This window comes from Equus caballus, chromosome 10, assembly GCF_041296265.1.
Source record: "Equus caballus isolate H_3958 breed thoroughbred chromosome 10, TB-T2T, whole genome shotgun sequence".
In the NCBI taxonomy this organism is placed as follows: Eukaryota; Metazoa; Chordata; class Mammalia; order Perissodactyla; family Equidae; genus Equus; species Equus caballus.
In genome coordinates, this window is record NC_091693.1 from 87,717,474 (window position 1) to 87,861,652 (window position 144,179).

The window sequence follows — 144,179 nt, forward strand, 5'->3', positions numbered from 1 at the left end:
ATTTTCACCCACTATAAATTTTTTCATAATAAAAGGTGGAGAGAGAAATTATGGATCCTGGGAGTGACAGAAGAAGTTTGCTCAGCTTTGCTTCTAGGGGCCTCAGTGGCTGGGCCTTAAAGATGCAGGAACTAGGACTACTTATTTTTAAGAAGACCATTTCTATAACACTTATTTGCAAGGAGAAGACCCCCTGCAGGTATCAACAGGGCCCCTGCAGCTTTTGTAGATTTTGCTTCGCCTTTTCTAATGTCCCTGAGTGGAGTCCTGAATCAAAAGCATATGTTACAGTGAGGATGCCTGAGCCCTGCCCCAGAGCTACGACCGAATCAGAAGGTTTGGGTCGGCCCCAGGAGTCTGACTTTTCAGCAGGTGATGATCATGCTCATGAGGAGCCTATGGTTTACGTAAGGCTTCTATTGCCCCAGAATAAACTGTCCTTCGGGCCCAGGGCTTTGCTTCCTGGTCATATTCGGGGCCATGGAACTCTCTCAAGGCGAGAAGCCAAGGCTAGAAGATGGACTGGTCACTCCGTGCACCTTCCCCTTGGGGGTCGGGGGGGTCCCGTCATTGCGGGGGGTGGCACTGCTATGGGTTCCCCTAACTCGGCCACACTGTCTCCCTCCCTTCCTGTTGCCTGTGAAGGCCCCGCCCACTACCCACTGTCTCAGGTCACAGTCTCCCCTGCCCTTCAATAAACTCCAGGTTTCCCAGATGTCAGACAGTTGAGCAGCTTCTGCTCAGCCCTGCAAAAGCCACCGAGGCAAGAACATACCAGGAGCCTGGCTAACTTCTAGGAACAAAGCAGGGAGAAAACCCAGAGGACAGAACACAAAGTAACGCTCCATAAATCATCCTGCCGCATGCCGAAAGCCACAGGTCTGTGCCGTAAGTTAGTTCTCAAAAACAACGCGCCCAATCGGAAGGCCAGCTGGCCGGCGGGTGGCTGGTGTGGAGGGTGGGGGTCAGGCCCTGCGTGAAGATCTAGTCATGCACCCACCCCCTCCCCACAGCCAAAACTGTCGGTTTTCAGTTTGCACCAGAAGAAAAAGCTACATTGGGGCTCTTAGGACCAGTCCTATTGGAGGCACAAGGGACCTAGAAAGCCTGGTCACACACTCACATCCCAAACATTGTTACTCATCATGCTTCTCCAGACCTGATCTTCAGTTCCAATTCTGGTAACTGGGCTTCTGGCTATTCCAGACCCCCGGGCTGCTGAGGGCCCCAGGTCTCATAAGGGTCCTGCATTTCTTATTTCTGATGCACAGTGCTCTGCTTCCTAACCCATGTAGCCCTCAGCCCCTGTGACATTCGGGTGCTGCCTCGACTGTACCTTGATTGTACATCGGGACTGGAGCCCTGCTCTGAAACAATTGCCCCTCCTGAATGACGGGGTTTCCCAAAGCAAACCGCCTGGTTTCTGAACTCCCCTGTGTCTGAACCCTTTACTGCTCAGTGAGCCAGCTGCTCGCTTAGACTCCTGCGTGTTGGCCCTTGCTTACTTCTAGTAACCACTCGGGTCCAGCGGTTCTGGAACTTCAGCCTGCCTCAGAATCCCCTGGAGGGCCTGTTAGAACACAGATTGCTGGGCTCTGATCCGAGTTTCTGGGTCTGCAGGCTGGGGGGTTGCCAGGGTATGCACATTTCCGACTTGTTCCCACGTGACGCTGGGCCCCACACTTTGAGAACCACTGCAGGCGTGCTATTGGATTATTACAAAAAACTTTCCTCTTCCAGAAGTTCAGACTGCACCCGTCCTCCAGAAAGCAGGCCTGGTTCACGGTCCAGGGTCTCTGATTTTTCCAGATTCTGCTTTAGTTTCTGAGATTATATCTAGCCCGATGAAAGCCTTTTTTATTTGTGGGCATTTGACTGAATTGATTCGTGCATTTCACTTCCAAATCACTTTATATGATTGTAGATATAGATGCAGAATCATGTTTTTGCAGGATATTTCCTTTTCTGAACAAGAAACAAGGCCTCCTAAAACGCGTCATAAAGCTGACCATGATTACAGAATCAGTGAACGTCATCAGCATCGGCTGAGCCTCATATGTAGCCAGGCGCTTCATGTGAGTATCATTCAGGTCCTGGTGGGAAAGAGACCCCCCCCAGACTCTCTGGGTGACCTGGGTGGAGTCCCACAGAGGGCATACCCACAAAGTGCGGGCAGAGCTGCAGGAAACCACGGAGGATGGTGCAGGACCCTGGGGCTGGGAAGAGTGGGCCTCCAGTGCTGGAAGTCACGGAGGGTAGCTGTTTGGAGAAGCTGCCCAACAGGAGCTGTAGATGCCTGTGTGAGAAGTGGTCAGCCCACAACACCCTGGCGGGGAGGGAACGGGGGAGCAAATACCTGGATCTCCCACTCCTCTCTCCCCTGGCCTTCCACGGGTGCCTCCACGGGCACAACCCATAGGAAGTCAGGTGGCAACACAGCCTATTGACTTGGTGCATAGGGGGCAACCTCCCAGGACACTCGGGTAGAAACGGGTAACGCACAGATCTGGAGGGGCCCGCACAAGTTGTCTAGGGCAACCCATACCTTCACAGCAGCCTTCTTAGGAAAATGCTAATCTCCTCATCTTACAGGCTCCGAGGGGTTACATCGCCTCTACTGCATCAACATGGCTAACAGACTTCAGAGCTGAGGTTCAAAACTGTGGTGGGTTTGCCTCCATCATATGAAGGAGACAGAAGAGAAGAAGAGATACGCTCCCCCCTACCCCGGAGAGCCAGGAAGTCTCCCGCGTCTCCTGCCTCTGTTCTTCCTGGGAGTCTTCAGCAGCTTGGAGGGCAGCTTCACATCCTATGCTTCTGATCTGTGGGGCAGAAAGGTCGGGGCGTGGGGAAGGGAGGCTTGTTGGGAGAAAATCCACTTTCTACGTGTGGCACGTGCTCTAACCCCAAGCGTTCACCAGCACAGACCTGAAGGAAGGACATACACATTTCTCTGGGTCTATAAGGAACAGCAAACAGACCAGGCATGGATTAAAACTTGCTGCCTTCTTTTAGTAGATGTCGCTCCTCTCATTGCCCGTCAATCATTGTGTGACTTTGTCTCAACATCATCATCAGTCAATTGTTTACCTACCAAATGCTCTTATAGGCAGGCCTCACATTTTTCAGTGTAAATAATAATACCTGTGAAACTTACATCATCAATTTTATCTCAAAATAATTTAGTTAAAGCTTGGTAATTATTTTAACTTAGATGAAAGGGGCTATACATCTTTTATTTTCCTCTTCTGAGATAGACACAGAAATGGAGAGATGTAGAGTTGAAGGACGGAGATCTTGCAAGATGACTTTCCTTTACAACATTGAACACAACTGCTAAACATGATGTGAGCATCTTAAAAAGAGCCAAAGTAATTGTTGTAGAGGTTCAAAAATATATTGTTCAGTGATGTGCCTTCAGTCTGCCTGTGACCTTTGTGCTGTGGCCTAAGGTCAGCAAGTAGAGAAGGGCTGAGAAAAAAGGTCTAATGAAGCTCTCTTGTTGGAAGGAAGAGGAAGGGTTTAAAACAGATTTAAATATCTTCAGAGGCAGGGCAGAGAAAGAATGTGTGTAAAAAGGGGTGGGGCAGGAGGGAAAGAGGGCAGGACCACAAAGGGCAGGAGCTCAAGGGTGGAGGGAAGGCCCCACCATCTGTGGGGCAGCTTCTGTTGACTACAGTTGATTCATTGCTCTGTAGGAGTGTGGCCCCAAACTTCCTGATCTTTCTAGTTTCTCTTAAAAAGACAGGATCTGAAATTTAATTTTTCAGTGTTGACCATTAAAAGATAGTGGACTAAATAAAACACATTTAAAATAAAAATAACATAAAATTAAAGACACTAATATGAGCAATCTAATATTACCTGTCCTTATGAGTCCAGGTCAGAGAATCTAAGAATGGAAACCCATTATTCTAAAAATAGACTCATTGAATGGACTGTCTCTAGTCTTAAAATGTAAAACTTTTCTTCCAGGATGAAGTTGATTGGGGCACAGGACTAAATATCAAGAGCACCAGTCTTCCAAGCTCACTTTACTCAGAGGCGTTTGCTCTGATCCAGTCTTTGTGCTTTCCCTGCTTTTATTTATCGAAAAGCACAGACACCACTTACACAGGTGCTTTTAATGTATTTTTAAAATTCTGACTGAAAAGCAAAAGCCCCTTGCCTTCCATTTGCTTAAGTTTGTCAGGCAAAACTAGGTCTCTTTTTCATCACCACTTGGCACAAACCATTTTATTAACAATTCATCACAACAATGCTCGGAGCGGAGATAAAGAGACGTCCACAGGATCGTCATGCGTTCAGGGGCTCTGCGGCGTCTTTAGATTCCCTATATCTGCTGCCACATGCTCTCGCCCTTCTTCCCAGGGTTTGTGTTTTATATTATGCTGCCTCTGCAACCTTTAGCTTCAAGCTGCAAGCTCCCGGGTAGCGGATAGGGAAAGCAGATGGATACAGCTCGCCATGGCCCCATTTTCACCCCCATCCCCGCTTTCACAGGGCCTTGCACTGTGCTGTCAAGTGAAGTCCCGGGGCCACGGTGAATCAGGAACCTCAATGCTGGTCTCGGCTCAGCCACTAACCAGGCTGGAAAAGGAGTCATTCTGGGGCGGAAGCTCTCATATATTTATTCTTTTATTTATTTTTATTTTTACTTTTTCTAAAGACTGGCCCTGAGCTAACGTTTGTTGCCAATCTTCTTTTTTTTCTTTTTTCTTCTTCTTCCCAAAGTCCCCCAGTACATAGTTGTATATTCTAGTTGAATGCCTCTGGTTGTGCTATATGGGATGTCACCTCAGCATGGCCTGATGGGCAGTGCCATGTCGGCGACCAGGATCTGAACTGGCAAAACCCTGGGCTGCTGAAGTGGAGTGTGTGAACTCAACCACTCGGCCATGGGGCAGGCCCCTCTCACTTATTAAATGTGGGCCTCTGACCCAAGTTTAGATTCTCCTTTAAGTGTGATGTCGTCAAAGCCAGTCGTTCTTTACTCAAAGGCTAGACCATGGGAAGCTCAGGACTTCTTGTCAGTATAACTCTCTCTTTTCTACCATGTCTGAATGGGAACACTGTCTTCCTTTGTCCTCTGCGGAAAGGACCCAGCCTCAGCTTCTTTCTTAACCTCTGTGCGCAAAGCCTCTCTTTTGTGCAAGTGTTCTGTCCTTTTGAGGCATTGACGTTTCTAGAGATACCATGAATTAAGCACTCACATGTATTCTTGAATGCAACTTGACAAGCTAGGAATTACTGTTTTCATTTTGAAAACGTGGACATAGAGGCTGAGATAGATTAAGAGCGCAGAGTGGGTAAGGGATGGAGCTGAGGTTTGAACCCTTCTAAGAATATTATCTGCCACTATCAGGTAAGATAAAAGGGACTTTAAAATCTCACTCACTTCTCTCTCCTCCTCTGTCTCTGTCTCTTGGATTCTGAACACACACAAAGTTCCACATCAGTGGATCTTTGGGCACACAGAGGACTGCAGCAAAATTAGCTCCTCGCTGAGGCCCGTGAATCTTATGGCCACGTGGACCTTGAAGAATGAGAAAGAGAAGGACCCAGAGGGGCGGAGGGAGAGTTGGAATTCCAGGTGGTGTGGAGTCTGCTTTAGAGAGAGGAGGAAAGAGAAACATCCAAAAGTAGAAAGCAAGAAATGAAGGAAATGCTTATTGCCAATGGAAGGTCAACTTTCCCCTGGGTATTAATCAGATGCAAGTAATTATCAGTGTAAATAGTTTGAAGTATATGTTTCTTTTTCACTCTTTAGTTCTTGTTTGGGTGTCAGTTTTATGGCACTTGTTCTTTCATATTCTTCGGGGGTAAAAAAAAAAAAGAGGGAGAATTACCACACGGAACGGAACTGAGGTTACAGTGGTGGGAGTGTGGACATCAGCCTGACATATATGGAGGAGATAACTTGAGCAAGGGTGCTTTTCTGGAATGGGCTCCCCTGCTGCTGCCTCCTTCATATGAGGCCACTCGGGAGCACCAGTAGGATCAGCTGAAGAAGCAATCTAATGAATCAATAAGAAAGCTGAGAGCAGAAGGTCAAAGTCCTTTGCAACTGAGACCTTGTCAAAGAGTTAGTCTTTTTCACAATAGCTGCCATCTGTAGAGTGTAATTAAGAGTGAGTCAGACGCAAACCTTGGCTCCCTGTTTCCCCACTGCCCTTGACAACTCACCTCTGCCTCAGTCGTCTCTTGTGTAAAATGGGGATAAGGGCACCACCTGTATCCCAGTGTGTAGTTATGGGTTTAACTGGAGTAATGTGTTTACAGCGCTTAGGACAGCCTCTGGCAAATGGTTAGTGCTAAGTTGTATACAAATATATGTTTATATACATTGTATTGATGCACATACAAGGGTGCATGTATAAATTGATTCTGTGGTCAAATATCAATTTGGAACCATCTATGGAATGTTACACAAGGACACTGGATTTCTTTAAAATGCATGTGAAAAATGCTCCAGAGCAAGGCACCCAGGGACACTTCTGCTAACACATCTGTGGTTCGATAGCATTTGGTTGTTTCTTTTTGCCTTTCACTGATAGGTTGTTGTGACGTGACACAGTGGAAGCACCTCAAGATGGAGCTCCCCATGGCCTGGGGCCTTCATGCACTCTGGCTGGAGGGACTGCCTTGGGCCTGCACCTCCAAAGAGGAAGCTAGGGAGTACAGAGCGCTGAGTCCATTGGCCTCGCCCATTCACTCCTTCTGCAAGAGCCCTACTTGCCTTGACCGCCCTGCTGTGTAGTCCTGAGTCAGACCAGATGGAAATCCTTAACTGGGACTAATCGTATATGGCGTGTTGTTCTGACCTAGACAACACATTGTTCATGATTTGGATATGCGTTACCAAGGACTCCCAGGGAGAGACTGTGAATCAGTTACCACACAGCAAAGGGCTCACAAACATGGTCATTTCTGTGTTTATGATTCGGTGACAAAGGGAGGAGGAAGGAGTCAAGTTCCTTAGCCAGGCAAGCACCCTGAGGTCTCAATGTCCCGGCTGCCACTGCAGGTGGGAGATGTCTTCCTGTGCCCTCAGATGTCCATCAACCTTTACTGGTTTTGCTGAGACAGGTCCCACCTCTGCTACACCCCAGAACTTGCCATTTGTCCTCTTTCTAGCTCAGTCGACCAATGCATAGCTAATGGATGTTAATATTTACTTACTGCTGAGCGGTATTGTGAGAGTTCCAACATGTAGAATGACACACTTGAAAAGCGTGCAGAAAATATTGTTGTGTTTGAGAACTTGAACAAGATTCGAGCAGAAGGGGTAGGAGCAGTCTGGACAAATAGAACAGATTAGATGCACCTGTTACCTGAGCCAGTCATTCAGTTAAAAGGGACTTGTTTTTAAAGGCTGGAAACCAAATAAAATTGGTTTATGGGTGGGTTGACCCATAGAGGCATAGAGGGAAGTGGTTGAATGCCCTGGCTTTGGGCTCAGACAGATCTGAGTTCCACTTCTGGTTCTGCTTACTCCCTAACTTTGTGTCCTGGTCAAATCAGCTAACCCTCTGAGCTTCAATTTCCTCATCCAGAAAGGGAGATGGTTATACCTACCTAGGAGGGTGGTAAAGGCTAAATTCAATAACCTGCGTAAAGAACTTAGCATAACGCCAGGCACAGAGGCTTAATCAAGACACGGCAGATGAACAGCTCTCAGAATGGATGACTGTGCCGTGCTCATTTCACCCTTTGAAGATGGCAGATGGAAACGAAGCTAAATAACATAGATTTCAGGGCAAAGTTTCTCACTGACCTTTTGATTTCTTCAGATAAAAGACAATGTTGCTTTGTTTGTTCTTCTCAGTACTTCAGAGCTTATGTTGTTGGTGCTTTTTAAGTCTTTTTTAGACTAGAATCCAGAGGTTCATGACCCCATACCCCGCAGAATGGCCTCATTTAATGAGCAAGTTGTTTTCCAGAAGTTTGCTTGCCTGTAGGCTGTTTGAAATTAAAAATATATTTTTCAATAGAAACAATGTTGTAAAGGGTGAGGACATCCCCAGGCCAGGCCAAGGCTCATTGAAGACAACATAGTTGAGTTGATATAGAGGTGATGAGTTGCCGCACTCCCACCTTCTGTGGATGCCAGTCTCCCAGCTCAGAAGCATTCTCTGTTTGTCACATGCTCAGAGATTGACGGCTCTCCTTCAGTCTCCAGATGACCCAGACTCTGCCTGGCATAGGAATCCGGATTCTGCCTCACGTCCCACCACTCTCTCCTCCAAGACCACCTTGCTTCCTTCCTCCAACCATCCTCAGGCCTGGATTTTTCATCCTCAGCATGGAAAACTTGGAGAAGTGTTAAAATGGAAGAATTCAATTCTCAGGAAGAGAAAACACTCTTTTTTCTTCTTCTTGCATCAGGGTCTGCTCTCCACAGTGAGAGTTGCATAGACATCACAATGCTATCTTCATTGATCTTTCCTAGAGTCAGCAAATAAAAGGATCTGAGGGTGACTAGGGGAGTCAGCCTTCACAAGGCCCAGCTCATCTCTCATAAGAAAGTGGATGTGTAATGGGGATAACATCCATTCTCTCTTCTACATTTATTTCTTCATGCATCTCTTCTGATTCTGACACTAAATCGTAAAAGTCTTGAAAAACAGGGATTTTTGTATCTCCCAGTGCGCCTAGAATGGCACTTGGCCAATGGGGTGGGAGAGTTGTTCAATAGGTATAATTTTAATGATGGTGCTTCAGATCCTTGTATGTACTTTCAAGTTATCTTGTTCTAAATAAATTGAAGGGTCCAGGAAAGAAGAAAAATAATAGTATAACACAGACACATATTTTTCCTATCTAATAAAAATCTAAAAGATATCTAATTGCTCAAACCAGAGAAAAATCAAAGCAGTTGGTTTGCTGAACTGATGTGATAATGTGGTTTTGCTCTTCATTAAAAAAAAAAACAAACGGAATTGTTAGAATAGTGTTTATCTAGTATCGTGGTGATTTCAAAACATCCAAGGCCACCTTTAACGTAGAACGGCTAGTAGATTTGCCCTCTAACTTCAGTAGAACCAGGCGGATACTTCGCACCAGGGCAATGCAGTTCCTCTCTCTTTCCACCTCTACCTCTCACCTCCTCCTTCCACTGCATTATTGGTCAAAGAAAAGTCAGATAAAGATCTGGGATTTTGAGGTCATTTTCCAATTATGCTTAAAATTCAATACAGACAAATCCTGGGGTAATACAACCTTCCAGTGCTGTAAAAACAAAACAGAAGAACCAATAACTATTACCAAACACTTCATCATGACCTAAATTTCTTACTGGATAGAAAACCCCTCAGTTGCAGCAGCAAAAGTTCTCAGCAACTGAGGCCTCACAGTCCGTTGCAAAATGAAAGAAACACAGTGTTTGTTTTCATGAAAAAAAAACCGAACCAGCAACAACAGCAACAACCCATATTAGTCACCTCTCTGTCTCTCTGACTAGATGGACAAAATATTCCATGGTCTATAAATTAAGTTATGATGGCCATGATGAGTGGGTGAGTGACCTGTGATGTGAGTCACTGATGAAGTGGTTATCCAATTGTCTACACCAGCCCAGGGGACTCAGCTGGAAATGTGGTTGGTATTTTTCCGGTAGAGCTGCCACCTTTAATGTTGGGAGGATCCAGGAAGAGGGAACTGAGAAAAAGTGGTTAGACAGGTTATGGCCACGTCTGGGGAAGACGGGGAAGGGGCCGTGCTGGTGGGTGGGGTGGGGAAGGGAGGGGCTGGGTTGCATTCTCTTGTTCCTGCATTTACAAAGCCTCTTCTCTTCTGTTGATAAAACACAAATAAAAAGTGGAAGTGTAGGCAAAGTGTGTGAGAAGAAGCTATGAAGGATGGATGTATGAGGTTTATCAACTCCGAAGGGAAGGAGAGGACGCACAGAATAAAACTTTACAGGAAGGAAGGACTGCTGTCATGGAACTGCAAAGTAGAATTAGGAAAAAGGACAACCAGCTGTTTATGTGTTTGAGGAATCTGCCAAATGAAAGTTTGAGGAATTTTCCTACTACGGTTAACATATCAAGAATATTTCCTAATATAGTTTCATATGAGAAGGAATTCCTAAGAGGCAAAAGGTCTTAGATACTGATGGGTTTGAGGAAAGTTGATCTGTGATGAATGGTTTGTGAGATATTGTTTACTAAATATGAATACAGACAGTTCCCAACTGGCAAAATGGTGGTGCTCTAAAAAGCTCTTCTTAAACGGACTATTTAGCATAGAACTTAGAAACTGCTTCTTTATTTTCTCACATTCATCCTTTCATTCAATAAGGTTATTTAAGGCCTGATATGTGTAAGACACAATTCTGAGCTTTTCAGGTTCCAAGATCTATCCAGGGCAGGACATCAGTTAACTCAAAGTCTATAAGGAAGATACGTATAAAAATAATTCTAATATTTGGTAAAAATCACAAAGCGTCAAAAAAGATACACAAAGAGATAAAAGACTGAAGAAGTTCAGAGAGTGAGGGCTACAAGGTACGGAATCAGCATTGCCTGAGGTGGTGAGCACTGGGGTTTGCGTATGGACTTGGGCGAAACAGCCCATCTGGATTAGAATCCTAGGCCCATGGCTTCCTCATGATGTAACTACTCTGGGCATCAGTTTCCTCATCTACGAAATGGAAGTCTTAGAAATACCGGCACTTCATGGAGTTATTATAAGGACTAGACGGGATGCATGTGAAACTCTTGGCCCAGGTCATGGATTATAGGAGACACTCAAGAATGTTAGTTATCAGTAGTCCCAAAGAGCTCTTGCTAGTTCACACTTATGGCTGGAGAATTTTTATTATGCGGTGGAATCTGAAGAATTTAAGTTATGGCACAATGGGACCTACTACTAGTTTAAGGTGAAAATGGCAGTTTTGAGTATTAGAATATCTGCAAGCTGGAGCTGTAGAAGGAAAATTAGGGGCTCTTCCTCCACACCCCTGCTGCTACTCTGCCTGTGGCAGCAGAGACACTTCCAGCTTGAACTCATCATTCGTGCTTGCTTTCCTGGCCTGGACAGGGACTCGGAAGCCTGCAGCTTTGGGAGAAGGAAGGTGATCTGGTGGAGAAGAGGGAGCTGGAGCCTCCTCTTGGTGTTCCCCCGAAGGTGAGTTATTGGTCCTATTACATTCCAAGGATCCATCTGCTTCCCTTTCCACCATCAGCTGTTCTTATAACTAGAGTCATTTCTATTGTGGTCCTCTGGGGAACGGAGGAAAGTCCCCCTTTTCTATGTCTGAATTTAGGCCTTATGAGGTCCTCAGAGTTATTATAACTCTTACCAATGAAGGGAAACTGACTAGGGCAGAAAGATCTTAGGTCTCTTTTCCGACCACCTTCATCTCTCTACGCTGCACCCTCGTTTTTCCACTTTAGGTGGAGAGAAAGGTAGAGGAAGCTGAGGTGGATGTTTTAGTACTTGAAATCCTGAGGTGTCTGTTTTTCAGAGATTCAGTTTAAGCCATGATGTTCCTGGGCATTCGATTGTAGAAACTGGAGAGGGCATCTGGACTGAGGCACAGTACCAGGCCTGAGACATGGAGAGGCAGTGTGAGAGGATGGGCCCTGGCTGGAGATGCTGCAAATAAAAGTAGTCCCCATTCAGGGAGGAAAGATGGGGAGTTCAGGCTGGGTGGAAGCGAGACCCCAATCCACCAGGCCCTCCTACTGCTCTGTTATATGTAAAGTGTTTAGTACTGGATACATGCAGAGTGCGTTTGTTCTTCCTGTCCTTGAAGATTTGGGGTGAGGATGGAGTGGTTGGGAGCGCCCGAGGCCAGAGCTAGAGAGAAGGAGAGATAAATCTGCACAGAGATATTGAGAGGGAAGGAGAAATCAGGAACCGAGGGTACCAGGCTGGGCTGCCCCTTTCAGTTGTTGCTCCTGTCTGGGGTGGCTGGGAGCTGGGACCTTCTGTGGGGCACTCAACTGTGGGTGTCTGGAGGTGGTGGATGGTGAGCAGGGGAGAGAAGAGGAGGGAGCAGAGGCCCTTAGTCATAGTAGGCCTACAGCAAATCTTATTCTTGTGATGCTCCTTTTAGAAGGTGCTCAAAGGTATCTGGGCTTGAACGAAGGGACAGAAGTGGCAGGGATCACCCTCAGACCATCTCCCAGGGAGAAGCCACTTCCCCACCACTGATCCTTTGCTCAGTAGTTTATTATTTGTGGATATAGACTGGCTTCTTTCAAAAGGTATATATTTGGCTACTCGACTCAAGAATCAACTCCCCATGTTTCTCAGTGGAAAAATTTTATAAATCCATTCAAGAATTTATTGAACATCAACCACATGTAAGGCTAGGTACTACACGAATCCTGGGCTCAGAGATGAAATCAGATAGAGTCCTTGCCTTCAGGGAGCTCTCACAGTCGGGAGGGGCAACACAAACACAGACTCTTATAATGCATCACCGTAACTTCTGTATCAGTGAGATTTGCAAGGGTTACAGGAAAAAAGCATGGCTGAGCTTGCTTCAAAGAAGAGGCAACATTTGAGCTGATATCCACATTTCAAGTGAAGGACGTTTCAACATCAATTTTCCCAATGGAATACATTTTTCATCTTAAAACATTTCCCCTCCTTGGCTTCCTACAGACTAGAACTTGGGTCTTTCCTCTTGTCTCACTGTGGCTGCTCCTTTTTAATCATTGCTGGCCCCTCTCCTCTTCTTGACCTCTAGAGTTGAAGTGCCCCACCCATGCACTGAGGAATCCCAACCTTTACTCCTCCATTTTTGACATCTCCCCTCAACCGCCACATCCCATCCTACCTACCTAGAAGACATCTCCACTTGGATGTCTCTGACACCTCAAATCTAATGCACCCAAAAGAGAACTCTATCCTACCTCTCACCCATGATCTCTCCTCTACCAGTCTCTTCCATCTCAGCAAATGGTTCCATCGCTCACTTGTTCAGGGTAAAGCACCCTGAAGTAATCCTTGATTCCTTGTTTCCACTAATACCACACTTCCAATCCATCAGCAAGCTCTGTTGTCTGGGCCTTCTAAATATATCCTGACTCTAATGATGTCCATTGATACCACCCTTGTCCAAACCACTGTCATCTCTCACTTACAGCAGTGCACTCACCTCCTAACAGACCGCCCAGCTTCTCTTCTTACCCTTCTGCGGTTAACTTCCCACACAGCAGACAGAATGATATCTTACATTTTAAATTGGAACTTACTATTGCCTCAAAAGACACTTTAGAATGTAACCCACTTAGAACAAATCCTTACCATGGCCTATAAGGTCCTATGTGAGCCAAACCCAGCCGCCAACTTGGACTGAATTCCTGTCACGCTAGTTTGCTCCAGCCACGCTCCTTGCTGTTCTTCCAACTCTTGAATGACATTTGTGGTCCACATTCTTTGCACTTGCCAATCTTTTCATGAATTTCTCTCTCACTTCATTAGGGCTCTTCCAGAGGCCTTTTCCAACCTACTGTTATCTAAAAGGACCCCTTCCCAACCTGGTTTTTCTGTAACGTCTTTCTTTCCTGTATTTTTATTCACAGCATTTATCTCTATCTGAAATTTTTTTACTACTATATAATTATTTGTTTGCTTAATTAGTACATAAATAGTGTTCCCTAGAACATCCTATTGTTCTTCCCTAGAATTTATGCTTCAGGAGGATAAAGCGACTTTGTCATATTAAAAGTTATATCTCTAGTGCCTAGCATATGCCATACCTTGTGTATGTTAGGTGCTTAATGAATATTTGTTGAATGCATGAATGGATCCCAGGGGAAGTGCCAGAGCATGTATAAGCGCACAGAGGTAAGGAATCAGTGCGTGGAGACCTGCAGTGTGCAGAGTTTTGTCTTATCAGAAATTAAAGTTTGGGGTAAGATGGGGAACAGGCAAGGATGAGGTTGAACAGGAGTTAAGGGTTGCGTGGAGAAGGGTCTTATTTCAAGGAGTCCCTTGTTTCACTTTATATTCAAAAGAGATTTTATAATTCAGTCTACATAGAAACTGATTTATTTTTATCCCAGATAAATATACCCACCTACTGTTGATATCTAGTCACTATGAGATGAAAAAATATCACCTATATTTTTTCTGATGTCTCTATTAATAACTAGTTAAAAGTGAAACTGTCAGTTTTTTTGAAGAATGAAAATAAGTTATTTTAATAAATTAAAGGGTATTCATGGGTTGAAATAATTAATATTGTTAAAATGTCCGTACTACCCAAAGCAATATATGGATTCAATGCAATCTTTATCAAAATTCCAAAGATATTTTTCATAGAAATAAAACAAACACTAAAATTTGTATTGAGCCACAAAAGACCTTGAATAGCCAAAGCAATCTTTTTTTTTTTAAAGATTGGCACCTGAGCTAACAGCTGTTGCCAATCTTTTTTTTTTCCTGCTTTTTTCTCCCCAAATTCCCCCAGCACATAGCTGTGTATTTTTAGTTGTGGGTCCTCCCAGTTGCGGCATGCAGGACGCTGCCTCAACATGGCCTGATGAGCAGTGCCATGTCTATGCCCAGGATCCGAACTGGTGAAACCCTGGGCTGTCGAAGTGGAGTGCACAAACTTAACCACTCAGCCACGGGGCCAGCCCCGTGCCAAAGCAATCTTAAGAAAGAAGAATAAAGCTGGAGGCATAGTGCAGCCTGATATCAAACTATCTTACAAAGCTATAACAATTAAAGCATAATGGTTTGGGCATAAAAACAGACACAATAGATCAATGGAACACAATAGAGAGCCCAGAAACAAACCAACGTATGTGGTCAGTTAATTTATGGCAAAGGAGCCAAGAATATACAATGGGGAAAGGATAGTCTCTTCAGTAAATGGTGCTGGGAAAACTGGACAGCCACATGCAAAAGAATGAAACTAGACCCCTATCTTACACTATACACAAAAATTAACTCAAAATGGATTAAAGACTTGAATATAAGACCTCAAACTACAAAACTCCTGGAAGAAAGCATAGGCAGTAATCTCCTTGACATTGATCTTGGTGATGAGTTTTTAAATCTGACACCAAAAGCAAAAGCAACAAAAGCAAAAATAAACAAGTGGGACCACATCAAACTAAAAGGCTTCTGCACAACAACAAAATGAAAATGAGACCTAGTGAATGAGAGAAAATATTTACAATCATATATCTGATAAGAGGCTAATATCCAAAATATACAAAGAACTCAATAGCAAAAAAACAATCTGATTAAAAAATGAATGGAAGGTCTGAATAGACCTTTTTCCAAAGAAGACATACAAATGGCCAACAGTTACATGAAGGTGCTCAACATTACTAATCATCAGAGAAATTCAGATCAAAACCACAATGAACAACCAGAAGGACCTACAACAAGAATACACAATTGTGTACTGGGGGGCTTCGGGGAGAAGAAGAAGAAAAAAGGAAGATTGGCAACAGATGATAGCTCAGGTGCCAATCTTTAAAAAAGAAAAAAATTTTTAAAAACTCATGATGAGATATCACATCACACCTGTTAGAATTGCTATTATCAAAACGTTAAGAAATACCAAGTGGTAGCAAGGACACAGAGGGAAGGGAACCCTTGTGGACTGTTGGTGAGAATGTAAACTGGTGCAGCCAGTAGGGAAAACAGCATGGAGCTTCCTCAAAAAATTAAAAATAGAATTACCATATGCTCCAGGAGTTCTGCTTCTGGGTATTTATCTGAAGAAAACAAAGACACTAATTCAAAAAGATGTATTCACCCCCATGTTCATTGCAGCCTTATTTAAAGTAAACAAGATATGGAAACAACCTAAGAGTCCATTGATGGATGAATGGGTAAGGAAATTGTGGTATATATACAGTGGAATATTGTTCAGCCATAAAAAAGAGCAAAACTTGCCATTTGTGACAAACATGGATGGACCTCAAGGGCATTGTGATAAGTGAAATAAGTCAAACAGAGAAAGAGATCTCTGTATGATCTCTTTTATACGTGGAGTCTTAAAACAAAACAAAAACCAAGCTCATAGATACAGAGAACAGATTGGTGATTGCAAGAGGTGGGCTGTGGGGAGAGGGAGAAATGAGTGAACTGATTTTTTTTTTTTAGTTTAAATAAATAGAATAAAAATTAAAAAAAATAAAAAGTGTTATTTTCTTTCTTTTCAGTTTTTTATTTAGTTAATTAAAACCAGTCGATGTGCATATACAAAAATGTAAATGTCCGGGATTACTCAGTATTCACCATTGTTGTCCTTACTGTAGGTGACATATATGTTGCCGCTTCTCCACAGGTATTAATTTTAGGCATCTGAATTGCAATACATATGTTTCCCCTTCCCCAGTGTGAAATGAACCTGATATTCCTCCACATAGGAACAAACAGTGTTCGCATTTGAAGTAAAGCAAGTTCTGCTTTTATCAAAGAACTAAACAAAGACAACGTTTTTTCTGGTTGGACTGCCTGGCTCCTGAATTCTGGATCAAAGCATATAGCATTAACAGTTAGGATTTTCTTCCATGGAATGAGAGTTTTCACACATCTGAAGAATCCTCTGGATGGTTCATTCAGCATCGCCTTACCCATAAAATACAACATAGCTTTGTAAGGTTCCTTATCAGTGCTTACAATGCACTAATCTTTGCAAAATTTTTTCCCTAAAATTACTTGCATACCTATCAGAGCTTATCGAGTCTTCCTTTTACATTTTTAGGACTCCCAGCAGCAGTAGTACTAGAAAAAGAAATGGCCAAATTATCCTTCAAATATTGGTTAGACACAGGCTCCCATAACCAAAATTGATCATTAAAACAATTACATTCAGCTAGTTGTTTTGTTGATACCATATTGTTTGAAAGTTATTTTCTTCTGAAGGCCTGGGTACTTGATGAAATTCATTCATTAATAAATATTTATTGAGTGATTACCATGGGTTTTTCCTGGCTCTGGGGATCCAGCAGCAAACAAAACACCATGGTCCCTGGCCCAAAGGAGTGGATGATCTAATGCAGAAAACAGAAAACAACCAGTATATCCTAATCTCAGAATAGTCGTAATAATCTCAGATGATGCTATGAAAAGACATAAAGGCTGCGAAGACATGAGAACAGGGAAGGGTGATACGACAAGAGGGGTCCAGCAGGTGAGCCCACCTTTAGAGTTGAATGGCCATGATTCTTCAAGACCGCATCATGACCACATTGACGTCATCTCGCCCAGGCTTGCTCTGCCTCGGTGGTTGTTCAATGAACCTCGTAACTCTTCTACTCTTGCAGCTCTCTTTCCTCTTTCGTTATTTACTGTTCCTACCTTTTTCCAGCCATCTCTGAGACCACATAAATAATGGGCAAAGGAAGAAAGCTCAGAAACATTTCAGTGAAGCTAATCTGTTTGTTCAATCGGTTTGTTTCTTGGTTTAACCCCCTGAGGCAAATGTCATTTGATGGAAAGAGTAAAGAACACGATTTCAGAAAACTTGGCTTTGAATGTCTTCTTTTCTCCTTATTAGCTTTTGCTTAACCCGAGTCATTGTTTTCTTGTCTCCAAATATGGGAAAGCGATCTCTGTGAGATGACGCTGTTGGGAGACATTGCTGAGAAGTAACTCGTGGACCATCCAGCAAAGAGGAGGGCCCCTGCTGAGCAGTCGCCTGATGTCAGAAAGCTGAGGTCTGCTATTGCTGTTCCAATAACTGCCAAAATCACGAGGCCCAGCCTGTTCTCTAAGAGAGCCTGGCAAAATTCCCCTTAATATAAGCATCTAAGTTCTAGAGACAACACAAAGATCATGGTTGGATGGAGCAATAACTCAGAAAAAAGTAGTCATTTAGATGTGTGGAGTGTTTTCATGTTCCATTGGCAAGAAAGTAAGTGGAGAACAAATCCATACTTAGGGAAAACCCAAAACATTCTGACTCACTGGAATCTGGGAGTCCTGCCTGACTTCTCTCCCCGCCTTCCGTCTGTCCTCCTGCGGATCAACAAGTCCCATTGATCCCGCTCCTTCAGGTCTCTTTTCTATTCTCACAGCACGTTCTAGCTCACCCCGGGCATCATCTCTCCCGGGCTACCGTGGAGGCCCTTCTCTGATACGGCCTCTTCTGCTCTTTCATCACCTCCCCATCTCCTTCCCTTGCCAACAGCAAAAGGGGAAAGATTCTAACACTGTCCCAAGACTGAACTTTCTAAAATGCAAATCTGAACGTGTCACTCTTCTGCCTGAATCCATACAAAGCCTTTGCATGGCTTCCGTGTAAAACCCACACTGAAGCATGACACGATTTTCACGCTGCTCCTTCCTGTGTGCCGGCCGCAGCCAAGGTGAAGTGCCGGCTGAGCTCTCTACTTCTGAGCCTCCGTGCATGCACTTCTCTTTGCCCTGGTTCCCCCAGTGCCCTTCCCGGTCCCATTTCATTTAGCTAACTCTAGTGACCATGTCCTTTCAGACCCTCTCCCCCCATCGTCCCCCACCTTATATCCACATGGGTTAGGTGCAGGACTCAGAACAGAATAAAAATGTGCTGTGCCTGTTCAACAATGATGGGGAACTTCAGGACAGTGACCACAGAGCAGTAAACTAAGCCCCAGGCCCTTCTCAGTGCAAGGCCTGTGCAGCTGCTGGCTGTCCCCTGACGAAGCGGGGCCCCAGTTAGGGTCTCTGCTCAGAGTTTCCACGCAACTCTCACTGTTATTTATAACACAATTTAAAGCAACGCATTTTAACTCTCTATTCACATATCTGTCTCCTCTTCTAGACTGTGCTCCATTAGGAGAGGAGCCATATCTGGTTCGCTCTTGAATCATTCATTCATTCATTCATTCGCTAAACACTTATTCAGGGCCTGATACAGCAGGCATTGTGTTAGGTGCTAGGAGGATAAACATAAGCAAGACTTATCTCTGCCCTCAAGATGTCGACGGCATCCTGGAAGAGGGAGATACGGAGCAGAGGCTTCTGTCTGGTGAGTGCAGCTGGGGGTGCACACAGGAGATTCCAGGGGCCTGGCGGAGGGTCACCTAGCCAGGCCCGGGGATAGGTGTGGCCAGATCTCAGGATAGGCTTCCCGCATGAGTGATGGATGCTCTCCATCTAAAGGCTGAATAGGGGTTAGACTGATGTCATTCCAGGAGTTGGAACAAGCAAAGAATAGAGGTGTCGGGCCACGTGCTGCTGCTGGGGTGGGGGGTGGGGGGGGGTGGGGGGCGGGGTTGGTAGGGATAAGGAGGGGCTCCTTGAAACAGTCTGGAGCAATTAGAGCCCAAAGTGGGAGAGCTTTTAGAGACAGACCTGGAGAGACAGGCAGATGCACCCTGCTGCTCTCTAGATCATTGTGGTCCAATAGAAATATAACACAAACCACAGGCGGAATTTGAAATTTTCTAGGAACTGCATTAAAAAAAGTAAAAAGAGTGCTAGGCCCGGTGGCCTCGTGGTTAAGTTTGGTGCGCTCTGCTTTGGGAGCCCGGGTTCAGTTCCCAGGCACCAACCCACACCACTTGTCTGTCAGTGGCCATGCTGTGGCAGCGGTTCACAGACAAAAAGAGGAAGCTTGGCAATAGATGTTAGCTCAGGGCAAATCTTCCTCAGGAAAAAGAAAAAATACCAGATAAAAGTAACTTTAGCAATGTATTTTATTTGATCCAAAATATTATCATTTCAACATGTTCAATGTAAAAATTATTGAGATAGTTTAGATTCTCTTTTTTGTACTAAATCTTTGAAATACAGTGTGTTTTAAACTTAGAACGTGTCTTAAATCAGACTAGCCACATCTCAAGTGCTTGAGAGCCATCTGTGGCTAGCGAGGACCACAGTGGGGAACGCAGCTCTGGACGCCTTTCCCAAGAACACACGTCTATGAACTCTTCCGCGGAAACAGCTGGCAGAGCTGCCTAGATACATCCCTCCTGGAGATCCAGACAAGGGATTAAAACAAGAAAGTCTCTGAGAAGTCTCCCAGGCATAAAATGGTTGTATCTACTGTTTCTCAAACATGCGCGGCCACAGAAACCATCACTCCTCCCAGCATAACCAACCACATGTGGTCTGTGCTCTTGGGCAGCTCTGCTCCACATAGCGGCAGGCTGCTGACGAGTCCGCAGCAGACAGGGGGCAGATGACCCACTCTAACAGCAGCCCGTGCGACAGGGTCGGGGGAAGAAGAGTGGGGACACACGTCTATGAAGAAACTGTTTTGGGGAATGATGCAAGGCACTAGCACAAATGCCGGGAGGACCACAGAGGTTCTCCTCGTTCCCATCAGTAATTAAGTCTTTATTTAGTAAAGAATGTGAATTTGCAAAGATTTCATCTGACCTCTTCCCAAGCTGCAGATTTGACGAGAATAATTTTCTCACTCATGTTCATTGTTTGGATCAATAATTAAATCCTCAATTAAATAAAAAATTTTTAATATCTTATTGAAAATTTTTGTGTGGGATGTGCTCAAGAAAAACCTCATTTTTCCTGTTTCCAGTTTTTAAAAATTTAAGCAAACTGCCTCTTTGAAGATTTTCTATTTCTTTTTACCTTGTTATTTCTTTCCGCACTCCACTGTTGCGTTTTCTGTTTCTATCATGATCACAGTTTTTACTTATTCTAATGCAATAAAAAGAAAATGTAATTATAATCAAAGTGTACACAATTTTAATGTATTCTTTGTCAAAAATCATAGATCATAGTAATGTAAAGGAAATAAAATTTTATGTACATTTTAAAAATGTATTTTTATTTTGAAATAGTTAATATAATCTATTAAATTTAAACAAAATACAAATTATAAAGTATAATAAGAGTTAAAATCAAAATTATTTAAACCAACTAAAATTTTTGTTGAGGTTTTAAAATATTTAATGAACTCATATTAAATGTTTATAAAAACACAAGTATTTACAATTTTAATTTTAATATCCTCCTCATTGCTAATATTAAAGTTGATATCACACGTTATGTCTAGACCTATATACGTATACAAATTTAAGAGTAATGTGAATTCTTTAATATTGTGAAACATTCGCCAGTCTCCACATGCAGCAGTGGCAAATATTGCTGTAATTCATGAGTCTTCCAGAACCACCAAGCGTACTCCTAGCATTTGTGGGGTTTGAAGCAAGATGTGAAGACCCATGTAGCACGTGTCTAAATATATAAAGGTTGTAAATCACACTAACAAAGCATAAAATAAAATGTGTTCTATTCCCTGATCTTGATGAATATACCTTCTGGGTTTTCTTCGGGGGAGGAAGATTGGCCCTGAGCTAACATCTTCCCATCTTCCTCCTTTTGCTTGAGAAAGATTGTCACTGGGCAAACATCTGTGCACATCTTCCTCTACTTTATGTGGGATGCCGCTGCAGTGTGGCTTGACAAGTGTGCTAGGTCCACTCCTGCGATCCAAACCGGTGAACCCCAGGCCCAAAGTGGAGCACGTGAACTTAACCTCTATGCCATCGGGCCAGCCCCTGAATATACCTTCATAAGGACATGGAAGGTCAAGTTCAAATTAAGCTTCTCGAAGAACCATGTCAGAAAGTCACAGCACTCCAGCCTCCAGCCCCACACTTCACCCCTTCTCTTGCCACCTTCCAGCTCCAGCCCAGCCCACGTGGGTCTTGCACACTTGCATGTATATACTGTAGTCTACATGTCCAAGATCTGACTATAGATGGCAACCCTTGGGCAGCTCTCCAGCTTAAGGGTGTGCAGCAGGGCGAGAAGGAGGCCACCACGGTCGCTGGTAATGGGCTCAGGGCTATTTGAACAGGGAATTCTGGGGTGGGAGGAGATGCAAGCTTCAGGTGGGCACACCTGGGCCCTCTGTCCTAGGCCTGCGAGGAAGGGCACAGTCAAGGGAGGACCAGGGTAGAGCCCTTTAAAGTACAGGCCGAGGGCCAGCATCTGAAGGTGCTACAGGAACCGTAAATTGGAATGCAAAGAGAAGAAAGAAAAGGGCAGTACTGGGAAGTGTGTGAGGGGAAGAACTTCGGCAAGTGTGTCGGCTTGCTGGACCCGCCGCAGCAAAATGCCGCAGACTGGGGGCTTCAACAACAGAAATTTATTTCCTCACAGTTCTGGAGGCCAGAAGTCCAAGATTAAGGTCTTAGCAGAGCCGGTTCCCTCTGAGGCCTCTCTCCTTGCTCGTGGACAACCATCTTCTCCCCATGTCTTCACAGTCTTCCCTCTGTGTGTATCTGTGTCCTCATCTTTTCTTCTTCTAGGGACACCGATTGTACTGGATTAGGGCCCACCAGTGACCTCATTTTAACTTAATTACCTCTTTAAAGACTTTGTCTCCAAATACAGTCACATTCTGAAGCACTAGTCTTCAACATAGGAATTTTGGGAAGACACAACTCAGCCCAGAATAGCAAGCTTCTTCATATGTCTTTCCTTAACCCTTGCCCACTGAAATTCCTCGGCAATGTGAAGGAAGTTGTGTTTTTCTCATACATGAGTAATGACACAAGCCCCAAGTTTAGTAGCTCTCGGGGAGTTGCCTTTTGTTTGGGGATCTAGGGAAGAGGTGTGCAGAAGAGATTCGGGGAAGCGTTTCCCTGGGGCTTGAACACTGTCAGTCATGAGAGTGGACGTCTGGGGTTCTGGGTTGACTATTCAGTGCTGAGCACCACGTCCTGCTGAACAGAGTCACCGCGTGTCCTTCAACAATTTTTTGTGTTTCTGATTTGCTGGTCCCTCCATAGCACAGCACCCGGGGGAGTGACCCTTCTTGTCTGAGTCTCCAGGAAGTATTCCAGGAGCAATGAGGGCTTCCGTCATAACTGTGCAAGCAGGGCTAGAGGACGAGAGAGTAGGAGATGAGTTGATAAATACGGACACAAGGCAAAATCTGAAGCAGTTATGGTAGGGAGGAAGAAAGAGGAAGGAGTCAGGAGTAATTCCTTGGTGACTAGGTAAATAGTAATATTGCTAACGAGAGAGAATCCTGCAAATCTACTTTAGGGAAAGAGGAGGTGCATTTTGGGTACGCAAATTCCACAGGTAAATTCCACCAATGGCAACTCCTCAAGCTCGTGTTCCCGTCGTATGTACAGCCTGGTTAATTATGCCAGCCAGGAGAATTCGATTTATAAACTATGCTGGTGGTTTGTATGCTAGTTAATAATCAACATACATCAGTTGAAATGTGAATTAGCCGAGTTTATTAATGAGAATATAGTCATGACAAAAGCGAGAAAGAAAAGGGAGCAAGACAAGGGCATAGTATTTAAAGGATTTGTGTGAAAACAAAACCAAACATAAATGAACAAACAAAGGAAGCAAGCCTTTCTAGAAGAATGCTACCATTCAGCTGTGACCTTGGCTTGGGACTTCAAGAGCCACCTCTGATGATGCCTGTGACACAACATTCACTGATTCATTTCTAGAGCATTTCCTTATCATTTAGCATCAAATGGTAGGCACTGATGCTAACTATGTTTGAGCCAAGTTTTACATTCCAGGAATGTTCAACAACTTTTTTTTCTCTTTAAAAAGACCTACACTTATAATACCTATTGTATAGAATAGCCAAAAGATGGGAATAACCCACGTGTCCACCAACACATGAATGGATAAACAAGATGCAGGATATACATGCAATAGAATATTTTTCAGCCATAAAAAGGCATGAAGCTCTGACACACGCTACAACGTGGATAAACCTTGAAAGCATTTGGCTAAGTGAAATAAGCTAGACACAAAAGCACAAATACTGTACGACTCCACTTACACAAAGTGACGAGGACAGGCAAATTCATAGAGACAGACAGTAGATCAGGGGTTACCAGGGGCTGAGAGAAGGGAGGAATGGGAAGTTACTGTGTAATGGATACAGAGTTTCTGTTCTAATGGAAAATTTTTGGAAATAGATAGTGGTGATGGTTTCACTACATTGTGAATGTAATTAATGTCCCTGACTTGTATACTTAACAATGGTTAAAATGGCAAATTTGTATATTTTATCACAACAAGGAAAAAAACCCTTTTGTGTAGGTTTTGAGCACACAATAGAGTTGAGTACTCCACAGTTTTCCCTCAAAAAATCATAGTCTAATGTGTTCTAAAGCAATCACACCAAAAGAAGTGGATGTGAACTTACACCCCAATTACTGACTATGGGACCCAGACAGTGTTCCAGAATAAAACAATTTTCTGTTTAATAGATGCTGGTTAGTGTTGGAAATAAGGTTTTTGGGTCATCAGTTCATTCTCAACACAAGAAACCCAATCTAAACGCATCTTCAGAGATGAGTTCCTCTGGGCCATTCCTACTTGCTACATTCGTAGGCAGTGCCCTACTTTTAAATTTAAAAAAACCAAGTCAAAAAACCCTACAAGATTTCTTAGTAGGAAAAATATATTTTATAAACCAAATGAAGCAAAATCCCCAGCAGTCTCTTTCTCTCAAGTTTGCAAGTCCTTTTTTCCTTAAGGCATTAGATCTATTTTTTGTTTTATTTTTTGTTTTTTAAAATAAACATTTTATTTTAGAAGATTTTTAGAGTTATAGAAAAGTTAAAAAGATAAGTCCAGGGGCAGGCCCCGTGACTGAGTGGTTAAGTTTGCACGCTCTGCTTCAGCAGCCCAGGGTTTCGCTGGTTCAGATCCTGGGCGGACATGGCACCGCTCATCAGGCGGTGCTGAGGCGGCGTCCCACACGCCACAACTAGAAGGACCCACAACTAAAATATACAACTATGTACGGGGGCGATTTGGGGAGAAAAAAAAAGAAGATAGGTCCCATGCACTCTACACCTAGCTTCCCATATTGTTAACATCAGTATGGTACATTTGTTACCATTAACGAACCAATATTAACACATTATTATTAACTGAAGTCCATACTGTATTCAGATATCCATAGCTTTACCTAGGGTCCTTTTTCTGTTCCAGGATCCCATACAGGATACCACATTACATTTAGTTATCTTCTCTCCTTAGGCTATTTAAGACTATGACAGTTTCTCAGACATTCCTTGTTTTTCATGACTTTGAGAGTCTGGAGGACAATTTGGTCAGATATTTTGTAGACTGTCCCTCCATTGGGGTTTTTTGGATGTTTTCCTCATGATTAGACTGGGGTTATGGATTTGGGGGAGGAAGATCACAGAGGTAAATCATCATTCTCATCATATCATATCAAGGATATGTACCATCAATATAGCTTCAGACTGATGGTGTTGCCCTTATCGCATGGCTGAGGTCCCTTTGTCAGGTTTCCCACTGTAGAATCATGCTCCTCCCCACTCCTCCCATCCCACTCTCTTTGGCAGGAAGTCACTGTTTGCAGGTCATACTTAATAGGACAGGGAGTTGTGCTCCAGCTCCCTGAGTGAAGAGGAGAACTTCACAGCGCAGTGAACCTTACTGGCTGCAAAGAAAAATTTTTTTTGGAGGATAAAAAGGTGCTTTTATTGAGAATACTTAGATCAAAAGCACAGCTTCCAAAACTTTCTATGCTAGTAAGATGAGTTTATTCCATTTAACCCCTGCATAGAGAAGACCAAAATAATTACAATTTTCTTCACACTTGGTCATCAGAAAATGAGAGAACTTAGCATATGTGAGTATTACTTTAAGGAAACAAATGAGGTTCATATTTAGCCAACTTGGTGTCAAATAGTTTTATTAGGGGATAAAATAAAAGATACGGCAAAATCAGTGTGGTAACAGAGTAAGGAAGGAGTGGACCATGGACCGAGAGCAGAACGAGGCAGGTGTCTGAAGAAAGATGGAGAAGCGAAAGTCACTCCAGAGTTGTGACATGGACACCAACTTTACCCTAACATATTTTAATAAAGTTTTGAAACTTTCACTTCTTCCTTTGTAAGACTAAGCATCTTCTTAAGGAAAATACAGCAAAAAATTCCTGGTCCCAAGTCCAAGAAGCACCATTAAAGTCCCTGCTGACTTTGAGAGGGTTTGTGAACAAGTGGGCTCGTCTGCCTTGGAGTCACGCTGGGATACGAAAAGAGATATATAATCACTAACATTATTTCCTTTTTTAAAACATATACAAATAAAAAATTTTTTTTGGAGATTAGGGGGATCCCAGGATGGAATTCAGGTATGACAAAATAATCTAACTGTATTACAAATGTATGAAATAATCTTATCGAAGAAGGCAGGGGAAGTTGCTGATCTAAGTAACATGGGAAATAAGTGGAGACTATAAGACTAAAGACAAAAGGACTGTCGGTGCTCACTATGCTCTACTTGTTAAGTTGTGTCCCACAGGAGTATGGGCTCATTTGGAAACCCCTGCATGTGTACACTGGAATGAACAATAAGTAAATGGACGGTGGGTGTTGGGAGCCAAGTATCTCACTTTTGGAGTGGAAGGTTAGAGATGAGCAAAGGGGAAGGCTAGAATGATCCATGTGGTACTGGAATGGAATGACCCATATGGTACTGGATTGGAATGATCCACGTGGTACTGGATTGGAATGATCCACACGGTACTGGATTGGAGACATCAGTATGAACTCATGGTTAGCTTAATAAAGATACAAATGAATACATATAAAAACATTTATAGATATGTGTACATATACTTAGCACACACACATATATTTCCTTGTTTTGTGTAAAACAAAACAAGGCCTAAAAGCACCAATGCTCCAGTAGCAAGAGATGGTTTCCAATATCACTCTCCAGTCAAAGGACCTAAGACTCCTTAGAGAAATGGCTGATTTTAGGATCGGGGCAGGAAATGCACCAGATGAGCCTGCAGCATCTTGTAGCGCCAGAAAGTAAGGAAGTGCTCAAAAACACCCCAACAGTAACAAGAGCTAAAAACCCCACAGTTGTGGGGATATATCAAAGGGACACAGGAACCACGTGAAAAAGCTCGCAGTGACCAAAGCTGGAACAATTTGAGCAAGAAAATAAATCAAGCAGAATTGGATTATAACTCAAAGTATAAAACCAATATCCAGGCGTCCATAGTGATCTAAAGAAATGATTAAACAAATACGTCAATAAAAGAGTAGGAGAGAAGAGACAAATCCGATGTGCAGAATTCCAAATAATTTTTATAGATCTAATTTTTATGCCTATAATTTTCATTTCAACACCATACAAAATTATATAAGTTATTAAAAATACTGTATTTGAAGAGGAAAAACTAAGGGCTGATAAGGCCACAGGTCATCCTTCAACTGAAGTGAGTAAACTGATGGGCCTGTGAAGCCATCAGCAGGCAGATTTTCACTTACTTCACCCCTAGGTTGCCTTGGTGATGACCTGCATCTGACAACTGCTACTCATTCCACTTAGATCTTAAGAGGACACCCTTCTTGAGTCTCCCCACACCTATTTGAATTACCAGGAGTGTGTGTCCTTATATAAGAGGACAGTCACACCCACATGTACACACCTTCCAGAAGAAAAAGAAATGTAAAAATCTTTTGTTTTCATTTGTAGATTAAACAAGATTTCAGTGTTTCCTAGTTTCTGAAAACCACACAATGATGGGATGCTGACATCTTCCTGGTCACCCACTGCTGATGGCTCAGAGCGTAAGGACCACAGTGACTCAGCCCCCAAAACCACAGACACGCCCCTTGTCCTCCTGGAGTGCATACAAAGGAGGGTGGGCTGCGTGACTAGCCTGGGGACACTTCCAGTAAGTTACGGAGTTGCTCAGAGCAGGCACCAACAATGGCTAGTTTTAAAAAGCGAAATAAGCAGCATCACAGCCACTGCTGAAAAATGTGTTCAGTCTTTTCTCTGGGAAAGCTTTGGCAGTCGGAGATGGTTGAAATGCTGGCAGTGCATGCTCCAGCCGTAGTTCTTCTTTCCTACATGGTCTGTGTCGCAGTGTGTGTCCTGCGCCAGCCCACCCAGGTAGCTGTGAATGACAGCCCCCTCCAGAGAGCCTTTTAGAATGAGAGGGCATCTCACACCACCCTCTTGTCTGCAAAGCAATGGCAGGCCACAGGGAGCCTTCATGCATTTTCAAGTAACAATCTTGCCTTTAAGATCCTTTTTTCTTCTATTCTGGATATAACAACTGTTGGATAGATATGACACTGAAAGAAGGGCAATTCTTAAAGGACAATTCTTAAGAAACCCAAATTAGGCTTAAATTAGAAAACAGATGTGCCTTTAAAAATAACTTATCTCATCATACAAGCTAGATAGAGCAGAAATCAATTGTCACATAAGATCTACAAAATTTAGGTATATACCAAAAGGCCACAACTGGATGGAAACACTCCTTTTCCATATCTTACTCTCTCCAAAGTCAATCCTAAAATAAAAGACCCAAAATGTTCACATTTAACATGACGTTAAATGTCCCCGGCCAACGTTTAAGATTGAAATTGTTAAACTATCGAAAAAATGATGCAATGTTTTAATTACTCTATACAGGGTACATTGTTTTGTAATTTCCTTTTTGTAATGGAAACATTTTCTTTTCCAGGACCATGTAAACACTGAAGAAAGGACAAGGTCAGGTTGACAGATCGTGGAACTTAGATAGCTATTGGAGGTCGACGCTTGCTGTGATCTTCAACGTTTGCACCTGCTGTGGAGTAAGCTGACGTCCTTGGGCACCTTAAGGGCTCAGCTTATGCACAAGTTGGGAAGAAGAAGGAGCCTGGGAGAGTAACTCCTTACCAACCCCCTCAGGCCCTTCTGCATCGCTCTCAAGGGACGCTGTCCACCCATGGCATCTTGTTTACATCAATAGTAAGACACAGGCATCATCTTCCACTTTTTAGCTACAAATGAAGAAGAGACCTCTGACACCCACAACTGTGACTGGCACTTCGATTCTGACACGGTGTGCCAGGCTCTCAGAGTCCCCTCCACATTCCATACAGCTGTTGATGGTGCAAATTTGGGGATATTCTCCCTGGTTGGTCTTTCTCCATCTTAGATGTGCCCTTTGGCACATCTCCCTATAGAAATATATGAGGCAGTTGCCACCTCTATTAAGAGTCCTGCCATTGATGCACATTCGGGGTGAAGTTAATGCATTAAAAAATTATCCTTGGGGCCGGCCTGGTGGTGCAGTGGTCAAGTTCACGCTCTCCGCTTCAGCAGCCTGGGGTTCGCCGCTTCAGATCCTGGGTGCAGACCTACACACCACTTATCAAGCCATGCTGCGATGGTGTCCCACATATAAAATAGAGGAAGATGGGCACAGACGTTAGCTCAGGGCTAATCTTCCTCAGGACAAAAAAAATTATCCTTCATCAAAATTATTTCCCTTCTCTATTAGATAGCTTATATCTAGGGCGACCAGATTTCCAGAGCGGGGATGGAGAATAGAGGGGTAGAGGGAGGAGAGATGGTGCTTGACAGGCAGTATTGTCACTAGGGAAGGATACGGGTCAAAAAACAAGGATTATACCCCCTAAAAAGAGCATTCTTGTCACCTTACAAGGATTATAGAAAAGTTACAAGTTATAATCAAAATAAAATATTTAGTTAACAAGGAACTGTGCATCCTTCACATAATTGCCGAGTATAATTGCTAGTCACTGCAGTAGAAACTGGACATAACAGAGACAGCTGATGTTCTCCAGTTGTAGCCTCCTGGAGCTACAGTCTAGCATCTGAGACAAAATGAAAGTCCTATTTCTGCCTGTGTTTGCAAAAGGGGGACATGTTATGGTCCCCAAAGTAATGGAAACAATGAGAAAAAAATTTTTGAAAAAATAGTGAGAATACTATAACTAAGTGATCATCTTTTTTTTTTTTTCTAAAGTACGCTTTTTCTTGGTGAGAAGATTGGCCCCGAGCTAACATCTGTTGCCAATCTTCCTCTTTTTTTCTCCCCAAAGCCCCAGTGCATAGTTGTATATCCGAGTGGTAGGTCTCCCTAGTGATTGCATGTGGGACACCGCCCCAGCACGTCTTGACGAGCAGTGCTCTGTCCGCGTCTGGGATCTGAACCAACCGAACCAGGAAACCCCAGGCCGCGGGAGTGGAGTGTGTGAACTCAACCTCCAGCTGATTATCTTACTATTTATTTCACTTACACCTATCTACCCTCTTAGAGCTACAATTCTAAACTAAAAATCAGGAGGCTTGCCCAGTACTGCCAATTTTGACAATGATCTGGTAAGACGTCGTCATTTATTTCTCCTGTATTTTTGCTTTCCTATCAGGTTGGAAATATGTATCTTCTTTCTAATCTGTAATGTAAGACCTGGAAATCTCTTTCAACTTTTCTGGAGAAAGTCTGCACCGCAGCATAAAATGCTCTTACATTTTAGAGTGAACTCTGTGTGTGGCAACAGAGAATTAATAAAGGGTAGTGATCCACGCCTCCCAAAATAATCAGGGAGTTAGTCTTGTCTAGTTATTTCACCACAGCTGAGTAGAATCGGAATTAAGAGCTGACCAAGAGAGGAAATAGAGGAGTCTGTGTAGGTGAAGATATGATCAAGTTAGCAAGTTAACAGACCATACCAATTCCCCGTGGACGCTGCCACTTCGAAAGGCTTAAAGGCTCTGAAATTTCATGAAGGGTTATCTCAGGTTTGGAAGGTATGAAATTGTTGAACATTATCAGAGATAAATGGGGGGAAGTAGACTAAGGCTGATTCAAATAACTCTTTTGAATTACATGCCTCAAGATGTTTTAAAAATAACATTAAATCTATCAAATTAAAAGTATTTCAAGTAATGCTTGATACTAAACTAAGAGCGTGGAATTGTGGACATTCAGAAGATTTTTAAAGAACTTACTGGTTTTACTCTAGAGCTGTAACAATTCTGTGAGGCATTGTGAGACAAAGACTGGAAGAGCAAAGAAGTCAGAGAATTGATCCTGGCATTTGGGGGCAACTTTTCCCCTTGAGATGGTTGCCAATAACAGATAAGCCCTCACAGAAGATGAATCCTATCTTTGAATCATCTTAATCCATAATTGGATTTATAGTGATTTCAGAAAACTAGTGCCTCCAGCCTAGTAAATCATCCTTAGAGAAAGATAATGTCATTAAGAGCTTAAAATTGCTTCCAAAATCTTCACATGTAATGCCCAGTACCCAATCAAAAACAACCAAGAATAAAAGGAAACAAGACCATAAGATCAAAACCCAAAATAAACAACAGTCCGTAGAAACAGACCTACATGGATCTAGATAATGTGCCCATCAGACGTTTATTTTTAAATGCTATACTTAATATGTTTAAGGACTTAAAAGACAGGACTGAAAATGTTGGCAAAGAACTATGGAAGAGAACCAAATGGAAACTTCAGAACTGAAAAATACAGTCTGTGAAATTAGAAATCAGTGGATGACTATAAAGGAAATTTCCAGAGTTGACTGGGGAAAATCTTACACTGGTCCCAACATTTTGCTGTAATTATTACTCCATATGTTCAAAGCAATCTAGGAAAAATGTGCATAGAGAAATATTTGGATTTGGTTTCTCTATAGCCGAATGAATAAATAATACTTGCATTCAACTATATAATTCAGCAAAACAGTTTAGAAATTTCAAGGTAAATACAGAACTTGTCTATTGTGACGTGTTTCTCACTGAAGGACCCTTCCAAGTCAATAAACAATTCACATTATTTTTATCCCACTCAACTCTGACTTAATATAACTTTCTTTCTCTGAGCCCAAAGCTTAGGAATCCTCAAAACTTGGATTTCTTTCTTTCTTCTTGGGCCAAGAGCTTCAGTGAAAATATTCTATTAGGAGTTAGGAATCTGGGCTTTAGGCTGATTTTTGCGTCTATCTCTGATGGACATGGCCTCATGTGGCTCTTTGTCTCTTCAACTGTAACATGAAGGTGTGGCTAGCTGAGCTCAAGATTCAGCCTTCTTTAGCTATAAAAGTCAATGACAGTAATAATAATGGTTATTAGACTCTCTGAGGAGAGGAGGGTGTGTGTATGTTTAAAAAAAGAAGGAAAGAGAAGGAAAAGAATTCCAGAAATAAAGGGAAAATATAACTCTTACCATGGAAGGAAGTTACCGTCCACTCAGATTAACTGTGGGAAAATAAAAAGCCAAATGTTGACCAATTGTTAACGTTTTCTTGAAGGAGAGACACACCTTTTCACACTATGAGCTCCTCAGAAGTTGACCCTGTAAATGTCTATGTGTAAACCCTTTTACATAATAATTATTCCATTTTACATCTGTATGATGCTTTGAGTTCATAAATTCTCCATACATTTCATCTATTTCGATCTTTATAACAAACCTATTCGGGACAAGGTGGGGCCTAGAAAAAGTGTGCAGGTGACAAAAAAGCTCTGCCCTTTGCTCAGTCTGAGGACAGGATCGTGTTCTCGTTTAGAGGATGGATTTATGCTGAACTTATGCTCTCTCACTTCTCTCTCTAGTGATCAAAATAATTGAGAATTTGCTATTGTCAGGAATGTACAATGGGGACAGCATCTGCTTTGTTAGAGTCATTCTAAGCCAACTGGATAATCCTATTTTAAATTAAAAATTAGATCGTAGCTCAAAATAATTCTTAGCATAGTGATGATGTTCAAAACAGTAGAAGGTTATTTTCTATTCCCTGCATTACATGCAGTTGTATCTGCAATGCCTCACCCAGGGTCTCACATATACAGGTGCTCAAAAAAATAGGTATTGAAACAGATTCTTGAATTAAACTGGTACTCTGTGGGTATTGTATCAAACCCGACAGGCTTACCAGGTAAGCTGAGGACAAACCTTCAAGGAAATTGTAATTTAATGTCTAGATATCCCTAAATGAAGAGCTTTAGACTCATTTCTATTAGGTTTTGCTTATGTGTTTTGTCTTGATGAGGTCACTTCATAATGGTCTTCTGCTTCTCAACATATTGCCTTAGCTTTGCTAAGTGTAGTTTAAGCAAAATTTCTCTGGATTTTCTTCAGCTTTTTGGCTTGTCATACTGAAATACAGAGATCGATAACAAAAGAAAAGCAATCAAACTTATCACAGGCGTCCCTGATCTTGTGTGGCACTTACTAAATATACGTGATGGGAAAGAATTACACTTGTTCCCCAGGAGAGTTAGTGAGTGGCAATAATATTTAAGAGGAGGATGGGGAGAATGTTCTTTTATTAGTAAAATGAATTTCTATTAGGGAGAAAGAACAGGTGAGAATAGAGTTTACGAGAAAGAAAACAAGGCTATTTTTGGTGGACACATACATCATATCTGAACTTCCTCTATGTTGAATGTGTTTGTGCCGCCTGAAAGCCAAGATAAATACAGCCCATGGTTAACACAGGTTGGCGTAAGGGAAGCCATCTTATAGAGGGGAACCATGTTAGGACTATAAATGACCCCAATCCACAAGACACCCTCACTCCTTGCCAGCAATACTCTAGTTTGCACGTAGCCTAAATAAGCACGCACCTGCTTGTGAGAAGTACCCATCTTCTGCTATTTCCATAGCCTTGGCTTATACGTAGACCTCCCTAATGCCATAAGGTGATAACTCTGTTCTCTAAGTTTGCCCAGGGATGTAATGACCTCCGGAAGAAAGGCTTCTGCTGGTATCCATCACCCATGACAGGAGAAAGGGGTGGTCTGGAGTTTCCATGACTACAACACCCAATGGTCGACATCCCGAGACCCCCCTCCCCACTTCAGCCCATTTGCCCTATTTACCTGCTTCAAAATTTTTGTAGTTTAAGATGGTTCTTTAGGACACTAGTCTGCCATCTTCCCCTTTGCTAGAAAACTGTAGTAAAAAGACCCTTTCTCTCCTACCACCTTGCCTCTGGACCGTTGGCTTGTCTTTGCGGCCAGTAGAAGGCGCTTTTTGGTGGTTACAAAAGTCCATATTTGTTATTCTTTTTTTTTCACTTACTTTCATTGCTTATTATTTCATGGGGAAATAATGCTTCTATGTAACTTATAGTATTTTTTAACGAATAAGAATAACAATGTTACGTTTGCACTATTTTGTGTGGCTTATGTCTGAACAACATCAACTCTTCGGTATATGGATGTGGTGATTGCTCAGCACAGTGGGATCTGCTCTGCACGACTATGTGTTGTCTCGCTCGAGAACTGTATAAACTGCTTAGTATAATGAATCTCTTTTAATAGATAGCCTTCATTTTAAAAAATATCATAAATTACCTGGGGGCCAGTGGTAGATGAAGTGTAGTCCCCTGCATGGGCACAGGGCACTGCGTGTCTTGTCTTCTCCAAGGAGATCCTAGCAGAAGTGGTTTATACCAGGAAAAAGAGAAAAAATGACAATAAGATCACATGAAAATGAAACCCATGCTGCAAGAGCTGGGCTAAATGTCCTGAACGCAGGAAGCACTCAGTCAACACTGTTGACTTGAATTGAAAATTTATCCAGTGTTTTTGTTCTGTTTTGCCTAAATCAAAGAATCTGTCTATACACAAGTCCACTTTCAGGTTGATCAGTTCACTTTTGTTTGCTTGTTTGTTTTCAGCTCTAAATGTTTCATTCCTTTTATAAGCTGATACTTTCCCCGTTATCTTTCCTCTCTTCTTTGTTTTAGCTCTCCTAAGACATTTTTATTGTTAATACACAATCAATGCATCTTACCATTTACACCAGAGGTTGACTTGCTTAAAACACAATAGTGTGATTGCTTCTCCTGATCCCTAGCCAGGGACCAATTCCTGGCAGCCTGGCTGGCACCACTGCTGCTGTCCTGACCTGTGGCCTCAGCTCCTCTGGGTCAGAGAAGCTGGGTGAGTGGGATGCTGGCTCTGGCTCCCACTAGCTTAGGAGAGCTGGTCTAAGCATCTTTTCCAGCTTCACATTCAGTAATGTCAGGTGGGTAACTTCCAATTGGCCATGTAAGGATATTGACACCACGTCAATCAGTAAACGTTTACAAAGCAGGGCTTCCCTCCCTTCTCCCCCCATCCAGAGAGCGAGTAGTTAAACATTTACCAGCACACCACCAGCTGGATGTGATGTAGAGACAGAAGTTGAAGACAGGTGGAGAATGAGCTCACAAACTGATTAAGTTTCCATCATAAAACAAGAGAGTGAACCAAAGTGGCTCCATGCTCTGCAGTCATCAATGCCTCGAGGTCTCACGGACAGACTGGGACCTGCGGTCAATCGAGTAGCACAGAGGAGCACTGGACGCAGGTTGGAGGAGCTGGGCTCTGGTCCTCACACTTCCACTGTGTTCCTACATGACCTGGGCAACTCATTCACCTCTCAGTCTCGGTTTTCTCATCTGTGGTATGAAAGGTGGAGCGTGGCTTAGATTCTCTTACTCAAAGTGTGGGTCATGGGTGTTCCCAGGGAATCACCTGGAATCTTTTTAGAGAAGCAGAACCTCAGGCTGCCCGGAGAGCTACTGAAACAGAAACTGCATCCGAAGAAGACCCTGATTGTGTCGTGTGCACGTTAGAGAGGCCCTGGACTAGGCTGGCGGTTCTCAACCTGGCCGAGCATTTGGAGAGATTTAAAAAAGAAAGATCTCTGGCCTTCATTCCTGGTCCATTGGATCAGGATTTTTTGGGGATGAATCTCAGAAATTTTATTTTTAAAAAGTCCCTCAGAAGATTTTGAAGATCAAGCAGTGATGGGATCCACTAGTCCAGGTGGGGCCTTCCAGGGTTTCTAGTCTATGGAAGCTGCTAGGCTTCCTGCCATCCTTATTCTTGCCCTAGCACGACTGACAGGTACTAAAATTGGTGAAAAAGCAACTCGTGAAGGGTTTAGGGACTATGAATTTGTAAAGCGCTTCCATTTCATGAAATATGAGACGGTACTGTTAAAAGATTAAGCTCTGGAGAGGATACAACAATCTTCTAAATATGAAAAAAAAAAAAAAAAAAGCCAGCAGAGGCAGATTGCTTCACGGAGTTGGAAGAGAAACTAAAGGAAAATAAATGACACTGTAATGGATCCGTCCCCTGAAATCCTAGCTGACATTAAATTCATGGCCATGAAGAGACAGTGAGGCTTAACGGACGAAATGTGGCTGAAAGCTCAGGAAATCTGCTTTTAGCTACAAATTCTGAAATGGATACATAATTATTTAAGTGTTATCCTTCAAGTGAATAAACTGGCAAGATATAAAATAATCACTTTCTCATGAAATAATCCTATGAACACGAGTATTTTGATTTTAAAATTAGTATTACAAAGTACAGCTGAAAGACGGACAACTTCTTCCTGGCCAAAAACCCACGTAAGAATATCAGTTAGGAAGAGGCACAGCTACAAATGATGGAGAGTGTGACTTATAACCGAGAGGGGTTATTTTTCCCACGTTAGAAAGAGGACCCAGAGATGTTGAGTCCAGCATCTCATGGTTCTCTGGCTTTCCCTCATGTTGGAACGTAGCTGCTGCCGCTTCAGACATCACACCCAGTCTTTCCTGGCAGGAACGAGGGTGAAGAAGGTTGGGCCTGGCTGCGCCTGCCTCTTTGCATCAGAGTAAGCAAAGCTTTCTCCTCTGGCACCCAGCAGAATTCTGCTGACTTGTTGGCCAGAACCCGTTCACATGGCCACTGCTAACTACAAGGGATTTGTGGAATCGGCGAGTTTCAAATTTCAGATGCCACTGCAAGGGCTTTTTGCTTTCTACTCTCTTACTTTCACTCCTGTTCCACAGCTCAAAGGCTTTCTCTTTCTACTGCTCTTATAGCTCCTACAATGGTCTGCCTAGTAATTAACTCCGTAAAGAAGTCTTCTCGGATTATTTCTACATTATCTCTTCTAAGCATCTTCTAAGCATCTGTATACACATTTCATACCACTGCAGCACATATTTATTTATCTTTTGTTGTAACATAGGCCCACTTTTTTCATAGCTTGTCTCCTATCCTCCGCAAGAATGAATTATTCTTGCAGTTCCCTCTGTCTAGAACAGTGCAGTGCCTGATAATCTCTACTAAGCTGAACTGAGAAAAATGCAGGCAGTTCTCCTCCACACAGAGGGGCGTATGTAAAGTTCTGCATGCAGCACAAATCCTAAACATCTTGGGTGCCTTTGTGTACGCTTTGGAAGCTTATTGTTAATACGAATCATAAGGACCACAAATACGAATCATAATTGTGGGCCCTGTAAATTTCAGTTATCCCCAGTGAAAGACTGGATTTGAGTGGTCTGTACAGCATGCAAGAGATTTTCCCAAAGAACCTTATGGTTAAAATGAGGCTACAACAGTCCATCTCTCAGAAGAGTTGCCAGGAAAGGAACATGCTGGATGCATGAATTACCACGGACAAACATGAGCCCTGAGAGTCAGTGGCCTGGAACCCCACTGGTGGATCTTAAAGTGCAGGCACCCCACAAACCCCATAGCAGGCAGTGACATGTGGATTAGTTTACGAGGGAAAAAAATCAACAGACTAGTTATTATGTATATTTTCTCCTCTTCCTACTCCTCAGCCTTCTGTTTCAAGTTATTTTTGGACTCATCGCACACTTTCTGTATTTTTCAGACATGCATTAACAAATTAGAGAGACGATTTTTACTGGCACTTGCTATTTCCTCCTGATGGATAGATCCCTGAATGTATGTGTGAAACACATTAGTTTGAAAACAATCACAAGTGGCAAAATGGTGATTCAAGAATTACGGGGTCAAAAATGAAGGAAACAAGAAAGGAGCAGGAAGAGAATTGAAAAATCTACAGGAAAAAAGCCATGATGACATACATGGGAAGTAAGAAGTGCAAATCGGAGCAGTCAAATTGAAAGTCAAAAATGTATCTTGCCTCTTTTTTCACGGCATAATTTATCAATGTAGCACTTTTCTGAGTACACATTCTGTTCTTGTCATCATAGCTATGTCTACAAACAAAATAAATCTGAAGGGGAAAACTCTACCAAAAATAACACTGGGTTGTTATTTTTAAATGACCTGATGCTAAAGGGCCCACATGACTGAATTTTTCACTTTCAACTAGTTGATGTATAGGCAGGTCAGCTGTCCACACGGATAGAAACTATGATGCACATCTTATTAAGCAATATTATGATTTATATAGTTCCCCATTCTTGTTCCTTATTCAGAAGGAAGCAGTGAAGGATCCTCTTGAGAAAAAAATGTTCACCCATACCTTCTAGGTTGCTGTCCTCATCTTCCAAGTCATTGTGTTATTTTGGTCTTCATAAGTTCTCAGAGGAGATTCATAAATAGCCAAACCAGAGCACATCGTCATGTTTCCACTTTGAATGTTTCAGATGTTACTACTTTTATTACTTTTTAGAAGAAGGAATTCTTAAGCACAAATTTTGTTTTAGAAATGTGCTCCATAGTGAGCAAGTTTGGAAAAGCACCACAGTTAATTTTATCTGCTAAGATCTGTTTCAACATCCAATGGGTTCTGCGGGTTATAGGGCTTTTCGGTAGCCCAGAGGAGAAAGAGAGAACCCATTAGTTAAATTCCACCTTCACGCCATAGGACTTTTTGGTAGAGTGTGGGAAGTCAAGACTGAGGCTAACATTTGAAACACCAACTTTCATGTTTTAAGATTTAAAAGAAATAAACAAGATATATTCATAACCCAGCAATTCTCCTCGTGGGTAGATACCCAAGAGAACTGAAAATATATGTCTGCACAAAGACTCATATGCATATTAATAGCAGCATTACTCATAATAGTGAAAAAGTGGAAACAACCCAAATTTCCATCAACTGATGAATGGATAAAAATGTGATATATCTATAAATGTAATATTATGCTGCATAATATCATAGACACAAAAGGCCACATATTGTATGATTTTTATTTTAAATGAAATGTCCAGAACAGGCAAATCCTTAGAGATAAAAAGTAGATTAGTGGTGGCCAGTGGCTGAGAGGAGACTGAGTAGGGAGTGAAGGCTAATGAATAACGGGCTTTCTTTGAAGATGATAAAATTTTTCTGAAATTAGATAGTGGTGATGGCTGTAAAACTTTGTGACTGTACTAAAAGCTACTGAATTTTATATTTCAAAAGGGTGAATTTTATGGTGTGTGAATTATATCTCAATAAAAAAAATAAAAGATATACTCTCGGTATCAAATGGTTTTTAACATAAAGGTTGCATTACCACATAGATGACTCTGAGATGTATCTCCCGAATACTGAATAAGTTTTCAAAAGAAACGAAACCATTAAAAGATTCAATAATCGACTAAAACTTTGAGCTGTTTTTCCTTCCATGTAGGTAGCCTCATTTTTCAGCCAATTAAAGCAAGTAAACCTGAACTGAAACCACACAGATTCACAGGGTCCGTGGAGAGCAAGTCTATGAAGCTGCGCTGGCGGTCTCAGGCCTTCCCGTCTGGTTTCTGGGACTTTCCTGCCCTTTTGTTTCAGGCGCCCTGCAGCTCACAGGTGCCTTGTGAAGTTTTGCACCACGCTTCCTCCTCACTGCTTCTGAGAAGCTCACCCAGAGCTTGCAAGGTGGGGTCCCTATCCCAACTGCCGTCAGTTCAATCTGAGGAATGAGGCTCTCAAGAGAAACTTCAGGCCTCAGGTCCAGGCGAGTGGGGAGACATCCTTAGACAGCAGGCCGACTCCTTGATCACGTCAGGGACGGCACAGAGGGGACACCTCACACAGGACCCACTCTTAGTCCTTAGCATAGCTTCTGGCCTATCTGTCAGCAAAAGTCGGCCGTGCCCCTAGGAGGAGTCTCCAGAAGGTTAAATTGTATGTAAAAATCCAGAAGGAACTTTGGATGGCTCAGTGAGTATTTCCCATGTTAAGTCAAATGCTATTTAATACGTTTTAGTTTCAACTCAGCTGAGTTTCACATCGTTATGAATGACAAATTTAAGATAAGGATCCCATGCTGTCCGCACAATCATCCCTTTAGCTAGAGAGTGAGGCCCCACTATAGGGTCAACCTTCTGTCCCTCCCTCCCTCTGCTTTTAAGATGTTTTCTGCCTAGAAGGCTCCTCAGACGCTTGTGCATCTGGTCTCCTAGGAGGAGACCCAGCCTCGCATTTGCCGGCAGGGGCAGAAGTACGCTTGAGGCCCCCGCCCTCCAACCCACGCCTGCCCCTGTTGTTTCCTCATCATCTTTTCGGTCTTGCAACTTGAGGGACCTCGTGCACACTCCTGGGTATGTGGACATCCCAGCTCAAATGTAGGAGGCCTGCAAAGAGCTGCCCTTGGCCACTGTCAGGCTAGGGATGCAGGGAATAGCTGTGATGCTGAGACTTGAAGAGGCCCAGGCAGGTTCTAGAAGCAGGCTGGCACTTTGAGGAAGGAAATGTCAGGGTTCAGGGTATCCAAGGCATGGACTGGAGGAAGTGCACTGGTTCCAGGTGGCCATTCCCCCTTGGCTTCGCGGACTGCTCTTAACTAAAGCTTGGGCCTCAGGCTGGGGCCCCCTTTGCCTGGTTCTAAGGGCGGAACTGCCTGGAGCTCCCCTGCCACAGTCTTCCAGGCACACGCAGCCACCAAGGACATCTTACCTCTGCCAGGAATCCCAGCTTAGTCTTAAACCACCTTTTTACCCACACCCCTTTCTCCATAATACAGCACTCACACCTTATACGCATCTATAAGGCATGCAAATAAGTGTAATTCTCTTGTTAGATGAAGGCAAGAAGTCCCTGCAATCTAGAGTAAACCAGGCTAAGGTCCAGGTCTTGCAGAGACCATGTAGAACACACACTCCTTCTTCCACACGGAATTATGAAACTCTGCTTCTCTCTCACCAGGACACTCAGCAGGTCTCAAGAGTTTAAGGGATTTTTCTCACTTTATTGAGCTTCTAAAGTGGTTTTTAATTCTATGGGAATGATTTAGAAATTGCTGTGAAATGTAATTGATCTTCATAAATGTGCATATAATATATTTTGCACTAACAAGCGTTGCATTGTGATTTGTTTGCACACGTGTGCCCTTCACTCCTGGAATGCTGAGGAACGATGTATTATTTTCACTTTTTAAAAATTAACTCCTTTCTCAAAGGGAGAACAATAGAAAGTTGCTGGAAAGATAATTTCTAGGAAGAAAGGTGAACTCAACCATTTTTATGATTGTGTTTTTTCCTCTCGACATTGTTTAGCAAAAGCCGGAGAACTTGTCTGTTACTCTCGCAGGACTTCTAATTAGTCCTGGCCTCATCTGTATACACGTAAAGAGTATTTAGGATAATCTTGCACTGCATATAATTAAGCAGGGCTGTGTCCTGGTCTATAATCACCAGGGACTCCCTTCTGAGAAAATGCGCTTCTTATTTAACTGCCCAATTTACTCCATAGTGTGATGCTGTCAAGGGCTACACCCTTCCCAGGTAAATTAGTTTTCTCAGACAGACCATAAAGCCTTGTCAGGGGAGGTGCCTCTTCCAAGAAGTCCTCCCTTTTCATTTATTCCGTATGCATTCCTCCATCCTTCTCACCCTGTAAGTACTCATCAAGACTGACGCCCTAATTCTCAAGTCCCAGGGCAGAACCCCCACAGGTCTCTTGCTCAAAAAGCACGGCACAAAGCTTTCCTTTCTTTCTCTGTCTCTCTCTTGGCCTGTCGTGGTGTTTCTTATTTGCTGTTTAACGTCACGCTCCCTGGAGCATAAGGATGCTAACAGGGTGAGCACAGACTCTCCTAGGTGCCTGGGCCTGCACAGCACTTGGTGCCTGGGGTCTGTGCACCCACTTTGACCCTCCCTGCACCCGCACCTGAGTCCAGGCCGCCTGCCCAGTGGCTGTGGGCATTGGATGGCAGCAGGGAGCAGGCAGTCAACAACCTGCAAGAGTTGGGGAGGCCATGGGGGGCATGACTAACCTCCTTCCCACGCGCCGTGCTCCATTGTCCCTTTGGACTTCACTTACAAAACACTCATTCAAAGATAAAACTATTAAGAATTTCTGCCACAACTAGAAGGACCCACAGCTAAGATATACAACTATGTGCTGGGGGGATTTGGGGAGATAAAGCAGAAAGAAAAAAGAAAAAAAAAGAATTTCAAGAGGTGACAGGAGCATTAAGCCCCAAGCATGGGGCCCTTCTGAGCCCGGGGCTGCACTGGTGGTCCGCACTTGCTACCTCTGTGGTATCTTCTCTTCTCCAGTGTGGTGGTGGGCCCAGGATAGACAGTTACAAGCACTTACTGAAAGCAGTCCTTTAACAGCAAGTTTCCCTGGTCAGTGGGATGGAGGAGCATTCTCCACGAGACTGTCTCCTGTAGGCGCTCCTACCACTGACCTGCCAGTGCCCACCATCGAGGAAACCAGGGGTCTGGCCACGACATTTATCTGTAATTTATGCCATTGTTCTGACTTCAGAAAGCACCACAACTTCTGTGCCAGGTTAACATCCTCTGTCCTTAGCGGTCATCAACGGCATACAAGGTCGGCAGAATGCCCAGCCACCTGCATTGCCTAACGCATGGCAGACTGCATCTGTATCCACCGGGCACAGCCAGGGGATGCGAGAAGAGAAAGGGATGGTTTCCAGCCTTATTTCAAATTTATCTTGGCCCCTACTCCTCCAGCAGATTTAAACGCTGTCCCTTTTGAGACACAAGTGTATTTGCGTTGTTCCTCCATGTCTTGATTTTATTACTTTTATTTCTCTATTTCCTGTTCACATGTGCCTATATCAGAGTTTTCTACCCTCATGTATGAATATCAAGTCCTCATTCCATAGTTCAATGACCCATGCACTAATATGTGGTTTTGGAAACAACGTCGCTTTTCTCACCAAAAAATTACACAGATTACAGAAAATCTAGAAAATTTAGAACAGAAGAAAATAAACAATCACCAGAATGGTATCATCAGAGAGAGTTAATTTAGCATTTTAGCACACGTATTTTTGGCCTTCTTTATACTTACACGTCTATGGTGTCTATATTATAGAGATACTGTAAATATTTGCTTTTCATCCACTTGATAGTGTACCATGAATACTTGTCATGCTGTTAATTATTAATCTAAAACATGATTTTCAAACTTTCAGATGCATAAGAATCACCTGGGAGCATGTGGGAAACGAAGGTTCTAAGGGTCCTCACTCACAGATCCGAACGCATGAATCTGAGATGAGGACCAGAGAGCTGCCTGTTGAAAAGCATCCCAGTGATTCTGATGCAGGCGCCTCCCGGCACTCACTCTGACAAACACCGTCCACAGCGCGATTGTTAATTGCCGCACTGTGTTTTATTACATAGACGTGCCATAACTTATTAAACCAATCTGATATTGTTCATTCAACTCTAGTTTCCAAATTTTCATCTGCATGATTAATTCCTCAATGAATAACCTACTACATAACTCTTTCTGAACCTCTCTGATTATTCGCTTACAAAGATGCTACAAAGCGGAATTACTGGGTCAAAGAGAATGCAAACTTGAGAAAAGCAGATGGTATTTTGGGTAGAAAAACAACCTTCTAAGCTGTAAAGTATTAGACTAAGATGAAAGATTTAACAGCTGCCGCTTTCTGAGAGACTTTCATACACCAGGATGGTGGTTCTCAAAATTTATCCCGCGTGGACTCACCTGGAGGGCTTATAAAAACAGATTGCTGTCGCTTCCTCCCTGCCCGCTCTGATTCAGCAGGTGAGGTGGGGCTGGAAAGGTGCGTTTCTAACAAGTTCTCAGATGCTGCTGATGCTGCTGGTTTGGGGACCACACTTCGAGAACTAGACGCTATCCCAGCTGTTTCAAGCAAGTTATTTAAATGCCCTGGCAGCCCTTTACAGGCGAGGGCTGAGACTCAGAGAGGGTCTGAGGCCATGAAGCTAATGATGCCAGAGCCGGGCGCTCTGATTCCAGGTTTGATCATTTAATGGCTGATGCTTTCCTACAAACAGCCTCGTTTCTTACTTCATTTCACTGCCCACAGATAAAATATTTTTTGATGTCTTCATAATAAGCGCCAAAGGTTCCGGTGTAAACCGCATCCCTCCCAATCTCGTAGGGGTGGCTGGGCGAGGAGAGAGGTTTGGAAGTGTTGGCTGAGAATTTTTTCAGGGGCAGCTGGTCCAATGAGTGACACTCCACCATTCACATCAATCGGATGGGTTCCTTCCCCGCCCTCCATGGCTTCACCGACATGTGGACTTCCAGACAATCACTTCTCAACAGTTACTGCAACCGGGTAATACTTCTTCCTCAGAAGAGAGCTCTCTCTTCTCCAAAAACCACCTCCAGGCTGCTCCACACAATGGCCCAAACAACCTGTTTGTTCAGGCAACTCAGAAAATAAATCATATCAGTGCGGAAAAACAAGGAACTCCTGTCAAACCTGCTGGTTAATAATACCCGGCAGAGCAAACAGCAGGGGCCTGGCAAACAAGGAGCCAGGATGGCTTCTCCCACACTCAGGTTAAGAGAGGTGAGCGTTTCCGAACCCACGCCCAGCCTCGCCAGCCACGTGAGTCACACATATTTCACAACTGAAGAAATTCGAAGACCTAATTATGCAAAATTTCGCCTGTTTATCATCTCGGGCTTTTGTCACCCTGCTGCCTTGTAGTGTGTTGACAATTGTGTGTCGATTTTTTTTCTCCATATGTCATTCAGTCTCCATGTCTTGATCCTGCGATTTGAGGTCTTTGCTAGGCACTCTACAAAGAGAAATGGAACGCCGGCTGTCTAAAACATGTTTTGTGTGGCTTCTAGATAGTTCCATTGGATGTGGGTGCCCGAGAACAATCCATCCTTCCTGCCCAATTACATAACTCAGAAGGCGTTACTCCTATCTGTCTTAAGGCAAATTCGGTCTGGGCTGCTTCATCATGTAAGACAAGGCAGTACATCCAACAGGTATGTTGTCCAGAGGGTAGAAGCGACCTTGCACAACCTCTGGCTTTATCGCTTTCGACAGCTGCTTAACTGGGAACAGAAAAGTCTTAGGCAAAGAAGACTTGGGAAATCTGTTTGTGGAAGAGTGAGTCCTCCTAATCTGAGTCGCTCCAGGTTCTAGAGCTAGTATCACTAGTTGATTGTTTTGGAGGCAGAAGGAGTATAGCAATTAGAATTGTCTGACAAAGGAAGGAATGTGCAATGACAGGGAGGTCCCCAAAAGAACAGACATTCAAACCGGATTGTTGTCTGTTAGGAATGCTGCCAAAGGCACGTCTACACTAGGTGAGAAACTCACTTAGCTGATTCTTAGGGATCCTGTAACGTATGCACACGCGCACACACACAGTCTAGTGAGTAGGCTTAAAGGGAGAATGAAATGGGGCGGGTGAAGGCCAAGAGAGAGCAGAGTCCCACCTGCCTGTCTTCTCCAAGGGGGCATCTGCAGGGAGGCGGGGGAGGGGCTTAGGGTGTGGTGGGAATGTGTGTTTTGTAAAAGCACAGCCTCCTCTTTTTTACAAACAGCACTTTCCACGTTGGTCCTGCATGTGAGTCTTTCACTGCAGAGCTGTCTCCACACCCAGCAGTTCAAGAATTAGCATTTGCGGAACTGCTAGAAGCATGAGCGTGCAGGCAAACCTAATTAACTGAAATCCACTGAACCGGAATCACTTTGAAAATCCTATTTTTAGAAAACATGGGGAAATGACCTAAAACAAACCCATATTGATGACTCAGTACAAAAAAAGGGACATTTTCAGCATATAGCACAGTTTCTACATAAATTCAGAGTAACATATTTTTAGACAACGATCATTGATAGTTATAATGATCGCATAAGAAATTCTTTCATCAAAAGAAGATCCCATGCCTATCCTACTAAGAGAAGAAAGTGTGCTAATATAGTTCAGAAATATTTTCAGTAATGAAGATGAAAACATAAGAAGTTTCCCCTTCATCGCTGATACAGCCAGGAAATTTAATTAGCCAGTGCCCTCAGTTCCTTATTGCGTATGGAAAACTCCACTGATAAACTAGTGACCATACCACAAATATCAAGTATTGCTGTCAAAATTAATGTTATATAAATCAGAAAACATAGCCCTAAAATTCCCAGATACTAGGGTTCATTTTTAAGCTCCACTGTTCACTATGTATCAGGAGGAGTGAGGGAAATTTCTTTGGGAATGTCACAGTTACGTTTCCAGGAGTTAGACACATCTGCATTTGAGACGCAGTAAGGAGTAATGTATTAATACAGGGGTCCCTGTGTCTGCGCTCAGAATCTCCATGGTCCCTCTGCATTGCCTCTGGCCAGCTGCATGCCTCCGGACAAATCATTGCTTTCCAAGTTCTCTGCAAAACAGGTAGGACAGCTGCCAGGCTGCAGAGGTATGAAGATTCAGAAAGATAAATGGCGACCTGCTTTTCACAGAGCCTGGCACTGGGCGCTACCAAAGAAGTCTTGACTATGATTATTAAATTTCCATCCCATGCTTCATGTTATGAAATTCTGTGTTTTATAAAATTTTGGTAAAATATCCATAACATAAAATCTACCATTTTAACCATTTTACGTGTACAATTCTGTGTAGTTCTTATTTAGAGAGAAACTATGACCATTTATAGCAAATGTCTGCATATTAACACTATGCAATTTGCTTTAGGGACAAATATTGAAAAAACAATGAAGATTAATAAAAGCATTTGGTAGGAAGCTCAAAACAATATAGACTTCTCTACACCTTCATAATTTTAAAATGAAGTGTGTGAAGCATAAAATAGCTTCTTCAAAAGGCTCGACAATATTTTAAACACACAGAATGTATTGAAAACATTCACTCTCAGTAAGTATAAAAGTTATCTTTACAGAAAGTAGAAAACTGAAACCATGGAGAAAGCTATAAACTGAAAGGCTTTTGTCCCCCTCACCCTTGACAAATCACCCCCCCCCAATAGTTTGAGAATCCTTCTAGAAATGCTTTATGTCACTGTGAGCATAAAAATCTGTGTGTATCAGTTTACAAATGGAATCACACTATACCCACTATTTTCTATCCAGCTATTTTTAACTTAAAAATGTACCTTAAAGACCTCCCCAGGCTTTTAAAGAATTCGTGGTATTCTATTATGTAGATATGTCACAATTTATTGAGGGAATTCCCAGCTAATGACTTTAGATTTCCACGTTTTTTTCCTCTTACAAAGAAAACTGGAATAAGTGTCTTTATACATAGAGGCATATTTTTGTAAATAATGAAAGATAAATTCCTAGCAATGAAGACTAGCAGACCATTTTAACGATACTTGAAAAATAAAATTAAAACATGCATTTAATGAGTTTATTCGGGGCAGATCGCTGTGTTGTGGATCTCCGGGTCCTTACTTGATGTCACATCTTCTTAGAAATTAAATTGGGGCATATAACTTTGTAGCTAAGAGTTCAGGACGTTGGAATCCCATCATTTTCTAGTTAGACAAGGCACTTAAGCTCTCTGGGCCTGGGCCTGCCCAATGGGGCCATTGTGAGAGTCAAATGAGAGGCTGAAAGCAAGCATTTGCACAGAGGCATTCAGCATCCATAACCTCTCAATAAACGATAACAGTCAATTGTTAGTAATTATCTAGTGATAACGATTATTCTTTTTTTCAGGTTTTTCTTTTTTTTTTTTTTAAGATTGGCACCTATGCTAACATCTGTTGCCAATCTTTCTTGTTTTTTTTTTCTCTTCTCCCCAAAGCCCCCCAGTACATAGTTGCATAATCTAGTTGTAGGTCCTTCTGGTTGTGCTGTGTGGGACATGGCCTGCTGAGTGGTGCCACGTCTGTGCCCAGGATCCGAACTAGCGAAACCCTGGGCCGCTGAAGCTCAGCACACGAACTTAACCACTCGGCTACAGGGTCGGCCCCATAGCGACTATTCTTAAGGAACGCTAGACCATGGCTTCCCAAATTTCCAATTTTTCAATATTGACATAAGCAATTTTAATTGTCCATTTATCCTTTACATGGTGTATATTCCGCTCTTGTGCTTCAAGACTGTTATTAATTTATCTCTTGAAATTTTTTACTCCCATGTTTGAAACCGCTCGCCATGTTTTCACGGAGCTGTTTCTCGGATGGCGCTCCGGTTCTCATCACCCTGCTTCGGGGCCGTGCCCGGGTCCGGGCCAGGGCTGCGCGCACGCTCCACAAGAGACCTGGGCTGGGGCTGGAGTAGAGAAAATGTCCCCTGAGCACTGAGCAAGGAGCAAAGCAGTGACCGCAGGGCTGTCTCAGGACGTGCGCCACGCTCACCGGTGGCCGAGCCCCGGGGAAGAGCAATCCGGGGGCCAGATGCCCTCAAACCCCCAGCTGGAAACCAGGGCGGTGCGCCAGGCCCCTCTGCAGCCTGTGGCCGCGCGCTGCCCATCGGGCGCCCAGTCTCCGGAGGGAAGTGAGACGCAGCAGCGGGTGGAATACTTTATTTATTTATAGTTTTCCTGATAAGGGTGACAGCGACAGCTGGAGCCTCTGGCAGCAGGGGCGGGGCTTCCAGTGTCCAGTGTCAGCCTGGACTTGGCTTGTCTCTCATGGTGGCCGCGGCCGTCAAGGCGTCTCCGGGCAGCGAGCGGTGGTGCTGGCCGTGCGCCTCCCAGCCCGTGCCCTGGTTCTCCTGCAGCGGCTCTGGACCCTGCCCTGTCCCTTTGCGACTTCAGTAGGCCAGATGAGTTCTGCAGTTTATGACTGACACCTAAAATCCCAACCTCCCCAAGCCCCAACTCCTCCCATTTCTTCGTTTCACTATGTGGCAGCTTGGTCCTGCCAGTTGCTCAGGCCCCGAACCCTGGCATCACCCTTGACTTCACTCTTTCTCTGTCCGTCTCTCAACAGCGACATAATTGGTCTTTCTGCATGTGCTCTGAGCCCCCACGGCTTATTGTTAACACAGCTACTAGAGTCATCTTTCCAAAGGTAAGTCAGATTATGTCACTCCTCTCAGAGTCCTCGGGTGGCCCCACCTCACTGAATCAAGTGGAATCCTGTGGTGGTCCACAAGGGCCGGCTCCTTGTTGTCCTTCTGACCTTATCAAGTAGCCGCTCCTTTCTTCACTCCCTGCCCTCCACACACACACTTCCCTCTCCCCATCCCCACCCCGGGCCTACAACATCCCACACAACCCAACTGCAGGGTACAGCAGCTCCCGCCACAGTGTCCTTGCTGGTCTCACACACACCAGGCACCCCACCACCTCGGGGCCTGTCCGTGACTGTTCTGCCTGGAGCCCACTCCCTTTAAGACACACTCTCCCCTGCATTTCCATATTCCTTAACCCCTTATTTCTTCAACGTCCTTCCCGAATTTCCCCAGCCCTCTCCATTTCATCTCATTCAGCTCCTGATCTCTCTGACCCTCAACTCTTTTCCACAGTATTTCTTACCCTCCAGAATATGCTTGCTCATTTGACTAGTGTCTGTCTCTCTCCTCATTGGAATATAAGCCCCATGAGGACAGGAACTGATTCCTGCTCTGTCTCAGGGTCTAGAACGTTGCCCAGCTCATAGTAAGGGCTCCAACATGTGTTGAATAGTGAAATGAATGAACAAATATGGACGCATGTGGCATTGTCTATGTCCTGAGAGTTTATAAGGAGGTTATTCCCAGTCACTCAAGGAACTATGCAAAGGCAGCAACCTCAATGGACATCCGTCAGAAGCTTTGAAGGAAATGACTGATTTTATCTACATTCGTCACTTGAATGAAGATGAAAAACGTCCCATGAAATTTACTAAGTTCTCTCGGAAGGCTTCAGTGAGCTCAGTAAGAGAGGTCTATGGTATGATTTAGAGGGTGTATTACGGCATCACCTGCTCAGACCAATGATTTTCTCTGGTCTATCCTAGTGTCTAAAATTCTCAATATTCATTTTTCAATTTATTCTACAAATATGCAAGGTCCTATTCTAAGAAGTCGGGATATAGCAGTCCACAAGTCAAAGTCCTACCCTTGTGGAGCTCACATCTTATTTGGGGACAGCCAATAAAGAAAGAAACACATATGTGGCAAGAGTCAGGTGGTCATAAGTGCCAAGAGGAAAACTGAAGCAGTTGAGGGAGAGACAGTGGTGTGGTTGGGCGTGCCTGGCTTTTCAGAGAGGGCAGTTGGGGGAGTCAATGTTGAGGAGGTGACATTTAAGTAGAGGCCTAAATGACCTGTGGGAGGAAGCCATGTAGGTGTTATTCAAGTCACTCTTGAAGACATCTCAATGAGAGGAGAGTGACAGTGACCCCTGGCTGTCCAGAGATGTAGCCTGGGCATCTGTCATAATCTTGGAGTTTGTGTTTCAGCCTAAATTCCATGCACAGTGTTTTACCCTACACTATAATGTATACACTTTACTTTAAAAATAACTTGTTATAGTCCTGTCCTAGCTGTGCACCCTTGAGGTTCTTCCCAGCTATATCTCACATGGTGAGGATGCATTCTGCAGCATCTGTCCTCCGTCAAGGTGCCAGTCATCTCTGGGAAGGAGTAGGGGCTTGTACCAGAGTCAATAATTAGGGGCTACATATTTTTTTACTGTTGTTGTTATACAGAAAATGAAATGCAAGACAGAGGTGAGGGAGCATGGAGCTAGAATTTTACTTCTCCGGCCTCTGATTGTTCAGGCTCTGGGTTTTGGTTTTAGTGTTCTGGTTTAATGGAAAGAAACTGTTTTTATTTGTGTCTACTCACAGCCAAATTCAAGTCATTCTTCCGGATGTTTGGATTATTCTCCTGCTAACATTTGGCCGATTGGGTGAATTTAATACCTTCTGTCTAGCTGCTTTGTGCCAAAAATTGTGTAGAAGGTACAATTATCAAATGTCTTGATATTTTTTTCGTCCACCTACTGTGTGTCTTTAAACAAGCCCTGTGGCTAATCCATGTTTCACATTATACAACCTGTGAAATAAGGATAATGTCTGATGAGTTTCTTCTCTTAGAAATACTCTGAGACCCAGCCCTGATGGCCTAGCAAAGTTCGACGCTCTCTGCTTCAGCGTCCTGGGTTCGGTTCCTGGTCACGGAACCACATCACTAGTCTGTCAGTAGCCATGCTGTGGTGGCGGCTCAGAGAGAAGACCCAGAAGAACTTACAACTATATACAACTATGCACTGGGGCTTTTGGTGGGAAGATTGGCAACAGATGTTAGCTTAGGATGAATCTTCCCTTGCAATAAGAATTCAAAAGTCAACTATTTTTTTAAAAAAGGAATACTCTGAAAGCATAGTTTATGCTCTCAGAGGAAAAATGACACATTGCATCTAGAGCCTTAGTAATTCCATTTTCTGAGCATGATTTTTATGTCTCTATATGCATTAGCAGATGGCCTAAGATGACGGAAAATGGAAAATACAGAAATGTTGTGTGCAACTTCTGGGAAGGGATATTTGAGAGAGGAGGTGCATCCTTCTTTTGGCCTTTCTTTTTCTTCTTCAGTGACCATAGTCAACATGGGGGCGCCGCCTGGTACCACGAGGAGCACACCAAGAAAGAGCAGCAACACTGAAGGACTGCGGGAGCCGGACGCTGGGAATCTGCCGTCTTTCCCTGGACTGCCCACCTCGGCTCAGCTTTCACGTGAGAGAAATAGATTGTGTTCTCATGTAAGCCACAGCCATTTTGGATTTTCCTGTTGTGCAGTCAAACCTAACCCTAAATAATGCACACCTGTGATTTGAAAGCATTTTAGCGCTTACAAAAACACCCTATATTACTTATCTCATTTCTTCAACAATCCTATACAATGCAAGGAACAGGAACTATCATTCCCACTTTTCAGTCGAAGAAACTGACCTTTTAGGAAGTTAAATGACTTGCACACGGTCAAACAACTAGTAAGTAGAGAGTCTGGATCAAAGAGAAGTTCGATATCTTCGTACAACTAGTCCCACCTGTTGAGACAGGGAGACACAAGCCCGGTGCACGGTCCTGGAGTGAGACAGATCTGACTGCAGATTTTTCTGTCTGGCTCCTCTTGTCTTAGGCGAGTTATCTACCTTTCGTGATCCTCATGTAATTATTTGCAAGGTGGGTAAACAATACCTCTAGGGATCAAACGCTCCGAATGAGATAAGGTTTGTGGAGCTCCTGGTCCAGGGTCTGAGATACAGCAGATGCTCAGTAAATAGAGCTCTTATGGTGGCAGATGCTTATCATTCTAAAGGTTATTCAGATGTGGGAGCAAAGGAATGGAGGGGAGAGACTCAAAGGCTGCTTCATCTTGAAGTTCTGTATGTCTGTAAAGAATTTGAAATATTTTTCTTTCTTTCTGGTTCAAAAGATCAGATTAGTGGGCCTGGGAGTGGCTAAGTTTCTTGTGTCCTCTGAACATCTTCAAGTTATTTCTCCCTATCTCCATTTGGGGAGAGACGTCACAGAAAAATGTTTTTTGCTTTCAAGCTTCTCACAAGACTCAAGAAGATGGGAAAGCACCCATTCCAAAGCAATTTCTAAATTTCCCTTATAGAAGTGAAGCGGGAACTCCTAGAGTAGCAAGTTGAATTTTGTTTCTCAAATACAGTTTGCATGCCCCCTTCAGGTATGTGATATCAGGTGAGTGTTGTCTAATGGGATTCAAAGGAGATTTATGAGCTTCTAGAGGGGGCTAAGATTCATTAATTTCTTGAGTGGGCATTCTAGTTGGGATTGAAGTGTTGACAGTTGATGCTTCAACAAGTTGAGTGAACCCACCAGGCATTATCTGATCCAGATTCTGGTTTAAGTTGGATCCAATCCAGACCGCAAACATGTGGAGGGTCAGAATAACAATCTGAACTTGTTGCAAGATGCATGCCATTTGCGAATCTATCAGCAATGATAAGCTTTCTTCTGTTTGTTTTCTCATTTTCAGACTCAACTAGATGAGAAAAATGTCCTTCAAGCCCCTCAGACCTTGAAGAAAGTCATCCAGATGCACCCTCTGACGTGCACCTGCAGTAAGCTGACACTTATCTCATTCCTATTCAGAGCAATTGGCTAGATCAAGTAATCACACCACTTATTTACATCAATATTAGGCCATGCCCATTTGATGGAAAGGATTCTGGTAATGCGACTTATTTTCTAAGGCACAGCTCACACTGTGACACAGCAGAAGAGCCCAGAGTGGCAGCTGCTGGACTGACGGCACTCTTCCTGCTCCAGTCTGGCATTTCCAAAGTAGAATCTGATTATAACTAGCAGTACGGAATTATGGGCAAAGAGACGAAGTGCAGAGAGCAGGAAATATTAAGAGACACAAATAACAAGGCGGTGAGGCAGTCTGCCTTGCATTCCCTTCTCGGGCTGTAAGAAGGCAGCTGATCCTGCTGGAAAATGCCTCCTTGCTTTCAGGATATAAAGATACTTTCAGACCTGATCAAGTCAGGGTCCTTCACGGCACCGGTGCCAACCTGTGTGCCTCCTCTGAAGCTCCCGACATCTCAGGTAGACTCAGATTCGACTACGAGAAATTTTCTGAGAAAATAAAATGAGAAATTCTAAGCTTATGTAAATGTACCTATGCACCATCTGGAGATGTCTGGATACAAGTCACTTATCTCCTCCCACAATTCAACTTCAACCACATCTGAGCAGTTACTCCAAGTTCAGCATCTGCTAATTAGTTTCTTACTCTAAAGTATTTATTTTCTGCAAATATTCTTTCCTCCATTTTTTCTCTTATAATTTATCACTAACTTTGTTATTGGTCACTATCTTTTTTTCTCAGACACTCTGAATAAATTTCAAGAGTTTTCCTTTTGAAATCTTAATGCCTAGGAAAAGATAAGCAATGGTAATAATACATGCATATATGCATGTAATAACATATGCATAGATATGTATACTGTTGTATGACTTACAAAGCACTTTTCATGCACATTATCTCATTTAATCCTAAGTACAACATAATAGCCAAGCTGCCTTCTCTTCCTCCTGGTTACTATGAGGCAGGCACTGTGCTAAGAGCTCCCCATGCAATGTTCCTAGACACAGGTGAATCAGGGAAGAAAGGCAAAGAGGAAATATGCTTTGGTATAGATAGAGGACCATGGAGGGCAGTTAGCAAACATCAAACTAGGCATGAGCAGTCCAGGAAGATGGCCACTCTGCCATTTATTTCTACTTCTCTGGCATTGGGCCGGTGGGAACCTCTTTGGACCTTGGTTTGCTCAAAATTAGATTAACACACACCTGTCCTGTCTGCCTTACAGAGTCACTCGGAGAATCAGATTAGATAATATGTGAGAGAATATTTTGTGGTTTGCCAAATGAAGAATGAATATTTTTATTGATTTTTTTTTTCCTGCGCTTGACTTTTGCCAACATTGGCAACATCAACCTAAACAGAAGCCTCAGTCTATTGAAGAATAGAAAAGAGAAACATTTTTAGAACTGTGTCGGCATGTTCTTATAGTCTCTTGGCCATGTTACTTTTCATATAACAAACATGTCAGCGTTTGTGTGGCAGCCAGAGACCTGAGTTACAATCTAACGTAAGAGTTGAACCCAAAGGAAACAAAGGCCTTACAGGGTCTTCTGCAAATCAGGGTTCTTTTTATGTTTTACTTTTCTCAAAGTGAAATCCATAAACAACTAGCACACAAATCACATGGCATGATTATAGGCATTTCTGATTTCTGCACCCGCTTTTACCTGCTGACTCAGAAGCTCCAGGGCGGGGCCTGGAAATCTGTCGTCTGTAACAAGCACACTCGCAGAGCCTTAGGCCCACTAGTTCCAGAACCTGGAACGGACTGGCTGAAGTTTGCAAGTTGTCGGAGAACATTTGTTCTTCGTTTCTTTGCAGCAGTGACAAGCTTTATGAACATTCTGTTAGGAGCCCATCCCAGTGCTTATGTCACGGCATTCATGTGCAGACTAGGACTTCACTTTCCCGAGGGCGCTGTGAAGTCGCGTTTTCTCAGCTTTCTTCAATTGCTCGGTGGGTTCAAAAGAGAACTTTGGAAAGAGTTCGAGCCCAGTGTTATTTCTGGCCTCCGCTCAAAAAACGAACTATCTCGAAAGCAGTTAAATTGATAACCAACCAGGCCTCAACTCTTCTCAAGCAATAATGTCAAAATTCTTAAGACATTAGCAGTTTGTACTGTGCATTGAAATAGAAGGGTAGAGATTTTGCCTTTGGTCGTCAGTGACTGTGGAATAATACTATTTCCGGGGCAATAGGCATATCATCAATCAGCTTCACGGAAGAGAGAACTAAAAGAGATTAATCAGTGTTTACTCAACGTGCATTTATTGAGCAACAGCTGTGTGCCTGGCACTGGTCTAGATCTAGGCTAGAGGAGTAAACAAAGTAAACCAAGGTTTTTAGCCACTTAGATTACAGCAGGGGAAGCGGAACATAAAGAAAAAGCACATGTTTAATATTTCTAACATGAACGGCACATGAGGCAATGATAAGAACAATAGAAAATGGTTTACTCTGAATCTACTGTGATGAATTTTAGAATTCTGGAAACAGCTAAACTTGGAAACCATTCACTGAACCACACACATTTATGGTCGCTTCACAGTATAGTCAACATTTGTCGTTCTGGTTCCTCTCTCCTTTCCCTAAGGCACAATCCTCTCTCCTTGTGGTTTCTGACCTTCTTTCACAACTGTGCCCTATGTAACAATGCTTAGAAAAGCAGCCAATCAGGAGAGTCATTTTCTGTCCCCATTTAGCACTCCTGACTCAGGCAACTAAACCAGTTTGAACCAGATAGAGCATTACAGCTGTCCTCTGGATTTCACCCAGAGTCTATGGATATTTAGTTAGCTTCAAGATGACAAACTAATACCTGTGTGGGCCAGCCAAAACAACATTCTGTTTTTTCCTCGGCTGTGTTATTCATATTTAGAGTTGTAATACGATTCCATCTGAAAATCCTGTTGCAGAAATTTCTTGGAAAAGAACATGCAATTTATCTGTGCCTATGAAGTCCTTATTAGTTGGGGAGGGTGCGGGAGTGTGGGGGGGGGCGTAAAACAAAAAAAACCCCACCAACACCTACACCTGACATCCTTGCAGACCACAACGGGGAGCCACGATGTTTCAGAAATGTATCAGCAGCAGAGAGCATGTTGCTATTCCCCACACAATTCATTTGGTAGGTGTGTTTTTCATTTGATTTAATTTTTCATATTTGTCTTTCTGCTTACATAGAAACTTTATCTAGGGGGAAAAATGCTAAGGTTCAACCTCACATGGACTAACTAATTACCTACAAATTGCAGACTTCAGCAACTTTTAATAACACCATCGGCTTGGTGCTAAACTGTGAAACGGATTCCATTTTTGTAATATTGTTATTCCACGGCACAGTGCTGTTAGAAGCAGTCCCAGAAGCAAAGACATCGTGCAGCAGCTGTGCAGAGCTGGCTTCTCATCACAGCTGAACGCCAACAAGGGCGAATCAATGAGGAAGACACCCCCACTTCTGCGGACCTACAGCCGCCAGTTCCAAAGGCACATAAATATCAAGCATCCTGCAAGAGAAGTGACATGGCAGCAGGGAGAATGACAGTCAAGCCCTCCGTGGCCGGGAGCACATAGAGGTAGATTTTGAACATAGATTTTGAACTCCAGGTTACATATTTGAAACTGCCAGAGTGCGGGATTGAGCCCCCGGGCAGTGCTGCCAGCTGCGTGTGCACGTGGTGTAGACGGCTGGCGCGGGAAGCCTCTGGGCGTGCAATGGCCACCCAACTGCAGGCGCCAGCTGTTGGAAGGGCACAGCCCAGGGACAGTGCCACAGTAGACAGGTGTGAGGCTGGGGAGGGAAGGCTGCTGTTGGGGGTTTTTGTCGTCATCGCATGTGTCACGTGTCTCACGTGTGTTTTTAAATATAAAAGTGAATTTTTGAAAGTTGATTGCAGTTGGATTTTTAGTTGAGGCCTCTTCTTAGGAGATGGTGTGCTGGCAATAAATGTCATCTGTCGCTTGTGACCTTCAGAAAGGTAACCTGCAGTCAGAATCATAACTTGGCCGAGGTCCCTGTGGGCTGTGCTTCTGTGGTGCCCTTCTCTGTCCTGAGCTTGCTGTGCCAGACACTGCACCTGCCAGTGCCACTGTGAGGGGGAGAGCCCTTCACCTCAAAGAGGGGACAGCCCGGGGGAAGGGCCAGCTCAGAGGGCAGGGGGAGCTCCAGGTGGCTGGGCTGTTGGCAGGGCCCCGACTCTGTGACTCTTAGACATAGTGCAAAGCAGGCTCTGCTTTCAACATAAACACTGTTTTCTTGTTGCTAAATGATCTGAGTCCAAAAAACTCCACTGCATTCGTCAGCCGTTTAGTTCTAATGAGTTACTTTAATAAGGCAGGGCCCGTGGCTATTGCAAATACGTGATTATGTTTAACCCACGTGCAGAAGGCCCAAGACGTGCAGAAGCAGACGAGTAGTGCCTCTCTGTGATAGACCCTCCATAGTGAATAGACTAATCTTCCGTGAAACGAGGGAACTCTACCCACAGTCTCAGGTGCTAAGAGTGGGTCACACTGGAAGAAATCGTTCACAGCCGTCTCTTCCTGGGTCTCATTTAAAGAAAATTGTCTTCCATTATTTTAAGAGAAAAACAAGGAAATAGAAAATTATTTCCCACTGAGCCATGGCTTTTTTTCAATCATCCTCTTCATCTCCCTTTTAGGAGCGAGCAAGTTTCTTTGCCTTGCTGTTCATTGCTCTGGCTTGAGCCTTAGATGTTTTTATCCCATCATTCACATGGTTCAAATCAGGAACGAGGTGCATTCGAGCTGGGCCTCCTTCTGCCAGGAAGATAATCCCCTGATGACCGGTCAGCATTTTTGTCCCAGTGAGTTTAACTTTTGAGAAGCAGAGGCTGCTTTAAGTTTGCACAAAATAACCCTGGGGACAAATAAAACCCAAGTTTGGGCATTGTCATCCTCATCCCCCACGTTGCCTGCAGTTCCCAGCTTTCCTTTCCTGATGTGGACATTGCAAATCCAGCACCTCTTCAAAATGGTATTTAGTTCCGAAAACATTTGGAGTTAGGGCAAAATTTGCATAATTCTATTAAAAGGCTTATACCTCAGCTTTGAAAAATATTTGAGAAAATGTGATTTGAGAGAAAGAAAGTCTTATCTTTTGGCCCAGAAGGTGCCTCATGGAACTAAGCTTGTTAATGTTAAGAGTGCGTGTTAAGCACCAAAAACTAAAAAAATACAGACTCGAAGGGTTTCTTTGATCCCTCCTAAAGTCCCCAGTGGTCTGAAGCCTAAGATGGAAATGAATGTTCTGTTTCTTTCACTGTATTGTAAACTTAGAAGCTGGAGTCACATTACAGTGATGGGAAACACAGGTGCATTTCTGTAGATTTCAAAATAAAGTTTATTGGCTCCTTTCAGTCAAGGACGGTTCATGCTGGTGTCATTACAGACTTGAGAAGATCTTCTGTAGATCAGATCTGAGAGTCTGTCATCGTGTCTATTTTGATCGTTTGCTGCTGCCCATCATTCATAGGTTGACAGCCAGTTTGGCACCGGTTTTTCATATTCAGCTTCTGAGATAGCACTTAAGGAAATAAACGCCTTCGACAGCGTAACTGTTGAAAAACCAGTTGCAATTAAAACGCCTCCTAGTGTGACCCAGGTCTCCATTAAAGCAGCTGCTGCACCAGGAGCTGAGGGCTGCACATCCAGAAGAAGATGTGCCTTCAGGGAAGATGCGCAGACCGCTCCTGTGCTAGGCTGGAGAGAGCACACGGCCACCATTCTAGAACCGTCCAGAACTTGAGCCTACCCTCCTCTGTTGGGACCCATGTCTCATCTACAACCTGCAGGAGTCTGGGAACCAGCCCTGACATGTCTGTTAATTTTCATTCTCTATTCACCTGAATTGTTGCCAGGACCAGAACAAGACTTTTAAAGCCCTTAAGTTCCTAAACACATAAATAAAAATGCAACTTTGTTTTCTGAAATAATGTAAAATTTATAAGAATGCTGATAGCAGAACAACTTTTTATACTAGTTGATTTCTTGATTACAAAATTGTGGGTGAATTCATTAAGTGGAAATCTCCTGATGTTTATTTATTTGTGCCTATAGGGTAATCCTGCAGTGGCTGTTGTGACAGCATCTAGTTTGTGGCCACTTTCGTCCCTCGCAATCTTTTCTGCCCACCAGCATAGCAAGAGGTCTCATGGTTGCTTTTCAATACTGAAGATTTTGCTGGGTCCTGACTGTACTTCATCTCTAAAGTGAAGCCTTTCCGGATGCTTATGTGCTGCTCCTTGACTCACTGACCTTAGGCTGCGTCCCTTTTCTGACAAGTGCCCTTTCTTACCACGTTTTTCACCCATCTTGCTATCTGACTCCAGATTACATTAAATCAACTTTTAATTTATTTAGGTAAATAGCATTTAGGAAAGCTTTTATGTCATTTTAAAAAAGCAACTTCTATTCAACTGGTAATGGCCCTGGGAAGTTATACACATCTGGCTGTCAAGACTTAAATGCACATATAGTTCTTTGGTGCATGTGTATGTTATAAGTAAAATTCAGATGCTGAAGATTATTTGGACAGACACGGAACTCTGTTAATTAGAGCTGCCTCTTCAGGATCGGAACCTGAGAATTGTGCTCTTATTATGTAATACACAGGCAAAGTAGGTTACTGTACCTGACGTGGGGCAAATGTTTATAATGTCCAGCCAGAACTGTCACCTGAGGACACAGAGAACAAAGAAACAGAAAGCCCTAATCAGATTAGAGCTTAACGAACCCGCTTCCGGCTAGCTGTGGACTCGCCCATGCCAGGCCGTGCCAACGAACAAACAGTAGGACAAAAATGAGAGAACCAAACCTCTTCTGAATTATTTACATTCTTCTGGTCGCTGTAATTACAGGATATTTTTCATTTTCTGTTACAACTTGCTCCCATGCTGATATGTTTTTAAGTTGCGATTTGTTCTCTGTTGCGAGATAGTTATGGTAATCATTAAAATGGGCAAAATTTCTTTCTGAAACATATAAAAAATAATAGCTGTGTATGTTTCCACAGAACTGGCGTTTGTGGATGAATGGCAGTTCCAGTTAGGTTTTATATAATTTACCACAAACATTGCTAGACTGCAAACATACCACACACAGAACATCATAATATAAATTATGTAGTCCGAATAAAATATCAGGAAAATCACATAGTTAATATATTTATATATTTGTCCTTTATTCCTAAATATGAATTTTTAAGGGAACATTTTTTCCTGATAACTAAAACAATACGTGTTTACTTTAGAAGAGATGGAAAAAACAAAAATAAAAAGGAGTCAATAAGAATCACTCATAATCCTACAACCCAGAGACATCCATTCTGTTACCTAGGGGTGGGTAGTTAACTCTGTTAATTAGGTACATGCACCCTACTTCTAGTTTTTTTTCTATACGTTTTATTTTACAAAATTGTATTATACTGTAACTGTTTTATAGTCTTAAACATATATGTATGTAACTGGCATATATATATATATATATATATATATATAGTAACTGGCAGAAAAAAGCAATATATATATTATAGCAATATAATATAATTGTATAATATAACATATATAATATATATATTGCTTTTTTCTGCCAGTTCCTATTCTTCTGCATCACACTGTTCATAGCTGCATAGTATTTGTCACGCGTCTACTAACATTTCAGAAATGACTCTTAGACTGACCAGAGTTGCAATGGGTATCCGCAGCTTCCAGCCATAGAGGCTGCCGCCTCTTATTTAGCCAGAGCTGTTATTTTCTTTGAATACCTTTAGGTGGTCAAGCCCCTTCTAGCTCTTCTGCTCCTTGTGTGAGGCCCCACCATGGGCCGTTGCTTTATGTCTGTCTATTGCATGCATTTCCGTTTCCCACCTTTGGTATAGAATGTACAAGAGCTAAGGGAAACACTAAAGGAATTAAAAATGATTGAAAATGACTTTCCTGAAATGGCATTCATGTTTTAATTGAGAGCTCCGTTTTTTCCCTATTCAGCACAGCTATTTCATCCCATGTAACTGGCCTGATATGTCCTCCCTGGTGGCAAATGGGCGTATGTGCTATTTGGAAGGGAAAGAGAACAAGAAATTGGGGAAGTGGGTTTTGATGGCTTGGGTTCAGTGCCCTTGGCAGCCCTTTACCCAGAAGTCACTGTTTCTGTGTAGTCCTGGGCAGAGTAGGCCATGCTGTGATAACAAAGTAATCCTGAAATCTCTGTGGATCAGCAACGACGAGTTGATTTACTGCTCACCTAGAGACTGATGGGGCCTGGCAGGGACTTGTCTTCATCCATGACTCTGCAACGCAGGCTCCCTCCATCTTGTGATGATGCCGTCTCAATATGTGGCTTCCAAGGTTGCTGCCACAGAGGAGAAGAGGCATGTAAAGTCACACCAGCCCTTAGCAGCCTCAGCCCAGAATTACACGTCTCTGCTGCTCCAATCCCTTGGATAGTGGGGGCGGGAGCCTGAGAAATGTCGGGAGCGCAAGGGTATTTGAGGAGTGCATCTGTCACTTTATCCCACGTCAACCACAGAAACAAAATTAATGCATCTTCTCAGTGAACTAGAACAGGGAATCGAAAGGATTATGGGGATCAGAGAATCTGGAGCAACCAATGAGTTCATTAAGACCTGGGAATCAGAACAGTCTGGAGAGTAGTGATGCTCAGAGAGCAAACAAACTGACCCCTACGGCCACTGGACAGTGTTACCCAGATCGAGTGAGACCAGAGAGTGACCTCACACCCCTGACTTAGATTCTTTGGCAGCGTGGTTCCCAAACCTGGTTACTCAGGTTTAGAAAATTTGGAAAGAACTTTAGAAAATGTTGAGTTCTGGCCCCACCTGAGACCTACTGAATCAGAATCTCCTGAAGAAGATCCGACATATATTATATTTTAAATGTTTCCCTTATCATTCTGATGTAGCCAGGGTTTAAAAATCATTGCTCAGATGAGAAGGAGGTGGAAGATGTCTGTAGGAGGAGGGGCCGATGAGAGAGTGAGCCTTAGAAATGTACTGGAAAGAGCCACATGGGAAGGGAGCTCAGTCTTGGGTCCTCTGGTTGGGGGATGATTAGCATCACAAAGGGAAGTAAATTCAGCCCTAAATCAGGGCACCCCATCAGGTCAGATACTTAGGATCTAGATGGAGAACACCCTCCGCAGGCTTACCAGGCTGCCATGGTCTGAGTTGGTTACTCAGCTTCCTCGTGGTCAGGAAATCACTAGGTAGCAACATTGTTAAATATACAGAAATTGCTGAAAAAGCCAACTTTGATTCATCTCCAGTTCCACACAGAGCACAAGAGGCAAATCTGACCTTTGCCTAATGGCTGCAGTTTTTACCTACAGCACCTGTTTTTGCATAGGGCTTTCTCTAGATATGTCCAGATATTCCAAGACCAAAACCTGGGTAAGCACCAAAGATGCAGAAGGTAAATATTGAATGAAAAAGTGGAGCGTGGAGGGCAGAGCTTGGGGCGATGTCAAGGTCAATTAATGGATGTCCAAATATAAGATCACTTAGCTGAGTAGCAAATGCACTAGACGAGAGTCGTGAAGAGGGAATGAAAACCAGGACTGGGCAAAGACAGGTGAGTTAGCTGGAGTCATGAACTCAGGGAGGAAACGTGAACAGTCTTTCTTAATTCTAGCAGAAATCCAGCTGGTTTGGAGTGTTTTTATGTTGCCAGAGCATGCCTTCCCATTCCATAGTTTTAAAGCTGCTGGAAGCACAACCAACTATAGAATGTGCCCTCTTACCCTCATGGTTTTTGCTAAAAGACCATTTCCATGCTTTACGTAACTGCTCTGTTAGTTACAGCCACAGCCATGATTCATTAAGATCACAGCATTGGATTTTGAAAGTAATTCATCTGTTTTCCTTTTATTCCGTCTCACTCTCTGTTTACCTTGGAGTCCTGCAGGTGGCTGGCTGGTCAAGCTGGGTGAGTAGAGTTGAGTGATGTCTGCTTCTGAGCCACGTTCCAGGACACTGCATCCGAACAAGACCCTGGCTGCATCGTGCACATGTTAGAGAGGCCCTGGACTAGGCTGTTGGTTCTCAACCTGGCTATTTTAATAAGTCCCCTAGCTAGAGGACCTGTCTGCTTGCAGCTCACATTGGTATGAAAGTGGAGCCGCCAATTGGATTGGGAATTGCCATCTCCACCACCGACATGGGGCCCTAGAGTCACCAGCATCACTCACTGGTCAGCTGAAACACAACGTTAGGAAGACTGTCACAGACCTGGCTCACTGCAAGGGTGAAGGGAGGCTGATGTGACGAGTGAGACGCTCCCTGTGGGTGAGGGGAGCAGCCCCCTGCCCCCCATGTCCTGGGAGGTGGATCGAATCGTCGAGGAGGAATCTTGAGAGGGGTGCAATTCAGGGGGCTGAGAGTTCCAACTTTTCCTCTCCTGTTTTAGGAAGTGCTTCTGAAATGGTCCTTGATTTTTAAAATAAAGATGTTTGCTTTATGTAAACTTCTGGTGTTTCTGCTTTGGGCCAACTGAGTGGACAGGACAGCAACGGAAGAGAGGTTTACCCCATGCCGTTGCCTCGGTGAGTCCCTTGCGGGGATGCACACCTGTTGAGCGGATTCAGACTCCAAGCCCAAGAGGTGCCACCAGTACGAGAGAAGAGTGGCTGAAGGGGGAGCTCAAGGCAGCTTAGAGCAGCACTTCTTAAGCTTCAGTGTGCCTGCAGATCACCTGGGGATCTTGTTAAATGCAGATTCTGGTCAGCAGATCTGAGTACCCGAATAGGGCTCGAAACTCTGCGTTTCTAACAAGCTCCCTGGTCACGCCGATGCTGCTGGTTTGAGTAGTGAGGAGCCAGAGGGCCTTATACACCTGGCTTCCATGTATATTTTCCTTGACCTTCCCTGCTTATTCTCAAGGTCTCATATCCAATTGCTGAGGGAAGAACCTCCATTCCTCCAGTCATATGTTCTGAGGGACCATCCATAAAAGTAATCCTCCTCGCCTTTCTCTGCCTGCCACACTCAAATCACCTAAACCAACTGCCTCCAGATTTCCACAGGGAATGTAATTACGTTATTCACGATTCCCCTCAAACCACTGGCACATAGACAGCAGAGGATCGGGATGGCTGTCCCTTGAAGTTCCTCTTCTCTCGGCTGCATAGTTTGAGTCCAGGCCGATGGCACTTCTGTCCGGCCCCTGGTTCATCTGCTTCCCGGCCCCAGGAGAGCTGTACATTTTGTCAACTCTAGTGGGGTGTCCTCCAGTGAATAATAGAGGATGTACTCTATTGAAAGGTGATGCTGAGGTCGAAGCTGAAGGAAGACTCCAGAGCGAGTGATTCTCTGGTCGCATTGCCCAGAAAGATCAGGATGCTGGAGCAAGCAGCATGGCAACCCCTCTGTTCTGCATCTCTGAGTTTACCCGGGGAAGTGCTTAAGGGATGCATCCAGGTTCAAATAAGCCCTGGTTAGAGGAGTCATTGTGAATCTTTGCCTCCTTGAAACATCAGCGAAGGCCAGAATTATTTGCATTCTCCCAACTATTTTCATAAGAAATGTAATGGAATTAGGAAACCTAAATTTAGATTAGGTGCAATGGAACTGTCTTCCTGAAAGAGAAAGGGTAATTATAGAAAGTCCTTTCAAAGAACAGTGCTGGAAACACTTGCTAATGTTCCCGCGAGACCGTCACGGGGCGGGGTTACAGGGAGTGGAAGCTGGTCTGGATAACCTATTACTTCTTTTCCCAAAGTGATTCCATGACCCCTGGAGCAACCATCGAGAGCCAAGACAATGAGTGGAATCAGGCCATGCGTGGGACCAAGATAAACTGGGCTAATGATCGGACTGTTCTAAGTGGCTTGGTGCCTGGCTGCTGGCCCTGTGACCACTGGTCCCATAGACCCTGCCCCATCTTCCCAATGGGCCAGATTCCCCCTCATGCTACCACCCCACAGAACCACATCTAGTAGGGCAGAAGCCTTGTGTATGTTGCTGGATACAGCATTCTTGTGTTTCCCTGGATCTTCCTGAGTTTATTTTCTCTTCAAAAAAAATTTTTTTTGAACATGGCTCAAAAATCAAAACCATGCAAAAAGGTACACTGAGAAGTGTTGTTCTCCTCTGTCCCCATCCACCACCTTCCCCCCTTGCCCACTCTAAGTGATTGTTGACTTTCTGTTTCTATTAGTTTGTTATGCACATATGAATAAATACTCTCATATCTTGAATTCTTATACAAAAGATGGAGTTTCCTGTTCTACACCTTGCCTTGTTCTCGCTTAACACAATATTATAGAGATTTCTCCATAGCAGAATGTAGAAATCCTCCTCGTTCTTTTTGACAGCTGCATAATATTCCGTATATGAATGTGTTTAGGTTTGATTCAACCAGTCTCCTAGTTGCCGTACTCTTGAGTAGTTTCTAGTCTCTTCTATTGCAAACAACGCCACAAAAAGCATTCTTTTGCATATACTACTTTGTATACAGATGTAACTAAAGACTAGATTCTGAGACCTGGTTTTCCTGGCTTAAAGGGTAAATGTATCTGTCATGTTGATAGATGTTTCCAGTCTTCCTTCCTTAAAAGTTGTAATATTTTATTCCTCCTCCTGTAATGAATGGGAGTATCTGTTTCTCTACAGCCTTCCCAAGGGAGTGTGCACCAAACCTCTGGATTTGGCCAATCCAGTAGAAGGTAAAGGTTACCTTAGCACAGTTTTAATATTTGATCTCTTATCATGTGTGTGACAACATGTTGTCATACCTTTAAGGGACATTTGAATTTATTTTTGTTCATATCCTTTGCCCATTTCTATTATTGGTAGTTTTTAAATCTTGGTTTCTAGGAGCTGTTATGTATTGAGGAGATCAGCCTATGTTTCTGAATCGTGATGTTTTGACTACCTTTTCTTTTGTTTTTGGATTTAGCTTGTTTACGAGGTGGTTTTTTTTCCATGCTTAAATTTTTTATTTTTATGTATTTGATTTTATCATTGTTTTCTCTTTAAGTTTCAGAATTTTAATCATAGGTAGAAAGGTCTTTCCCACTATAGCGTTATGAAGAAATTTACCTATACTTTCTTGTAGTACTTACTTGGCTTCGTTTTTTACATTTAAATTTTTGGTTTACTTGGCTTTTATCCCAAAGTATAGAATGAACTGTAGGTGCAGTATTCCCTTTTCCCCGGTGGACTATATGCTATTTATTCAAAATGATTTGAGACGTCATCTTTACCAATTCAAATTCCTATGTGCGTTTGTGCCTGTTTTGGGAATTTCCACTCTGTTCGCCTGGTCTGTCTATTCAAAGGTCGATATTATGGTGCTTTAATCAATGAGGTCTCATATTATGTTTTAATATCTGGAAGCTCCAAGTTTTCCTGGCTATTCTTTCCTGGATATTGTTCAATTTATTAAATTAGTGAGAATGAAATTGTAATGTTGTTGAGTCTTTGCATCAAGCGACATGATATATATTGTCATTTGTTTAAGTTTACTTTTTCCCCCTCAGGAAGGTTTTAAACTTTTCCTCATGAAAGTTTTGCCCATTTCATGTTAAGCTGATTCCTATGTATTTTATCTTTTTTGAAATCACTATTACAAATGCAACAAAGGGCAAAATACGGTTTTTTTCTGTATATTGTTTGCAAATGTGCAGGCTGTTGATATCAGTATATTAATTTAACTCCTACTACTTACTAATATTGTCTTAAATTGTAGTAGTTTTTCAACCAATTCTTTTATGTGTTTTATAAGAGAAAAATCACATTCCATCATGTCATTTGGAAATAAGGATAGTTTTGCCTCTTTAATTCTTCGACCATGGCCTTTTCTTCTCTTGTCTTATGGCACAAGTTACGACCTCCCATGAAACAATAAATATTAGTGGTATAATGGGCATCTTTGTGTTATTCTGGACTTTATATGTAAATATATTTTTTCATGTTAATAAAGAATTTATTGTTTTATTTTACTGCATTTTAAAAATCATAAATGGCTATTATATGGTATCAAATATCTTTTTAATGTTTGTACAGATGGTTTATGAGTTTTCTCCTTAAATCTTATTAAATTTGATGAATTATATTAATTGATTTCCTGATGTTGAATATTCTTGGATTCATGGAGTAAAACCCACTTGGTTATGTTGTATGATTTTTTTAATTCGATTCTGGTTGTAATCATATGAGGGATTGATCTGTAGTTTTCTTTTTTCATGTAAATCTTTAATCAGATTTTCGTATCAATATTATATTTGTTTCATACAAGTAATTTTGCTTTGTACAATCTCAATAGCATTTAAATTATCTACTCTTTGAAGGTTTAACAAAAATCTCCTTTAAAACCTGACCTGACCTTCTATGTTTTGCTTTCTCACCACTAAATGAATCAAAGATGCTGTTATTTGGCATGAAATTTTGTTTCTTGGCAAAGCTGGTCTCACAGAAACAAGTACCCTCAGAGTCAAAGTGTTGAAAGCCAAATCTAGAAAGTGGCAAGAGACAAATAGCACATTACATGAGAGAACAATAATTCGATGAATAGCTGTTATCTGTGAGAAACCATGCGGCCAGCAGAGAGTGGGATGATATCCTTTTCTTTTTATTGAAAAATATTCGACATACAACATTGTGTAAATTTAAAGTGTACAACACATTAATTGATAACTTTATATATTATAATGTGATTGTCATTGTACCGATAATTAGCATCTCTATCATGTTACATATTTATCTTTTCTTGCTAAGAGACTAGAACTTAATTATTCCAACCACCAAAGAGTGTGGAACATCTTTAAAGTGATGAAAGAAAAAAGAAAGTTGTCAACCCAGACTTCTATATCCTTCGATAATGAAGGAGAAATAAAGACATTCTCAGTGAAAGAAAACTAAGAGGATTTGGCACAAGGAGAGCTATCCTGTGAGAAATGCAAAAGGTGGTTCTTGAGGCTGAAGGGAAATGATAAGAGATGGAAACTTAGATCCACAGATGAGTATGAAAAGCATCAGAAGTGGTAACTGTCTGGGTAAATAGAAAAAACTAGTTTTTTGCTTTTTTCATCCTAATTTCTTTATAATTAATATGACTGGTTAAAGCAAAATATAGTATTATCTTGTGGGGTTTGTAACACAACCAGCTGTAATATATGCAACAAATATAGGATAAAGGATTGGGAGATGTCAATACAGGCTTTATGCAGTTGTAAGTTTTCTATGAAACCAGAATACATAAGTATAAGTGGATAGTGACGAGTTAGAGTTGTATCTATTGCAATCCTCAAAGCAACCACCAATATAAATAATGCAAAAGGTCTAGCTAAACAGCCAATAGGAAAAATAAAATTTAGTCCTTGAAAATATCTAAGAGAAATCAGGAAGGGGGAACAGAGGAACAAATACAGAAGGGATAACTAGAAAATAAATAACAAAATGGCAGATCCAATCACAAACATGACAATAAATATACTAATGGTCTTAACACTCCCATTAAGATATAGAGACAGTCAGAAAGGATAAAAAAGAATGACCCATATATATGTTCTCTACAAAAGTTGCACTTTAAATATAAAGTTAGAAATAGACTGAACATGAATGGATGAAAAAAGATGTAAGTTAAAAATAGGGATAGTGAGGGCCAGCCCCATGTTGTAGTGGTTAATCACATGAGAGGTTGATCTGATCTGGTGGCCCAGGTTTACAGATTTGGATCCCCAGCATGGCCCAATTCCACTGGTCAGCCATGCTGTGGTGGAGTCTCACATACAAAAGAGATAAAGATTGGCACAGATGTTAGTTTGGACCTAATTTTCCTCACCAAAAAAACCTCAAAATAACCAGGGACATAAGAAAGCTGGAGTGGCTACATTAAAATCAGATTAAAAATGATTTAAATATGATTAAAATATCACCAGAGATAAAGAGGGACATTTCATAATGATAAATTGGTCACTTCATCAGAAAAACATAATAGTAATAAAGGTTTATGTGCTAATATCAGAACTTCAAAATACTAGAAACAAAAATTGCAATTCCCCCATCATAGCTGAAGATTTTAATATCCTCATCTCGATAATTAAAAGAACTACTAGACAAAGTAAAATCAGAAACACAGAGAAGATCTTCACAGAACTGTCTACCGTCTTGACCTAAGTGACATTGATAGGACCCTACACCCAACATTTGAAATAATGCAAAAGGTGCGTTCTTCCAAAAGCAGTATGGCATGGTATACATTTAACAAGTTCCAATCAGATTTCTAAAATAAGGAAATCATACCGAGTATATTCTTTGACCATGACAGAATTAAGTGAGAAACCAATAGGAATAAGATAGACAGGAAACCCCAAACATTTTGAAATTAAACAACATCCTTGTAAATAATTCATGAATTTTAAAAAAATCGCAGGGGAAGTTAGAAAATATTTTGAACTAAACGATAATGAAAATATAATAATCAAAATTCGGGTGATGCAGCTAAAACAGTGCTTAGAGAGAACTTTATAGTTTTTAATACTTACTTATAAAAGAAAAATATCTAAAAATTAAAGATCTAATTTTCAATTTTATGAAGTTAGAAAAAGAAGCAAAAAGTTAAGCCCAAATAAGTAGAAGGAATGAAATAATAAAGATAAGAGCAAAAATAAATGAAATACAAATTGAACAAACAATAGAGGCTTGCTATAAGGCTACAGTATTCAAGACAGTGTGGGGGCCGGCCCCGTGGCCTAGTGGTTAAGTTCATGCGTTCTGCTTCAGCAGCCCAGGGTGTCACTGGTTTGGATCCTGAGCGCGGACATGGCACCGCTCATCAGGCCACGTTGAGGCAGCACCCCACATGCCACAACTAGAAGGACCTACAACTAAAAATATACAACTATGTATGGGGGAGATTGGGGAGAAAAAGCAGGAGAAAAAAATAGTGTGGTAACGGTGCAAAGATAGAAATAGACCTGCACTTATATGATCAACTGGTTTTCAACAAAGGTGCCAAGGTAATTCAAGGTGAGAGGGATAGTCTTTTAAACAAAATATGTCAAAACAATTGTATATCTCTATGGATTAAAAAAAAATTAGCCTTGACTTTGCTTCATACTATAAGCAAAAATGAACTCAAAATGGATCAGAGACCTCAATATGAGTAATAAAACTGATAGATTAGAGCATAGGAAAAAAATCTTTGTAATATCAAGTTAATCAAAGATTTCTTAAATAAGACAGAAAGCACTGATTACAAAAGACAACATTGATAAAATGGGCTTTAGTAAAATTAAAAACTTACACTCTTAGGAGGACAATGAAAGAAATAAAAAAGCAAGCTGTAGATCGAGAGAAAATATTTGCAAAGCATGTATTCTGGCCACAAGCCCCAGAATCTATAAAGAATTCTTACGATCCCACAGTAAGCAGACAAATACAATAAAAAATTTGGCAAAAGATTTGAACAAATTCTTCACACAAGGAGATATACAGATGGCAAATAAGCATACGAAAACATGCTCAACATCCCTAGTCATCATAGGAATCCAAATTAAAACCTCAATGAGATCCCACTACACACTCACTAGAATGGATAAAATTAAGAAGACTGGCAACACCAAGTGCTGGTGAGGAATATGGAGCAACTGGAACTCTCACACAGTTTTAGTAGTCATGCAAAATGTTACACTACCTTTGGAAAACAGGATGACAGTGTCCTTTCAGTTTAAACATACATTTATCATCTGGCTCAGAAATCCTGCTCCTGGGTATTGAAGAGGGAGACTAAACATATGTCTATTTAGAGACTTTTAAATGAATGTTATAGCAGCATTGTTCATAAGAGATAAAAGTCGAAACAACTATTCAGTTGTTTTGCGCATCACTGGTGAATACACACTGTGAAATACTACTCAGCACCGTCATGAAACACAATATTAATATATGTAGCATGAATGAACCTAAAAACATTATGCTAAGAAAAATAAGTCAAACCCAAAGATTACACACAGTACAATTCTTTTTATATTAAATTCTGGACAAGGCAAAACTCTAGTGTCAGTCAGAACAGTGACATCCCGGACCAGGGATGGAAGGAAGGCGTTGACTGCAAAGAGGCTGAGGGAGCTTTTTAGGGTGATGGAAATACTGTATCTTTTGATTCTGGTGGTGGTTAGCTGACTATACAGAATTGCCAAAACTAATCAAACTGTACAATTAAAATGGGTGAATTTTATTTTATGTAAATTATGTCTCAAGAAAGCTGGAGGGGAACTTCAAATTGAATCATAATAAAAACATAACATATCAAAATTTGTTGGGTGAAGCTAAAGCACTGCTTAGAGGGAAATTTAAAGCTTTAAAGGCTTATATAATAAAAGAAGGAAGCTTTTAAATTGATATTCCAAATTTTTGTCTTAAAATACTAGGAAAAAAATAAATTAAAACCAATGTAAGTAGAAGAAAAGAAATATTAAAGAAAAGAGCATACGTAAATAAAATAAAAAACAAACAACACAGAAAAATTTAAAAGCCAAAAGTTGGTTCTTTGAAAAGATTTTTAAAATTTGATAAAGCGCGAGCAAGACTGATCAAGAAAAATACAACTGACTGAAGTTGTGACTGAAAGGTGGTATTACTAGAGATCCAACAGCCTTTAAAATGATCACATGAGAAGATTGTAACCAACTTTACATCAATATATCTAACATCTTAGATAAAATGGACAAATTTCTTGAAAAAATGTTTTTACCAAAACTGACACAAGAAGAAATAGAAAATCTGAACAGTCCAAAATTGGTTTGAAAATGGAATTTGTCGTAGAAATCTGCACATGAAGAAAACATCAGACCTAGATGGTCACTTATTGGAAGTCTCTTTCCAAAAATAGAGAATGAAGGAACCGTTTTCAACTTATTTTATGATGCCAGCATAAGCTTGATACCAAAATCTTCCCAAGACATTACAAGAACAGAAAATAATAGACCAATTCCTCCTGACCATAAGCGCAAAAATTTTTAGCGAAATATTTCCAAATTGAATGCAGCAATATATAAAAGGGATAATACATTATAACCGAGTAGTGCTTATCCCAGGAATGCAGGATTGGTTCAATATTCAAAATTCAATTACTATAACTTAGCACATTAACAGAATAAAGGATAAAAAACATGACTATATCAATCATTATAAAGAAGCATTTGACAAAATTCAATACCCTTTCATGATTAAAAACTCACAGCAAACTAGAAGAAATTTCCTCAATCTAATAACAGGATCAACGAGAAACTTATGGTTAACAGCCTGCTCAACGGTAAAACAGGCCTATTCAAATAGAAATTGAATTCATAATTTTAAAATTTCTCATAATGAAATCCCCAGACTGAGATGACTTTCCTGGTAGTACAGTTAAACATTTAAGAAAGAAACAACAAGCACAAGAATTGGAAAGAAAGACGCAAATCTGTGTTTATTTACAGATGAGGTAGAAAATCCTAAGGAAGCTACAAAAAAAGACTGCTAGAACTAATAGGTGAACATACGTTCACTTAGTTAGAATACGAGTTCAATGCACGAAAATCAGTCACAATGGAAAAATTAATCATAGATCTTCTTGGGTAATGATTAGTGTGGAGAGTGTAAATGAGCTATATGCTAATCGAAATAATTGGAAAATAAAATTTAAAAAGCAATTCCATTTATAATAGTATCAGAGAACATACAATACTAAGAACTGAAGTTTTCAAAATAAGTGCAAAACCTTTGTACTAAAAACTACAAAACATTGCTTGGAGAAATGAAAGCAGACCGAAATAAATGGAGAGAGAGAGAGATCTATCACAATTATGAACTAGAATAGAGGATATTAAGATTTCAGTTCTCCTCAGATTGATCTATAGAACAATATCATCCCAATCAAAGTCCCAGTGGCCTTTTATTCCCAGAAATTGACAAGATGGGGCTGGCCCCATGGCATAGTGGTTAAGTCTGGTACATTCTGCTTTGATGGCCCCGGTTCACAGGTTCACATCCCTGGCACAGAACTTGTCAAGCCATGCTGTGGCAGTGACCCACATACAAAATAGAGGAAGATTGGCACAGATGTTAGCTCAGGGCCAATCTTCCTCAACCCAAACAAGAGGAAGATTGCCAACAGATGTTAGCTCAGGGCCAATCTTCCTCACGAAAATAAAAGAAAGAAAGAAATTGACAAGTTGATTCCGAAATTTCTACGCAAATGCAAAGTACTTAGAATAATAAAAGAAAAATTGAAAAGAAGAATTTGGTGGATATAATCTTATTTCACGCCTTGCTATAAAACTATAGTAATCAGAACTGTGAGGTACTTGTGTAAGGCTAGACAGATAGAATAGAGTCCGATGGTTCCATACATAACATAGGGTTAACTGGCTTTCAACAAAAATACCAATGTAATTTATGGAGGTGAATTTTCTTTTCAACGCATGATGCTGGATAAAAATACAGAGAGAAGAAATTGAACCTCAACCTGTATCTCACATCATTTCACAAAACTAATTTAAGATTGATCATAGACCTTACTGTCAAGGCTAAAACTGTAAAGACTAGTAGGATTCATAGAAGACTACCTTGGATAGGCAACATTTATCAAAATTCAAAACTCTTGCTCATAAAAGAAAATGCTTAAAAACATGGAAGCGCAAGTCACTAACTTAGCTTAATATACATGACAAAAAACTTGCCTCCATGGTGTATAAAAAACTCCTTCAAGGAGCTTTTTTCCTATTCTTTCTTTCTGTATTTTTTTTTTAAAGGAAAGAGGACAAAAAGTTGAACAGACACTTTACAAAAGAAAATATACACACATCCTACGAGCACATGAAAAGTTGCTCAGGATCCCTAGTCATCAAGAAATACAAATTAAAACCACAGTGAGATATCATTTCACTCCTACCACAGGAGCGAAAATTAGAAAGTTGATAAGCCCAAATACTGGTGAGGATGTAGGGGCAACTGCATCTCTCGTCCACTGCTGGGGGGAGTAAACGATGATACGATCACTTTGGAAAATGGTTTATTAGCTTCCTGTCAAATTAAACAAGCAGCTACACCAGCCCTAGCAATTCTGCTCCCGTGTACCTGCCAAGAGAAAGAAACGTATCTGTCGGAAAAACGGATGGTAAGGGAATATTTACAGCAGCTTTATTTGTAATAGTCGCAAACTGAAAAAAGAAAAGTCCAAATGTCCATCAGCAACAGAAGGGATAAGCAAATCGCGATATATTCATACAAATTGAAGAAGTGCTCATACACAATAATGTACATGAATCTCACAGACTAACACTGTGTGAAAAAGACACCGATTCCATTATACGAAGTTCAAGAACAGACAGAATTAATTTCTGTTTGTTGTCTATGGGGGGAACTGAGTGAAAGAGAGGACAAGAAAACGTTTTTGAAGCCGTTGAAATATTCTATGTCATGATTGTGCAGTTGGTTCTATGAGTACGTATATAAATTTGTCAAAACTTACCAAAGTGTACGCCTAAGATTTGTATGTAAATTTTATCCCTATAAAATATAATAAATCAAGGAATTGCAGGAAGAAAAGGAAAAAGGAGATGAAAAGAACAGTGGAGACTAATGTGAGTTCAATTTTTCCCTCCATTTTGGAACTTAATCCTTCTGCAATTTCCTCCTTCTTTCTTACTCCTCCTCTCCTGTGCCAGGAAGTTGCTTAATTGAGGATGCTCTATTTTAAATTACTAAACTAATGCTCTGTGGTTTTGTGGATTTGAACTTTAGTAGGATCAGAGAATATTAAACCTCAAGAGGCTCTAGTTATTTATTAGATTCTTAATTATTAGACTTTTAATCATTAGAATCTTGTATGTTCTAGAAAATATTGTAAACACTCTATGTGTGGTATTTTATCTTCATAAAAAACCTATAAGATTCATATTATTATTATTTTTTTTGAGGAAGATAAGCCCTGAGCTAACATCTGCCAATCCTCCTCTTTTTGCTGAGGAAGACTGGCCCTGAGCGAACATCCATGTCCATCTTCCTCTACTTTATGTGTGGAACCCCCTACCACAGCATGGCGTGCCAAGTGGTGCCATGTCTGCACCCGGGATTCGAACTGGCAAACCCTGGGCCCCTGAGAAACGGAAAGAGCGAACTTAACCACTGCACCACTGGGCCAGCCCCAGATTCATATTATTTATAGAAAAGTCAGCTGAGGTTCAGAGAGGTTAAATGACTAGCCCAAGGGCACACAGTTAGTTAGGGGAAAGTTAGACTAGAACTCACTTCTCCTGACTCTCTCCATTCCCCTAATTCAGGTAACAGCTCTCCGCCCACTGCCACCCAGCCCAAACTTCACACTCTCGTCTCCCCTTCATCTCTTCTGATTACCATGTCGTTTGATAGTTCATGAATTCTTTAAATCATTAAACAAGGATTTACCATGTTGAGCACCAATCTGTGCCAGGAATGTGGAAGGCTCCTACAGGGAAGGAGAGCAAAGTCGAGTGTGGAGACAGAAAGGTCCACAGATTCTGATACTGCTGTCATAAAGGGAAGGGCAGTGTGAGATGGGAGCCAGCCCCGAGGGCATCCAAACACACAGATGGGACCAGGAGGCAGGCTGGGGCCGAGAGACAACCTGAGAGAGTGGAGACCGGCACCAAGCCAGCCAGGTGAACTATCTGGATGATCCCAGAGAAGGAGCAGCCCAGGCACGGACAGGGCATCCTGAGAGAAGGTGGCCTTTTCTGAAACGGCACATCATTTTGTTCAATAGGCATGTGCAGCTCAGTGGCACCGGAATGAAAAGTGGAGACTGGAGAGTTAATTAGGGTTTGACTCATAAAAGGCCCTGCCTGTTTGGACAAGGCCTTTGGATTTCATCCCGAGGCAAGAGCAGGGCATTCAAGGATTTTAAGCTCCTTAAGCAAGGGACTTTAACATATTTGTGTTTTGGAAAGATCCCGGTAGCAGGATTAGGGAGAAGTGGAGAGTCAAGCTGCTGCTGCAATTATACTGGCAAAACACGATGAAGGTCCAAAGAGACGGGCGGAGAGCTGAAGGGACCCAGCTGATGCTCCGCCCACCTTCCGGCTAGTCAGGAGGAGATCTTTTTCTCTTGTCTCCCTTTGCTGGTGTGAAGAGAAGGCAATGATAAAGCACTGATGGGTCCCAGGCTTGGACTACACAGCTGGTGGCTGTGCTTCCTGAGCTGAGCGTGCCGGAGTTGCAGGGCTGTGTAAGGGTCTCTTCCTCGTCTTGGCTGGAACCTGAAGCGTGTGCCTTCCACCTGCTCCTGGTGCCTGTGTGGTGTGCGACAGCCATCCAAATCGTCCTTTCCCGTGTAATTTGTTGTTCTCTGACAGGAGTCTACTACACTCTTGTCTAGGTCTTTGATCACATCAGTGTTCACCCATGAATAACCTGTGATACGAATTGGCGAATTAAGGCCACTGGCCAGATGAAATCTATTGATTCTCTAACCGAAACCATCTTCCCTGGCTAAATGAATTGAATTAGTTCAGCCATGTTTTTTTTTTTTTTAAAGATTTTATTTTTTCCTTTTTCTCCCCAAAGCCCCCCAGCACATAGTTGTATATTCTTCGTTGTGAGTCCTTCTAGTTGTGGCATGTGGGACGCTGCCTCAGTGTGGCTTGATGAGCAGTGCCATGTCCACGCCCAGGATTCGAACCAACGAAACACTGGGCCGCTTGCAGCGGAACGCACGAACTTAACCACTCAGCCACGGGGCCAGCCCCCAGCCATGTTTTTTAAGACAGGGAAAACACGCACAACAAGCTCTGCCCCTTTTTCTTTTCTTTTCTTTTTCTTTCCTTCCTCCATTTCTCCTTTGTTCCTCTGTTTCCTCTCTCTCTCTCTTTCTTAACCTGGTAGAAAAATTTCTCCAAACTTGAACTGATTCCATTGACTGGCTCTAGTACAAGCCTTATGAACTCTAAAATCTGGAGTCAGATAGACACATGATACCGAGTTGGACTTTTCCATGGAGAGTTCCATCAAATACTGCCATCTTCCCACCTCTCACTCTTCATAGGACCCTCCGTCATGGTTTAGCTTCTGCAGGAGGGAGCACATTCTCTCTCCGAGCTGGTATGCTGATACGACTGCATGGAAAGAAGGTTAAAAATAATTGTAAGCTCATTAGACGTGGCAGTATCTGGGCCGAGGGAGGATCCTGGATGGGGGGGGGGGGGGTGGAGACAGGAGGTGGGAGAGGGCACATGGTTCCACTTACAAGCAAGGGCTTTAAATCTGTGCCAAGCAAAGCTGCTGCTGGACCAATGTGGTGTAAGGATGTGAGCTCAAATCGCCACGTTTGACTAGGACAAAATACTTTGGCTGAAGCAATAAAACAGTTTTAAGGTAACCTTTTTGAGGATTTTCAATCATTGCTCTGTTGCAATCAACACCCGACATACAAGGCTGATGAAGAGAATAATGTACTGGGAAACCAGCCGTGAACTCAAATTATGGGTTTTCCATTGTCTTTTATAAGAAGTAAAAAGACTTTTTTAATTCATCTGGCCTTCAATGTCCTGACCCATCAAAAAATAAAAAAACAATTGCTACCTCACAAGATTTTATGAGCATATACTGAGGTAGCCTTTGTGGAAAATTTCCCAACATTAATTCATTTTATTATTACTTTTTATTATTGTTGTTAGGGAAAAATTTTCAGAGTCAGAGAATATTTAATTTAAAAAAAAGCAAGAAGCACAAAAAATTCACTTGTGACAAAAATGTTTTTGTATAAAATGCTAATCTTCTCCTAAAACTGTACCTAAAATAGCATTTTAATTGTTAACAGAGACCATTATTACAACAACAACGTCATCCCACACAGATAATTTTTGATTTGGCTCTTGTGGAATAAGTTTCACATGGAGTATGAGTTAATGGAATAAAAGCTGGAACCATGAAAATAGATTTTAGTTTCTCAAAAATATCACAAAAGTCATTTTTGCAGTGGAACGAACTTCATGGCACTTATGTTAGTATTGGACTTTTGCTGTGATGGAATTATGTCAAGCAATTAAACATTTTTGCTTTTCTTTTGCATTTGTTTTTATTTTTACAGCATATGTTCAATTGCTAAAAGTAAAATTTCGTTTCAGCCTCTGAAACTCCTAAGCAAAAATCATGATACGTAGGAAAATTTATGTAAATCAAGATGCAGAGGGTCATTGGGAACCAAGACCTTTTTATACCTTTATCACCAAATTGAAGCTTTAATTGTGTTCTGGTAGTAAATTTGGACAACTTTTGAGTTTCAGGTTTTGCTAAAAAGGGCTATTAAAATAAACAAACCAAAAATCTCTGAATAAATGCAGTGCATCCCAGAACACTGCCTGCAGGCAGCAAATCCGGTTCACTGGGGATGATGACTTGATTCGTGGTAAGTGAACCATTACACACAATCCAGATAACTAGCCTCTGAATGTAACTGTATTCAAATATTAGTGGAGTAAATATTAAAGCATTCCCTTCCAATAATGACAGCTAGATCTCAGAAACATGCTAGTAACAAAAAGCCAGGGTTTAATTGCTTTAAAATCCACATGCAGAGATGTAGCTCATTTTTTTCCATAAATCATAGCAACCTACTTAATGCGCAACTCGCTGGAGAGATTAGTGTCTAACTTGGCAGTAAAAACACAGACACACAAGCACGCACGAGGAAAGTACAGCAGCTGTCGCCCTTCACCATTCGGTCAGCTAGTGGGAGCAGAAGACAGTGAACTGCAGACCACGTGGCTGGGTGTGATCAGGCTTTCCGTGGGAGATGCCACACGGCATGGTCTTTACTTTGAAGAGCTCAGAGGCGGGGAAACCAGTTGCCCGTCTACTTCACGCTGATGTTGACCACCCAGCCATTCTTGTCTAAGAGCAGTATGGTGGTGACTGTTATGGCAGGGAGAGAGGGAGTCAATTTTACTACTTCTGTTGTTAACGGCTAAACTTAGTTTCACCATCATAGAAAGAGACACAGAAGCTTATGAACAGAACCTGGAAAAAAGAACACGGGAAAAGGAAAAACAGTTGGTGTTGGGGTAATGGGATTGGGAGTGAATTTCATTTTTATATTTTTTATTGGTATTTTTAATGTTATTGGTGTCTTTAAACTCCTGATGGAGTAACAAATGCTTATGAACCTGGAATATGCTCATGGAGAATTTTATTTATGTGAGCACGAACTAGTCTTGTTTAATTTTGTACCAGCTGTGAAAGAGATGTTAACACTAATCATAGATAAAAATGAAGTTTTGTTTGGGGAGTAGGTGGCTTGCCTAATCAGAGAACAAATTATTTTTGAGCATTAGCTTCATCCATTTATATGAAAGCCTCGTGGTAGGAACATACAATCTGAATTCTTTGCTACAGCAGAATTGTCAGGACTGAAGGTGACAGCTGTGTTTTAATTATGAGACTGTGTTCTAAGTACTTGAAGATGATATCCCTGATTTTCTTTAAGAATCTTCTATAGTTGAGGATTGCTTTAGTGGCCCAGTAACTTGTCTTGTCAGTTCTGGACTCTCACCCTCTTCCTCCGTTCCCATTGCCCCCAACCCAGCATTACCCATCCCTCTTCCTGAGGCCTTGCTTCCTCCTGACACTCTCCCGCTCAGCATACCAGTGGCTCCCCAGTGCCTGCTGAACACTTCTGTTTTGTTCAACGCTTTCTATAATTTGTCCCCACACAAAACATGAAAACTTCTCTTCTAAAGCCCCAACACGAAACGTCAGGTTTTCCTACTCAAAAATTCTCCTCACTCCTTTCAACTTTTCCAAATCCTTCCTTGTCTTCCAGTTTAATTTCTGGACCATCTGACGTAAGTCTTTCTTGGGAATCATAACCCATTTGATAGCTCTTGTGTTCTTTGAATTTCCATGAAAATTCATTATATATACTTCTATTACCACACAAACACAAATAATCTTGGATTATTTAAAAATACTTAACATATATTTACTTTTTACCAGATCGATGTCCCTTAAAACAGCTATATTTTGTTATATTTGTTTCATATCTTTCTAACCCCTATCATATACCCAAGAATTGTTAAACTGTAGTAACTTGGGCTGGAGTAGACGCTCAAAGAATGCTTGCTGAATGAATGAAGGTGGAGAATGCTGCACCCAGCCAGGAAGCAAGATCCTGGTTCCAATTCTGCTCTATCTTAACCAGAGTGATACTGGCCAAGTCCGTGAGTATTTTGGGTCCTCCACCTTCTCGTCTCTGAAAGGACCGGGTGAAAGATAAGACCTCTCACTTCAGGCCTCTCCTCCTTCCTGGGACTCTCCGTCTCCCTCTGTTGTCAAGCCCTAGCTTCCCGCGAGCATGCTGGTGGGTGCTGATGCAGGAACTTCCCCTCAGCAAGCCCTCGTCCAGCCTGCAAGGGAAATTTGCTGAGGCGATTTGTCCCCTACTGCTCTCTCTCCCTTAGTTTCAACTTTTGTCCTAGGTATGGAGGTTCCTTGGAATCTGGGAGCACACAAACAGCTGCAGCCGTCTTGGGGAGCAGGCGTGAAGAGGCTGACTTCAGGGAATCGGCCAGCCTGGCTTGTGCTCTAGGTAGCAGGCAGGCCAAGGCAGAGCTGGAGCTCAGGGTTGGAGGGTAAGTTCATGGGGGAGATGTGGGAACGTTACACCCAAGGAGGAGACAAGGTGGAATTCTGGAGTGGAGGCCAAAGCTCAGACTTTACGCTGCCTGCTGCTCAGAGAGCACCGGAGGTCGAGATCCATGGGGGCAAAGGTCGGGGTGTGGTCGTGGGGTGGCGTGAGGGGTTGTTCGGGAGGAGGCGCTTTAAGATCCAGAGATCCCAGCTGCCCTGACTCATGCATTCTTGGAGGAGCAAAGTCCGAGGGCCTGGGCATGGCAGGACTCTGGTCCAAGATGACTAAGGAGTCAGGGGCAGAGTGGAGCTCCGAGTGGGAGGGCAGGAGCAGCATGGGGGCGCCCAGGAGCGCAGCCCAAGCAGCTGTGGTCCTGACCCCAGTGAGGGCTGCCATCATAGCCTGGGGTTCTGATCAATCACGCCTACATTTGCACACAAAGATCAGTAGTGCGTACGGCAGGATTCTGCTGGTGCTGGGGAAGGCAATACCCTCTATGTCCACGCAGAGCTTTACCGGGTTTACCAGAGGCCTGGAGGGCACCATCTCCCCTACAGTCCTTACAGAGGTGTTTGCTGGCAAGAGTTAGTGCCAAGAGAGGTGTGGTGGTGCCATGCCGGGGCGTGCCAGGCGCAGCCCTGGTGACCAGGGCTTCTCGGGCTGAGCTCTGGATCAGCATTCCTTAATGGGCCAGACGTCTCTGGTTATGATGTGCTCAACATCTAGGCTCCCCCCACGCCCCCAACGGCAGCACACAGACTAATGTAATGCAGATCAAGTTCTCAGACCGCCAAGGGTGACCCCCAGCCCCCACCTCTGGTGTCTCTCCCCTGCTTCCTGTGGAGAACTCCAGAATGGAGGAAACTGAGACCGTGAGGGGGTGGAGAATGCGGCAGGGGTCCTAAGTTTCCTGCTCAAGGAAGCTCTTAGCAAGACCCATCTGCCTTCAGGGAAGAAAACAATTCACTTCAGTCTTTCAAATTCAACATTTGGGACAAATGCTGTCATCAGCAATCTGTGTCACAGCCCTTCCTCAGCAGCAGCGTTTTCCTGGGGACTTAGTTCCAGATGCTCTTTCTGCAACACTCCGTTGAAGATGGCAAAGCACCCAGATACTTACCCACCACATTTTATTTCCTTAGTGAATAATTACGACATTCCTTCGGTTACTTAAATGTGTTCTCTGAGTCAGGTAAAGGAGATCGTAATAGTTAATGGACAAGTAATTCTTGGGTCCTTATTATTCTAAGCACTTAATCATACTTAAAACTGACTATTAATGAAGCTTATAAACCATTTTACAGCTCTGAAAGTGAATTTTTCTGCAGGCTTAGAGAGTATTAAGCCATTTTGATTTTACCAAACAAATATTATTCATGCTTTCATTCCTGGGAAAAGAGATTTAGGAAGTGAGGCTAATGCTCAGTTGTCCTTCATTGGGTTTAGCAATTCCTTACTCCATCTGGGAAGCCTTCAGCTCAGGCTGAACCTTCTTCAAGTGATTTCCCAACTCAGTGAACATCTGTGACCTGCTTATTATTATTATTCAAGAAAAGAATGAGAATGCAAATCAAAGACATTAAGGACTAGCTGTGCTTTCCTGTTGGCATTTAAGGTAAATAGGTTGCTCTTTCCTTTTCTCAAGAATTACTGACCCACAGGAGAATGAATCCAAAACAAACTAGTTTATTTTAATGTTTTCTTTTTTAATAAGAGGATTAATACAAATCGCCTGCTCACCTGTTTTTAAATTAAAAGACTGAATGATAGAACTTATTTAACAAGTGTAGTAATACATTAAAAGCCTTCAATTTGATAGTGAGAAAAAGGCAGACGAAGAGTAAAAGAGAATCAAGAAGAAAGGACAGAATATGAATATTATCGACTTCCCAAGATATGACTAATATTGCTTTTTAAAAACAAGCAATTCCTTAGAGCAGGGGTTGGCAAACTTTTTCTGTAAAGGGCCAGATAGTAACTATTTTGTATTTTACATACCACGTACCATTTCTGTTTCATATTGGAGTGTTTTCTTTTTTTTAAACAACCCTTTAAAAATGTATGAAACATTCTTAGCTCACCCTCGTACAACACCCGACCGTGGGCCGAGTTGACTCAGCCCACAGGTGGTGCCGTCTGCTGACTCTGCTTTAGATTTTAAAATAGGGCAACTGTTGCCAGAATTTGTTCACCAGTAATTTACATAAAGTTTGCAAGTCAAAGTCTTCTTGACGATGGAAACTTCCTATTTTTCATGGAACAAGGTATACACTTGCTTCTCGGGAAGTGGAAATCAATGTGTGAAATCTCACTTTCCCGAGATAAAAGTTCTTGGAGGAGTGGCTTCTCCGTCTTGTGGCCTTTTCATCAGCAGAGCTCTGGAAGCTTTGAGAAATGCGTGTATTTCCAGCTTCAGGAATAAAGTGACCCCTGAGCGCCTCCTCTGCAGGCAGACTGTGTGTCCTGCGGCTCCAGCCGAGGGGTCCTGATCTGAAGGAGGGTTCCTTAAACTGGACTCTGAGGGCACACTCCTGAGGTCACTCAAGTTCTCTGCGAGATGTTTCAGCTTTGTGTTTTCATTTCTAAAGATAGTAAAAGTAATTGATGTGATCAAATGCGGGATCGTCTGGGTGGCCGCTGTCAAAATGGGAACAGTCACAGGAATTCAGTGCCCAAGGAATTCAAGAGCTCTGGCTACTAACAGGACTGTGAGTGAAGAACAGTGATGTCATAGCAACCTGTACCCAGGAAGGTTTTGCTGCGCTTTGGTTAAAACAAAAGGTCATGGGTGAAGACAGCCATCAGGCAGTTCAGCAGTGGGATCTGCCTTCCAAACCGTAGCGCCTGTGCTGTGGGAGGGGAGCCATGCCGCCTGCGCTGTGGTTTAACTTCTGCAAAGCCCTGTCCGTGATCAATAACGTCAGCACTGCAGCCCTGTGAGAATCTGTGCTCTCTAAATGACACCTGTTTCTCACTTAGTGAAAAATCTTCAACAATAGTGCGCCCAAGACCAGGGGCCGGCCGTGGCCAAGTGGTTAAGTTCGCGCGCTCCTCTCCAGCAGTCCAGGGTTTCGCCAGTTCAGATCCTGGGGGTGGACATAGCACTGCTCATGAGGCCACGCTGAGGCGGTGTCCCACATGCCACAACCGGAAGGACCTACAACTAGAATGTACAACTATGTACTGGGGGCTTCGGGGAGAAGAAGGAAAAAAAAAAAGGCCAGAAAGCTACAGGTCAGATGTCTGTTATAATGAATATATATACAAAAATCTTAATACAGAAGGTATTTTAAGTCAGAGATAATAGCCTATTTCAGATAATATTTGACTGAACAAATTCCGGAAGCTCAATAATTGAGACAGTCTTTGAAATTTATTGTAATTAACAGAATTTGACTGAAACTTAAGCTACCAGTTTCACCAAAATATAATCTTCCCTATACTACCCAATGTTTTGAGGAAATGGTGAGCACTTGCTTGTTGTATAACTTTTAAAAACTCAGCTTTGTTTTTATGTGAATATTGTGCATGAATATGAACATGCAAATGAGATCTTTGTTTAATTTCCAGTACTTTTATAGCTGGTCCTTTTATAAATCTGGTGGCATTAAAGAATGCATGTATTTTCAAAATAAGAGGAGTCTCTCACTTGGTTCAGATTAGATGACTTGTTTTGCACTTTGAATGAGTAAACCCAATTATGCAATTGTTGTCTCAGTTTAAATAAAACCTAAGAGCTGACTGCCTCCATATGCTGTGCTGGATGCTAGCTAACCGGCTATCAGTGTGCCAGAAAGCATTTTGGATGTGTGGGTCTCTGTCTATTTTACTTTTCCTCCGTGTAACTTGGAACATTGGTCTCAACTCTAAAACAGAAATTCCCTTTGGGCATTTCTGAATTGTTTGTGTCTGATTTTTTCTTTTGTGTTGTAAACATCAACGTGCTCCTTCTTTAAAGCTGCCTCCCTTTTTCAAGAAGAAAGGGGATAAAAGCAGTGGCTCATACTTTTTGGTCTCTGGTGACTTTTACACTGCTAAAAATTATCAAGGGACCCAAAGTTATATCAATTGCTATTTACCATATTAGAAATTAAAACTGAGAAATTTAAAAAATACTTAATGCATTTCAAATAATAATAAATTCATTACCTGATAACATAAAGAACACATATTTTTTTAAAAGAACATTTTTTGATACAAAAAAAGAGAGAAGCATAGCTTTATTTGACTTTTTGCAGATCTCTTTAATGTCTGGCTGAAAGACAATAGCTAGACTTTCATATCTGCTTCTGCATTGTTTGTTCCATTATGTTGTTTGGTTGGAGAATATGAAAAAAATCTGGCCTCACACAGGTTTGTATTTGGAAAAGGGAGGAGTGTTTTAGTAGCCTTTTCAGATAATTATGGATACTCTTTTTTGATACTACATCAAAGCAAGTGGTAGTTTCTTAAAGGTTAGTTGCAATATGAAATCTGAAATCATATCAAGGAAATTTGCATTAAAATTCGCTTGTCTAAAAATCTCAATCTGTCTTGCACTTAAAATGAATATTTTACTCATGGCTTCTGTATTATGAAGTATTGGTCATCTGGAAAATCGGTTCAATGAGATATGCACATCTTGTAACTGTGGACACATTTTACAGTATCAAGAAAATCACATCTGTTAATATCATCACCAATCTCATCAGAATAAAAAAGATGTCAGTTTTGGAAAGCTGTCAAGCTCAAGATGGCAGCCACAAGTTTTTCAAAATTCTCATTTTCACTTGAAAGTTCAGATTTTATCATTCACAACAAATACTGCCAGCTCTTTTTCTGAAATGACAGACACACTTTGTTCACTTTCAAGAAAATGCCTGCCAAATATCAAAGTCTGAAGAACCACAGTTTGTCTGTCAGTTGTTCTTTCAAGTAAAAATCATGTTCCATTAAAAAAAAGTGACTAGTTCAGGCTGCAACTCACCTCACACTGTTTTTCCTTGAGACAACTCGTTTTTCAGGCGGTGGCATCAGCGATTTCCACATACTCCCATTGCATCACATGGAACATTGTTCTCAGAGGTTGTGAGTTAATAAAATTAATCATATTAATTAATGTATTGCTTCATCTAGGACATTCTTAAATGAAACTAGCTCTTTTTTTCCTTTTTAGTTATGAGTGGATGTAAGCAAATGGATGGTGCAATGACTACTAGTCCAGTTTCCTGCCACTGCTTTGAGCCAGGTAAGGCACTCTAATTACCTTTGCTCCAACATCAGGGCAAATGCAAAACAGTGAAAAAAGCAAATCCTAATATATGAAAATACTTTTGACCTCATAGGTCAATACTTTTGACTCTCTGATAGGATCTTGGAGACTTCTAGAAGTCTGTAGACCACACTTTGAGAACTGCTGCTTTTAACTACAGGAAAATAAAAGTTAAAAACTGGGAAGGAGAAGAAATAAAAAGAGGAAAATATCAAAATACTGAGAAGTCTTGAAATTCCTTTCTTCCCAGATATTTCTGCAAATACTTAAAATTTCTTTCTTTCTAGATATTTTAGCAATTCATTTACGCAGCTGACATCAATTTAGCATTTCCTGTGTCCTGGCCCTGAGCTAGGTGCTGGGAACATGGATAAATCAGAGTTCTCTGACTTGAAGTAACTTACAATCTCAAGGGAAAAGGTGCTAAGGTAAATAAATTCATGCAGAAGAGTGTTATGGGTTCTATGGTGAAAGCGTGACATAACAAAGGGAGTGGACTCCTCAACCTGGGGGAGATGAGTCAAGGTTTGGGACAAGTGATGCAAGTTGAGTCTCCACATAGGCATCAGCACTCACCAAGCAGACAGCGGAGGGATGTTGCTGGCACAGTGGGCTGGGAGGTGTAAGCTGAGGAGAAAATGAGGTGAGGCTGGAGCGGTAGGAAGTACAGATCACGGAGGGCTCATGAGCCGCTTGCAGGAGTTAGTGTCCTATTCTGCGGACATCCAGGAGCCACAGACAAGTAGGGGAATAACAAGATTACATTTGTGATTTAGAAAGATCACTTACAGCGTGAATGATGAACAAGAGGGAATATGATGGAAGCAATCATCTCTTGCAAGACTATTTCTGTCCTGCAAGTGGTCCGAATACAGGCTGCCCCAAGGCTGCTTTCCTTCAGCTGTTCTCATCCAGAATCCCTGACACAGGAGGCAGTACCAATCTCCAAGCTTGCAATGACCTCAAACACAGGAGATCGTGTCAAGCTGTCCCAAGGATTCTCTAGCCCTGCTCCATCATGGCAGTGGAAGCTTCTGCAGCTCAGCAAGTACCCACCAGCTGTGGGGATGCAAGCTTGTCTCCCCTTGCTGTAGATCCCCCACCGTCTTTATAGGCTATTGTGGTGGTTAATTTGATGTGTCAGCTTAGAGAGTGTTTTTGGATTAGATGAACATTTAAATCGGTGAACTCTGAGTAAGCAGCCTACCCTCCATAATGTGGGTTGGCTTCATCTAATCAGTTGAAGGCCTCAATAGAACAAAATTACCAGTCTCCCTGAGTGAGGGGGAATTCTCCAGAAGGCTGCCTTTGGACTTCATATGCGCCATTAGCTCTCCTGGGTCTCCGTCTGCTGGCCTTCAGACTGGGACTGCACCATCACTTCTCCTGAGTCTCTAGCCTGGTGTCCCACCACCAGAGAACCTTGACGGATACAGATATTATCCCGGGGGTCCCCTGGACTTGCCTTGGGGTGCCTTGGTGGGACAATAGCACCTCCTACTAGTCTAATTCTTTCCTCTGACATCTTAATCCAAATATGGCTGTTTAGCTAGTTCAGCTCTCTTACTATTTCTAACATGGATTTATCTAGCATGTCTCCTTAGAATGTGGTTGCGCTTATCTCCCATTTTTCTCATCATTGGAGTTTAAGGTGAACTAAGGCAACTGGAAAAGTCTCATTTAACAGCCTTTTATGTAAACTGACATCTTAGATAAAAAAAAAATACAGATGATATTTTTAGATAATTGTTTATGTGGCCCCTTTAAAGGTCGCAAAGAGGTGATTTATTCATGTTAGTCAAGAGATAGGCCCAGAGCATCGTGCTCTGTGGAATGACACCAGTGGAAATAAGAAAAACAGGAATCCTGACCAGCTTTCTTCTTCTAACGTTCAGAATCTAAACCAGAGTCTGGAAGAAGCCTCTCAACCAGGAATCACAAGAACAGATGTTTCCCATGGAGACTAGAAAATAGTATATGTTCTAGAAAATGAGTCAGGATTCTACACAGTTCTAGTGACCGGATTATTCCCTTGCATATTCTCAAGTATTCTCTCTGCCTCCCTCTCCATCTCTCTGTGTATGTATATTTTTCTGCTACCAACCAGCTGATTTTCACTAGGTAACGTGAGTTCGAAGTCTCAAGAGAGAGCATTGGATTGTCCAGTTAAGCACCATCATTCCTCAAGGGCAGAGCTTTTGGCATCAGATCCCCTGAGAGGCTGCTGGTCTGACTCGATTAGCCACCTTTGCGTTAGGTATGCACTCTGGTCCAGCTGTTTGTCAGTAAGCAGGCTGACGTGGAACGAAACATAGCCACCAATGCCTGAGGAACTTTCCAGAGTATTTTCCTCAGTGTGTGCTGTGGATGGGCTGATTTCCCTTGCAAGAAGACTGTAGGCATGGCCACCACGCTGGGGAGTCCTGTGGGTTGATTGTTTCAACAAACCTCAGAGGACCGTAGGCAAAAGAATGAGGAAGTCCTTACCTCTTCTTTGGGGAGCCATTTCTCTTTTAATGCTTTCTTCTTATCATTCTTCCTCCATTTTGCTCCATCTTCCTTGTGTTCAGTGCCCTGAATAGAGTTCCAGATGCTGTTCATCCCACTCTCACCATCCTAACTTCACTTCACAGCATACCTGCCTTATCCTCTGTCCCATTTGTTTGCCCAGAATCCTGCTTTCTGTGGTGGTAACTAAGAGTGGCTAACCCATCCATGAAAGTGTTATCAACAAGAGCTAGTGGAAGCATGGCTTCCCCTCCCTTCTACAGAGCGGATATTCCTGAAACTGGGGGCAGGCCAATGCAAGAGTTGAGGACAAGGAAATCTTGAAAGGGCGTGTGGCCATAGGCAATGAGAAGAAGAGCTTCAAATAATACCACGCAAATAGCCCCTTAGCCCACCTAGGTGTACAGTAGGCCCAGGTTGGGCCCAGTGGAACCTAAGAAAGTGTTAGCAAAAAACTATAAAATTATTTGAGTCATTGCACCTGAAGCAGCTAGAAAACTGGTAACTTTTCATGGTCCATTATAGCGCTTAAGTCAATTATTGACTAGTTCTTGTCAATAATTCCTGCGTATCCAAAAACAATCCAATGGGCATCTCACTTTTAGAACCATTATTTTCTCCTCTCACCTATTGTAAATTATATGCAATTAAGGTGAAGAATTGCTTCATTGATCTAGCATTTAACAGAAACATTTAATGAAATGTTAAAACTCTAATGGAAAGAAGACCAAAGGTTTAACAGTAGATGATTATTTTTCAGATGCATATGTTACACTTGTCCAGTAATCTACCATTGACATTAGTATGATGGTTATTGTTAATTTAGACCTTTAATCTGCACACTTGTTTCCAAGAGCTGAAGTCACTGTATGCTGAATAAGAGTTCGTCCTATGTGTCATTGGCAGCGTTTGAGACTGATCCAGGGGCAATAATTATGCATGTGACAAAGGAGGCTGTTATGCTATCACACACAGCATTTAGCAAGTTTTCTTCAGGTTCCCATGGCCTCTGTAGTATTCAGAGAAACTCAACAGAAAAAGAACATATTTCAGGGTATTAATGGAGCCCTCAGTGCCTGCTGCCTTGTGCTTTTTGTAAGGAGATAATAGATTCATTCATTAAGAACTGTAAGCTCTTCAACTACTTTTTAATTTAAAAAAGAGGTAGATAAGAGTATGAGCCATCTCAGGTAATAACTGTATTATACAAGCCTGAGTTTGAATCCCACATTTACCAGCCATGGAGAGGTTATCACAACCTCTCTGGCCTCAGTTTCTTCCTGTGTCAGATGGGGAGATGCTTGTCTGGTACAGCAGCTATGGGATTAGAGATAAGAGCGTGTGTCAAGTGCCTGGCGCATGGCAAACGCTCCCGGTATTGTCATTAGGAGAAGTGCTGTGATAAGCTGTTTACATTTAAAGGACATTCACATTCTCTGAGTTTGATGTTGCTTGAAAGCCTTTCCTGCCTGGTGGCCGACTTTCCCTTTTCTTATTGTTCTAAGAATACTTCTCCATTTGGCCCATTGTAATGACAACAATTGTTTAGTTGCCCCATCAGAAGAGGGAAGGCTTCCTGGAGCCTGGCTGACAGAGCTCCCTGTCTGATCTGTCCAACAGCTTTGCAACTGGAGACAGAGACCAAGCTCTCACTTCCTCCTCTCAGAAGGGAACAGTGTCTCCAACCAAAATAGATCCTCCTCGTCGTGCAAACACCACCCAGAATAAATACAAGGAAATGAGGGCAGAAATCCACTGTGATGGATACTGAGACAGAATTCTTCCCAAAATAAAAGGTTCTTGAAAGTTTGTAGAAAGCAGTAATGGGTGTTACAGCACATGAATCATTGTTGTGCCAATTCCAGATTATAACTGAGTAATATACAATAGTAATACAGTATTATAAAGTAGTAATAGACCATACGCAGAGTGTTCTATTTGCATTACTTGAACATAGATAGATACGGTATCCAGAGAAATATACCCACGTAGCTACATTTACAAACAAGGATAGCCTAGTCGAAAGTCATAAGAACCAACTCACTCATGGATTTTAGTGGAAAATTAGTCAAGATGTTGGTATGAAAAAAATACTAAACTCCAGCTCTCTCACATCCATAATGAAGCTTGGAATAAAAATCACGTGATGTTTTCTATATCTTTATACATTTCAATATTAAAGTTGGATGCAAATTAGTGATAAAGATTGGGGGGAAGGGACATCAAAGATGAGCACTGCACTACGAGAATTATAAGTGTTCAACTTTTAGCCAGCCCTGGTGGCCTGCTGGTTAAAGTTCAGTGTGTTCCGCTTCGGCGGCCCAGGCTGGTTTCCGGATGTGGAACCACACCACCCGTCTGTCAGTGGCCATGCTGTGGCAGTGGCTCACAGAGAAGAACTAGAAGGACCTACAATAAAATATACAGCAACGTGCTGGGGCTTTGAGGAAGAAAAAGAAAGAGAGAGGAAGATTGGTAATAGATGTTAGCTAAGACCGAATCTTTCAAAAAAAATGTATTTAACTTTTCAATTATTTCTATTCAAACAAGATATGATCTTTATCAGTCATAAAACTGGTTAGGTTTTTTTTCTCTTATTGGATAATTTTCCTATGGTCTTAAGGCAATGTCTAAAGCTGAAAAAAAAAATCTAATTCTAATCCAAATTCAAGGTCAAGTGATTGATAATATTATTTGACAAAATTTGAAGGATGTCAGATCATGTAACTTGGACATAAAAAGCTTCATCTGCCTAAAAAGTCGTATTCCTTCATTCATAAGAAAACCAATTTATAAGAAGGTAGCATCCTGGCCTACTGAGATATTATTAATTATCTGGAGAAGAAAAGTGTCTAATGAACTTTATAGTTCCATTTCAGAAGTAGGGACAGTACTGTTTTTACCAGATATCAAACTACTGCAATCAAAGTAGAATTGTGTTGCTATTAAGACAGATCAATCAGTGGGAGAGAATGGGGTCCAAAAGTCGACGCACGTATATCTGGGAGCAGAAGTCACTGAGAAAGAATACGTAATATTTGTCAAGCATACAATTCAAAGGGCATATAGCAAACAGGCTGGAGATAATCAGCTATATATAAGCAAGAAAATAATGTCAACTCCTATCTTACCACATATCCAAAAGGAAATTCCAGAAAAGTTAAGGAACTAACTATAAAACAAGGAAAGTCATAAAGATATTAGAAGAAAAAATAGGAAAACGTTTGTGTCGCTATGGAATGAGGAAAGTTTTCTTTAGCAAGATAGGAAAATTACAACTGAATATACTTTTTTTAAAAAACTACTTATAGTGTACTATGTAGCTAGTTTATGAAGGAAAAGATGAGAAGAATTGATTAAATAAACATGTGTAACTTTTATGTAGTATAAAGCAGAGAATAAGTGATCTTCTAAGAGAAAATGTTTACAACACATATAACACAGTGGCTTAATATCCCCAATATGCAAAGAGCTCCTGCAAATTAATTAGAGAGTGACAGGTGTGGACAGGTGATTGACAGCAGAGGAAATGCAAAGGGCCAGTAAACATAAGAAAAGGTGCTTGACATCCACGATAGTCATCAGGGAAGTGAAAACTGAAACACCTGGACATCACTGGAGTGGAAGACAGGGTTCCAACCAGCACGACGTAACTTCAGATGCGTCCTGCCACCCAGCACTGGGAAGGCTCGGGAGCGCTCGCTCCCGTTGAACACCAGGGATGGTTCCATAAACTGCTTCAATCCAAAAATAATCTCCCAGTATCTGTCAGAATACAAAAATGCACAAATACTTTCCCTATAACCTCAGTTCTGGGGTGATCCGACAGCAATAAAAATGAAGTATATAAGCGAGTGTACGAGTACCCTCAGGAAAGGAGGAGGCAGAGCTGTGTAATGGTTAGAGCACGGCCACTACACATAGACTCGCTGGGATTCAAATCCATTCCATACTACGACCTTGAGTAAGCTATTTAATCCTTATGGGCCTCAATTTTCTCATCTGTAGAAAGAAAGCAAAGCAATAATATCTATCTCACGGAGTTTTTATGAAGATTAAATGAAATAATGCATGTAAAGTGCTTAGAACATTGCCTACTACATTTTAAGACCATAGTAAACATTGGTTATTATAATTATTTGTAATAACACAAACAACCTAGCTATCCATCAACAAGAAAGTAATTGAACAAATTGTACTATGAAACCATTACAAATAATGAGGCATATCTGTGTGCAGGTATTTGTCCCATATGTTAAGTGAAAATGAGAGCTACAGTTTATATATTGTATGACCTGATTCTGGAATAAAAACAAGACTAAATAATTACCCTTCTGATGTGCCCATTTTTGTGGCAGGATAATAATTTGAATATTAACCACGTTTTTTTCCTTCCAGTAGGCCACTGTTACCTCTCTCTCCCCTTACCCCCAGTTGAGCCCCTGGGCTGCTCTGAATGTAATGTTCCCAGTGAGCTTTGGAAAAAAGCACCACCCTAGCAACTGGTTTCCAAAAAAGTCAAACTTGCGAATGTTTGAGGGTTTGAGAAAAGAGGAATCTCCCCACTGCCTGACTGGAAAAAAATCCTGACAGAAATAAAAATCCAAGCATAGGAAACACGTGTACGAGGAGGCTTGTTGAAGGTTGGACAGGAGACACTCCCACTGTGGGGAGAGATGAGAGCGTGTTGGAAGGAAAGAGTGAGTGTTGGAAGTGAGCCTGGAAGAAAGGCGCTTGATGCCAAAAGCCACAGATAGAACCTGGGCAACTGGAAAACTCCAGCAAGGCTAGTGGGACCTAAGGCCAGAGGAAAGCTGGGCCTCAATTTCTAGGGAGGCCAAGGAAGCTGGCAGGAGCCCACAGAGGAAATGGCTGGAATGAGCAGGGCAGGAAGGGCCTCAGGCAGCCTGGCAGAGATCGCTATGGCTCAGGCACAGATGCCACCACACCTGACAGGGTCTGACAACAGTGGCCAATGCATCTGTGGGGACCAGTGGCCAGGGCCCAGAGAGGATGAAAGATGTCTCAGTATCACCATGGTCACCAAGGATCAGATGCTGCCCATGCTGTACCTCCCACTGAATTCTTGGTACCACACACCCCCGCTGACCTACAGGCACAACTATAGAGAAAGGGAGGGAGTTCCAAATTCACTGAGAGTGAGGAGCCGCCTGCCTGATGGCGGGGAGCCTCAAGGAGAAATTAATTTGAGTGAAAGAAAAATTAAGTAATATTTCTTCCTCATCAAAGTTGTGGACTCATACCCGTTACCTGTATTTTTACGTATTTACATACGGATGATCGAAAAACAAAATGTTAAGAGTGGTTGCCTAGGGGAGACCAGCTATACAGTTGGAAGGGGAAGAAGAAACTGTTTGTCTTACTTTAGACATTTCTGTAATGATTACATAGTTCAAATGAATAGGTCTTACTTTGGTCAGCTAATTGACTGAAATAGTACCAAATGCAAAGATAAAACCAGCAGGTTCAAAATCGTTTTGTAGTACATGATAAAAGTCAAGACTCAAAATGCTTATTGTGGGAAAATCATTGGTATCTCTGAACCTCGATTTACTAATTTATAAAATGAAGGGTTTGGGTTAAGTGATTTATATAATCCCTTCCTTCTCTAAAATTCTCCTAAGGCAGTGAGTTTCCTGTTCTTGAAAATGCACAACCAGATATGGTAGAAAAGAGTCATGTTTGTGAAAGACCTTGGATAAGTAAAAACCCTTCTAAGTTAATGTTCTAAAGATAATGACTACAGGAACTACAGCGGAAAACAGAACTGTTCCAAGAAACAGGGGTTTGGTTATCAATCTCAGCTCTGCCAGTGATCTTCTGCGTGACCTTGGACCAGAGAATTTAAACACTTTGGGTTAGATTACAGTTCTAATGCAGAGGTTTCCAAACCCGTCTGTATGTTAGAATCAGTCAGAGATTTAAAAAAAAATACACACGCCATACACCCAATAGGATGTGTACATATGTCACCAAAAGACACGTACAAGAAAGTTCAAGGCAGCACTATATGAAATAACTCAAAAGTAGAAGCAATCCAAATGTCTGTGGAGAGTAGAACGGATAAAGGACTGTTGGTATACGTGATCAGAGACTATAGATTTGGAGGTCAGCAAACTTCTTTCTGGAAAGTGCCAGATGGTAAATATTTTCACCTTTGGCAGCCATACAGTCTCTGCTGCGACTAAACTCTGCCGTTGCAGAGTGAAAGCAGCTGTAGACAGGAATGAATCAGCCTGGCAGGGCTTCAATAAAACTTTATTTACAAAATAGGAGGCTGACCCCCTACTACACAGCAATGAAAATGAACAATCTATAACCACATGCAATAACATGGATGAATTTCACAAACACACTGTTGAGTGAGAGAAGCCCACTTCTTGTGTGGCACAAATGGAGCCACACACTGTGTAATTCCATTTAGATACATTTCATAAATAGGCCAAATAAGCAATAATGTTGGAAGTCAGAATACAGTGGTTATCTTGGAAGAGTGCTGACAAGGAGGAGGTCTAACTGGGGGTCTTCTGGACTGGGCTTCTCTATTACTTGATTTGAGACTGTGTTTATTTTGTGAAAATTAATTGAACTGTACACTTATAGGATTGGTAGATTTGTTTCTGCCTTAAGGTTTACTTCGGTGAAAAGTTGAGATAAAAAAATAGATATTTCAGGGTATCACTCTGTAAGAATCTGAATACGCTGGTCGGGTGTGTGGCCTGAGGCTCTGTCCTAATCAAGCCTTGAAGAGGTAGGTGACCCGCCCAAGGTCACTTGATTGGCAGAGCTAGCCCAGAGTGAGTTCTTAAAGCAATGGGCATGGGTGAGTCAGTTCTGCAGAAAGAGAGGACACAGCGCCTGTCCTTGAGAACGAATGGGAACTAGCTAAACGAAGCCAAGCTCACATTCCAGGTTTCACCTTTGAGTGATATTTGCACCTGAATATTCCCATTGCCTTCTGCCACCTGGGCTGCATCCTGTTCAGAGCTTTTCGGATTTCCAGAATTGCTGGGAAGCTGCCAGAAGCTTTCAGGGCTCAGCATGAGCACAGCGGCCAGCTCTCAAAGTCGATGGTCCCCGTGCTCTTGCCAGCTCCCTGCTCCTCTCAGAAGGCAAGATGGCGCAGCAGACGCAGCCTCAACTTCCGGTTCAGACAGATACAACTTCACATTCTGGTTTTGCAACTTCTCGGCAAGTTACTGACTTTTACTCAACCCTGATTTTTCTCATTTGTGAAATGCACGTAAAATCCCACTTCATCCTCCCCACCCCTATGACTTGCAAGGTTTTTTTCTTTCTTTTTTGAATACAAAATTCATTTAGTCAACGTTTATGCATCAAGCACTGTTAAATCCTTTGCAAGAATTATCTTATTTAATCCTTATCAGAGAGTGAGTTTCATTTATGATCCTCATTTTGCAGATGAAGAAACTAGGAATCAGAGAACTTAAGTGACCCGTCCAAAGTCACACAGGGAGTAAGAGGTGGAACCAATTTCCCACTGAGGAAGTCTGACCGGGAGCCTAACCCTTAACCACAGCTTGCAACCATGACAGTGCCCGGCAAGTATCATCATGTGTGGCCTGTGGACAAAACTCAGTTGACGTTAATTCTGCATTTCCTCTTGCCTCAAAGAGCTATGACACTGAGCTCAGGCCCGGCAGTCAGAAAATCTGGATTCGAATGGCTTGGTCCATCACTTTTACTCCCTCATGGGCATAATAAAAACACTGGATTAGGTAAATCTGAAATGTTTCTCCTGAATTTGTACTAAATGAATTTGGACACTCTTTGAATGCTTGCTCCAAACAGAGAATGACTTTAAAAAATTTTTCTCCTAAAATTTTATGAAAATTTTGCATTTGCTTCCATAATCTGTTTATTTTAAAAATAGATACTAAATTCTTTACCAGCCAAAGCCCTCTCCTTCACACACTCACGCCCACCACACCTCATCCTGCAGCTCCTTTTAGATGTAAAACAACGTTTTTAACTTGTCTTAAAATACAGTAACTGCTAGCAATCACACTCATTGTCCAAAAAGATAGCACTCTCCAAAATCTAGAAAAGAGAGAATGTTCAACTTAAATGATGCAAAAGGGAGTGATAGAATGATGAAGACATATGTTTTATGTAATATTATAATCTCAGCTTCCAATCCCAATGAACGCACCTTTTCACTAAGCCCCTTACCCGTCCTGCAGTTCTCGTGTGTCCCTTTACCTGACTCATGGCTGCATAGTCCCAAGAGACCGCTCAACTTGCTTTGAGAAGCACAGATTTCACTGATTCCTCCAGTCCTCTGAACTTCCACCATTCTATTTATCTATGTGATGTGGAAGCTTATGACAGAAGCTGCCCTTACACGTGACACGAATCCCTAAAATTCATCCCTAAAATTCATTGTTTTCTCATGAAAACAATCAATGCACTTTTGGTATCTCGCAAACTTGGCAGAGATTGCTGGATTTTCTACAAATTGAAGAGTAGCGATGGTGACATGGTTGGTGGTGATGGTGCTGATAAAACACAGCCCCAGCTCTAGACGGGATGGTTTCTTATAAAGACAAAGTTGAAACTTAGGTATCAAATTTGGAAACCGTTGGACCCACAAGTCCATTTGGAGGGCAGGAATGGTAAATTCACGGAACAAACTAAGGATTGTTTTGATAGTACTTTTTCCCTCCCATTTGCCTATATCTAAAACTCAATTCGTACTATTTAAGGGAGGATGAATTTTGTTCAAGCCATTTACAAAAGTGAAAAGAAAAGTTAACTTGAATAATAAGTCAATATTTTGATCTTTGTACAAGCATTAGCAGAATTTAAGAATAACACTTAAAATAAATTGTTATAATATATGGGATATATACAGGAACATTATATTTTTGAAAAACAAACCGTAAAAAGCCCTGTTAATTTTGAAAGCACGACAGCCAGTAGGGTGGAAAGATTTAGTATTCCAGTAATAAGAGTTTGGAATTCCAAAACACAGAAAAATTGTCATTTTTATTGTTTTGCTTGGTTTGGTTTTATTCCAGGAAGTTAGGAGACACTGGGCCAGACAGTATAGACGACAAGTCATGATGTGAATGCTTCCTGCGAGACAGGAAACACTCTCAGACCCTGCGTACGACTCCCCGTGAAGTCTGCTCTTTGTTTCCAGTACATCCATTTGTCTCTTTGTGCTTAAATCTATGTGCCGTGTCCAAATGAGGCAGAGAAAACTGTACTTCTAGGACAATATGTCTCCTAAAGAAACTGTTGCTATAGCACCAAGGAGTAAGTGAAGATGCTCACCACCGATTTATCAAGAGATATTTGGTACAAATGGAGGGAGTTGCTAGAGTAGCTTTCCAAAGGATCTCATAATAAAAATGTTCCGTTCCCAAATGGTAATGATTTCACACACGCACTCAAGTGTATACATACATACATGTATATGATTTGCTTTCAAGTGATTTGAGATTTTTAAAAAAGAAATCATTAAAAATCAGTTTTAATAATGAATATGTTTTGAATTTGTGTTTTTGAGTTATTTTCATTTTGATCATGCAGATCTTGGAAACTAATAACCCAGAATATTTTCCTCATCACTTTGACACTGATTCACTCTGCCCGTGAATTGTCCACCTGGACGGAGGAGGAAAATTTCTCCTTCAGGATGGAGTTGGCTTCGATTCAACGATCAGATCCATGCAGTTCCCCAAAGGTGTGCTCTTATTGCTGCAAAAAAAGAAAACAAATATATAATAATGATGTTTAAATTATTGAACGATGCTAGCCAAAACTTGCAAGTTTACAGTAACAATGAGCACAAAATTATGGTAAAAATCTTCTTTCCTACACGTATTTCTGATGAAATTATAGCAATATTATTTCAAGCCAAACTGAACTGCAGTAGAATGATATGTTTCAGCCCACTTACTAGACAGCAGGTTTTTATTACAAAAATCCTATTTTCCATTAGTTTCATTTGCAAGGCAGATATCTGACCACTGGTTGAGAGGATGGCATGTCAGCCCTCAGCATTTGAAAGAGAATTGAGGTGTTGCAGGGTGGCCTTGCTGCTTCCGAAATCTCCGGGGGGGGGGGGGGGGGGGGGGGGGGGGGGGGGGGGTCCTTCCTTGCCTCTTCCCGTTTCTGTTCCCCAGGCGCTCCTCGGCTTGGGGCAACATAACTCCAAACTCTGCCTCTCCCTTTACGTAGCCATCTTCTCCGTGCGTCTGTGTCTTCACATCCATTCTCTGCGTGTCTCTCTCTCTTCTTATGGAACAACAGTCTTTTGGGACTAAAGGCCCACCCTACTCCATATGACCTTATCTTAATTAATTACATTAGCAATGGTTATATTCCAAGTAAGGTCATTCCAAATAAGGTCATTCTGGGCTATGGGAGGTTAGGTTGTCGGCATATCTTTTGAGGGGACACAATTCAACTCATAATACTTGCTACACACCGTTCCCAAGGCTGGGATTACAGCAAGAATAAGACAAAGTTCATGCCCTCCATGTGCAAGGAGATGGACACTAAACAAACAAAATCCAAGAGTATCAATTAGTGATAAACGTGGTGATAACAGGGCACTGAGTAGACTGGGTGGTCAGAACGATCGCGCTAGGGTGACCTTCAAGCTGAGATCCCAAGGCAAGAAGGAGGCTGCCGTGCAAGATGGAGAACAGAGGATTCCAGGCAAAGAAAACCAAAGCTCCCAGGAGGAAAGAGTTTGTCCCTGTGCCACTGCGCACAGCAACATCTGGCTGCACAAAGGCTTTCCTTTCTTTCCATGAATTTGTGCGATACTTCACAAATTATCCACCCAAATTTGAGCTCCTAGTAGGTCATTTTCTGTAAACCCATGGACAGAGGGAATAGCAACCCAAGCAATGGGACTTCTCATGCTCTAAAAAAGAGTACTCATCTTTAGTTTGAAGATGTCGTATCCTTTTATGGACTATGAGGTTATTTTTATAGTTTGACAGCTACTTTCCAAATATAACTAAAATATCATTGCAAAGAATTATTTTAAAAAAGGGAAATTTTTAGTGCCTAGATAAGTCCTACTCATATCTCCTTAAAAGATATCTGATCTGATTTGCATCTATGCGTTCATACAAGATATTAGTGTCATTTATAAGAAATCATCCTCAAGTTTATCTCTAAATTAAACAAATAATGTAGAAACAGCCATTTTGATGAAATCTAGCTGTATTTCACAGAAGCCACATTTTTCTAAGAACTCTCTTCCTTTTTTAATTCTGTAGGTTCAATCCTATTGGATATAGTGTTGATCTAAGCTGGGCTGTAGGTCGTTTCATTTCAAGGAAAATGAAAGCACTGTATGACAGAAAAGACTCAGGTCAGAATCGTTTGCACCTTTCCTATGTCGCATCTGGATTTGCATTTTTAATACTTTTAGGAAGAGTCACAGTAAAAATAAGACACATTTTTTCCTTTTTGCTGTTTGCAGACATAAGCATATTTTACTCACTGAATTATTAACTTTTCCATATGCCTGTCAGTTTTCAGAAAAAGGCCAAGAACTTGTAAAATAATGTCAGAATCTGTGATTCAGCGAGAGAACAAATGCACCCAGTTCCCAGAATAACCTCAGAAATGACCCAATTGAATCCTAAATAAGGAGCTGTCTAAGAATACAGTTGCCTCACAGGAACTTTCTATGAATTTTCTCAAACAAAATTTAACAAAGGCCAAGTCCTCTCTTAAGATACTCAAAATTTAAAACCGACCGTCTTTTCATCCATTTTTGGGGGGAAGAAAATATCATGCTATAAATCCTTAAAAATTAACCAAATAAGCAAAAACCTCCATATGAAATAAACATTTCAAGAAACTTATAGGAGGTTTCTCTTTTCTGTTGAGTTATATTTCAAATAATTGCATTAGAAGAAAGACATCAGGAGATTAAACACAAAGTCGAGCCTACTCTCTCCCGTCGGATCATTCGAGACTAACCTAAACAACCAGACCAGCCTTCACTCACGATGGGACGGTGACACCCAGTCCTTGCGCTCTCTCCACCCTCCATCAGCCTGCCTGTGGTTCCTGGAGGCGTTAGACTCAGGCTGGGGCATCCCTGTCCTAGCCCTGGGGACAGGCACTGAGAAGGCATGGTCCATCAGGGCAGCCAGAAAGGAGGTCAGTTTTCATTCAGTCGGGTTTTCTATTGCTTCTTAAAGGCCCACAGTGATCGTTTCCAGAGGTCTGAGGGAAATGCTGATCCCCTGGAAGAGTTAACAAATAAGCTATGGATACTTTACTAATAGTAGCCCCGTTAATCAACGGGGTTGGTAGAGTTGAAGCTCACATATAAATAAGCCTTTCAGAGTCCAGTGTCTGTGGTTGCCTAAAATAGTAGACCCTATTCCAGGGTCTACTCCAGTGAAAGGGTATGCGTATGAATATGACTTCAGAGATACGAAGATGGGAACCCCAGCCATCGAGGAGGCTGACCCTTTTTCTAAACCAACTGTAGAAAAGCTATCATTTTCTCTTCTACCTTTTATACCACCATCAGAAAGACACCGCACTCCTTCCGTTCTAGAAGCACGTGACAAGAACAGGCACAAGAGTCTGCTGGCTTTTTCTTGCTGGTGGTGTTCCTACCTGCCTCTCCAGTTTTGCACACGAGTAAGTGAAGACTGAGTGAATACAGAAAGGAAAAATTGCCCTCAAGGTAGTTTGCAGCTTCAAGGAACAGAACAAATGTCAGCGTAGGAAAGGAAATAGCAACTTACTCAGTGTCAAGCAAATGCACTCCACTGTCGTAGGGACCGACTTGTCGGTACAGGTGAGGGAGCACTCTGCTCACAGGAGAACCGCACCGTCTTGGCAGGTGTCTGAGCAGAGGCTGCCGTGGGGTGTGTTCCTCCTCAAACCTTTCATTATGCTGCTCCGACTTGCTACCAAAGGCTGCCTGGGCATGTCGATTCTAGTGAGTTCTGTGCAGCAGTAGGGACTGAGAATATAAAAAGAGACAACACTTCACAGATGTGGGTAATTTCAGAAAAGTGGAGACGAGGAGGGGGCAGGCTGTGGGGCCTGAGGAAAGCATCACTACTATAGTCAGGGACACCTGAAGCTTCCATACGCTTTGCAGACTCATTCATGTGGGGAAGCACACATCTTCTTTCTGTGTTTACTCTTCCAGATTCTCCCTCCCACTTGGGAACTTCTCCGGCTGGATTTTAAAGCTGTGGTTTTAAAGCTGGCCCCTCGGACCTCAGCAGATTGGTTTGATCATGACGGTTCCCAAGACAATGACTACACAAAGCAGAGCAGAAATGAGATATTTCTAGTGTAAGCAACATTTTAGTAAAGAAGACGAATTGGGGTGAGTGGACCCCAACTTCTTGAAATTGGAAGTCTACCTGGTTGAGATTCACTGGATAGTTATCTCTCGACTGCCTTTGGCCACAGAAAGGCCCATAGCTGTAGTTCAGAGAAAGCGAAACCCAGCGAAAAGGATCCCATCATAAATCATAAGCCGGGTGAGCCAGCGGTGGAGACAGGGTGGGGGGGGGGGGGTGTGTGTGGAGCGGGGAGAGGGCTCTGCTTCACCTAAACATTCTGAACTCCAACTTCTTTCCACCTTGCTGAGGGGTTGGCAAACTACAGCCCACAGTGAAATCCAGCCCAATTCTGCAAGCTAACAAAAGTATTCACGTTCTTAAAGGGTTGTGGGAGCAGCAGCAGTGGCACAGAGACCTTATGTACCCACAGAACCCTCAAATATTTATCATGTGATCCTTTACAGAAAGTTTGCTGACCCCTGACGTGAGTCCACAAGTTCCTAGAGCTTCGAGGAGCTTCGCTGGCCTCTCTGTGAGCAATCTCTGATGGGAGAAGGAAGAGAGTGTGGAGGACGTCGTGGGAGGTGTTAGGACCAGGCCTGGAGAAGCTGTCTGTGCCTGGTGTCTGCGCCCCTTTGGGCAGAACACAATCCATGGCTGTAGCTACCTGCCAGGGAGAACAGGAAATCAGGCCAGCTCTGGGGCTGGGAGGAAAAGGAATCTGGCTGATGAAAATGCAGGTGTCCCAAGGCACACGAGGTTAACTGCTGGAAGAATTAAAGAGGCAGTCGTTAAAGAGTTCAGGAAAAGGCCAGAGCACTTCAGTCTGAGCTTGGGAGGCTATCACGGTGGTTTCCCAGAAGAGGTGGAAGTCTGATCGTCAGTCATGAAGAGGGTGGGAAAAGCAGGTAAGTGGAATGAGATCGTCAAAGCACAAAGGTGGAAAATGTCAGGCTTGCCCAGGGCATCATATTTAACATGGAAAGAGGCTCCGTTGGGATGTCTGGAAAATCACTTAGAAAGGTTGGGTTGAGCTGGTGAAAGTATCAGGCCACGGCAGGCAAAAGATGTGGATGCCACCTTTTAAAAATCCTACAACCAGGGATCTTTTTCTGATTTGTATTTTATTTGTTTAGTTTTTGCTCTATGGCAGCATGGTCTAGGGGTCTGGAAATTTTGCATCTTCTTCATAGGCGTCCCGGAGTGAGGGCTACCTTCAGAAGATGGGAACGTTGCAATTTCAAGAAATGAAACGAAATGATAAAAATGGACCCATCTCTTTTTTAAAAAAATCAAATTTGTAAGCCATACATTTACAAGAGTGTATAATAACACTTATACTCAGTTTAAAGAACAATGACGAAATGAACACTCAGGCACCCACCACCCACACGAGTAATAATAGAACATTGCTAGGATTGGTGACACCCACCCACCCCCTTGATCGCATTCCCTCTCTCCTATTCCCTCCCTCGAAGAAACAGTAATCCTGAATTTCATGTTAGTTGTTCCTTGCTCTTCTTTATACTTTTGTCACCTCTGTATGGATTCCTATCAATACATTGTTTAATTTTACCTACTTTGACCTTTGTACGGATGAAATTGTACCATACATATTCTTCTATGCCTTACTTTTGCTCAATCTGATATTCCTGAGACTCCTTCAAGTTGCTGCTGCTTGTAGGTAGTAGCCAACTCATTCACAGAGTGTGCTGCTCTGTCACTCCCGCTACGCTTGATGGCCATTCCTCTTTCTTTTTAAATTGGACAAAATTTATCCCTTTCAAAGAAGACATTAAAATGAATACAAACAAAACAAAACAACAGGAAATAAGGTGCTGGCAAAGGACACATTGCTCTTTGTTTGCAGAGCGTTTGAAAGGTCCAGCGTCTCTCTCCTTGGAAGTCCTTGTTCTTAGGGGAGTGTAGAGTTGTCACTGCTGTGACATTTGCCTGTACTCTTTTCGGTGGTTTATTTTTTCAGCTCCTGCGTGTTCCGGAAGGCCTCCAGCTACTTCAGAGCCTGCGCCTCTCCCCGTGTCCTTCTCCGCCCAGTTCAGAACGTTCCCAGCACTTTGGTGCTCACAGGTCTCAGACTCAAGGTCAGGACACTTTTCACAAGCCCTTCATAGAAGACTTTCCTTGCATCCCTCAGGCTGCTGAAAACACAGGATTTGCCCTTTATTATCCAGTTCTTTAGCACATAATGTAAGTCTGACAGTGACAATTCTATGCTATTCATCTTCATTATCAGACTTTGTTCTTGAGTCTCTCACTGGCTGCGTTTCAGAAATGAAATAAGCCACTCTCCCTTCAGGTCTTGATTCTGGCTAAGAGGAGGTTCCCAGCTCAGGTGGACACATCCGTCTCCTGGTGCCTCACCGTGGGCATGTCCGTGCCCTGTTCCGGGAGAGAAGCTCGGCTGTTCGAGTCTCCCTATGTAACAGAGTTTTCAAGAGTGTAAACAACCATCTGGTTTCTTCCTACAGAAAGAGACAAGAAAATATTTCTGGGAGTCGTGAATATTCTACTTCTCAAACATTTCTTTGAGCTTCTTTTTCTTTTTGTTGTATATTTCATGGGGAGTTTTCAATTCTGAATAATAATATATGTTTGTCTCATGAGAACAACCTGAGTTGCAAATACTCATTTTTAAGCTTCTCTGCTTAGAGCAATCAGTTTCATAAATTATGCATCTGTTACGTGATATGCATTTTCCAACAGGTAGTCTAAAGCCATCCCACGTGAATGCTCATTTTCACATTAAAGTTAGAAGATGCCTGGAAGCCTGATTTTCTGCCTTTTTTTTTTTTGGCTGAGAGGCAGATACTCTTCTTTTGAAAACCTTATTTATTCCTGATGGGAAGTTTTATTTCTATCTTCAGAAACATCATTTTAGATTTGTGTAATCAGTTCAGCAAACTGCTGCTTAAAGTGATAAATAACTATCAAATTAAACTTGCAATTAAAGTTTACTAAAAATATAGGTTGCTATAATTTTGTTGGTGATAGATGTACAGAAGTAGACATGATTAATGATGATTACTAATTATGCAGCTGTGTGCACAGCATACAAGTCTCAGAACCATGGGTTGGCAGCTAAATAAGAGCTTCATCCTCGGGAAGCCTCTGTTTCTAGTCAGCTCGTTTCTAGTCAGGACTTTAACACCCCCTCCACCTGCTGTCCCTTAGCTCGACAAAGACACCCAGAAAAACAGAGCTGAATGGCCACCTCATCTCTCCTTTCCTTTGTTGTTGTTTTGTTGACTCTTAGATTCGAGTCTAAAAACAAATGCCATCAATGAGAGAAATGATCAGATATTAATAATGGTATAGAGGGAATCATCTTGTTAAAATTCTGACTTCTTTCTTTCCTAAATTTTGGATGACTTGTCTTGGCATTTCATATTAAAGATGACTCAGTGGTGAGGCTAACGGAAATCACTATAAAGTAAAATCCTTAATATTTGACTTACTGACAGAAGACCTGGGTTTGATGACTTCCTCTGTAACTTGAAATAAGGAAACCTACGAATTAGATACCTCTCAAATTTTTTTCCTTTTTTTTGAGGAAGATTAGCCCTGAGCTAACATCTGCCACCAATCCTCTTCTCTTTTTTTGCTGAGGAAGATTGGTGCTGAGCTAACATCCATGCCTATCTTCCTCTACGGTGTATGTGGGACGCCTGCCGCAGCATGGCTTGATAAGCAGAGCATAGGTCTGCGCCCGGGACCCAGGCCAGAGAACCCCAGGCTGCTGAAGCAAAGTACATGAATTTAAGAGCTGTGTCACTGGGCTGGCCCCAACCATATATTTTTTTTGATTAGCACAAAAATCACACTTTCTCTTTTCTATTCTTTGCTTCTGTAGAAAAGTCATTATTTTAGGAAAAACAATTTTGTAAATAAAACAACAGAGATCCACGGAAGTTATATGAAATTGTAATATCTCAAATTTAGTTCTCATATCCCAATCGTGTGATACGCTAGGGCTCCAATCAATGGGCAAGAACAAGAGGGAAATGGGAACCCACATACCATTCGTCAAGCCGTGCTATAGCGGCATCCCACATACAAAATAGAGAAAGATTGGCCCTGAGTTAGCATCTGTTGCCAATCTTCCTCCTTTTGCTTGAGGAAGATTGTCACTGAGCTAACATCTGTGCCAACCTTCCTCACCAGAAAAAACAAAAGATGGAGGAGATGGGTTACATCGTTTTTAAGAAAAAGGCAGCTTATCCATGGCTGAACTTTTAAGACCACCTTTGACATTATTTGAGTGCTTCGTATTAAGCAACAGAACTTAAGCAATTTTATTTTAGTATCATGATCATAAAAATCTACAGACTTTTTTTTTTTTTTTTTAACAAAGTGGCTCAAAGAGACGTTGGGGAAGGAAGCAAGATATTCACGACTGAGAAGTGTTCTCAGGGGACCTAGGTCATTTGGTCCCCAGGACACAGCGCTGGGAGATGCCTGCAAGGGGAAAGCTCTAGAGGAATTTGCAGCTGCCGCTCCCTCCCCTCCTGAGGGATGCAGGGCAGACTGCAGGACTGGAGCCAGTGTCAGCGACCAAACCTGCCTGACAGCCACTCCTGAGACGGCCCAGCCCAGCTCCTGCCGTCACGGCTGGCTGGTCCACGGGGGCTGACGGCCACGGTCAGGACCAGGGCGGACGCAGGGTCAGAGCTGCTGACACACGGCCGCTCACGCTTCTGGGGCTCCAGAAATGAAATACATCTTTGGAAAGACATATGACAAAAGGTTTTCCCTTCAACTGCTCAGCATGTGGTACCGAATTTTGGAGGGTTAAAACAAAAAACAACCATTGCTTATCCTCTCAGGCCTTATCAAGGGTTTTATCACATTTTTATAAAACATAGCCTCAGCCCCAAAGCTTTGTTTGCATGAGGGTGTGTCCAGTCCATGGGTGGAAAGTTTCCATAATTCTTTCCAGTCTGTTCCATGTTCCTCCCTCCTTTGTTCGTTAGTTCAGGGTCTCTGTCCATTGTGATCCTAATGTGCTCTAATGCCAAGGATCGACTTTATTTGAGATTTTAAACCTTCAAGGATCAAAATGGTGGGGGAAAAAAATCAGAATTCTTTTGGGGTAGAACCAAATATTTGCCAAATGTGCTTATGAAATGCAAACGAGATTCTTTCCTCACTCAGTCAATCAATCAGTTATATTTGTTAAATGGTTATTCAGCCAATACTATTTCAAAGACACCATATTCCTCTTTTTTTAATCCTTCGATTCAGCAAGTTAACCACAATGACCAATTTTGTGGCTAAAATGGTAACATTGTTTGTGTACTTAAGTCTCTTTCCCACTCGTGGCGTCTCCCGCCTCCTGGGTCCGAGGCAGGTGTCGACAGCTGTTATTCTGTGACGGGGTTTTTAGACACATCAGCACTGTTGGGTGAACAAATGTCTTCATCAGGAAGTCACGAATTGGCTTGAGATAAGGAAACGTCGATTTGAAAACCATTTTCCCCCGGTCTCATTTGCACTGTCTCTTCCTTTAGCTGCTTTCTGTTGGGAATTCTGTCCTTTATGTCACTGCAAAGCTTGTCCACCTGGCACCCATCACACCTACACACTCCTTTCTTGCACAGAGCAACCATCTTACCATTTTCTAAAAGAAGCTCATAGATTCATGTAGTAAGAGACTAAAGTCAGCATCTGCTCTCCATTCGACAACAGACTTCAGAACACAAAGGCCACGCGTGCCGCCTGCAGGGAGCAGATCAGGGGACCCCTCTCTTCTGGGACAGGCAATTCTGAAACCATGGGGTCACTCCCCAGCTCCAAGATGAGCAGCGCTCCAGCAGCCTGGAGAGCAAATTCCGCGGCTTTCTTTTCAGCACAATGCAAAAGCGTATCACACTGCTGGCAGCCTGCGGCCCACTTTGTAACTTAAAAGCAAATTCTAATTCTTTGAAGACTAAACATTAAAAAAACCCCTCAAACCTAAACAAATTTTAGTCTCTCTGGAAAAGCAATTGATAAATACGCTCAAACTGTGAATATATTTTCATTCTATTAAGCATTTATTCGTTAAAAAATAATATACATTCTGGAAACAGCTCTCCTCTGATGATCTCCCCGGGGCCAGAACACACACATATATTGTGAGGAATCAAGGCCTTGTAGGTGAGAGACATCATTTTGTCAGATGGATGCTTCAGGAAAGAAGATCATGCCAGGAGAGGCATCTATTTCTTTGTTAATTGCATTCTCCACACTATAGTGACCTACTGCGAATTTTATTTGTGATGTGCCGGCTTGCCTCGGATGAGCTGCGTTTCCCGGAATTCCTGTTCCCGCGTATTTCTGGTTAAGGTGGGCTGTCAGAGACATTCTTGTGGGAGACGTGGAGGGTGGAAGTGAAGCAGCAGCCATATTCTAGCCCGCCCGTGCCGTTGCCTGTCTGCTGGCTCACCCCAGTGATGCGACACAGTGGCTGGACCTGCAGCTGCTCCATCTTCCCCTGGGTGCTCCTTCTGCCTCTCTGATCCCTGCCCCTGGTGAACAGAAAGACTCAATTGCTCCCTACATGGTGCTAAGACATTTGCATTTCGGAGGGTGGGAAATAAATCCCATAAAACATCAGGGGCCTGCAACCTCAGTGAAATGTCTAGGGGTCCAGTCTGAGGCAGGTTGAGTAAATGGGTCCTTTCTGAGCCGTTTAATGAATAACCCCAAAAGCTACCAATTATGAGTGGGGCCCAGAACAAGAGAAAGCTCTATGAGAAACCCAAGTTGCTATGCAAGCAGCTCTGCTGCTTGGACCATATGACCCAATGGATCCGATGGTGCTTGAGGGGCAGGCGCAGGCAGGGTGCTGTTTGGAGCGTTTTCAGGCCCTTAAATGAGTTTCACAATGAGGATCCTTAGGATTTTGGAATAAAGCCCTACCATCTTCTTTTAAGAAATAGCTTTTGTTTTGCTACTGGGTTTTAGTGAAAATTGAATGCGTGGTCATGGGTCACCAAGTTACCCTGTGACCCAAGCTACCTGTTACTAGGTGTTGTCTGATCCACTGAGCCATAAAGTTGAGCACGCACAGAAGTACTTCGTTCGCAAGTGGGAGTGGTATGCCTGAACTTGGCTTCGGGCAGAACCTGAAGACACAAGTATGTTGCATGAGTAAGTGACCCGCACATCCACAGCCCCTGCTTCTGATCCTTTGTCTTCTCTCTCTTAACCTGCGCCCGTGGCCTCTTGAGGAGCTGTCTGTGCCCGGGTGATGGAAGAAGAAAAAAGTCAGGCCTCGTCTGCAGGTGGTTCTGCACAATAGGCTGATGTCACTCAGAAGCAGACAGCTAAAACCAAAATGGACCGCTGAAATACCACAGCCCACTCTGGGCTGGCCCTGAAGGACAGTGCTGAGGGAAACGCTGCCAGCGCACAGAACTTTGAGCAGTGCACCTGGCTGTCCAGTTTGCTTAAGAGAGATGTCCAGAAGTACAGGTCTATACTAATTCACCGACTGTGGCTAATATTTGCCTGGAAGGTGAGAGATTTGGAAGAAACATGATGAAAAATTGATGGCAAAGTTCTGGAGGAGAAGTAGGTTGACAGATCTCTCCAAACAGGCAGGACGTGTGAAGATATTTATGTTCTCTGAGAATGCTCACCAAAGAAACTCAATAGAAGAGTATTTTAATAATCAGCTGCATAGGATGAGCCATTTTGTGGGCATCAGTCAACCTTTTTCCCCAGAAACCCTGCCATTGGCAAATTGGCCCATGAATAAAGTGGCCACGGTGACAGAGACGGACGTTATGCATGGGCTCAGCAACACAGGCTTCTACTTACCAAAGCCCAGCTGGCTATGGCTGCTGTGGAGTGCCCAACCTGCTAACAGCAGAGGTCAACACTGAGCCCCTGACATGGCGCCATTCCAGCTGGCTGCCTATTGGCAGTTGATTCTATGGGATCAGCTCTGTTCCCTTAGGGAAGGGGCAGCGCTTTGTTTTTACTGGAAGAGACACTACTCTGGATACAGATTTGCCTTCCCTGCACACTGTGCTTCTGCCAAAACCACCACCAAAACCATGTACAAAATGACTTATTCACTATCTTGGTGTGTCACACAGCACCACTGCTGACCAAGGAACTTATTTCACAGCAGATGAGGGACAGCAACTGGCTCATGGAGTTCACTGGTCTTACCATGTTCCCCATCACCCTGAAGCAGCTGGCTTGAGAGAATGCTGGAATGGCCTTTTGAAGGCTCGGTTGTGGTCAGTTGTCCAGGATAAAAAGTGTGCTCTAAATCATCATTCAATGTACATTTCCGCTTCTCCCATAGCCAGGATTTGTGAGTCTGGGAACAAAGGGTGGTTATGGGAAAAGCTCCTCTCACTATTATTCCTAGTGATGTACTAAACATTTGCTGCCCATCCCTATGGTATTAGGTTCTACTGGTCTAGAGGTCTTCGTTCCAAACAGAGGAATGCTTCCACCAGGGAACCCAGCAATGATTCTATTGAACTGGAGGGTCCCTGGGCACTTTGACTCATGCCGCTGAATCAACAGGCAAAGAAGTGAGTGATTGAACCTGGACTGCTTCTACACAAAGAGGTAAGGGCATATGTTTCCAATCTTAACAGTCCTCGAGGCTGCCTCTCAGAATTCCCACATCCTATGATTAAGCTACATCAACTCAATTTGAAGGACTGCTAATGGCCTGGACCCTTCAGGAATGAAGACTTGGTTCACCCCACCAGGCAAGGGTCCATGACGAGCTGAAGTGTTTGCTGAAGACAAACGCATATGGAATGGATAGTGGAAGGAAGTAGTTATAAATCTCAGCTATGACCACAGGACTAGTTACAGATATAAGTACTATAATAGTTATATTCATTTCTTGTTATGATATGACTATATATGTATGCATATATAGTTTTATATAGTTATAGTTATATATACATGCATATAAAAGTATTTTTATATGTGTGCATTTAACCAAATTATTTTTACGTTTGTCCTCTTTCGCATTCCCTTATCATCTGCCATAAATGTGTTCATAGTGTTAACTTAACAGCTCAGTGTAGGAGTCATAGGGCAGCAGAGGGGAAAGTAAATCAGCTAGGACTACAACACGAATGGACACCACCCAAAATCAAAGAAAGAACCTGCGATCCTCTTCTGGGGAGAGGTTAATGTGTGCGGGGCTGCACCTGGGAGAGATGTATGGTGTTAGGCGGAGCCACGACTCTGTTGTTACCTTTGTGTGGAGATGAAGTATGACTTAAGAGATGTATATGAGTGCCAAGTGGGCAAGGGTGACTTTGTAACGAGGGAACTTGAGCAGCCTGAACTCTGTTTCCCAGAATTCCCTCTCCTGTATGCTTCTGGAGAGAGCTGGCTGGGGGAGACATCCCTGTGTAAAATTTGGAGGGGGAAGCGAAGCAAAGCTCATGCATGTTGTCCCTTCTCTGCTGTCTCACCTCCTGCACCAGGCAGCAGCTGGGCCTGTAACTGCTCTCGCCCCTTCAGACCTCCCCAGCTCCTCCAACTCTTGGGCCAGGTGTGTGTGTTTGGCCCTGTGATAAAGGGCCCTGCTCCTGCAGGACCCCCACGCAATCAGGTCAGGGGCAGTTAGAAGTGATGGGAGTTGCAGTCTGTCCTTGTGAGCCACAGCTTGTACCTGTGGGTTCTGGCTTCTGCTGGCTCTTCCTCATTTTACATCCATCTTTCTTTCCTGACAGCCTGTCCTTGGACTTCAAGCTCCAGCTTCAGATGTGAAGACAACAACTTTACAGACATGACTTAACCACACCCCACAATTATGTAAGGTCAAATTCCTATAAGTATATGATATGTATGTATATATATACACATTCCAGTGTTTCCACTTCTGTCATTGAACTCTGACTAAGACAGTATTCTGGTTGAATGTTACATTGAAAAGTTTACATTCTCAAAAAAACCTTCAGTTTTATTGAGATATAATTGATGTACAATAAATTGCATGTATTTAGATTGTACGGTTTGATGTTTTGACATATGCATACACCCATGAAACCATCAATATAATCAGGAGGTTGAAAGTACTCATCACCCTCAGAAGTTGACTTCTTCCTCTTTCCCATCACCCCGTCTCTGCTCCTCGTTCCCTACTTCCCCAGGCAACCACTGATGTGCTTTCTCTTAGTCTAGATTAGTTTGCATTTTCTAGACTTTTGTATAAATGCAATCATACAGTATGTGCTCTTTTTTGTCTGGCTTATTTCACTCAGTGTAATTATTTTGAGATTCATCTGTGTTGTTACGTGTTCATTCTAAAATAGTTTCTTCTGAAACGTTAAATTCTTAATGAACAGCATTTCGTTTAAGTATAGGTCAATCACAAACATTTAGACGCAGTGTGACTGGGCATAAATCAGAGAAGCAGAAACCCAGGCCACCAGAGGTGACGTGCTGGGAGCATTTCCTCCGGATCTAGAGGTAGCATCATTACCTCACCCTCACTGTCAACTGGAGAAGCATAAGGTTCTCTGGAAAGAGCTTTGAAAGTCTGGACTCTGCGTGAAAAAGAAATCTTGGCCAGTGGAGCAGGGCTGGACCGCACCATCGACAAAGGTAATCTAGGAGACCAGGGAGGAAATGGGATACCCCCCACTGAATGTTTAATGTGGCATCTTCTGAGGGACACATGAGATGACATCAGCCTGAGTAAAAATGAGTTGTTCTTATTCTTACCTTTCTTCAGCCCCACAGTGGCTCCTTTGCATAGTTTTGCTGTATCTGGTTTTCTCACACGTTGCCCAGATAAGCCAGGAGTGACAGATTGCTCCACAGGGTCCCTTGAAGCCTCCAGATATGAGTCATGGAAAACAACATAATGTAGTGGATATTTGACGAAAAGCAAGCGATCTGGATTTTAACCCAGATCTGATACTTATTTATTAGATGTAGCACTAGGAATAAGTCAGATTCTCTCTCTGAGTCTCATTTCCTTAGCTGTAAACTGAAGAAACTGGATTACTTGATTTGGAAAATCTCTTAATTCTCTGTATGCAAGAGTGGGATAATAAAGGCCTAGAGGATTAACAGGTATGCTCATGCCGAGAACCATGTAGATAGCGTGAATCAAATCCCCGTTTGTAGCTGGAGGCACTACAACGTTCCCATCCATCCATCCATCTATCCATCCATCCAATAAATATTTAGCAAACGCTAATATATACTACACGACATTGTGCCTGGCAGTGGAGACAGGAAAGTGAATACGATCCAGCTCCTTTCCTCGAGATGCTCACAGTTCACTGAGGGCAAACAAGGTTATACATACCTAATTACAACATTTGATAATTTCAGTAATAAATATGTCAAGAACAGAGATGGTGTTTTGGTAATATCTTGATCCTCAGAATCTTATACAGAATAAGAGGAGAATAATGGTTTTTTTGTTGAAATAACTCAATAAGAGTACGTTTAGGGCAAAGGGCATTTCAGAAAGGGCTACATGGAATTATGGGAGGGAGGGACTGCAAATGTTAATCTCAAGCATTGTCCTTATAGGAAACTCAAGGCCACTCTTTTTCCTTGGCATGTCTTAATGCCAGTTAAATATTTCTTACTTGTACTAATTACTGCAGCGGCCTTTACTTATTTATTTATTTTTAAGATTGGCACCTGAGCTGACACTGTTGCCAATCTTCCCTCTCTCTTGTCTTTTTTCTTCTTCTCCTCAAAGCCCCCAGTACATAGTTGTATATTCTCGTTGTAGGTCCTTCTGGCTCTGCTATGTGGGACGCCACCTCAGCATGGCTTGATGAGCAGTGCTAGGTCCATGCCCAGGATCTGAACCGGTGAAACCCTGGGCTGCCGATGTGGAGCGCGCGAACTTAACCACTTGGCTACCAGGCTGGCCCTTGCAGTAGCCTTTAGAAAGACGAAGAGCAAAGAGAAGAAAATCCTAATTCTATTCTCTATAGAGCTAAACAGGTAGCCACCAATTCTCCTATTAGGCATGGCCCAACCTGGGAAGCCATCAACTGTCTAAGCAAAGGAGACATTATTTCCTTTGGAATTGGCCAAATTTAATTAATCCAATGTTATTAACTTACACTTTTAAATATAATGTGATGATTTTAAACCTGAGGTTCATCCTCATAAAACAAGTATATATTTTTGAGGTTTATTTCATAAACACTAAAGTGTTTATTAATTAGCATCTAAATTCTCCAGAGATGGTTTTAAATCCACACGTTTCTGTTTCAAAACATTTCTCCTTTATTCTTTTCCATTTTATCAGAATCAAGCAACTTTAGGTGAACTGATTAAAAGAGAAGAAACAGCTTCTACCAGCAGAGAAACCCTGACCATCACTTCTCCATTTTGTCCTTAACTTTACAGTTGAAGATGCTAGAAAATAAACAGCATATGCATATTTCAACAGTTTAGCTTTAAGTGTTTAGCTGTTCAACAGACCTGGCTGAAGTTTGCTCCTCTATCTGACTTCCCCGAAGCCAGCAAGCTGGGTCACGTGGCTGGCTGACCTCCCAGCACCACCTACCTCCACTCCACGAGATGCCATCAGATCCCACCCAAAGGAGCCAGTCGTCCCCAAGAAACAATGAGCAATTCTTACAAGACACAACTGGCGCTCTGTTACTGTGGCACAGGAAGGCTTGATAAGATCTCCCAGCCACAGCATTCTTTTGTGTCAGCAGACGCAAGTGGGATGTTCCTCCTGCAGCTCTTACAGAGCGAGAGGAAGTAGGCTCTGAAACACAATGTTCATTGAAATTGGCTTTCATCTGAGGAATCCCGTGGTGGCTCCTGCTTCGAGATGTGCATTCTGTCTGCAGCTGAGCTCCCTGATGCATTTCCGCTGTTTGTTCTGGGGGGAAGGCAGCACCTTTATGAGACTCACTCTTTTACTAGGTAAAGGGCATTGCATTGTGCTGGGCAATGCAGTCCGTGTCAGGATGTCTCCAGTGAGTCTGGAGCCTAGGAGGAACATTAAAAATAAAGTAAGAAAACAATCCAGGCCTCCGCCATCCTGGCTCCCTGATGAAGCCTTGGTTACGTTAGTGGAGGAAGACAAGGTTGTCCTGATGACCCCCGGGACTGCAGGAGCAGGAATTCCACTGTGGACACAATGCCACAGGCCACAAGTGAGGGAACAGTGTGCCATGGGCCCAACAGAACCACTCAGAAGCAGTTCGGCTCCATTGTCCATTGTGGGGCAATTCTAACTCTTACAGGACAAAAATGGGGAGGGAGAAGTAATCCACAGTGTCAATCCTAGGTTAGAAGTTTCTATCCCACTGTCCTGGTTTTCTAATTTAGCATTTCATCTTCTTTTCGGGGAAAAACATCCTGAATCCAATAAAGACCCTCTCTGGTTAAGACGATGTCTAAATCAGCACATAGAAGAACAAGTCAACTCTGTTGAGATCACCTTTTCTTTTTCTGTTGAGGACACCTCCTCTCGTCTCTCACTGCCCTTCTCTGCTCCACCCCATCGGGCTAACCAGCTTATACTGCAAAGGGACTGAACAATGAAGTCTCAGCATGGAAAGAAGAGTGAACACGATGGTTTTTCACCTCCATGACAGTTTAACTCTGCGTATATTTTTAAACTCTGACTCTCAAAATAAGCTGGCAAAGTCAGGTCGGCACTGGCTGCATCAGCAGTAGAGGGAGTCACTGGAGAGACAGAACCCGGTTAGAGACTCTTGACCCTCCTAAAGAGCTGACAGCAGGACATGAAGGAAAACTCATGTGTCAGGTTCCTGGCCCGGGCCCTAGACTGGTGGACAAGCTATCCATCTCCAATCTGACCATCAAGGCTGGCTTTCATCACCACCAGAGGATGAACATCCAGAGGACTAATGTCTTGGTGTTTACCTGAAGACAGATGTGACAGATAACAAGAAGATACCGTTACTGGAAAACCTAAAAAACCTGGAAGTTGTTTCTTGGAATCCAGTGTACCTACTCTAGTCTAAAAAGGACAGACGTCAATCTTGTAACTGATGCAGGACGTTGACGAAAATAACAACCCAGGCAGTTAACCTTCCCAAGAAGGAAGGAATTGAAGAAGGACCGAGAAATCCAAATTCCAGCTAAACCTCATGAAGAGGACCCAAAATTGCTCTCTACATGGCTTATCTTTAGCTGTGCTAATATTAGAACTCTTGGATACCTGGAAATTTTGTGGAATCTTCTTTGTAACATTCTCGGGAAAAGATTTGCCCAAACCTAGGTGTAGCAAAAATTTCTGGTGCCCTTTCCCCTACTTCTGACTTGAGTAGCTCATCCCTGATCACAATGTGTCCCTAAAAAAGAGAGTTTATATTAGTGACTGGCTTTGGGTAGAAAGAACATATGAAGCTATCTCTTCCTCAATCATCCCCTTCCTTCAAACCTGGTTAAAAGAATAAAGTGAAATTAAAGGATAAAATAAAATGGATAATTAGTGGCCAAAGCTTTGTAAAGGGGATTCCTGTATTTAGTGAGATATTCTGGGGTTCTTCCTAATTTTAAGATTCTATGACTTTAAAAGTCCCAAGAGAATAATGCTGGTGCATATAATTTCTATCAGTGTTCTCTGGGTTAGGACCACATAAAAAACATCCAGAAGAGATGTCACATATTAGATTAGAGCACATCTGATTCAGTTCATTTTAATTCAGGCAAAGAGTATGTGCTGAATACCTGCTGTGCATCCAGGACTATATAACTTGCAGCAAATAAAAGATACATCCCTGCCCTCAAGGACACTGCAGTGTGGTCTTGAGGCAATCATATAAGCAGATGATTTCAGTATGACATAGCATGTACCCAGGTTAGCATGGGCCCTAACGAGGGTCCTAACTCACCTTCTGAAGGAACAGGAAAGGCTTCTGGAGGAGGTAATGCCTGAGACGATGCTTAAAGCTTGAGAAGTAATTATCTAGGTGAAGAAGATGGGAAGGGATTCCAGATAGGACCAACATGAGAAAGGTAAGGAGGCCTGAAACCAGAGACACGTTTGAAGAACTACAAGTGACTCAGTGCTTCTGAAATGTTGAGAACAGGGCAGAAGCCGTCAGGGCCCACCTGCAAGGTGTAGGTGCGAGGACTGTCCTGAGATCTTACAGCTTCTGTTAGGATACAGATAAAGGAAATCAGAGCAGGATGTAGGTCTTAACACTTTCTGATGCTAAGAATCCGGGAATTAGATGGTGTGAGGTTAGGGATCAAAGGAACTGAAAAGGCCAGGCTGAGGTTATGCTAAAATCAAAAGATTTACTTAAAGGTGATGAAAAGCAACCAGAGCTGAAGGTAGAGGTAAAACGTTATTGGTATCTTGGTTGGCTATGGCCTCTTAAGAGAACTTTAAAGAGCATTAACAATGTGACTCATTTTTTCCCCCTTAGAAGCAATCGACAGGACATCTACAAAGCCTGGATCCTGACTGCAGTTCTGTGCACCTAAGAATAAATGAGAAAGAAACCAGAACACAAGAGAAAAGGGAGAGAGAGAAGATCAAACTCCGCAGGATATGTGTCAAATATTTTTAGTGACCTCAAATTATGGGATTAAAAATGGAATGAAAAAGAAGCGGTTTTGAAGGTAGATGATTGAACACAAGCTCTTGAACTCACTCTATAGGAGGTACGATAGCAAAGAGGATTTAAGTTCATGTGTATTTAGAAAATCAGAAGCAAAGGGGAATATTGGAGCCATTCTTTGGTTGGGAAACTGATAGAAATTACTGTTATTGAAATAATTTTAGAATAAGGCAGAAAAGACTTTTATTAAAACAATAAAGAGGGCCTCAGGAGGGAAAGGGCTGAATGGTTCCTCACTGCCTCCCCTCCCCTTTCTTTCTTCCCAAACCCCATCTCTTAATGACCTAGCGAGGTCAAGAAGCAGACAGCTCTGGAGCAATCAGGGCCAGCTATATAATTTGCAAGACCCAGAACAAAATGAAAAGGCAGAACTTATTCAAAAAGCGGAAAATAACATTCTATTAGAGGTATTAAAATATAAAGTTTTTTCCTTTCTTCCATAGTCTTTCTGTTGACTTGTCATGGTGTTTTTAAATTTTTTATTTAATGCCATTATGAATAAAGAAAATTAAATTTTAAATGATTAGCATGAGTTTTACCATTCATCTTTATAGGGTGCATGCCAGTCTTAAATATAAGTATAAAAGCATTCAACTCGTATGTACAAACATCAAAACTACACAACTCCTATTTTGTAGCTCACACACGCATACGTGTTTTGTTCTTACCAGCAGAGTGGAAATGCTGCAGAATACCAGCTCAGCGGTTTTTATTTCACTTCCCAATACATGTACCTTCTACCGACACTCTCTTCCTTCAACTTAGAGGTGAGTAAGGGAGGACTCAGGGGGAGGCAACTCTGGATCACAGTCCCTGTCTCTTTCCTTGGTGTCATGAGTTCTAGCAGATGTGATCGGCTAAGACAGGGAAGTAACGTGAGTAAGAAAGAATATGAGAGTTCCTTGGTTGTTTGCGGTTCTTGGAACTCCCTTGTCTTCTATCTGCATTTGAAGCAGGTTCTCATGCAAAGGAAAGCCTGGCTTCCTGGGTTGTCCGACCACCCCTCCCCCTTACTCACTGAGGGACCTCACCACTTGCTTTGAGTCTCAGCGAACTCCTGTGCATCGTGGCTCAGCCTGAAGGCTGGGCTCAGGGGTCATCGTGAACATGAATGAGAATGAGGGCAACAAGGAATCACAGCAATTGTGCAAAGAGTATGTGTATCTTTTCTGCTTGTGCACATGTTCAATTGTCCTATATGACTTCACTTAAAAACACCAGTTCAAAGGTAAAACTATTAAGAATCTGGAGGCCAGCCTGGTGGTGCAGCGGTTAAGTGCGCACATTCCGCTTCGGCGGCTGGGGGTGCGCCGGTTCAGATCCTGGCTGGGGACATGGCACCATGTGGCAAGCCATGCTGTGGTAGCCATCCCACATGTAAAGTAGAGGAAGATGGGCATGGATGTTAGCTCAGGGGCGGTCTTCCTCAGCAAAAAGAGGAGGATTGGCAGATGTTAGCTCAGGGCTAATCTTCCTCAGGAAAAAAGAAAGAATCTGAAGATGGCAATAGCAGAGCATCAAATCAAGCCTGAGGCCCTCCTACACACCTGTGTGACATGCCCAGGAAGCCAGCCCTGGGAGTAACGGACTAATCTCCTCACTGTCTCGTAACTATTGTCTAGAGAAACTGCTTCTTCCTAGTAATTATTTCTTATTTTGACCACAGAGCTAGCTTAGAAAAACTTTTGGGATCAGCAAAGTTTCCCCAATTTATAACCCCAGCCTCGTAGAAATAAGGCAGGGAGGCTAACAACAGTGCAATTTATCACCCAACCTCATAGAAACTAGGCAGTAAGATTCACCAACTGCAGGGAAACACACCTGGAGAAATAATTTAGCTGCCTGAGTTGAAGACTTTCCATTAAATGAGAGATGAAGATTGAAATGATTTGAGCTAACATCTTAATGCCTATTACCAATTTTAACCCCACTCACTCAAGATCCTACAACAATGATCTGTGTAGCTTAGTCCATTGCCTATTTTTCATCTTGGGTACTGGAAGTTCAAGCCCAGAGGGCTCCCTCGTCAACCAGGAAGCAAGATGGATGGAAAAGTGCAAGAGGGAGTGGGCTAAAGGTTGCGTTTGGATTCTTCAGTGTGGGGCATAAGAAACTGGGACACTCCGGTGCATTCCGTAGGAGATCGTTGAGATGAGTAAAGATTGCCTCTTTCACCTCCTCTGAGTTGCAATGGCACCATTTTCAGAAACACTGCCTTGGAATGTGACTCACTTTAAAGAAATTTCTTGGCAATAATATCCATATCTTACATAGCTTTTTTGTATATGTCAACTAGCATCTATGACTTTGTGGATGTTAAGCTAGGATGTCCTGAGGAAAAAGAGTTGGTACTGAAGTCCCCAGCATAAGGCATGCGGGACACATTTCCTTACCAGAAGAAATGGGAAGGCACTCATCCAGGAACTCATAGAAGACACCGCAGACGATGTTGATTGGCAGTTCTAGCCTCCGCATCTGGAGAATTCTTTATAGCCAAATTTTGATAATGCGTGCTAAAGGAGAAAAAGGAAAGAATAGATTATTGAAAACCATGCGTCATTTACAAACTTTATTTTCAACAATTGTTTTTTACTGTCATTGTTCTATCAAAATTTTCACCCAACTTATTAACAAAGAATCAATTTAGTTTAATTTTTTCTTATGTCTTCTGCTGACCCACAGAAATAAATGTCAAAGATTAGGTCAGAGCATTGTTGGGTAGCCATCAACAAACAAAGGATAACAAATGAATAAACTGTTTCTACGAAAAAGTGACTGATCTTCTTTGACCCTACACAACTACAGGAGCTCACAAAGAACAAAACCGGAGCGCCGAGCCTGGTCGCTTGAAGAATATTTATTCCACTCAGCACGCACCTTTTAAATTCCAAGTCATACTTTATTATAGAAATCAGAGTTCTCTCAAAATTGGCAAGGAGTAATTGGCTAGAAACTAATCATTGATTCTTTAGCTTTTTTTTCCCTGAGCCATAAAGTGTAGACACAAGGCCAAGTCTCAATGATTGTCGAAGGAAAGTTTCTGAAAGGTCTGTTTTATTGAGTCAGTCCGTAAGGAAAAGCTTCACAAAATGGATGACCTGGTTTTGGACCTGTTTTTTGTTTGTTTGTTTGTTTGTTTGTTTCAAAGATTGGCACCTGAACTAACAACTGTTGCCAATCTTTTTCTTTTCTTTTCTTTTTTTCCTTCTTCCGAGAGCCCCCCAGTATATAGTTGTATATCCTAGTTGTGAGCTCCTCTGGTTGTTGGACTTTGTTTGATAAAAGCCTGAGAACCTTACTTGAGTGGCAGGAACTCTCCCTGGGGTACAACCCTACTTTTAAATTTAATTGAATTAATAATGATTGATGTTAAGAATACCACAAGTTCATCTGACACTTTAGACACAATGGATTATGTTTGTGCTCTCTTGCTTATCAGAATCAAAGTTGGCTACTGTACTAGGCCCTCTGATTTGTGGCTTGGATCTAGAAAGCTGGAGGCCATAAGTTCTAAGATTCATATCAACTGATCTTAAACTCCTCACCACATTCCCAAGGAATCACTTTAAAAAGGTATGGATACTGTATTCAGTTTCCTCCCAGTTAGAGAAGATTTGCAATGCCATTTGCTCCCCCATTTTTGTACGGTAACATTCATTGAGGGTCTGTGATAACCCCAGCTCTATGCTAAGCACTATTCAGGGATGAGCTTTATTGACTCAAAACTCATAAAGCGAGTTCTGATACTCACTTGCCAATGAGAAAACAAGGACTCAGAGGATAGATGTAGTTTGCTAAGACACTCATCAATAGAGCAATGGAGATGGGGCAAGACCCCCCATAGGACTCTCTCACGTAGGAGCTGGAGTTTTCACTTATTATCCTACAATGAACCTATTTCATTGCACCAGAGGATGCTGTATTTGATAGCATCAAACAGGCTTGGAATAATACATTTTCAACACACAGATTACTGAACTGGATAGACTTCTTTAGGTCCAAATTGCTGCGATATGCTACCACAAGAGCTCAAAAAAGTCAAATCAGTAAAAAGAGGGCAAAGGAAACAAAACACTGGTTCTGAACAATGACACATGCTTGGAGGAGCTGAAATGTGGTCAGAATGATGAAGAAAAAACAGAGGAGGCAATGGGTCCCCAAAAGGAGTGGGGTAGCCTACTACACACATGCTTGAGAAGGAAGCCACCAGCAGAATTTTTACTGGGACATGAGTTTCTTGTCACTGCAAGTACTTCCTCACTATTACATCTGAGAGTGGATCACCAATATGAAATGCCCAGCCTTCCAACAGTAAAAAATCCACTCTATTTCCTGCCTCTCTTCCTCCATTCCTTCTCATGCCCAGTCTGCTCGGAATAAAATTAATCTCTCATCTAGACCACAGATAAAGAGTTGACATACCACTTGTTGAAAGTAGTTAATCTCCAGCCTATAAATTCACAAACTAAATGTTAGCTCCCAAATTGTCATGAAATTAACTAAATTCTCATCAGCAAGAGTCAAAAGCTTAGGGTTAGTCTTCATTAGGCAGGACGGTACATCCAAATGGCACTGTTATTCCTGGTAATGTTTCTCTCATATTTTGCTAAATACGAGAGTTTTTAGGATTGAGAGCTTTCTCTGGAATGTTATTTTCTATTGAAACCAAGAAAAACGAAAAGACACATAAATTATAGGTGCCCCAGTTTTGATGAGTAAAACAAATATTGAAGCATAACACTTACAAGCCTGAGAACCTTTTGAGAAACTTCCTTTTGACTTGAGGAAGGATAACAGAACAAGGGTAATTCCTGGTGACTGAAGGCGGAAGATACTTTATTGCCAACTGTCTGCACATGGATCAAATCCCTCTAATCCTGCTGGCTGAGAAAGTGAGCCCTAAGGCGGGCGATTTCACTACATTCTCCCACTCAGAAACTCTGTTAAAACAGAAGCAGAGGGATTTGGGAGTGAAAGGCCTTATGTTCACATAGTCAGCTTTTATTTTCATAATTAAACTTACTTTTATTGGATGCATGACCTCTTTTAAAGAAAACATAATTCATATTTACTTTAAATCTTTAGGTCCTGAAATTGTTTTTAGTAAAAGATAGTGAGTGTTTAAAAGGATTAGATCAGTAACAAGAGAAAAGGTTTTGTTTTTGTTGGATGATGCTTTAGATTACAAGATAGATATATTTCTATGGTCAGAGGGGGTTGAACCTGAATTATTTTTTAAAACTTGAATATGGGACCGTTTTCAACACTGCTTATAGCAATAATACCATGGAAATATGGAAATAACTCAACTACAGCATCTAGTGTGACTTGTTGGATTTTTTCATCCTCCGTGTCTTTGAATGATAATGTTTAGTAAAGTCACATTTCATTGTGGCTGACAATATCTTAGAGCACAGAGCTTAACAAAACAAAGCTGCAAAAAGAGTTTTGGCTTTGCTTTATATTTCATTTCCTTTGCATAACTTATTGTTTACAAAGATGAAGTGCCTTCTGACATTCCTTAGAATATAGAATTCATTTGCCATTAGTAGACATTTATACAAGAGTCAGTGAACAAATGACACTGTAGTTCTTAACAATGATTAAGTAGCCCATTTAAAACAGCCTTCACTTCTTTCACTTTTGGAGTAAATTAAGCTTGAGTTAAGATGGCTCGATTATTCAAAATTATACTCAATTTTTTTTTTTGCATTTTGACTCTGAAATATGTATCAGAATTTTCTTCTCATCCATTCTACTTTACACCTAAGATTACCTACTTTTAGGATAAAATTCCCAGTGAAGTCGAACAATGGTCGAAGGGTTGTGTTGAACAGGAAGATCATTGGTTTGCTAGAATTTTGCTATTTGCTGAATAAAAAAGCATTTACTGGATTTTTAAGTGTACTTTCCACTTAAAAAAAAAGCATTTATGAAAAAGTAATAGTCATGTGGGAAAAGAGAAAAATCTGCTCATGGCTGCTTCATCATCTCTACACAGAAGGATAGATAGAGAAAAAGCATGCATTACTTTCCTGGTAATAACTGAGGAAACTAAGAGAAATTCTAACGGAGAATATATCTGTTTTAAAAAAGAAAGAAGAGGCAGGGTTAAAACCATCAAGGATTACTTGCTGTGTAAAAGTCAGCTGCATACACACAATAGCTGAGCTATGCTCCCTCCTGGAGCCAGACCAAGGTCAGAAATTTCAGTTTTGATTCCTAACTTATGGGAAATTATGATACATTTTATATGTGTGTGTCCAGATGCACGCAAACCCACCAATTTCCTAATAAAATTAGTATTCTTGCTTATTACTTTTTTTTTAATTAAAAAGAGCATAACTGGAGAAATTCTTAGCTTATAATACATTAGAACACAACCCACCCCACCCTCACTTTCTCCTTCTTTAGGTCAAACTAATGAGTCCCTTTGGAAATCAAAATAGACAGCTACCACCACCATTATAATAAAATTTAATAAGATACGTGAATACATAACAAAAATACATTTTCATTTTGAAATAAGTTATTTTTAAGACTTTTTCTAGTATCTACTCTCTTAGGGTTTGTCTCACAGCCTCAAGGTCAAGTACTAGCCAGTGTGGATGTCAAGATATTTAAAAATAAGTATATTTAAATCACTACATACGTTATTGATGGGAATGTAAATTGGTGGAAATTTTTTGGAGGGCAACTTGCCAATATCTATCAAAATATCTTCTCTGCTGAGAGACCTCCAGTTTCAGCTCTCAGGTGCAAAGATCTTGGAAGTGGTCGCTCCCATTCTTACACTAAGATAGAGATGACCAAACTAAAATTCAATGACTTTTCTTGGACTTATCAGAGAACTGAGGTCACAGGACAAATTGGCACCCCAAAATTTGGAGTCCAGAGAGTCACAGCTGAGATCTGCTTACCGGGAGCAGATGCCTCTAGAGCTGTAAACAGGTAGAAACACTCAAATGGTAATTGTGACAAATTACTGGAGGCTCAGTGTGGTCTAACCTGAGAGAGAGAAACTCTTGGGAGCCACAGACTTAGGGCTGAAAGATGCAAACTCTCTCTGAGGAGGACGACGTGGGGCCAAAACCCAAGTGGTGAATGAAAAACAGGGACATTGGAGGAATTCAAAGCCAATGGCACCTATTGCTACGTCAAACATTGAACGCAGCCCAACTCCTAGAAAATTAACATAAAACTTCACACCAGAAGTCAGTTTACCTCACTTCCTATTACCCAATGTAACACGTTGACTTTCAACAAAAAATTGCAATGCAAGCCAAGTGTGAGAAAAAATACAATCTGGACAGACAAAGTAAACATCAGAGCTGGACTGAGATATGACACAGATGTGGGAATGATCTGACAGGATATTTAAAATAACCATGATGAATCTATAAGGGAAGAATATGGGATATGGGAAAAGTGGATAACATGCAAGAAGAGATAGCAATGTAGGCGGACAGATGTAAACTCTAAGAAAGAATGAAAACTAAATGCTACAAGGCGAAACACTGTAATAAAAATAAAAAGTGGCTTCGAGAGGCTTAGTGGACTGGATGGATGAGAAAGTGGCTTAGTAGAATGGCCGAGAAAAGAATCGATAGAAACTTCCCAAACTGAAATGCAAAGAAACAAAAGAATGAAGAAAACAGCACATGACATCCAAGAACTGAAGGATAATTTCAAAGAGTGTAACATACATGTAATTGGAATACCAGAAAGACAAGAAAGAGAGAACAGATCAGAAGAAATATTTGAAGTAATAAAGGCCAAGAATTTTCCAAAATTAATGATGAATACCAAGCTGCAGATCCGGGAAGCCCAGAAAATACCTAATGGGATAAATATCAAAAAATATATTAGGGCTGGCCCCGTGGCCGAGTGGTTAAGTTCGTGCGCTCCGCTGCAGGCGGCCCAGTGTTTCGTTGGTTTGAATCCTGGGCACGGACATGGCACTACTCATCAAACCACGCTGAGGCAGCGTCCCACATGCCACAACTAGAAGGACCCACAACAAAGAATATACAACTATGTACCGGGGGGCTTTGGGGAGAAAAAGGGAAAACAATAAAATCTTTAAAATACATATATACATATATATATATATATATATATATATATATATATATACACCTGGGAATAACATACTCAAACTGCAGAAAAATCAAAGACAAAGAGAAATTCTTGATAGAAGCCAGAGGAAAAATATCACCTCACCTAGAGGAACAAGGATAAGAATTACCGTGGGCTTCTCCCAGAAACAATGCAAACCACAAGAGAGAGCGAAACACTTCAAGTGTTGAAAAGTGACAACAAAAAAATCTGCCTAGAATTCTATTTCCAATGAAATTATCCTTCAAAAATGAATAAGAAATAAAGACTTTTTCTGACAAACAAAACCTGAGAGCATTCGTTGCCAGCAGACCTGCCCTGCAAGAAACGTTAAAAGGGTGAAAAAGGAGTGAAGACTAAGTATGATTTTACCCCAGAGACATCAGACAAATAGTGCCTCAGCCAGGTGATCAAGTTAACATCAAAGTAATAAGTCATGTTGATTGTAGGAAGCATTGATATGTGGTGAAAATGACGCTTTACCTCTGTGGTCTTCCTCCCCAAACACATAGCTCCATTCTAATCAAGAGAAAAATGTCACATAAATGTCATTTGAGGGTCATTCTACAAAATACCTAGCCACTACTTCTCAAAGCTGTCAATGTCATTAAAAACAAGGAAATTCTCAAAAACTGTTGCAGCCAAGAGAAACCTAAGGAGACACCATGAGTAAATTTAATGCGGTGTCCTGGATGGGATCCTGGAATAGAAAAAGGACATGAGCTAAAAACTAAGAAAACCTGAATAAAGTTTGCACTTTAGTTAACAATAACTTATCAATATTGGTTCATTAATGTAAAATGTACCATATTAATGGAAGATTTTAATAACAGGGGAAAGTGGGTGTGGAGTATGTCAGAACTCTCTGTACTATCTTCACATTTTTAATTAAAAAAACTGTTCTAAAATAAAAGTTTGTTTTTAAAAAATGCAAAAAATAAAGCAAAACAAAACCCTCTTTCAAAGAAACTTTTTAAAAATGCTCTGCTGGGAATTCATTCTATACATGTGCAAGCAAATTCGACTGCAAACTAAATGTCCATCAATATAAGTTTGGTTAAATAAATTACATTATAGCAGTAAAATAAGGTGATTATGCAGTAAATAAGGGAAAAGAAGAGAGAGCAGCGGACCTATATGTGCTGCTACGGGAAGAACTCCAAGGCATAGTATAAAAAAAGGCGGAGTGGAGAAGAAAGCACGTTGTAAGATCCCATCTGAGCACATTTAACATTTTTAGTTTTAAATTTAAATATTTGAACAAAACTTATTACAAAAATAGCAGTTCCATGTCCCACTCCCTCTCGGTCTGTTACTCTGTTCCTGAGATACAACCATTTCCACTCTTTTATAGCTTTTTTTTTTTATATTTACGTATAATTTTTCTTTTTTTTGGCGAGGAAGATTGTTACTGAGCTAACATCTGTGCCAATCTTCTTCTGTTTTATATGTGGGATGCTGTCACAGCGTGGCCTGATGAGTGGTGTGTAGGTTTGTACCTGGAATCTGAACCCACAAACCTCAGGCCGCTGAAGCAGAGCTCATGAACTTAACCACTGCGCCACCAGGCTGGTCCCTCTCTCCATATTTTTAGTCAACATGTTTATGTTTCCCTTTTTGACTTTTCAATTTTAGATGTCTTCATTAATTTCATACTGTAGATGATGAAAATTTAACTCTCTTACACCCCTATCCCACTCTTCATACATACTTCATTTCCATCATTTTCTCATGGAATTGAGGAAAATATAACAATTGTTCAGAGAATGGCTATTCAATGGTTATATAATATGAGCAATTGTTCATAAAATTATATTATCTATTAATTATAATTATTAATATTATAAACACTTAGTTCTTCTTGGACTTTAATCATTCTTCTTGGTTTCAAATGGACATACTCCTCTGTTTGGGATGACCTGAGCCTTCCCGGGGTTCTAGAGATGCTCCCGTGCTTCTGAAGCCACCAGCTTAGGTTTCAGCTTAAGCTTTAGGACCCCTGACCGTTTGCACAGGTACCTTCTGTCTCACTAAGTTAGCAACCACTCATTCATCTGCTTTCCAGCTTCCAAATTTTATTCCTGATTTCTGTTCTCTCATCTGGAAACAGATCCAGGTTTCATGATACAATTTTGAGTACCCTTTTTAAGAAAGTGAAGACAAAATTATGTACACAAAATTTGATCCAAAAGTGAGTACTCATTTTGAATAAGAAAATAAATCATAAACATGACAAATTTTTTAAAAAACTAGCAAACACCACAAATATCACAAAATTTTAAAAAACAATATTTTTATTGATGAACGGTCTGATACAAGTCTATAATACTTTTCTCCTATCATTTTTCTGGTTACATATACTTTGATTATCTCTTCATGTGAGAACAATTTTGTAATATTACTTTCTTTGGAGAAAATAGAAAAGTATTTCAATATTTTCTCTAACATGGTTAAGCTTTCTTTATGAGAGTTGGGCTGCACAAAACGTGAATTTATACACATAGTTAACATTATATACTATGGGTATGAAAATATTGGTCGGTGTTCTACAAACACAAGAAATCATATAACCCTACTTTGTAAAATTATCATCAAAAAGGAAAAAAAATGTCTATATGACACCCAATTATTCACTTACAATTTAATATATCTGATGTTCGGAACAATTCTCCAGACGTTGGTTTCTGGCTTTGTCTATTCTAACTCTTACTTCTCCTGCATTACTTGGGTGCACTGTGCTTGGAACCACAGCAATATCACAAAACAGTCATATCACAAGACCGTCTCGGACCCTGAGTGTTTGCATTGTGGTGCCTAGTGTGTTGGTAAAATTGGTTGCAGAAGTGTTCCTGGAACTACGACCAAGAGTAGGAAGGCTCGCAACAACGTACCTATGCGCAGAAGTGATTGCACGCAGCATAAATACATCCTTATAAACCAAAACTCAACGTATCCCCAAATAAACTTCCCTCAGCCGGATCTCAAAAGTGACCCTAGTCACCATCAAATGCAAGGCACACTGATGAAGGATTTCTTTCCCATCAGTGAAGAATGGGTGGTACAGCTTCCCCACATTCTCACCAGCATTTGGTCTTGTTACCATTTTTTATTTTAGCCATTCTGATAGATATGTCATGATATCTCATTATGGTTTTAATTTGTATTTTTCTAATGAATAATGATGTTGAACATATTTTCATAGATTCATTTGTCATCTGTATGTCTTCTTCAGTGAAATGTCTGTTCATGTAGTTTGCCCATTTGCTAATTGTATTTTTGTTTTTTTTTACTATTGCATTTTGAGAGTTCTTTGTATATTTTAGATACAAGTTGCATGTGCGGTTTGCAAATATTTTCTACAAGACTGTACCTTGTTTTTTATTCTCTTCACGGAGGCTTTAGCAGAGAAAAATTTGTTGCTGTTTTTGCTTTTATGGATACAACCCAAACATCCTTCAATGGGAGAATAGCTAAACAAACTGTGGTACATGTATCCCGTGAATACTCTTCAATGTTAAAAAGGAATGAACTATTGACGCATGGGTAAACTGGAATGGATCTCAAGAGAATTATGCTGAGTGAAAAACTAGTCTCGAAAGGTTACATACTGTATGATTTTATTTATATGACATTCTTAAAATGACAAAATTATAGAGATGGAGACTAGACTAATGGTTGTCAGGAATTGGGGGTAGGGAGGTGGCTGTGGTTGTAAGTGGGTGTCACCAGGGGTTCTTGTGATGGGACTGTTCTGCGTCTTCATCGCGGCGGTGGTCACAGAAATCCATATGTGTGATAAAATTGCATAGAGCTAAATCCACACACACGACTGAGTGCATCTAAAACTGGCAAACCTGAAAAAGGTCAGTGGATTATGTCAACGTCAATTCCAGTTATGCAAGATGTTATCATGGGGGGAAACCGGGTGAAGGGTACACCGGATGTTTCTGTACTGTGTCTCACAAATGCCTATGAATCAATGATTTAAAAATAAAAAGTTTCTAAAAACTCCTTTGTTGTCACTTTTTCAGGGTGTCCGTAGAGAATAGAGAGCAAGCATTACCATACTTCACTAGAAGTCTGTGCAAAAATTTTTTAAAGGAATACATTTATATTCTGGGATAGTCAGAAGCCTAGACAAAGCTTCCAAGGAACTTTTAATAGTAGTTACTTTGGATGTAAAAAAAATACATTTGAAAAATAATTAAAAATTTGGATAACATACAAAGCCAAGAAAGACGGTATGTTTAAATTCAACCATATCAATAATAACAGTTAATATAAGTAGTGTAAACATACCAGGTAAAAGACAGACAATGTCACATTGGATAAAAAACAAGACCCAAGCTCCCCACAAGAAATCTACTTTAAATGTAAAGAAACAAATGGGTGAAAAGTAAAAGGATGGAGAAAGATGCCCTGCTGAAACTAGTCCAAAGAAAGCTGGAGTGACTATATTAATATCAGAAAAAGTAGATTTGAGGGAAAATAGCATTACCAGGAATAATGAAGTTCATTTCATTCTGATAAAGTCATCAATTAATCAAGAGAACACACCAATTATAAACATTTATGCACCTAATAATAGAGATTCAAATACATGGACCACTGACAGAACAGTAAAAAGAAATAGACAGATCCACAACATAGCTGGAGATTTCAACACCAGTCTCTTAATAATTGATAGAACAAGTAGAGAGAAAATCAGGAAGAACAGAGAAGTTTAGATCATTGAATAAGTTTATCCAAAATTGCACATTTTTAAGGTGGTGTCTTTATTAAATATACATGCATTGACCGTCTCCATGAAGAAGTTTGCGAAACAGAGATAACGTGCCCAAATTATTTACACTATTTGTTGCTGTACATCTTTTTTATTAGTGTGAGTTTTTGCGACCATGTTGATCATCAGAAATCCAAAACTGTCACTGAGCCTGCAGTGACCTATCCATTGGGCTATGTTTACAATGTCACGGTTGTCACATTGCTTGAGTACTTGTAAGATCAGAATCTGAGCCAAGTGATCCTGGACATTAGCATCTATTTTCCCCAGCCATGGTCATCTGCCACCCTCTGGGACTGAGAAAAACCATCGTGCTCTGTAGGTCAAAATTTATCAGTACGAGCCAGATCCAAAAGAGGGCCCAGAACACTTTGGTAAAATATTAATTAAGAGAAATTAGAGCAAAAAACAAAAGGGATTGGTGGAGACATGACACAATCAGAAGGATCCAAAATATGAAATAAGAAGTAGTGGGTAAAGTTCAACATAATTTGGAAGCAAGGACAAGGGAATTTGATAGATTCTTACAACTACACGATAGTCTCCCTTCACCTCTGACAATCTCACTTAAGCAATCTTAAACGGGGGATTTACATTATTTTGGGGATTGAGGTGACGGACCAGTTTATTGGTGATCTGTTTTAAGTGCTCATCGTCATTGTGAAGTTTCCCTGAACGAACTTGACAGAAGTTGGATGATTTCCATTTAAAACTAGGTGAGAGTCTGCTTTTTGCAAGTCCCCACTCACTGCGTCGCCTTAGCAAGTCATTTTACCTTTTTGAATCACAATTTTTTTTCTATAAAATGCAAATAGTGACACCAACCTACTGATGAGGTTGCTCCTGGCAAATAAAACATGTTAGAAATAACAATTTATGCTGTTGAACAGCACTGTCCAGTAGAGCTTTCGTCAATAACAGAGATGTTCTGTAGTTTTGCTGTTCAATACAGTGGCCACTAACCATATGTAGCTATTGAACATTTGAAAGATGGCTAGAACAACTGAGGAAGTGAATTTTTAATTTCATAAATTTTAAATAATTTAAATTTAAATAGCCACACGTGGCTACCATTTTGAACAGCACAGGTATGGAGCTAAAGAAAAATTTCCAATTCATTCTTTTGGGTCCTGTTTCACACACAGCAGGAAATGACAGAAAAATCTATCGACAACAGCTTCTATTGCCTTCCAATGACATGAAGAAACGTAAAGGGATCTGGCTTTTAACTTCCTGACTTCATACTCTGGAATGTGGTATTAAACATTTCCTCCAGAAGGATTTCACCTTTTCCACCACTGTTTGTACTATAGCTAAGTTCTTGTTTCCAGAAAGCAGGCAGAGAAGAAGTGCTTTCTCACCTGGCTGCAGATAAGAGGCCTCAGATGTTTTTCTTACAGCTCTATGGTCACAATCAATAACCTCGGGCACAAGAACACTCACTGTGGTTCTTAGCATAAAGGAGGCTCAAAGGCTATCGCTAAAAAGACACTACACGGAATGGCAAGTAATTTCTGAACACCTGAAGTTCCTTTCCTTGACAATGCTAAATTCACCCCTCTGGAATGGCTTAGGAAGGGTTCTGACAAACAACAAGTAAATACAATTATGGTCCTTCAAATCAATTAAGTGGCTTCCATGTTTCCAGAAAGGTTAGTTTGATTTTCACTTGTATTAACCTTTGCCCTTGGTGTCATTGGACCATCCTTTTGACAAATATATTTTTCACTGTGCCTTTAGTTTTTAGTCATTTGTGTGAGAGTGCTCTTATTTCAGATCATGTTAGTGGAATAATTTCCATATGATTTTAAGATACTCAGCCGAGGGAAAAGAAAGGAAATGGCTAGCAAGAATAAATCTAATTGTTTGTCCTTACTCCCATGGTCCTTTTTTCTTCTACTCGAAAAGCAGAAAGAAGAATCTTCTTTTTATATTTAGTCATCTAGAAATAAGGGAAGCTGCCTATGCACGTTACCAGGTGAAGGACCCTTGGGGTCACCTTTCCTGTAGGTACACTGGCAGAGTTTTAGTTCTTATCTACGCATCCAGTCCTAGATGTTTGTTGTCAGGTAGCTAAATCACTTCAAACAACTAGCTCAGTTTTCAACCGTTTATCCAGATGACATAGGAAGAATCTCTCGGGATTTGATAGCAACTTGAATTTCAAAGATTTGTATTCCTAGTAATTATTCCATTTACTTTGATTCTCTCACACTGGGAGGGAAAATGCAATGTGCCGATCTCAACTTCTCCGTGTATTGTTACGGATTATTGGTGTTTACTCCTTCCCTTTCCAACACTATTATGTGCTGCAATGAAATCAATTTCGAAAATTTTCAAATAGATTTTTATTTACTAAATTTTTTTTTTTTTCTTTTTTGGTGAGGCAGAATTTCGCTGAGCTAACATCTGTGCCAGTCTTCCTCTATTTTATGTGGGATGCCACCACGAGCGGTGCTAGGTCTGTGCCTGGAATCCAAACCTGTGAACTCCGGGCTGCCAAAGTAGAGCCACCGGGCCAGCCCCTATTTACTAAAGATTTTTGGTAATTGCTTTCTATCTGATTTTATGCATTTACCTCATTAAATGATTAAACTGCTTTATTGTTTTTATATTCCTATACAAAAAAAAAAATGTGATGGTGTTAGGGAGGTTGACATTTCTTATTAGGATACCTCTCTTCTCAGGACCACTCAACTATAGCACAGTCTCCTTGTGTTCCTTTTATAAAAATGTCAGTAGACCAGGCTCTAATATTTCCCGAAAGATTCATTGACAATGCAGCTCTCGTTTTTTGGGGTTAAGAACTATTCCAGAATTACTGCTCTGAAGATGACTTTTCACAATCTGATCAGTAAGGGTCATGCTGAAAGGTAACGTGATTGATAGATGTAATGATGATTGTGTCCCTCTGATTGCCATGTGGGCAGTCCACAGCAATACATTGTCTTAAGGACAGAAACTCTTGAATCAAGGACAATTAGAGCAATGACTAGAGTATTTCTTAGATGGTTTTCTTATGAACTTACAGTATGAATTGGCTTTCCTAGGATCCCTCCCCCTCCTCCCAGCCTCCCCTGCCTTGTCATGTATATAACTTTTCCGTGGTATCTTTTCTGGTACTTTAACTTAACAAAAGGTGTAGCCCTATATCTTGAATAAAGAGACAACGAGTATCCGTGTAACATTGCGGCCATGATACAAATGAGGACTGAAGCTGACCAGCTGTGGATCATCAACAGCCCAGTAGGAGCATTGTTTGTCCAACCTCTCCAGATTTTGGCAGGGTTCTTTACTGTGAAACTAGCATGTTGCAGCACTTCAGTGTTAAGTAACATAATAATCTCCAGAATGCTTGTTTGGAAGGGAACAGCTTCATGGAATTGGTCCCCATTCTTAAACTAAAGCTCATTATTAAACCAAACTCTTCTACAAACGCATAAACCCATGTGGTCTTTTGGGCATAACTGGGCAGGAAATGACATGCTACTGGCAGAATCCTCTTCCACGCCTTCCAAGACCACACACAGAAAATAACTAGAACCGATCATTGATTGAACCCCACATCTCGTGTTTTCTTTCCTGGATTCGTTTTATTCAGTGTAGTACTTGGTGATAAACCATCAGAAATATCTAAAGTATTATGTGTTCTTTTTTAAAATATTTGCACATTTCTGTAATTATGATCAGGCCTTGGTCTTAACTGAGATGAATTGCTGATAGCTTGCCATAGTATCTGTTGTACTCCAAGCATAAACAGTAATTTCTGGCCCAAAGTAGGACTCCGACTTTTCAATTGATCAAGAGTACTAGCTGTCCTGGGCTCTCCTTGTTCCTGTGTCTTTTACCATTGACACTTAAAACATTCTAGCCTCAGACAAATTCAACCACAACAACTTTTTAAGTAACTGAAGGTAATCCCTGGGGAAGTAAGCTACTGTTGAGAAGAAAGAACCATGGTTTGTTCAGGTCAATTGAAGCTATGGAATGGAGAAGAGAATCTAAGTCCTTCCATTTTGAAGGAATGTTTCACCCTAAGCATAGAAGTGGGTGATGGAGGTGGAGAGTGATGTGCCTCTAAGACATTCTTGAAATAAAAATTAATACCCTCCAAAGCATTTGGTAGCAGGCATATTTTGCGTTTTCCTGTATAAGCGAACTTTTGCTAATCAAACACTAAACCCAGAGGCCTGGGGTTATAGGAACAAAGCCAGTTTGCTTTACACGGTTTGCCAAACCTTGTAGGATGACATACATGTCACTGTGGGGAGAAGAGCAGCTCACGGCTTTTGCTTTATCAGCATTACTCCCTGGTGGATCCAGTAGCCTTTGTTGACTGTCTTAGGGCTCTCAGACAAGATGAAGCCACTTTTCTTCCTTTATTTGATGGATAAACTGAGGCATTCCTTGGACTGTGCAAGATTTAAGAATTGTAGTCCACTTTGAAGAACAGTGGCTAGAAGTTTTGTGCAAAATAATAGCGTTGTATTTGCAGTTGAATAGGTTTCAGCCTAGTTGGAAGTTGGCTGAGCAATGCACTGAGTGTACTTGTCCATAACAGGTTCCTTCTCTACAAAAATAGCCGGCAACCAAGAGGCGTCGTCTTGTCTGAGTTCAGCCTCACATCAGGGAAAGAGCCTAGAAAAAACAGGGAACAGGGGCACTGGTGATAAAAAGACCTGTGCTCTTTGGGGATCAAAACATGTTTACTTGAGCTCTCTTTTCTTTAATCCAGTAAAAGTATTGGCAAAGTGTTTGGTATTTGTGGCATAGTAGTGGGAGTACCGTCACGATGTAACTAAAGATGGTGGGAAAACCAGTTTGAATAAAACGAGATCCAACTTGAACCTTTGCCCATGCCTGGAACTAGAACCAAGTCAACCCACTGTTAAGTGTCAAAAATGTTGAGTCATTAGCCACCTTTTGGTGCATCTGTTTCTGAATATCTGTGTGTCTGCTTTTTTTATATTCTTAAAAAATAGACTTGCTTGTGGCATTCAGGAGGCAATTCTTAGCTTACTACATCCTCCCGTGATTTAAAGGGATGAGTATTAAATGAAAATTCTTATCAAAAGCTATTTACGGATTTAGATGTTTTTATTTGATTCCTGATACACTTTTTAGAATCCATCTTTTGGTTTTTCCAATAGATTCTGGAAACAGTTAACTGCTATGAAATCTGCTTCAGTAGATTTCGTTTCAGAGAACATTGGGAAATGGAGGTGTGAAACGTATTGAATATTCGTCCCAAAGTCATTAATCTTTGAATCTCCGGGTAGGCACTAACCTTTCAGCCCTGAAAAGTGAAGTCTAGTTTTTCAGCTCATATCATTTAGTCTCCCCAAGGCAAAGCCACATGGCATTCAGCTCTCTCAGAAAATGCCATGGCCTTCTAAGGGGCACAGGGATCATTCGGCTGCTACTGCGCCATGCTGAGGTTGTCCAAGGGAAACTCTCTGAGCCTGTCCAGGGTCAGCTGCTCAGTGCCACTCCCACATGTAGAGGAGAACTCTGTCGTGAATCACTTTGGGACATGGAGGGACTCTGAGGCTCCCTAAGGCATGAACTGCTTCATGTTCTTCTCAGATTCTGCTGCTCTGCTCACACTGGACCCAGGACACCTGGAGGTCTAGGGCTTTCTCTTCCTATGCACACTGTGGAGCTGTATCTCCTCTGGTCTTGCTCCCTCCTGGGGGCTACGACAAGGAAGAAAGCCCAGGTCCCTCTATTCTCCAAAACCACAAGCCTACCTGGAGTCTTGCTGGCATTCTGCCCCAGGATTTGGCCCTGGCAGGGGACAAGTCACAGGTCTCATCTTTCTCAGGGATGTGCTGAACGCCATGTGGCTTTACATTTGGGAATATGGGACAACTCAGCATGGATCTGTGTGGAACAATGACAAAAGGCCAACAGGACCAAAGATGTTTCAGGGGGATGCCTACCTGAGAAGATAACCTGAGGACCAGATGCCACTATGTTCTTGAAGCCTTGGCCATGGGGAGGCCCTCCTGGAACATACGCACAACCCAGGAAAATGGGGGCTAAACCTTAAATCAGTTAAAAATGAATAAGTTTGTTATTTCTGCAGACTTGACTGAGGACTTTTGATGCGCTACATGCCATAAACAACATTTCAGAGGAGTGGGTCTTCCTCAGCTGTACTGGTTTACTCTAACCAAAAGCGGGGAGGGGCTTAGCAGCTCACAGACCTCCGGCTATTCCTCTGACTGTGACTCTCTCTTTCAACTATCCACTTCGGTACTCTAAACTGAAAACCTTTCACATGCTTAACGACAATGAATGGTGGCACTTTTGCACCTTCTAAAATATCTGCAATGACATCTCATGCTTTATTTTATTTAGTTTGCTCATCTTCTAAGTGATGCATGTTTATATGCATTTATTTAAAAATATATATTTATTATATATAATATAATTTATAATGTATATTGTATATAAACATATAAAACGTATACATTTTATTACAGTTCATCCTATTATCCCAGAAGTCAGGAATGAGAATTGCACATATTATGGGCTTTCTGTCTTGTGGCAACAGAGATTTTACTCTGTACATGGGAACAAGATTTGGCTTGCAATAAGCCAGATCTGTGGCAGAGAAGAACACTTTCTAACAGAGTTGCATTGTCTTCAGAAATAGAGATCACTAATAAAGACACCCATAGACACTATTCAACCTCCCGTTCAAATGTTTTCTAAATTATTGGTGTCTCTGTGAGAACATTTTCCTCTGGCGTAAACAGTGGCCATGAATAGGATGAGTGTTTGAACAGGACAAAAGTACCAGGTTTCTTCCTGTTACCCAAACAGCGATAAACACCAATGGTACAGCACACTGCACCACAGCCACATCAGACAATGGGGCTCACACACGAGGGGCCGAGACATCCAGTTCTCTGATAACATGAATGTCCAGTCCCAGCTGGGGAGACACCACCAGCCAAAGTCACCAGTTGCAAAAGAGCCATTGAAGAAAAATGGAAAAGCTTCCTTTCCGTCCAAAGCCGTTGCAGAATGCAGTGCAATACATCTGGGCATCTGCGAATGAATCACAGTATTGTACTAGGGAGCTGGGCACAGGCTCTGCTACCCTTCCCTGCCCCCACAACCTGTCCCCAAGGATTGTCCTATTGATTTATGTTATCAAGGCCACCTGTATCTGTACATGCCAATGTCAATAAACAAAGAAAACAAGGAATGAGGTTTTAAAAAAAGCTGATTTTCATTAATGTAGTTTTGAACAAGTTAAGGGCAGAAATGATGATTTACGTAATCTTTAAAAAGCATTAGGCATTTAGATGTCTTTTTAAAATGTATTGTGTAAGTAAATTTCAGAGGTAACTGGCATTATTTTCTCCATTTTTCAAATAGGGAACTTAACCACAGAGAGGTTAATAAAATAAAAGTTTTGTGACTGAGATGCTAGTCCAGGTGCGCTTGGCTCCTGACACTCTCCTGGGAATTATGAAGATGATAACTACAAAGGCTTTCACACATTTTTTGACCGCCATTCACAAGAGGAAATTCATTTTATACTGAGACCTAGTACACAACTTGCGTGTATATGTGTAACAAAACGTTCGTGAAATAATATCAAAATAATATGCACATTTCCTGCAGGTCCAGAACACTAATATTTCCTATTTTATTCTCTTCAAAGAAAAAAAAAACATGTAATGATCCATTAAGTTGGTTTCATTTTATGACTCTCAAATAGTCCTTGAATCACATTTGAAAAACGCTCAACTAAAACATCTCCACCACATGGCCCTTGGCCTTGGTTTGAACACCCCTATCGCTGGAACCTGAATTCTTCTGTAACTGTCTATTTTACTTCTAGACACTTCTATATGTGGAGGCAAGTCTCTGCTTCTGCTATTTCTATGACAGCCTTCCAGATCCTAGGAATGACTCAAATCAATCATGAGTTATCGCGTCCCCAAATTGGACAGTCCCCCTTTCTTTATCCCTTAAATGGTATAGTTTCCATTCTGTCTACTCATCTTCGAATATGCCATTTTGAGATATCCCAGCTACGTGGGGCAGATCGGGACTCCAATCCTTTGTCTTAAACACCAAACCTAGATTTTGTTGTCCATATTTCTATTTACAAGTTTAAAATCTTACTAACCTTGTTGACGCTTGATGAATTTATCAGCTACCAGCAGAAAGTCCATTTGCTTATGACAATCAAACTCCCTGTAGCCTGATACCAACTTGATGTAGTTGTTTATGATCATAAGTTAGATACTGACAGATGTGGAATACAGAACCTGTGCGACATATAAGTCAAGATATGCAAAGGACAACTCCACTACTCACTTTAATAGTTACCTTATTTTTGAGGTTAAATAATGCATATTATCTCAGAATAAGTTTTTAATTGTTAAATGTTAAAGGTTTTAACGTCATATGAAAAGTTTAACATCATAAGGTTAAAACGATACCTGCTGTTTACACTCTCTCTTTGTAGGTCAACAATGCATTTCTTCTTTTATATAAATATATATATCTCAATATGCTTTTGTGACCTGAGTTTGCTTTTCTTGTTTTCTTTAATCAGGAAGATTTTGTTACCAAGGCAATGTTACTAGTCAGTTGTGTTTATTTTGACATTCCAATGTAGATTAGCTGATTCATCTCAGGTACTGTGCCTTTGTTTACATATACACGTGGTTAATTTATATGCTATTTATTTCCCAAATTCTATTGAGGTTGCTTGCCAGTAGACATTCCTTTTTCCAAAAATAATATTCTTTTTTCTGTTTTCAGCATGATAATGTTTGCAATAAGGAATGAAGCGTAGATATACTCCAAGGAGATAGAGTAGGAGTTTCGTGAAATCCTTAAATCGTAGGATCTCAGGACAAAAAACTTCTAAATGTACTACCCATGAGTGCCAATGTGTGGACATTCTAGAAAGACAAAGCTCGGTGGTACAAAAAAAGGAAGAACTGGCTAAACAAAGATTGAATGTGCTGCTTCAGAGAGTAAGGCTTTTTTCCTCTGCAGGTGGTCAGCTATGTGAGATGGATTTTAAAGAAGGCAATGAGGAATTGGTAGCTGGACTGGAAGGGCATTTTTTTTTTTTTTTTTTTTTTAAAGATTTTATTTTTTCCTTTTTCTCCCCAAAGCCCCCCGGTACATTGTTGTATATTCTTTGTTGTGAGTCCTTCTAGTTGTGGCATGTGGGACGCTGCCTCAGCGTGGTTTGATGAGCAGTGCCATGTCCGCGCCCAGGATTCGAACCAACGAAACACTGGACCGCCTGCAGCGGAGAGCGCGAACTTAACCACTCGGCCACGGGGCCAGCCCCCTGGAAGGGCATTTTTTAAATGCTACTCTCTGAGCAGGGAGTGAGTGCAAGGGAGGGAGAGAAGCACCCTAACAGAGCACCCGGGTCTCTGTTCCCACAGCCAAGCAATGCTCTCTTTCTTCATCCAAAGCAGCTCCCTTTGTGTCTCTTTAATATATTGTAGCTCTGTACAAACTGTGTTTGCCCATGGCTAAAGAAAGTTTCCAATCAGTGGACAAGATGGGTGTTAAGTGCTCTTCCAGTCTGATGTTTGTCCGCCAGGATCGAAGTGGTTTCTGTTTAGACACGATTTTGTGAAGCGTATATCGACCTTCAAGGGTAGAGGGAAGTGTCTGCAAGAAAAACTGGTGTTTTTACCTGTCAACGTCCAACAGATTCCAGAACAACAGCAAAAAGTGAGTTTAGGAGAACTAACTCCACAAACGATGGAGGAGACTGAGTTTAGCCATAGCTGAGTTAAGAATAAATAATTCAGCAAGCCGACACCCGTCAGTGTAGACATAAATCAGCTCCCAGCTGACCCTTCCACTTCACTTCTTGGCTTCTCTGCCTCCCCAGTTGCCGGGGAGACTCTTCAGTTCCACCGGTCCTCACGGGTCTTTAGTATTAAATGACTCCTTTAGACCTGGGAAGTGAATTTTAGCTCTTGTTTGCAGCTTCAGTTCTCCTTTCTGCCAGCTTGACCTTGACCTTGACCTGGGACACTGCTGGCCACGGGGCTTCTTTGCAGCAGATCTCCCATCCTGCAGGTGCCCATCTCTGGGCTGGGCCTATTCTGAGTTACTCGGGTTCCGGGCAAGCGCTCCGCCTCCCTGAGATCCAGCCCTGCTCCTAAACGGTCTGCATGACTAGGCTTCCGGAGGACCCGCCACTAGGCTGGGCCTGACTTCTGAACTGCGTTCTCACCCAGGAGTGGCCGGCCTGCTGTGCCGGCAGGGGCTGTGGCCCCTGAGAGCTGCTCCTTCCCCATCTGGCCATCCCCTTCTCTGGCTGCAGGTAACATAATGGCTGTCTCTCTGCCCGTCTCTGATTCGATAAGGAATTGTGAAAAAGGCAGATGGAAGAAGAGCTTACTTGCTGCAGTGGAGGTCGTCTTGGTTTTTTCTTTTGCTTTGTTTTGTCTTTCAGGAACAGTCAAGAGAATATCTCTAATCCAATTTTGGTTCTGTTGCAGTCATCTTCTATTTTTCCACGTTGTTTTACCTGTGTTTTGCGTTTCTTGTTTCCTCATTCCATGCCCTGTGACATATATACCAGATGAAAATAAACGTCTATCACATACTCCGTGTTATGCGCCAAACAGAGCCCACATCTGGCAGAGTCCAGGCAGTTTACACATGTCGGCTCTTTTTCACCTCACCACAGGCCTGTGAGGTGGGTGTCATTATCTTATATTTTTTAATGGAAGAACTAAGTCTCAGAAAGCTGAAGTTGCTTTTTCAAAGCAACGCAACTTACGTGTAGTAGAGTTGGAATTGGAACCTACATCTGAAACTTCAAAGTCAGTGACTTTTCACTATGTGCATCTCCAACTAAGAGCGATTCATTTCTCTTTAGAGTGTTTGAAGCTTCAAACCACCAGTACTTTTAAGGGCTTTTTTTTTAAGGCAGTCTAGTCCACGTAGAAGCCAAAATTTTGGATAAGCCCCCGACCCAAATGAAATTGTGGAAAAGTTAAAGTACAATTTATAGTCTTCACAACCATTAACAGTGAAAGCCATTCTCAAGAGTTGGTAAGACTGAGTGGGCAGTGCAAAACTCCCAGCAGCTCGCAAGCCTCACGCCATGACTTTCTCTCTTATCATGAAGCAACTCAGGTTGCAAGTGGGAATGACATGAACGACAGCTCTGAATTTGTGGTAATTTGTTTATTAAAAAAAAAGAATTCTCAAACATTTTGGCACCCTTCTCACAGTTGATGGTAACATGGGAGTTTGTGAGACATTGGGTTTGGCAGGTTGAGAAATGCTGAGTCAGATGATTATTCAAGATTCCATTTTGACTACATGTATTGAGCACCTGTTGTGTACCAGGCTTGCTCTGTGCTCAGCACAGTGTCAGTCCTGCCTTTAGACCCAGAGAGTCAGGGTCCCTTCAGAGACCTCCTCTTCCAGCCTCATCCCTCCCCATGAGGCAAAAGGTTCCCAGGTCCCACCTCCAGCCCCAGACCATGCTCCAGTTACTTGGGACCTGAAATTCCCCACCCTAATGACCTGAGCCTCATCCTGGGGATGGTGTAGCCTGTCCCAGCTCTACCTTCCAGAGTATGGAGAGCACCCCTGCGACACTGGTTCTTAGATCCAGGGGATAGCCAAGAGGTGACTGTTTGCAAGGCAAGAGGGAGTGGGATGGATTTTGGACAGAGCTTGGATGTGCTTTCATAAAGATGAGGGAACTGGGGGTGGGAAGAGAATGGGAGAGTTCAGGCCAGAAGGGTGCCTTAATTCCCATGGTGGCCTTAACCCTGGGCTGCCAGGAATTCCAGTATGATAAACTCTCAAGGAGTTTTCAGTCTGGCCAGAAAGGCAGACACATAAATAGATAACGTTAGTCCAACATAGTGAACACGATGCTTAAGATCCTTTGAGAGGCCAGAAGAGGGTCACTTAGGCCAGCTTGGCTCAAGGATATAGAGATTGACTGGGAAGGATGGCTTTTGGAGAATGAATAAGGTAAACTAGGAATGAGGGAATTGGGGTGAGGGGGACAGTGGGATTGCGGGGGTGGAGAGAAAGAACACTACCCAGAGGCACAGAGGCATGAAGCAGGACTTTCTTACCCACAAGGACTACAGGCCCTCCATCTCTGCTCTCACATACCTCAAAAAATTCTGCACACATATCTGGAGAAGAGTAGAAGTTGAATTCATGTGTGTTTAACTCACAAATCGTGGTGTGGAAGAGAGACCCACAAATTTTTTAGTGTTCTTGGAGCAAAAATCGTAGGTGGAGAGAGTAACATGAAGAGGGGTAAAGATGTCTGCACATCTTGGCAAAGGTGGTTTTTGACATTATGGAGGTTTAACTTACTTACAAATGACAGAGCTTTAAACACAAGACTGGCATGATTAGACGTAATTTTAGCTAGCGATGTGAAGGATTATTTGAAAGGCACTGAAGACTGAACCCAAAGAACAAGTTAGTGGGCAATCCAGAGGAGAAACAATAGGAGCTACACTAAACTGAAATCTCGACATACACAAGGCTTCATCCCTTGCCTGCCACACAGTAGGGGCTCAGGAGCTAATTGTTGAATGAATAAATGAAGTCGATAACAAAAGGAATGGAGAAAGGGAGGATATATTTAGGAAATATGGACAAAGTAGGGATCAAATGTGGGATTGACAGGGTCAGAAGGAAAGGACGACTGCAGGATGTCCTTCTGAGTGTTGGGCAACGACCATGGAGGGGTGTCTTCTGCAGGTAAGATGATGAAATAAGTTTGAGCCAAGTTCAGCTCTAGGTGCTTAGGGCTCAGCTCAGTAGAGATGACTCGAGGCAATAAACAGAAACCTAGAAAGGTGGTTGCAAATTTTATTTTGTATCAGAATGCCTAGGACATTTGTTAAAACACAGATTCCTGAATCTCATCCCCAGATATTCTGATTCATGAAATATGGTATGAGGTCTGGGAAATTGCATTTTGAATATACATCCTGGTTGATACCAGTGCAGCCCAGTAGAACATTTTCCTTTCAAGGAATTTGTTTAGATATAGAGTGTTGGTGACAGGATAGAGATATAGTTTTGAGAATCGGCAACATAAAGTTATTAACAACCAACACTGACCGTTTGCAATGTGACAAACAGTTCTAAGCACTTTACGATATTGACACATGTAAGCCTCACACCTCTATCCAGTAGGTACTATTATTCCTTGCATTTTGCAGATTAAACAACTGAACCTCAAAGAGGTTTGTGAGTGTCAGAGATGAGATTTGAACTTGGGCAGCCTGAGTTCATGGTCAGAGTCTGCGTTCCTAACCATTATGCTGGTCTAGCCTTCACATTACTAGAACACTCGTTGAAAGTAATGAATAGTGGCAAAGGGGGTGAGGTTGCCCAGGAAGGTGTCACGTGCACGGGCCAAACACCGAATCCTGGAGAGCATCAAAGATGAGTGGCAGGTGAAGGCAGAGGATTACAAGGGTCTGAAGAGTATTTGAATCCATACTGGGTTCTTTGGAGTGCCAGATTTCTTAACACAGAGAATACAAATGTGGAGAAGTTCCTAATAAATATTTTCGGTAATAATATTGATGATGAAAACTCAAGTATTCTCAGGTGTCCTGAAGGACTGCTTCACCAAGTTGTCATTTAATGGCATTCTGTGATGTTTCTTTATAATATTTTCAACTACACTCAATTTTTTTACATTGTTGAAAATACAATAACTTAGAGACAATATAATCTACGTTAAGATTTTTTTAAAAAATGAATATGCTTCCCAGGCACATGGTAAATAATGGATGCCACTATGAAGAACTGCCTTTAATGCTGAGTCATCCGGTTCCAGTGAAAATAAACACCAAATGGGACTTCAAATTCTGGCTTTTTTGCTCAACTCATCCTCAAAGTCTCAACTTGGCCTCAAATTTGAAAATAAGAAGTTTTCTTAATATTTGAAAATACTTGGAACTTATTAATTCTTGGTGTCCACAATCCTTGTGGAATCCTAGGGACACATCTCAACCCCTTGAATTTCCTTTTCTTAGTCAGTGAGCAGAGTCTGATAGTGTTGACAGGATTTTGTTGATTCACATGTTAGGAGATACAAAGTAAGGGACTTCTATTTAGGCTACAGCACAATTTTCCAGCAACAATTTTGTCAATCATTGAAATAGATTTGGAGTCATTTGCTATGGAAATTATTGCTATGGAATCATTTGCTCCAATTACATATTCCTTGGCTTTCCAAAACGTTTGCTCTTGTTTGAAGAAATTTTCTTTCACCTGCGGGCCCGTGAAT

The 144,179-nt window shown here is 41.9% G+C and overlaps 6 long non-coding RNA genes across 6 annotated transcripts; 4 read left to right on the forward strand and 2 right to left on the reverse strand.

Annotated features, from left to right (window-relative positions):
* The first annotated feature begins 723 nt into the window (after positions 1 to 723).
* On the forward strand, positions 724 to 3,014 carry LOC138916061 (uncharacterized). Its single transcript, XR_011422699.1, has 3 exons — positions 724 to 879; positions 1,953 to 2,075; positions 2,593 to 3,014. It is a non-coding gene; the product is annotated as an uncharacterized lncRNA (long non-coding RNA).
* Positions 3,015 to 20,222: 17,208 nt separating this feature from the next.
* LOC106782389 (uncharacterized) lies at positions 20,223 to 44,081 on the reverse strand. Its single transcript, XR_001379420.3, has 4 exons — positions 43,370 to 44,081; positions 34,045 to 34,123; positions 31,910 to 31,941; positions 20,223 to 22,768 (listed from the first exon to the last, which is right to left on the reverse strand). It is a non-coding gene; the product is annotated as an uncharacterized lncRNA (long non-coding RNA).
* A 4,463-nt stretch (positions 44,082 to 48,544) lies between these two features.
* On the forward strand, positions 48,545 to 55,800 carry LOC138915867 (uncharacterized). Its single transcript, XR_011422252.1, has 3 exons — positions 48,545 to 48,631; positions 51,143 to 52,641; positions 55,722 to 55,800. It is a non-coding gene; the product is annotated as an uncharacterized lncRNA (long non-coding RNA).
* Positions 55,801 to 80,023: 24,223 nt separating this feature from the next.
* On the forward strand, positions 80,024 to 97,582 carry LOC138915868 (uncharacterized). Its single transcript, XR_011422253.1, has 3 exons — positions 80,024 to 80,297; positions 85,452 to 85,523; positions 95,499 to 97,582. It is a non-coding gene; the product is annotated as an uncharacterized lncRNA (long non-coding RNA).
* Positions 97,543 to 114,054, reverse strand: LOC106782514 (uncharacterized). Its single transcript, XR_001379698.3, has 3 exons — positions 112,106 to 114,054; positions 100,835 to 101,055; positions 97,543 to 97,802 (listed from the first exon to the last, which is right to left on the reverse strand). It is a non-coding gene; the product is annotated as an uncharacterized lncRNA (long non-coding RNA).
* Positions 101,045 to 104,371, forward strand: LOC111775387 (uncharacterized). The gene is made up of 3 exons (XR_002811054.2): positions 101,045 to 101,587; positions 101,854 to 102,297; positions 103,374 to 104,371. It is a non-coding gene; the product is annotated as an uncharacterized lncRNA (long non-coding RNA).
* Positions 114,055 to 144,179: the final 30,125 nt, after the last annotated feature.